At 37.4% G+C, this 121,896-nt stretch overlaps 3 protein-coding genes across 9 annotated transcripts; 2 read left to right on the forward strand and 1 right to left on the reverse strand.

Moving 5' to 3' along the window:
• Positions 1-15,741: 15,741 nt before the first annotated feature.
• On the forward strand, positions 15,742-19,821 carry pex11a (peroxisomal biogenesis factor 11 alpha). Its single transcript, XM_038268732.1, has 3 exons — positions 15,742-15,938; positions 16,077-16,192; positions 18,542-19,821. The coding sequence occupies exons 1-3, from the start codon at positions 15,883-15,885 to the stop codon at positions 19,108-19,110; spliced, it is 741 nt and encodes a 246-aa protein (XP_038124660.1). The 5' UTR covers positions 15,742-15,882; the 3' UTR covers positions 19,111-19,821.
• A 3,222-nt stretch (positions 19,822-23,043) lies between these two features.
• LOC119772360 (RNA polymerase II elongation factor ELL) lies at positions 23,044-61,685 on the reverse strand. 2 transcript variants are annotated; one of them, XM_038268724.1, is made up of 12 exons: positions 61,528-61,685; positions 57,848-57,895; positions 36,432-36,559; positions 35,849-36,003; positions 31,781-32,022; positions 31,069-31,193; positions 29,215-29,329; positions 28,108-28,564; positions 27,608-27,671; positions 27,082-27,253; positions 26,933-26,977; positions 23,044-26,753 (listed from the first exon to the last, which is right to left on the reverse strand). In XM_038268724.1, the coding sequence occupies exons 1-12, from the start codon at positions 61,663-61,665 to the stop codon at positions 26,640-26,642; spliced, it is 1,803 nt and encodes a 600-aa protein (XP_038124652.1). In that variant the 5' UTR covers positions 61,666-61,685; the 3' UTR covers positions 23,044-26,639. The 2 variants fall into 2 exon arrangements, with proteins under 2 accessions (XP_038124652.1, XP_038124651.1); XM_038268723.1 differs by having other exon boundaries at positions 27,608-27,677.
• Positions 61,686-61,773: 88 nt separating this feature from the next.
• Positions 61,774-121,604, forward strand: fkbp16 (FKBP prolyl isomerase 16). 6 transcript variants are annotated; one of them, XM_038268727.1, is made up of 10 exons: positions 61,774-61,913; positions 66,189-66,393; positions 73,201-73,751; positions 73,917-74,086; positions 75,344-75,432; positions 113,365-113,582; positions 116,905-117,086; positions 117,312-117,389; positions 119,568-119,705; positions 121,301-121,604. In XM_038268727.1, the coding sequence occupies exons 3-10, from the start codon at positions 73,310-73,312 to the stop codon at positions 121,385-121,387; spliced, it is 1,404 nt and encodes a 467-aa protein (XP_038124655.1). In that variant the 5' UTR covers positions 61,774-61,913; positions 66,189-66,393; positions 73,201-73,309; the 3' UTR covers positions 121,388-121,604. The 6 variants fall into 6 exon arrangements, with proteins under 6 accessions (XP_038124655.1, XP_038124657.1, XP_038124658.1 ...); XM_038268729.1 differs by lacking the exon at positions 66,189-66,393 and having other exon boundaries at positions 61,809-61,913; XM_038268730.1 differs by lacking the exons at positions 61,774-61,913; positions 66,189-66,393 and adding an exon at positions 62,324-62,358.
• The last annotated feature ends 292 nt before the right edge of the window (positions 121,605-121,896 follow it).

Below are 121,896 nucleotides of genomic sequence, written 5' to 3' on the forward strand. Positions count from 1 at the left end.
CCTGGTGCAACACATAGACTCATGAGCTATAAGAAGCAGGAGATGAACTTGTTCGGGGCTCAATCTTTGCCGGACGCTCGCTGACGTTTTTTGAGCGCACAGCTGTGCAAGCTCCAAGCATTTTCTCTGTCCTGTAACGACCTGATCTGGAATAAAATCTGTTACTTTTTTTCTCCTGTTTTTATAGTCCTTTTTACATGGTTTTACCCAGTTTGAGTTAAGAGTAGTAAATAACTTGCTCCCAGGAAAAGAACCGGAAGGGAAGTCCCGAGGCGCAACTGCCTTCAATGGGGACATAACTTCCTCATTTAACAACATAAATGGGAATATTTGTCTTATAGCCCCGCAGAGTCAGAGGGACTATAGAGCAGGACCAAGTAGCCATGAGTTGGCAGGTAAGATGGCTCATTAAGTGTATATTAAATTAATCGAATGACGAGTATGGTGCAATTCTCTATGCTCAGAAGTATGACCTTTTTTTTTAAACGTTAGTGTCAGAAGCAAAACAAGTACTGATGATAGGGTTGCTCTTATTAGTATGGAAGACACAGGTGCTGTTATAGTTTGTGAACAAACAGACATAAGTTCTAAACACTTTCTATAACCAAGACATAAAAATGACTGGTTATATTTTTAGCATTAAAAGTAAGTGGTTAAAAACACAAGACCCACGGGTGAAATTAAATATTATGAAATATTAAATATATCTGAATATCTAGACCTCGACCTTAATTAGTTCAGTTCAAATGTGATTTCTGTATTGAATGTGCTAAAAGTTTAAAGATTACTATTTTCATGTGATGCATGTCCAGGAGAGTCTAGGGAAACTGAAGGAATTGTGAAATATTAATATTTTCAGTTATTTTATTTCACTTTGAAGGTTTGGATATCTGTGAACACTTATTGGAACAGAATGTTGATTCTGATATTGTTGAATAGGATGTGTTATGAAGAATAAAGTTGGGAATTTGCACTGATGTTTGAATAAATCTGCATTGTGAAGCAAGCAACCCTAACTGGTACTGTATTAGACTTATTTTTAAAAAAATACACTAAACGAAAAGCCTTTACGCAAGAAGGCAATCTGGTAGACTTAACCTGTAAGTTTACAATTACATCGTTTTTAATAATAATGGGTCATTATCTTAAGTGGAACTGTCTGAGGCGTGAAACTCCAGGGCTTAAAATTAGTCCCACTTAGGCCCTGTTTCTGTAAGGGCGGTGAGGTTAGTGAACTATGAGCTACTGAATTAGGTAACATTGCATGTTTTATTGTTTTGTAGAGAATCCTTTGAAGAAGAGAGAGACCAGTGTTCCAGCTCAGGGTGATTTGAAGAATAATATTGCATTCAAGGAGTTTACAAGTCCACATCCACATTTCACATTTCTCTACTTATGTTATACAAACAAAGCTTTAGTATTGAGTAACATATTGCTTTGTCCTTTTCCTTCAAGACTGTCTACCGAGATTTATATAATACTTGCTATCTTGTTGTGAGCTTCTAGCAGCTCTGTCATACTAAGGCTAGATGAGGATTCTGTTATTTTTTTCATTTGATTAATTTTCACATTTAGTGATACTCATTCCTTTTTTAGATAATAAATGGGCTATTCTCTAATAATTGAAGGTAAAGCCGCTTTACTTTAATACAAGCACCTATTTTCTTCTTCTAAAAAAAAAATGATTGACTGTAATTCCAAAAAAAGTAAAAAAAAATAAATAAAAAAATCACTGGACTTTGTTTCCAAGCTTGAAGATGTTTTGCTTCCCATCCAGGAAGATTTTTTTTACTTTTTTGGAATGACTATGACCTGGATGACTACGATTCTTCATCAACAATTCACTGTAATAAGTATTGGAAGTGCAACTGTTGGTGTTTGATTGCATTAGTGTAGATAGATGCAGGTAGACATTACCTCTTTATGTTCCAGTCACTTTTAAATAGGGGGTTTAAATTAGCTATCTGCCACACTGATCCCTAAACTCCAACACATGTGCTCTGCACCACAGGCTGAAACACATTATTAGATGTTGTTGAGACTGAGGCTGCTTTGAGATCAGGGGACTGAGATTCTGGTCTTCAGGTTTAAAGCAGCCTCCCACACTGGATACAATCTGCCCAACTGAGTGACACCCTTTTTTATTTCTGGTCCTTTAGTCTGCAGGGCTAAAGAGAATAAAAGCTTGATGCACTTGACTGGTTTTTATTAGTTTTTAATTTTTCACATATGGAATTACTGTTTTCTGTAAAACAATTGTTGAACATTAGGTGTCTTACAAGTTTTTACATGTGGATGTTTTTTCAAATATGTAAGAAGTTGCTTATTGCTATTTGTTCTCTTTACATGAAATGTGTCAATGATTTTTCAGTATGATCTAGAAATCATTTGGGGTCAAGGAATCAGTCATTTTAGTCACAGAGCAGTAGAGGTCTGCAGAGGAGGACTCAGTGATAGTAAGATAATCTGCAAAAAAAAAAAGGCATGGGGAAGTACTATGCTAATGTTGATTTATAGGCCACTTTTATAGCATATATTGCTATATTACTATGTTGTAAGGTAATTTTTATATTTTTATTAGCAAAACAAATATATTTTTTAACTGCTTTTTTAATCCTTATTTTGGCATTTTATTTTTATTTCAAATATTTTTATATATATTCAATTCAGTTTATTTATATAGCGCAAATAAACAACACATCTCAAGGCACTTTACAGAGACAATTCAACCAGATTATACGGTCAAATTGATTCAAAGTTTTCTACGTTTTCTAAGGAAAATCATACAGAGATATTTGGGGATTAAGAAAAAATATATAAATATTCATTTTGTTTTTATTCAAGAAGAATGGGATCCTAAGTCTTCATCCAAGCAGGATCTATTATTTCTTGCAACAACAAAAAAAGTACAGATACAGGCTTTGCCAATGCTTTGTTTATTCTGTTCAAAAAAAGGATTTTAAGGACTTCTTAAAACTAAAAAAAAAGCATATATAGGAGCTGAAAACAGGTGGATCAGATAAGCAGTTATGAAAAACTGGGCAGAGCTAAACAGGTGGGTGTATGAGCAATCAAGCCAGCCACCAGTGCCAGAATCCTGGCAGCCTGAGGATGTCCAGTTCTTCATACCTCATATTCTGTGTTTGATGTCTGCCATTGTGATGTTCACAGGATCAGGGAGGTTAGCATGGTCTGCTCTTATTTTAGCCACTGTGCATAATTTCTCTGTAATGCTCCAGCATTCCGTATTACCCATAACTGGTATTATACTTTACATCAGTAGTTCGCAAGTCATCTCCTCAAGTAATATTGTCCTGCATGTTTTAGATGCTGTTGCAGCACACCTGATTCAAGTATTAGCACAACCTCCTTTGCAGCCTTCAAGTGCTGCAGAGGTCTGTTAAACAATTATTTTTTTAAGTCAGGAGTGTTGCACTGAGAAGTCTAAAACATGCAGGGCAGTGTTACTTGAGGACCAGGACTGAGAACCACTACTAAAGGTGGTTCAGTGGAGAAAAGCCTGTTTTTTGGGGGTACCGCTTCAGTAAGGGAGCCAAGACTTGGAATTTTAAAATGAAATCAGTTCATGGCTTTTTATGGCTTTCTTCCAGAAATAAAATCAGCAACCTTGGGTTTTAGATAAATATCAAGCAGTTTGGGGTATTTTTTGAGATAAAAAAAAATCTAAAATAAACTTGGGAACAATTAAATGTGAAGATATAACAGATCTTAAATTATTCATAACATACACAATGTCTTCCATTTATACATACCTAATAAAACTTGCTCATTTAAATCATTTAAAATATCAGTCACTGGAATTATCAAAAGACGATTTTCCTTCCTCAGCTGAGTTGGTCACACTAATCAGAGAGATTTAATATCATTAATGGCTGATGTAAAATGATGGTGCATCAAAAAAACACACTGAGACTTAAACATACATCCTGACATAAGATAAAAACAATTGCTCAGTCCATGCTGGTCAACCCTGCTCCAAATCAGTCCCCTTTAGCAATTAATTTGTAAATTGGCTTCTTTTATTTTGCATTGCTGTTCACCCTAGAGTTTGTTCGAATGTGCTTTTCACAGCTATAAGTTTTAAAGGTGAAAGGTTTATGGTTTTTTTTGTGGAGTTGACACAGAGTGATGGTATTGTCAATATAAACATTAAAATGTAATTAAATGGATTTTCTACATTTCACCATAAATAAATACACATATCAGCTTTTATAAAGCAGGCAAACTTATGGAGATCACATTTTTTATTTTTTTTTGTCAAACAAAACAGAGGAGAGCGTTTTATCATATTAAGGTGGATTCACAATGAGGATGCAATGGAAAAATCAACCTACGGTACGGTTAGCCTTGAATGAACCACCTTTCAGCTACAACCTTATATAATGGGTTGCACATTAAAGCCAACATGGAGCAGAAACACAAAAGGGATTTCCATATTCATTTCTTTCTTCATATTCTTCAAACTCACCCTGATTAAGCGTAGCTGCATTAAAGCAGGTGGGGCTGGAAAACATTTTTGAGAGCTTGTGCCCAAATGGACTCAGCTGCTGTGTCCATAACCCTGGATAATATCTTTCTCTGCTAATGGTCTTGTTAATCAGATCTTCAACCTCCTTTACATGTCTCCTATTAATACCTAACAGAGACATTTTCTACCACTTCATCTTGTTTGGAAATGATAGAAAAAGGATTGGTTGGTGTAGAAAAACACTGTACATAGACAGCTGGTAAACCTAAAATAACTATCGTAATGATGGTCAAACCTTTAAATTTTTGTCTAATATGTTTATGGGTAATCGTTCTGGAAGTCATAAGGTTAGATCACAAGAATCTTCACCTAGATATCCCTACCATTTTTGGTCACACTTTCTAAAAACGTCAAGTTTGACATAATGTATGGGGCTTACAGTATTCACTAAGGAATTTTCATTGCTAAATGTGACCTATATTTGGACATGCTTTTTTCCGAAAATGGGAGAAAAAGACACCTTTGAGCCTAAAATCAACATAAAAAATAAAGGTTTGGAAATAAATTGTTGCATTTAGGGTAAACTCCACCCACTCGGGAAGTGGCGGCCCAGTGGTTAAGGCACTGCGCTTGAAATCCATCCAGACTGCATCTCTGAGTCCCTGAGCAAAAAGAACGTTTAGCCCACACTGCTCCCTGGGTGCCGCACAATGGCAGCCTACTGCTCCCCAAGGTCATGGGTTTAATGCAGAGAGTTCATTTCGTTGCTCTGTACTTGTAACAGTGTAATGACAATAATCAAAAATAGCTGAAAAAGATGGAAAGTTAAATGATGATTATAACTAGGACACATTGCTTAACATTCTTAAAGCACAGAAGTGTTAAAATATTCCATTTAAAATAACTGCTGAGAGTAGCTTGTAATGTGGGTGGAGATAAAAAAGGAAATAGGTAATCTGCTATGTTACTGACTATCCAGGTCAGAGATAGATAGATGAACAGCAGATAGAGTTTTTTCTCTCCTGCAATGACCTCTGCCTGAATTTATACTTTATGATTCAGAACACTATTTGTATAGAAGGCATGTTTAAAGTTTAGAAATTAATGTATTTTAAAATGAAGTCAATGTTTTTAATCTCTGAATTCATCTCTAAAACAGAGGAACCTTTATTTTTTTATTGTTTTTTTACTGAGATAAAAAAAAACAACAAATCCTTTATGTATATATATATAGTAACGCTTGAACTTGCTGAACTTGAGTGTGTTTGCAGCTGTGTACATTCAGTCCGATCTTCTTTTTAGCAATAAAACTAATAGCAAGAGCAAAAAAGGAGAGACTGCAGAATTACTTGAGTACCTTCACCTAATCTTCTTTCTGATTCCTATTTCAAAAATATAGATATCTTCCATTCAAACGGATGCCTCTTACATCTACATCGGATTTAATAAAACTTTTTCACAGTATGAAAATGTTCTGACCTTCAGCAGAGTGGCGGCCTAGTGGTTAGGGCATTGCGCTTGGAATCCAAAGCTTCAAGCCCCCACTCCCAAAGGCTGCCACTCTGGGTCCCTGAGCAAAAGACTCCACACTGCTCACCGTCACCGCACAATGGCAGCCCACTGCTCCCCAAGGGATGAGTCAAATGCAGAGAGTGAATTTCCTCATTGTGCGACAATAAAGGTCTTTACATTACTAAATTTGGCGAGATGCCCTCCCTACATGGAAAATGTTAGCTGTTTTAGGTGTTTTGTAGTTGTAAATCATTTTTCTAAATACATTAGAAAGGACCTTAACCCCACACAGCTTAACCAGAAAAGCGTACCAAAGGTAAGAGAAGTAGCCTTGGGTGTGCAGGTGATGAACTGGTTAGCCCGCATGACCCATGTACAGAGTCCTTAGTCCTTGACGCAGCCGACCCATGTTCGAATCTGGCCTGTGTCCTGTCTCTCGCCCTCTCTCATACCCCCTTTCTTGTCAGCCTACTGTTGAAAAAATAAGCCACTAGTGCTGCTAAAAACGAATAAAATAAAAAATAGAAGAAGGCTTTTCTCCCTGTGATTGTTATTATAAACTAAAAGCCAAGGATAGAGAAACCTCCAGAACATTTTCAATCTGAAATAGTTTCAGAGTTTAGAGTTTCTGATCAGCAGTGTAACCAGGCAGCCACTTATCCTCTTAGTTTTTTATGAAAGCACAAAAGTTCACTTTCATTCTTAAAATCTGTTGCATTTGGTCTTTGCTAAATACTCAGTTTAGTGTATCATTTCTTGTTTATAAAATTACCTTATCTTCTCCATTTGTTTTAACTGTGACTAACTGTCTGTGCTGTCTTTGTCCTCTGAATGGGAGCTGGCTCGGAGCTCATCTGCTTGGCTGTGTGTTTCCAGGACGGGGCCGCCTGTGGAGCTGATTTACAGTTGCTTTTTGTATCTCTGCTTCTGTCTCTTTGAACCCCAGTCGGCCTCGGCAGATGGCCTCTCACACTGAGCCTGGTTCTGCTGGAGGTTTCTTCCTATTAAAATGGATTTTTACTCTCCACTGTCGCTACAAGTATGCTTGGTGTGAGGGATTGCCTTCGAATCAGTGAGTCAATGCAATCAATGGTTTTCCTTAGATACAAAACTTTGAATTAATTTTGTTAAATTGTCTCTGTAAAGCGCCTCGAGATGTCATGTGTTGTGAAATGGCACTATATAAATAAACTGAATTGAATTGAATTTGTGACCTTGTGGAGATGTATGTTTTATTTTGGTTAGTTCTATAACACAACTTAAACAAGTGAGTATTAATATCAAGAAGTCACTTTTAACTCTGGAGGAGATCCATGTATTTTGGGTTTAACAAAAATCTATTTATTTCATATTTGCATCTTTACAGATGTCTTCTGCTTTTTCTTGTCACAGTTTCATATTTCAGATAATCAAATAAAATTCTAAAATAAGAAAAAGATAATCTGAGTTTACAAAATGCATTTTTCAAATTAGGACTGCATTCATTCAAAGAAACCAAAACTATCCTATGTAAAGAAGTAATTACCTAATAAACCTAACACTGTGTTTGTCCCCAGTTAGCAGCAACAAGAATAACAATAACTGACAGGAAGGATCTTGCTCAACTTTTTGCAGATTTGTATTAATTCAGTGACATTGAACTATTTTTCATACACTCGGCCCCTGTCTGAAAGGTTCCCAAATAAAAATGGCTGAATTGCTTGTGCAAACAAAGAAACCACATTTATTGGTGCAGCATAATCAGCAAACATTCTGTGATGAGCAGATTGTCCAAATCAAGGTATGTGACTCACTTGACCCAAACGCTTTAAACCAAGGTAGAGTCGTAATAACTGATTTAATCGATAAAACCGGAATGTGCTCTGTAAGGAGCCAGTTAAGGGAAACTAAGGGAGAAAAAACAGAAAGAAACTCTGTGGTCTTTGCAGATTCTTTCATAGGTGCACAAAATGTTTTATTTTATTTGAATTTATTTTATTTATGTTCTCCCTTCAGTGTTATCATGCGCCTTGATGGTTACTTGTTATTTGGTGGCTGTTGATGTTCAGTTTTATTTGGTTTATATACATGCCTCAGTATTTAAACCTAGTCATAGTGTTTTCATTTTGATTCATTTAATCATTAAGGTATTTAAAAACAAGTTACTTCCAAACAGACCCCAGAATGTGCAAGGGTTTGACTCTGAGTTTGTTCAAACTGCTTCATAAAATACCCAAGGTCTCCAATCTTGAACCAGGTATAACTGTGTGTGTGTGTGTGTGTGTGTGTGTTTGGTGAAATTTAACTATGCTTTCGAATATAGATTTTTTCTTTTTTTCTTTTTTTTTCTTTTTTGTTTACCATGTCATACTGGTTTACCAAATGGGGTGTTATTTCTCTAAGGTGGGTCGGTTTGGTTTCGGAAGAATTTAACCGTAAATAACCGACATCATTATATAAAAACTGCCTTTTGTGTCAGACACCAAGATATTATATGGGAAAAATACTTAGCCAGCCACCTCATACTTATCAAGATCAATAACCCCAGCCCCCACCAAACCTAACAGCATTTCCTCTGAACTTCCTGCAGTGAAGAAACAGAAAAAATATCTACCAAGCTAATCAGTTAATTGCTGAAGCAGTGGGTGAATCCAAACAGGTTAGGCCAGCCACATATCTCCAGCGTGAGGTCCCTGCTGATGTCCCCGCTGTAGGTCCCAGGGGTGTCAATCAGTGAGTCCATGTCTTGTTCACTCTAACCATACAGCTTGATGTCATCCATATACAGGAGGTGGCTGATAGTGGCCCCATTTTTTAGTCGGTTTCCATATCCAGTCATTGATTATTTGCCTGAGGGGGTTCAGGCATATTAAGAACAGGAGGTTGGGGGGCGGGGACAGAGCATCTCCTGCAACAGAGCATATTCCACATTTGGACATTTTCAAAAGTGGCTTGAAGTTGGCCTCAAGTGTGGTTTTTCACTGCCCCATGGGACCCATGGAGTTTGCAATGGAGGCTCTTAGAGTGCTGTAGACCTTTAGGCATTCCAAGATCCATGTGTGTTGCAATGTCATAGGCTTTTTTCTCATCAACCCACGCAGTGCACAGGTTTGTTTTTCTGGTTTCACATTTTCAGGTGACTTTTCTGAATGGCTGCTCTTGTGTTTTCAGAAATGCCTTTTTGTGCCTCTGTCATGTGCTGATCTTCTCACTTATCTTAACAGCGATGATGCCTGACAGGAGCTCCCATGTTGTGGAGAGACAGGTTATTGGCTGATAGTTGGTTGGGATTTTCCCCTTCCCGGGATCTTTCATAATTAGTACTATTCGGCCCTTGGTCAGCCAGTCAGTGTAGGTCCCGTTCTTCAGCATTTGGGTCATATGCTGCAAGCCAATAATGGAGAGAAGTCAGCTTATTCTAGGTGTGGATCTGGGCCTGGGGATGTCCAGTTCTTTATACCTGAAACTCTTTGTTGGATGTCTGCCATTGTGATGTTCCCTGGACCAGGGAGGTTAGCAGGTATTTTAGCCAATCCAAACAGACCCCAGAATGTGCAAAGATTTGACTCCGAGTTAGTTTAAACTGCTTCAAGAAATGGATCCAAGGTCTTGAATCTTGATCCAAGTCTAGCTGTGTTTTTTGTGTGTGTGTGTGTATATGTGTGTGTGTGTGTGCTTGGTGAATTTCACTAGGCTTTCGAAAATATTTTATTTTCTTTTTTTTTAAATCATGGTTATGATTAATTAGGTATTTTTTCTTTAAAGAGGGCCGGTTTAGTTAGGATTGATTTTGATCGCAAATAACTGACATTATTATTTGAAAACTGCCTCTTGTAATAACTATTTTTATCTGAAGATCTAAAACATTTTGGATTACACAAAAAGTAAAATAAAATAAGAAAGAAATCTGAGTGGATAAACACTTTTTCAAGGTACTGTATATTATTATTAAGGATCAGACACTAAGATATTTATATGAGAAAAATACTAAGTCAGTCAACTCAAACTTATCAAGATCAACAAACCCAGCCGCCACCAAACCTAACAGCATTTCCTCTGAACTTCCTGCGGTGCAGAAAAAGAAAACTATCTAACAAGCTAATCAGTTAATTGCTGAAGCAGTGGGTGATTTCAAAGAGGTAAGACCAGTATGTTGCATTACTTAATATAGCCCTTGAATCTTAATTGGTGAAGTTCAACTGTTTTCCATATTGAATATGCTAAACTTTTTAACATTTCTACCTTTTATGTGATGCAGGTCTAGGAGATTTAAGGGAAACAGGAGGAAGTGTGAAATTGTTATATTTTTAGTTATTTCATTTCAGTTTTAAGGTTTGGTATCTGAGAACAATTATTTGAACATAATGTTGATTCTGATATTGTTGAAAAGAATATGTTATAAAGAATAATATTGGGAATTTTCACTCATGTTTAAATACATTTGCATTGTGAAGCAACCCTAACATCTAGTGTATTAGAAGTATTTTAGGTGTATAAAAAACATTAACAAAATTACAAGCCTTTACAGAACAATGCAAGTGTAGTAGTAGACTTAACCTGTAGGTTTATAATTACACAGCTTTTAATAGTGAGAGGTCATTAAGTGAGCCTGTCTGAGGCGTAAAACTCCATCGCCAAAAATTAGTCCCACTCCAGCCCTGCCTAACACATAAGCCTAAAACAGTATTGATTGATGGATAATGATACAAAAAATGTCAGAAATACCCCCCCCCCCCCCCCCCCCCCACACACACACATACACACCTATTCGTTCTGTTACATGTACTGAGGACCAATGTTTTCAATTCCATTTCAGTCCTTTTCAACCCTTTCTATGTCCTAACCCTAAAACTAACCCTAAACCTAACCATTACAAATGCATACCTCACCCCAACCCAATTGGCCCCTTAGCCTCAAACCTAACCATTAGCAAAATAACTTGTGAGGACCAGCAAAATGTCCTCACTTTTCAGCAACTGGTCCTCAATCAGAGGTTGAAATTTGAAAAATTGTCCTCTCTCTGAGGGCTAGACAGGTACACACACTCATACACCATGCATTAAGCTGTCAAACTTAAAATAATGTCAACTTCATCCTTCAAGGAGAAACAACAGATTGTTTTACATTCTCAATGAATACTATATTGAGTTTAACTTTAATTTGCCAAACTAATAAAACATGATGACTAAAAAAGATGTAGCAGTCTCAGTACATCCAAATATCCAACTGGTTAGAAATCGAAATTGAGGCAGTTCCTCAGAAATGAGAAGACATCTTGTATGCGCAACAACAAATTAAATGTTGTGGCTCCTACATGAATGCCTTGGGCTTGCTAAGCTTTTGATAATTGCAGTTTTCTAATTCGAATGACCTTGAGGTCAAATTCAATGTTTCTTCAACCCTAAACAAATTCAATTCAATTATTAAAAATGTTTGCACCAATGAAGTTGCTTTAAAACAGGTACTTATCGTAGAATATGATTGATATATGATTGATGTTTTTCTAATGGCAAGTAGCTAACTCGCTTGGGATAAGCATGACAGAAAATGGATGGATGGATGGCAAGTAGCTGAATTAATCATTTATCACAATTGTTTTCTCTTCTTGAGTCATAATGACAGCACAGACCACCTGAATAACCCTGCTGTGAGACTTTAGGTTTTTGTCCAGTAACATACTCCCAGGGGGATACATATCTCTTATAATGCCAAAAAAGATATCCATAGTCACCTTTCATCTGTTTTTGTTTTGTCGATAAATTTATATAGCAGGTCAGTGAATTTCTGGCCTCCTTGTAAACATTACTAATAAGAGCAACAGGAATGACAAAACAACCGACAAAGGACAATAAAGAGTTGAACCTTATTAACCATGAAAACAAACTATAAAATTTTTAATAAGTGAGGATTCTAAGTATTCAGACTAATTAGGAAGTAAAGAATGGAGGAGGCTGTTAAAATCATATGCATACTCCATGCAGAAAGACACAGGGCCAGGAATTGAACCCATAACCTGCTTCCTGCAACGCAACAGTGCAACATATTGTTCCACTGTGTAGCACAAGGTCACTTTCAGCTGACAGACAAAAAGCTTTGCTAATTGAGAAGAAACTGCAGAAGAGCATGTTAAAACCAGAAAAGGTGGATGAGAGGTGGAGTTTGTGTGAAGCAGGCTGGCAAGTCTCACAACTCTCCTCATGTGGCACAAAATTTCCAACCCCACTCTGCTTATGTAAAATAGAATATTTGCCAATAATTTAAACTATGAGAAATTGGGCTATAAGACATTACAAGGCTGTTCAACAATTCTACTTTAGGTTTTCTTATATCAAATGAAGAAGTATGCACGCCGATGTCTAATATGCAAAAAAGGGCTTCCCCATTCATTTCCATTACAACATTGAGAACAATGTGAGGCCGGACTTTGGGACATCAAGAGAAAATTACAAGATAGGTCAAAGTGCATTGACTAATTTTGTTTAATGTATTTAAACATACATATATAGATTAAGAGTTCAATGGTTCATGCTTATTGCAAACTCCATTCTCTTATCATCCCTAAAGCAAGAACTAAAACAAATCATGCCAGGTGTAAAACACTTAATTTTTATTTGAATGATGTTGTGACATTAATTCAGAGCCTTTTTTCCTAGGCATCAAGTCAATGTCTATTCGATCTGAAAATTTGTTTAATGTTGTTTTGTTATATGTCAAATATATTGATTAACAGTATATGATGCATTAAAGCTACAGTGTGTAATTTTCAGCGACATCTAGCGGTCAGACTGCAGACCGCAGCAACATGAACATCTCCCCCCCACCGCTTCTCCCCCCCAACAGTACGGCGAGCGTTACGGGACAAAATTTCTTCCACGACGTCCACATCACCTACCTTCTCAAGTGATGAGGTTTGTTTACATAGATAATTTTACAGATAGTATTTCATTAGTCTGAGTAGGGTATAGATTTCATGTAGACTTAAGATAATAAATATACCCGTTATTTTTTCTACATCGTTGTGACGTTTTGGTGAGCTGCTTTGCATGGTGATATAAACAGACGAAGTAATTGTAGTCATTAGTTTAACAGCGAGATTGTGTTCGCTGGAAGAATATATATTCCCCGTTTACAGAGTCTAAGTCATTTTGGTGGCACGGGGGTTACAACGCGAGGAAGAGGGAGAGGACGAGGGCGAGGGCAGGGAGGCCGTGCAGCTAGGGCCAGGCGAGAGAGGGGAGCCAGCGGGGTGAGAGCAGAGGAGGAAAGGCTTGAAGATCTCCAAAGGAGCCGGAGAGAAGTAACCGAGGTATATATCCAGAAAATTATTTTACAGAAAATTACTGAATCATTACCTATGAAACGTCAGGGACGTTGCTGAATAAGTATACTGGAGAGGAACAGCATCATCACGCCGCAGCATGTTATTGTTTTAGACAGGTCTGAGCATCCTGTACTCCAAAAACTGCAGTGATATTAGACAATTGTGTGTGTAGGATTAATTACCTGTCCAAGAGAAAACTGGCAACTTGAGCGTCACTTTGAAAACCTTTTTCCTCCATCAGTGACTTCCATCGTGTAAATGCCGTGCCAATGTTGATCCGTGTTTTTTGCCGTTTCTTGTCATGCTTGCGTTTATTCTCGTCGTGTTTCCGCTTCTTAGATGACGGGGGTTCGGTGTCCGCCGCTTTTCGTTGTGATACAGAGTAGGCATGATCCTCCATTCGTCTGATGTTTGGCCACACAGTGCCAAACAGTTTGCAAAGTCACTCACGCCTGCCGCCTTGTTCACCTTTCTTGTTACTGAGGCGCAGTATACCTGCTTCTTCTTCTTCTTCTTTGGTTTCAGGCAGACTAAACGCTTCTCAGGCATAATACTGCCATCTACTGTTCAGTACCGTCTCAGTTCATCTCTCTCAACTTGCCATAGTTATTTTTGAGCGTCATGGGAGATCTCGCAATCGCTAGTTTGTTGCCTCTGCGCTTGCCGTAGCGCAAAGATGTCAGCCTCCATGGCTGCGAGACCCGCTCCTATGTAATTATAAATAACGAATTCTAAGGCAACGCAAATATTATGGTTAAAAGGCTGAGCTCATAGGTGATGATAAATAACATAGTTATGTATAATATATTAAATTTCTGACTTTATATCCCTGTAATTATTACACACTGTAGCTTTAATTGAGTGTGAGATTGATTCTTTGGTTGAGGATATTAACAACCATAAGTAACTCAAAGCTTCTATAGAATATTTAGCGTGGTAGTCAAAATCTTGACCAATCTTCATTTTAAAATTGATGTAACGATGCTCAATGGTGTAATAGAGGCTGCCATGGTGACAGCCCATCTGTCCATCTAAATTACAAACATAACCAGTGTATTCACTTTATTAGTATCAGATAAAAAGATTAAACTGATTTTACAGTAGGTAATATATCATTCAAGGGCTCATCTAATTGGTCAAATACCAATATAAGATCTTTCCTGAATGACTGGATATAGATCTTCTGCTTCTAGACCTCACTGAGGGAGGGGGGTGGGGGTGGGGGGGGGGGGACTCCATTTGTAAGGGGAATGCAAGATCAAAAACAGTAACTTGCCCTATAAAGTATATAAATAAACAATAAATAAATATTTTAGTGTATTTATTATATTTTATCATTATAAAAAAATGAAAATGTTAGAGCTGTAAATTTACATATGTTTATGTTACTGTTTATATTTTTTTTACTTTTTTTCAAGGCTGCACTTTAAAAAAAATAAAATTGTCTGTTCTAAACGAAATTTCTTTTTGGTTTACACTTGTTTAAACAACATGACAAATAAATCTGTCTAAGTCTAAAGGGTTAACAGCAGATTAGTGTTGCCATGGTAGCGTACCATGGCAACATCATTTTCAGACAGAGATGGTCCGTCTGAAAAATATGTTCGACTATCGTTCCGCGGCTGTAACCGCTCGTGGGGAAACAGCAGTCTCTCGCAGGTGTTGCCAATCAGCTGAGCCCTTTCGAAACAAGACGCGCATGAAAAGAGTTAGCAGTTTTTGATATGTGGTTTTAAAACCAATTAGCATTAAAGTTAAAACAAGTAAAGCTGAAGGAAAGAGTATGGTTAAGGAAAAACTGATGGAAAAGTGGCAGAAAAGGTGGGATGAAGAAATAACAGGAAGATGGTTTTATAAAATTCAGAAGAAGGTTAAAGAAAGAAGAAAGGGAAAAAGAAATAGAAAAGAGGAAAGAGTGATAACCAGGATAAGATTTGGGCATACTGGACTTAACTACTCACTTTTTAAAATTCAAAAACATGCAACTGGTAAATGTGAATATTGTGGAGAATGGGAAACAGTAGAACATGTTATTCTAGAATGTGATAAATATGAAAGAGAGAGAAGATGTATGATAAAAGAGTTTGAAAGTATTAAGGTAAAATTTATGTTAATAGATATTTTGAGGGAAAGTTTGGAGAGCAAACATATACAAATAGTTATTAGATTCTTAAAGAAAACTAAGATATTCAGTAGAATTTGATAGAGTAGACATAAGAGTGAATGTGTGGATGATAGTGATGAGTAGAATATAAATATGGATGTAAGTTTGTTTGTGTGGGTTGGTAGGTGTATGTATGAGTATATATAGATATATATATATACAAAAAGAGCGTTAGACCAACGAGAGCCACACTCCATACCAGTAAGTGGCGGTAATGCTACTATTAAGTTTGTTGCCAACCGCCAATAAACACAACAAGAAGAAGAAGAAGATATGTGGTTTTATTTTAATTCACCGTAAAATGTGTTAAAGTGAAGAAAGGAACAGAACGACATCAACAAGAACTTAGGAGCAGCAGCAGTACGGACAGCGGTAAACTTTGCAGCTGAGCGTGAAGCACAGATCGTGTTGATAATCATGGACGCGGTGGTGAAATTCACCTCCCAGAGTCAAGGGAGAGACCGGATATTCAGGTGCGCATGCTAAACTTTATTTGTTGGCTTACTTCTAATAAACTAATTATTAAGCAGCATACACACAGTTCTAGATGTTGATGTCTCTAAGGTTAGAACACAACATTTAATCATCAGTCTGCATGTTTTTCATTTCAGGGCGACCCAATATGCATGTGCACTGTCCATATATTTACTTCGTAACAACCCTGAGAGAAAGGACCTGGTTAACAAACTTAAAAGTTTGGAAACTAACATAAGTGCTGGACGAAAATGTGAGTATAATTATAAGATAAAAAAGAGAGAGCATTTTATGATAATTTAATATGATAATGTTTCTAAAAAATAATTTCTAATGTCTATTGAAACGTCCCTTTGTGATCAGTTTATCAATAAACCAAAAATATTTCCAATTGCTTAGATTTTACCTTATATCCGTTAATATAAACAACAATCAACCCTTTTTTTGTTTTTTGTTTTTATAGTTTCCATGGTCAGCATTCCAGCAGCATTTATTTTTTTCTGCAAACAGATTATCTAATTTAGGACTATGTGCAACTTAGTGTTATTTTGTATCTCTTAGGAAGTTTATCCAGGCTGCACAGTCAAAATGCATCCTATCCACTTTAAATAGGCCTGTTTCACTCTTGATCTCACATGCAAATTATACAAAGATTGGATAAAACATTGGATGGTTATTGATTTTTTAAGATCATGGACAATCATTTTTGGATGACTTAACAAAATAGTCTATTGCTCATGTTTCAGTTTTTCTGTAAATAAAGATTCCAGAATGCATACACACAGGCTTTTAAAAGTCTTGATTTTAAATAAAAGAAATCTAAAGTGGATCAATATTTTCTTTTTTTTAATCAAAGGTAAAATGTAAACTTCCATCATAGCAACATGCCTGTTAAAAACTTTTGATATCCTATCTTGCTGTTAGTTTTTCATCTAAAAGATATCTTTTTTTGTTATTGCAACCTTTGTGTAATCCAAAGAAATGTCTTCTGCATTCAACCCATCCTCTTAGAGGACAGTGGGCTGCCTTTGGGGAGCATTCTGGGGTTAAGAGTTTTGCTCTGGGACCCAGAAAGGAAGTCAGTGTAATTCAAACCAAGGAACTAGCAACATTCTACACCAGCTAAATGCTGAGTTCCCCCATCTATCCCACTTTTAGAAAACATTTTCTGAACATAACCCTGTTGGTGTATCCAGTATCTATCTTGAGATCTGATGTATTGATCACTAAAGTAAACCCTAAGCTTTAAAGTTGCCAAATAGTATTCAAGTTTTTTCTTATTTATTTTATTTAGATAAAAAGACCTGTTGTACTGTAATGTATGATAATATTATATACATGAGTTAATGGGAACTATATGAAATTAAGAAACTCTTGTGATTAAAGTTGCATCATTATGGACTGGTTAATACCTCTTTGCAGTTGGTTAAAACTAAACACTTGACCATTTTCTGTGCTTTTTAATACAGCCTGGGAGCTTGCTTCCCTCTGTTTGGTCTTTTAAAGCTAGATAAGTTCAATTTATATTTGTAATGCATACAAAAAAATTCAAGCAGTAAGTTGATAATTTTAATAACTAAATGCTCATTATGCCAGTGCCCTTATAAAAACACTCAAAGCATTCCTAGAACTTTGAGGGGGGAAAAGATTAATGGCTAATTTTTCAAGGTTTTTCTGCATGATGCAGAAAATTATTAAATCAGACTGCTATGCTTTCTACAAAAGCTTGATGTTAGTTAGTTAGTTGGTCTTTTTCAAATGATAATTCTGGCTCTAAACGGTTACTGCCATATTGTTACAGAATATAACTCTTTTTTTTTCTCCTAAAATATGAGGACTGCGTCTAACAGAGTTTTACAGCTCTCTGCTGCATAAAAGAACTTTAACCCTCCCTGAATTTTAAAGCAATCTTTTATTTATTTATTAATTTTTAATGTGAAGCTGCACACTGCTGTGCTTTAGGTTTGCTTTAGGTTAGCTTTTTATTTAAATGTTACTGTCATTCCAATTTATGTTGGACTGTGTAACATGCAAGGCTTTTGTAGCAACTCTAATAAGCCTTTAACCAGCCTCATATCTTAAGCATGACTTTCTAAACTTAAACATACATTTAGAGAGACTGACATGAGAAAAGTTTAACTTAGAAAGTTTCAAATCTATGTTACATGACTCCCCTTCAAGCCATTTCTAATTCTGTTGCTTTTGAGTCCTACAAAGTCTATAGCTGGACCACAGAGGGCTATGTTATTGATGCACAGCTTAATTATCTCTGAGTCAGAGCTGCTTGGAGCCTCTGCTGCTTCATCCTCTACACTTAATAACTCAGAGACCCTACTGTCTCACAATATCTAAGCAGACCTTTTAGATTTACTTAAGGCTACCTTGTTAAAATATTTATCAAATAGTTCAGCTTTGAATCAAAAGGAGAGATTATATTGAAACACTCAGAATGAATAAAGACCTTGATCTTTGTCCTACAGGGCCAATAAACCCAACATGTTTTTTTTTGTTGCTTAATTGTAATCTGTTTGCAGCAGAATGTTCCCTCTCTCTATGTTTTGATTGAACTCATTCCTGCTTTAATCTCTGCCTCCTTTGTCAGTGCTCAGGCTGGGAAACACAGCCAATTCCATTGTGGCTGTTAAACAAGCCATGAGACTCTCCGACCGAGTGCTACGCCTGTGCATTACTGCGGCCAACATCAACCGGGCCCTCTACTTTATCTGTGATAACTTACTGTGGGCCAGAAATGTGGGTCTGATCCTGAGTATCGACAAGGAACGCTGGAGCATTAACGCCTCTCGCTGCTACCTGTACTCATTAGTGATGAATCTGACCCAAGACCTGTATGTAATCCTCCAGCTGATGCTACAGAAAGGGAGAGATAACCACTTCAAGCAGAAAATGAACCAGCATCTCAATGAATCTCCGGAAGTAGCTGAAGTAACTATTCCTGAGCTGGACACGTTCGTTTTCCTACTTCTGGAGACTCTCAGATCAGAGCCGACGGTTGCCTTGGACACCGTGAAAAACATCTGCGATCTCTTCATTCCTTTAGACAAGCTGGGCATTTACAAGTCGAGTGCAGGGTTAGTTGGATTCTGTGGGCTGGTATCATCACTGATAGGCATTTTAACCCTTGCACGACCCACTTTAAGGATCAAACCATGATAACGAGGGTGGAGTTAGACCAAAGGTTAAAAAGGATCTAGGATTTATTTTCCAATGACAAACACTAGCAATAACAAGTATTTTCATACATATGTGTGAACCTTAAAACATTTCCGGTCTAATTAGATAATTAGAGATGCACCGATCAAGCTTTGCCTGTCAGATTAACTTCAGATGTCTCTGGTCTGAACTGCTGATTCATCATTTTAGATAAGAAAGAAAATGAAGTAATTTCAAGATAAATCTATATTCATGGATTTAAGCATGTCCTTAATCAGTTTTATTTTTATTATAAGCACAAAGGAGCTGGTTGATGTGGTCTAAAATTTTATGAATGCTTTTTTTATGCATATAATAAACAGGGAATAAATAATGAAAAATGTTCAGTATTTGAGTTGCTGATCAGGGCTGATCAAGGGGAAAAAGTCTAATCTGCTTTTGACCAAGTAATTGGTGCATCTCTACGTATAATTAAGTGATCCACTTAAGAAAATATTTTTCTTAAACATTTAACATTTAAAGATCCAAGACTTTTTAAAAACAATTCCTGTCCTCTACCAGCAGTTTCACAGATGATAGTTTTCCAAGTATAATGAAAAAAATAAAGGCTTGTTTATCTGCTCTAGAAAATCTAACATTTTTATCTGTGTGGATGGTTTAAACTTGCTTGATGTCTATGGCATTTTGAAAATCTTCCAATTAACTACTTTTGTACCTAATTGTGTTTAAATGCAAATATTTGTATCCATTTGCACTTTGCTTTGTACCTGACTTGTGATGTTTTAAATAAAAAAAGTTTACATTTTAGACTCAGTCAACCATAAAAAAAGGATTCTGACTCTATTGAGTTATATTTATTTACCAGGTGGATGTCAATCATATATCTTGGTTTCATCAGAAGGTCATAACCCTTTTCTTTTTCTTTGTTGATTTTAAAAGATTGACTGGCAGAGACAGGAACTACAGGCAACACATTTTGAGATTTATATTAAATTGTGCTTAAAAATTCAGCTAAATGGGACAAATCTGTGATGGTAATTTATCTGCATATTTAATTTTAAATGCTTAATTCCCAAAAGAAATAAATGGACATCAAAATGTTAAAAGGGTATGAAAGGGTAATGCTTGTGGATGTGTAAAGGAAGGCTGAGATAAAATGATGAATGTGTGCATAATGAAGGCGCATTAATAAAATGGCTTACTGACAAAGAGCTGCAGCAAGCTGGCTGATCATTGATGTCCAGGCTATGGCCTCTGCTCTGCGGTTCAAAACATGCTAAATTAATTTGAATGAGATGAAAACACATAGATGGTTTAGATGTTCCAGGGAAGGAATCTGCTGGCTTTATCTGAAAATAATGTCACTGAAACTTAACATGAAGAGATATAAAAGATTAGGAGGGGGGAAAAAAACTATTCACAGGTTATCTTGTTTTTCCTTTTTTCTAAAATAGATTTAACCTTTGGACTTTGTTTCATACAACAGGGGTTTAAAGCAGGTTTACTGAAAACGTAACATTTTAAAATCAGTTCAACTACCCAGAGCTGAACTAGTCAGGAGCAGGTTTTGTTCAGTAAACTCTGTGTTCGCCGTTTTCACCCTACTTAAAGCCAATCCTATTGTTTATTTCCTGATTTAGTCAGTTTTCTGCAAACAATAAAAAGGAAAATCAATTAGTAGGTCCGTTATAGATATTAGGTGTTAAAAATAAAAACAGCATGTTGTTTAGAAGAGGCTCCAATTAAAGAATAACCACATTAATTCACATAGAATAACATATTTACAGGGAGGCTCTATCCTATTTTAGTGGTCTACAAAGGGAACAACAGAGAGGGGAGCGCTTATAAATTTTAAAACGGCCTGCCATAGGCTCTACATATATACCTATGAATTAACTGAGCAGAAATTTTATCCTACATCATCTCTCTTTCGCAGCTGTAGCGCAGTTTCTTTCTTTTAAACACTTCAATCCAATTTGTTTTTATATTTCTGCATTAAAATCTCTAGTTCCAGTTGTGTGATATAGGCACTTCCTGTTGCCTGTTGTCATTCTGACTTTTCAAATCAGTGCTCCACAGAGAAAAGCTTTTCATACACAAGTGCTCAACTCTGAGTGGACCTACAGGTGCTGGTCATAAAATTAGAATATCATGAAAAAGTAGATTGATTTCAGTAATTCCATTTAAAAAGTGAAACTTGTATATTATATTCATACATTACATACAAACTCATATATTTCAGATGTTTATTTTGTTTAATTTTGATGATTACAAATGACAACAAATGAAAATCTCAAATTCATCATATCAGAAAATTAGAATATTGTGAAAAGGTTCAAAATTGATGGCCCCTGGTGCCACACTCTAATCAGCTAATTAACTCAAACCACCTGCAAAAGCCTTTAAATGGTCTTTCAGTCTAGTTCTATAGGCTACACAATCATGGGGAAGACTGCTGACTTGACAGTTGTCCAAAAGACGACCATCGACACCTTGCACAAGGAGGGCAAGACACAAAAGGTCATCGCTAAAGAGGCTGGCTGTTCACAGAGCTCAGTGTCCAAGCACATTAATAGAGAGGCGAAGGGAAGGAAAAGATGTGGTCGAAAAAAGTGTACAAGCAAGAGAGATAACCGCACCCTGGAGAGGATTGTGAAACAAAACCCATTCAAAAATGTGGGGGAGATTCACAAAGAGTGGACTGCAGCTGGAGTGAGTGCTTCAAGAACCACCACACACAGACGTATGAAAGACATGGGTTTCTGCTGTCGCATTCCTTGTGTCAAGCCACTCTTGAACCACAGACAGCGTCAGAAGCGTCTTGCCTGGGCTAAAGAGAAACAGGACTGGACTGCTGGTGAGTGGTCCAAAGTCATGTTCTCTGATGAAAGTAAATTTTGCATTTCCTTTGGAAATCAAGGTCCCAGAGTCTGGAGGAAAAGAAGAGAGGCACTTCATCCACGTTGCTTGAAGTCCAGTGTAAAGTTTCCACAGTCAGTGATGGTTTGGGGTGCCATGTCATCTGCTGGTGTTGGTCCATTGTGTTTTCTGAGGTCCAGGGTCAACGCAGCCACATACCAGGAAGTTTTAGAGCACTTCATGCTTCCTGCAGCTGACCAACTTTTTGGAGATGCAGATTTCATTTTCCAACAGGACTTGGCACCTGCACACAGTGCCAAAGCTACCAGTACCTGGTTGAAGGACCATGGTATCCCTGTTCTTAATTGGCCAGCAAACTCTCCTGACCTTAACCCCATAGAAAATCTATGGGGTATTGTGAAGAAGAAGATGCAATACACCAGACCCAACAATTCAGAAGAGCTAAAAGCCACTATTAGAGCAACCTGGGCTATCATAACACCTGAGCAGTGCCACAGACTGATCGACTCCATGCCACGCCGCATTGCTGCAGTAATACAGGCCAAAGGAGGCCCAACTAAATACTGAGTGCTGTACATGCTCATACTTTTCATGTTCATACTTTTCAGTTGGCCAACATTTCTATAAATCCTTTGTTTTTATTGGTCTTCAGTAATATTCTAATTTTCTGATATGATGAATTTGAGATTTTCATTTGTTGTCATTTGTAATCATCAAAATTAAACAAAATAAACATCTGAAATATATGAGTTTGTATGTAATGTATGAATATAATATACAAGTTTCACTTTTTAAATGGAATTACTGAAATCAATCTACTTTTTCATGATATTCTAATTTTATGACCAGCACCTGTATTTAGAGTTGGTTAACTCACAGCAGCTGTTGTGTAAATGAAAACTCAGTTTCCAATCTCAGGCTAGATCAATTCAGAGTTGAGGATTTAAGTCTGAGTTTGTTAAACCTGCTTTGTGAAACGGGCATCCAATGTGTTGTAGTGTTTAATAATTTCAGAAATTATATTACACGGACCTCATCAAGAAACATAACACCTTGTACAATTAAAGAGCTTTTTATTTTCAATTTCACTGAAACAATACATTTTGTTGTAAAAGATTATTCTCAAGAGGATGACATGATAAAGCATCCAGATATTGCAAAAATACAGTATATTCCATCGTCTCTTTCACAATGGTTTAGTTTAGCTGTGCAAAGAATGGCTGAGCGGCACACAAAATAATCCCCGAAAGAATGCGCAGACGTATAAAGCAATAAATAAATTTGTTCCAAGCAGATAAAATGCAGTGATTTTACACTAATATAAGATTTTTAGTTCACATTTCCATTGGTGTGGTGGTGGCATTTCCAGTACCAGCAATCTATTAAAGCACACCCTCATGGCAAAATTTAAAAGCAATTCACTGAGCTGGAAGATGCAATAAAACATAAATTTAGACTTGCTTCAAATGAAAATGGAAGCAGATACCTGTATAAGTTAGTGTCCCAATAAGCCTTCAACTCATAAGGCCAAATCTGTATCACTGGAAAACTTTCAAGATACCTGTTGCAAAAGTTTGTGCATTTAAGGCATCTTTAGAGATTTAAAAATGGGATAGACAAAGCACTTTTAAAAAGTGGCAACAGTGTCACACTACAGATTTGTAATTCCTGCTGGCAGGTTTTTCTTTCCCCACTAAATTAATACATGAATAATGAATCTGTCTGCTTCCTGTGTGAAAAAAGGCACCTCCAGTAGTTAGTTTGCTCCTGCGAAAGGTAAACAAAAAAGAAACATAGGCGTTTTTTCACAATTGGTCCAACCACTTATGTTATTGATACATCTTTGTAAACTGTTTGGGGGAAATGGTTTAAAATATATTGCTTTCAGCAAATTATGGTTTAAAAGTTGTTGTTTTTTTTGTATTGAAAACAGTAACACTGGATAAATTCCCATACATTATTTTGGGTATGTATTAAAATTGTGTATTTTTGTTTTGAGTTTTATTAAAAACTACTTTGAATTGTGTCGGATCAGTTCTTTTTCCTCAAATAGCCGGTGCCACTAATGTGTTGTCACCCAAATCCTTCATACATACAGTACCACATATAAAATGGTTAATTAGAATGCAAAAACATTGCTTAAATGTTTGGCAATAGATTTCCTACACTAAGAAATGGTCAAAAGAAATAAAAATGTCTTATTTAAAACCCTGCAGGTATTCTTCCTTTTATCATGGCTGTCTCTAAAAGACATGGCAGGTAAGACTATTTCTTTTCCCAGTTTATGATTATCACACAGACACTAAGACAACAAATGATGAAAAAATTAAGACACAAGTAAATGGCACAAACCAACAGCAAAAAAACAAACAAAACAAAAACCAATTGACAAACTCTAAACCACCTACCAGTTACTTAAAACTACATTTGGACTAACAGCCATTTATAGAAATGATCTGAGAGCAGAACTAAGCAGGACAAACCAGGAGGGTTGGAAATGTCTGATATATACGAAGCAGTGCATGTCAAGGTAAATGATAACTCTGTCTAATATGAGACACTTTTAAGACAACAGGTGTGAGTACTGCTACTGAGATGCAACTGCCTATAAAACTTAAATCTTCTAAGATACAAGTTTTGGCATCCGAGCATCTAAAATCTTCATGTGCACCTTTTTGTGTTCTCATTGGTCTTTAGATCCAGCCGAAGCCAAAAAATGTGGATTAAGAGAGAAATCGACCAAACCAACCTCTTGTGGTTCCCTAAGTGACACACATTAGCCACCTTTGTCTTAATAACACCTAATATAATGCTAAAACAAGTTTGTATTCTGCTTATCCAAGCCTCACATTAAACCTAGTCAGGCCCTTAACAGTAATACAATGAAATGATCACCTACAGTGTGAACAGCATTTTTTCCCCCCCCATAGAAGTAAACCTGTTGTCCAAATAACCAAGAATTGTGTACACTGGTAATCTTTTCATAAAAACAAGGCAGTTAATGGTACTGTAGGCTACATTTGTGTGAAACAAACTATGTGAAATCCAGTAATTATACAGTTAGGGAAATAAGTACTAAACATTACAAAGTTGTTTTTTAGTAAATATTCTGTAAATCAGATTTTCATCACAGACCACATGAACTGCACCATGTCAGTAGCTACCCAAGTGACCCATACAAATCAAATGAAAGATTTTTAGACCCAGAATTAAGTTATGTAGTAGGGACGACACAAAGATTATCAAGTGCAGGAGAACAGTGAAAGTTGAGAGAAGTGGTACCATTTATCAAAGGAAAATGATGTCCTTCATAGTTTGATCCTAGCCAAAGGTCTACAGAAAGGTTTCTCCTTGTCAAAGATGTCTTTAAAGAGCTGTAGAAGTGGCACTCGTTACAGGCACATTTCAGAAAGGGTTAGAAAAAAACTGGAATTAGCAGGTAGCGTTCCTCCATAAAAACAGAAAATAAGTTGTTCTTGCTATGAATTCTTTCTGGACTTACTGGTCAACGGAATAAAAAGAGAATAAAGCTGTTTGATTGGCCCCGTCTGTCGACCAAATTTAATCCAAATGAAAATTTATGGAAAGAGTCCAGGTGAGTTTCTCAGATAAATAAAAATTTGAGGACCTTTTCTGCTGAAAAACAGGGATCTCCGTACAGTAACTAACCAACAAAATGGTTAGATATAAAAAAAAAAACAAAAAAAAAAAACAGTTTAGTAAGCATCTCCTGATCTGCTTTATCAAACACATTTTAAAGTATCGACTTCCATCCTCATTCCTTGTATGTGTGGATTACTTGGGTTGATACCGACCTCTGGTGGATTTAATGGTAACAGTCTGATTAAAGTGAAAAAAGGGTCTTTTTTTCAGTAGCCCCCCTAAGTAGTACTCAGTACTGTCATTTTGTGGCATTTCTGTGACGAAGACATAACACAAATGGGCAAATCTTTTTGATTGTAGTTCAAAGATGCAAGTTTCCAACTCTTAACTCAGCAGCAATTGGAAATGCAATTTAGTGATCAATACCAGATCAGGTTTCAGTTCTGCAGTTTTTTGGGATAAATGACATATTTTAATCAGGATAATTTCTATAAATGATTAGTCTGCCAGTTTATAAAGTTTAAAAATCCTTACAGTGCATTTACAACTTTCTTCTTGTAAGAAATGAATAATTGATGCACCTAAATATATTTTCTATCTGCAAAACGCACAAAAAATATTCTTAAATATACACTTCAGTGGAATTTTTATACCCTAAGATTGATTGTACCATCACTTCACTACATACAATACTTTAAGTTTCAACCAGTTTAAAGATAAGATAAAAAAAAAAAAGATGTAGTTAGGCAGGAAGGATCATATCTGTTGGCCTTTTTCATTATATTCATCATGTTTAACAGCAGAGCAGAAACAAGCATTTCCAGTCATAAACAGCTGAAAAAGCAGAGCTTTAAAGGGTAACATTTGATCACGAGTAGGTGGTCTTGGCCCACTTTTGGCAGAGAACCTTAAACACCCTCCATCCCATTAACACTTTGTAGAGGAAAGTGTTTCAGCAACTTGTAGACCCTGCTGGACAGTCTTTGGGTCCACCTTGAGTCTTTTGGTCCACTTTGATAGAACCCACCAAGGGTAGAGAGCTTTCACTAGGAGACGAGTCCCTGCGCACGGTCATATTCTGTGATCAGGCCTTTGATATGGGACAGTTTTTTGTGGAGGTACTCGCACCGCTTCTTCTCTTCCCGATACCCTGGAAACTTCTAAAACAAAGGAAAATAGTCTGTATTAAGAATTAAATCCACAAACTCTTGATCATTACAGCAGATAGATGCTCGGTTTAGCTTTTATAAAGCCTAACAATCATAGTTTTAATGAAAAAAGAATTGCACCATGGCCTGAAAGGAGTGAATAAGATTAAGAATACTTCAAATATCCTTACTTTCTTATATTTTCGATATTTTTGGAGTATTTGGTCCTCCATTAGCTGGGGGAAAAAAAGAAGAGTGTTACTACCCTGTATGTGTGCCACATTCTGTTTGCTATTCTATTAATGGAGCAGTTTCAGCAGGCTCCCAACACAGAAAGTACCTTGTACTCCTGTGTTCCCGGCGTGAGGGTGTTGATCTTTGAGCCCAACTGAACAAACATCTCAGTGATGGCCCCAATCCGGTCATGAAGGGCTCTATATTCGTCATACTCAGCACAAAAGTCATCTTGATACTGTTTCCGCTGCTCCAGTGTCCTTACGGTCTTGTATTTTCTAAAAAGAAAAGGGAAATATGTTTCTAGAAAACAAGTATGTGTCAGGTCTCTCCACTAGATGGCAGTCAAGTCACTGTGTTAACAGCATAGTGTGTTGACCAGATGTATGAATCAAGGACATCTGATGTTTAGTTTTCTGACTTATTTTCATTGACCTCATATTTATATCGCCTTCTATGTTTATCTGAATGGGTTAAAGTTAAATCATACTGTTAGGGGAAACTTTTCTTTTCAAAAATAAAAGGTTAAAAGTGAAATTTGAAACTACTCTGCTACAACCCCTGAAGTAAAGGTCGAGTCAGGTTTTATTCATAAAAATAAATTGATGCAAGAAAAATGTTTGTAAACTTACATGAAATAGTCGGGCACTTCTTCAGCTGAGGTTTTATTAACAGGTGCTTTGTGTTCCCCATCATCTGGAGCTGCGTAGAACACACATTCACATATAGAGGAATAATTTTATTTCTGCATACTAATTCAAATCAGACAACAGGCCCATCATATCAGGGCTAACTGTTATTTAACAGTGTGTCTGATAACAGCCAATCCAAGGCGAGCGGTTACATGAGCCAAGCAAAGCAGGAGGTAAATCTGCCTGTTGACAGGCTCGACCATAGGTCACCCAGCTGTTCTACAGTCAATCATCAACAGAGTCAGCGCCTTTACTGCTGATTTGAATTTAACTATATCAAATATAGTTTAATTGTTCTATATTTCTAGGTTCAAGAAAAAAAATAATTGAACTTAATCTTGAACTCGTAACTCTTTGTTTAAACAGCCTTTATACACAACTCTATCCTTTATCTTTACAGCATGACATAAATTATAACCTGGTAAAACTTGAAAACTCACCTTTATGATTTTGTTGGTTCTGCTTCATGTCTGGACTAGTTTCTATCCAGTCTGGCTTTAATCGATCTCGCTCCTTGTCTTTGTGTTTCTTGGACCTTTTCTTTTTGTGCTGGCCATTAGTGAGCTGCTGTTCAGTGCATATAGAGGAGCCATTGTGTCGAGGTTTGGGACTGGGTAAAGTGGGAGCTGGTTCCATCCCCTCCAGTTTAGAAACAGTAGACGACGTGCTGAGTTTGTGCGGCGAATACAAACCATCTGGGTTTCCCTGAAGACGATTATTGGTTATGTCGGGCTCGGTTTTTGTTGCCACACAAGAGGTTTCGTGATTGGAGGAGTTATGAGCCCCATTGGTGCTACAGTCCGCATGAGGAGGTGACTGCAGGGGCAGACAGTGTTCTGACAGCTTTTGTTTTTTGGGGGTTTGGGTGTTAGAAGGGTCCAAAGCTAGTGAGCGTTTCTAGAGGTGAGAGAAAAAAGAAATAAATTAAAGCTTATTAGCAAACTTCCAAAGCTTTCAGTATGTGGATAAATAATTTCATCATGCTGAATAAAATTCAGAGAATGAAAATGTTATAGTATCAGGAAACTCTAAAAAAGAAGTAACATGAAATGTTTGGTCACATTTATGAAGAAAACCAACTCAAAGTTAATCCAGTTTAGCCTATATATCAACCTACATGTAGGTTGATATATAGGTCTTTAAAAGTATTGATAACAAGAGACACTGATAGTGCTGAAAATTGTGAGTTAGACATTTGCCACTATTTAGATAAAAATTACCGTTTTAAACAAAGTAAAAATAATAAATACAATCTAATCAACTGTGTTAAAGGTAAAACAACTTCTCAGTGAACACCCATTATCAATAAAGACTAGTTGTGGAACCAAACATTTCCATAAAACAGAACATCACATTACTTATCTTTCCATTTCCTGGATCTGGGCTATAAATAAACATGAACTTGTATTTCCCACTATGTGGAACAGATTCTGGTAAGAGCTATATTTTGTGCTTACATAAAAGCATCAAATTAAGAGGGAAATGCCTCCTAAGTCGTAAGGAAATTAAGAAATGATAAACAGAAATCTTGCAACATGACTAATTACCACAGAAAGATTTTTGGCAGGGCTAAGCCGTGAGGGAGAATCTCCAAGAGTTTTGTGCAATGAATGGTTGGGCTGGGGACTCCTTGATTGGTTGGTGTGCAATGGCTGAAGTTTCCTGCGGAGAGAATTAAAACAAAACACTTTTACTTGGACTGTTAATCCAGAGTATTTTATTATCCATAAAGCCAAACAGGAGGAGCATGGTATTGCAGATTTGTGTGAAACAATAAGAGCAACCACAGCTTTGCAAATACAGAAGTAGAGGTATTTCCATAGAATCAATAATCAGCGAAGGTATGCTGTGTTTTAGTAAAATACACACATGAGGTCGGCACAGACTCAACACAGTCTCCTGGGAGGAAAAATAGCAGCACATTTAAACTTTTTCATTGCCAAACACATTTTTCTGGTAATTTTCCTCATACTCCTCCTTCCTTAAACCAGAGCCATTACCAAAAGTCACTCCCCGCAATAAGATCTTGCCTTCGTAATTATAGTGACAGTAACAACGATGTTCTTATCAATTAAACAGCAATGACTAACTCTGCTTATAAAACTTAAAAAAAAGAAACCTAATGAATAAACTGATGGACAAAGTGCTGAACAGATAAACTAACCAGAAAAAAAGCATTTTGAGGTATCTCTAACCCCTGCTTTATTTATATTTATGATTTTATTTTGTTTTTTAAATTTTAAATTACTTGGATGAGAACAACTGAAAATATTTCAAACTTAATGGGGCTGCTGCAACTTACTGGAAGGAATACAGTATTTCTAAAATGTCACTGAAGCACATGGCTTCAATGTTTTCTGGCAAGCTCTTAGAGATCCCTTCCAAAGTTCTCAGCCTTACAAGCCCTGCCATTTGGCAGGATAATGCATAAAGAATTTTCTACTGCTTTGATGTCTTTATTAAAAGAATCAACACGGCAAAGGAGTTGTCATTTAAAAGCAGCACACAAACAAAAAAAATAAACATCACACTGACACTAATACAGCCCAGTAAAAATTTTATCACTCTCTTATTCTGTGTTAGTTTCTATGTGAAGCTGAAATGTTTGGATCACTGAACATATTTTCATAAAAACAGTAAACTTTATCAAATGCAAAAGCAGTTTATTTATCTAATCTATCACAAAAACTTAAATAAGAATCCATAGGAAGATTCATAGCACTAATATTTACCAGCGAGGACAACATGAAGGTCGTCAGGCATTAAAAAGTCTGTTTATGTTCGTGTGTCAGTAACACAGGTTCAGACTTTCATTGGGCTTCTACAGATATTTGGCATTCATGATTTTATGGGACCTCCTTTGAAGGAGGAAACTACCTGTGTTACATCAGATATAGCAGACCCACCAAAGAATTACGCTATTTTGGTTGTTTCATATTTTCTCCAAAATCTTTGGGATTATTAAAATATTTTGGAGGGGAAAGTAAGATGTTTTCTTTTTTATCTGCAGTGATTTTAACCCTTGAAGTTCCCCTTAAATACCAACTGTTTTTTATAAGTCAGGTTACCTTAGTCTGATATTAAAAGTTTCGTCAATTTCAAACGTTTGGATGCATTTGCATTACCGGTGGATCAATTCATACATTTTCTCTAACTGTTCTGCACAAGGTCAAAAAAAAGTGTAATGACCTATTACAAGATGCAGATGGTTTCATACCTTTATGCTAAGAATTATAGTTTTCAGGTAGTGTTCAAAGAGAAACACGACAACTCACATGCGTTATGAATGTTATTAAAGACATTTACCAGAAAACATTAACAAGAAAAGATTAATTATAAAATTTATTATTACTATAATTTTTTTTCATAAATATTTGTATTTTGCATGGCTTAATTCCCACCTGATAAGGAGCCTGTGGATAAGCTGCTTCTCCTCTTCCAGATATCCAGGCCAGTCTCTTTGGACATGTTTGTAAAGCTCATCTTTCAGAGAGTAGCTGTTGTCCTTAGGATTCAATTTACCAACCTAGAAAAACCAACATCCCCCTTATATGTTATAAATCCACAGGAGAAAGGACAAAGTAGTATAGCAGGAAACAAGTTGAGCTAAAATTGTAAACAAACCAAACCCCATTCTGAATGCTGCTTCCCTCTTCTGACACACTGCTGTTGTACTAACTTTATCACTTGTACATAAACTAATCCCACTAATACAAACATACTAATCTCAACCAACATTTTCTGCAATCACTCAGAATCCAGCCTGAATGACCTCACGCCTCTCCTGTCAAAACACAATCTTCCCACATCCAAAGGGGACTAATTAAAGCCCTAATTACAGTAACTAGTGGCTGCACAGTCTCCAGCTGATGATTGCATCGGCACTCTTAAACAATGTGAACATAGAAAATATGCCAGAAAGAGACCTAATGAAATCAGAGAGATTTATTTTTAATTGCATGACTGATAATCAGAAAAGTGATATTTATTGGGATTTCTATAGTTGCTGTTTATATTTTTTTGTCTCAAGCCAGATCTCAAAAGGCAGTTTAACTGCTTTTTGTGTCACATTTAACATTTCAGATAAAGTACATTAATCCAACAGTCATTTACCTCTTCTAGTACAGAGGTCAGATCAGCTTTGTCCTTTGGGCTGGCCCTCTCCCTCTCTAGCCACAGTAGCATGTCAGGCTTCCTGTAGGGCTTTAGGGCTAAGAGATGAATGATGCGATCCCTTAAGGGCCGATGTGCCAGAGGGCTTGGGATCAGGGTCCTTTTGTTGCTGGGGGAGTGTTTGTTACTGCTGTCGGAACCAGAGACCAGGCCCTGCTTCCTTTGCACCTTCACACACTTACCTAAAATTAAAGTAGACACAGAGATGTTAGACAGGTATCTTTGATTAGAGCTAATAGGTTACACCAATATTCTCAAATTGTTAAATTAAGTTCATTACTGCACTAAGCTAAACAAAAACAGCATTCTTTAAACCCATCTAATAACGAGACTCAGGCAGTGAAATTATCCTGTAAAAATAAAGCCAACATTCCAAATCCTATCCTGAGGGGAGATTTACAAAATTTCAAAGCCAGGCCCACACATGAAAGACAGAGAAAATGCTTAGTCATTTTATCTATTGCTTTTAACATAGTATGCTTTATGCACATGCAGCTGATAAGCCTGTATTAGTCAGCTTGAATAAGTAGGTTCCATGCATGAACACAAAGAATATGGTGGAAAGCTAATGCTTTTTTTTCTGTCTGCAGAAAACAGGAGGACTGTTGCACCAGTGCAATTGTGTGGTAGTAGGAAAGGGCTCATCATATGTATCAATAGTTGGTAAAGAAAACCAGTTAACTCAGAGAAGGCATTGTTCCTGGTGAAGAACTTATTTGAACTGGACCCAAGTAATGTCTGGTAGATATATATAATGACTCTAATCTCATTAGAACCATAATCCATACATTATTTTTTGAAGGTTTTAAAGATAAGAGGCTAACACTGTATTTTTACAGAGAAAGATGTTATTTACACATCCAACAGTTAATTAGGTCTCAAATGTTTAAAAAAATTGAGTTTTCTGCAAACGTTTTTACATTTTTCATGTTATAACTTCCGTATCTTCTTCTAAAGTCACCTGTAATAAAAATACAAATTGAACGTTATTGGATAAATTTTCCTCTGCATTTAACCCATCCCATTGGGAAACAGTGGGCTGCCATTGTTGGGCGCCCGGGGAGCAGTGTGGGGTTAAGGGATTTGCTAAGGAACCCAGAGTGGAGGCTGTGGGGATCGAACCGGGTACTTGCAACCTTCTCAGAGCAAAATGCACTGCTGTAACCAATAGGCCAATACTCCCCAACAACACACCTAAATATGAGTCCTCCAGTGTCTAATTCAATTTTAATGCACATACAGCTGTTCTGTGAAGAACATTAGTAAACAAAAGTAAAGATTTATTGAAGAAGGTTTTTTAAGTCTGATGCCAAAACAGATATTTTGACATTAGTCTAACCAATTCCCAATATGTACTAATAATACTTTTGGGCCAAATTTAGATGCCAATACTGCTTTTTTGGGGGGGTTATGTATCGTCACCTCCCACCTTCCATGCCACCACCTGCAGCAGAGTATCGGTAGGCCTCAAAGTGATTCTGGCTAAACGTCCGGCATCTCTGGAGAGGGAAGCAGTGCTTTGCTGACTGTTTTCAGTGGTAGCAGGAAGTGGTGACTTGCCCCTTTGGAGGAGAGTTCCTGCCTGCCTTAAAGGAATAGTACACCCAAAACATGATTAGCCTTCATTTTCTACTCACCCCCATGCTGAACAACACTCTGGAGTACTTTTTTGATATCTCAAATGCATCTGGAGATCTGGGAGGCTTCTTGCTGTCTGCTGACATTCAAATAATGGAGGTCTATTGTGCCCGAGACAGAAAGGTCCATAAAAGTCCACAAAAACGTGTCAATATTCCTCCATACTGCTCGTCCAATGTAATCCAAGTGTCCTGAGTGGGTAGCATCCAGAATTTACTCGAAACGAAGTCATTTAGAATGTTTTTAGAGCATAAACAGTAGTGTATAGGATTTCCTAATAGCGCCCCCATGCGCGCTCACGACGCTACGGAAGCCGGCAGACCAAACCGGAAGAAAGTGCGCATTCAGCGTCTGGTCTGCCGATAATGCAAGCGTAGAAGAAGAAATGTGCTGTTTACCTGTGCAAAGAAAGAAACAACGAAAGAAAAATGTCTGAGGACTTCAGTGTTGAGGAAGAGCATGAGTTCTTTGCCGAGCTGAATGCGCTGGTTTGGTCTGCCGGCTTCCGTAGAATCGCGAGCGCGCATGGGGGCGCTATTAGGAAATCCTATACACTACTGTTTATGCTCTAAAAACATTCTAAATGACTTCGTTTCGAGTAAATTCTGGATGCTACCCACTCAGGACACTTGGATTACATTGGACGAGCAGTATGGAGGAATATTGACACGTTTTTGTGGACTTTTATGGACCTTTCTGTCTCGGGCGCCATGGACCTCCATTATTTGAATGTCAGCAGACAGCAAGAAGCCTCCCAGATCTCCAGATGCATTTGAGATATCAAAAAAGTACTCCAGAGTGTTGTTCAGCATGGAGGTGAGTAGAAAATGAAGGCTAATCATGTTTTGGGTGTACTATTCCTTTAAGTGCAGGAGTTTAAGTACCTTGGGGTCCAGTGGATGAGTGAGCGGAGAAGGGAACAGGAGATCGATAGCAGAATCAGTGCAGCTGCCAATATAGTGTAGACGCTGGTCTGTTGTGGTGAAGGGAGAACTGAGCAAAACCACAAAGCTCTTGATTTACTGGTCGGCCTACGTTCCTACTCTCTCCTATGGCCATCTAAATCATGACTGACAGAAAAAGATACAAGCAGCTGAAATGAGCTTTCTCTGCAGGTTGGCTGGACTCTCCCTTAGAGATAGGGTGAGGAGCTCACCCATTTGCGAGAGGCTCAGTAAAGAGTAGCTTCTCCTCCACATAGAGAGGAGTCAGCTTAAGTAGCTCTGGCATCTGTTTCACAAGAAACCTGGATGCCTCCCCTGCAAGGTGTTCCAGGCACATCCCACCGGTAGAAGGCCCAGCGGACAGCCCAGGGGACGGCCCAGGACACACTCAAGGGAACATGTCTCCTGGGTGGCCTTGGAATACCTTGAGCTTCCACCAGCCCAGCTGGATGAGGTGTGGGGGGAGAGGGAAGTCTGGGAGTGTCTGCTGAGACTGCTGTCCCTACGACTCGGTCCCAGATGAGAGGAAGACAACAGCAACTAAAAAACATATCTTATTTTCTTCCTCTTCAAACTGTCTGCTACATCATATTTGTCAATCACATAAGATCTCAATACTTATCAGTCGTTAAATATAATGTGACGAAATGCACAAGCGTTGTGCTACCAAGAAATGGCTTTCCACTGAACAGACTACAAGATTCATAAATTATAGCAAGGTTATGTATCAACAGTTATCTTGGACCAGGTAATGGAAGTTTTGAGCTCTTATTAAAATAACCTGTAGTGCAACATTTCAAACATGAAGCAACTAGAGTTTTAAAAGAAAACAGCTTGAGGGATGTTTTAGTTTCATTAAAGTCAGTGCTGAGATTCCCAGGGTGGCTCACAATAAATTGCAAATTTTAAAGAGTTCTTCCTGAACACTGCCCTGTGTATAAGCCTAGTGTCTATACATAATGTGTTAATATAACTGGGCATAGATTAACAATCTCACGGATGTCTCCAGCTTAGTTGGCAGGTCTTCCTTTCCAAGCATTAAATCACATACAATTATGGAAATGGAGGACATTTTTCATACTGCTGCCTATAATCATGACTTAGTGTATGTGCATTTTCTTCTGAGAAGTATAACATTACTGCACCATAAAAAGACAGACCTAACCACAAAACAACCTTTCATAAACTGTGTCTAGCTCTACTAGTTTTGTAATGGTGGAAATCTGCATTACTCTTTGGCCCTCTTAGACTAGCTGCTAGTTTCAACCTTTGAATAAAAATCTGATTTTTTACTAAAAATTAACACATCCAGACAGTTATATTCTGCCATTAACACAACCTAAATTTAAACATAAAAAAATCTGAACAATCGCTTCAGTGCTGTAAGCAGTTATGGAACTTAAAGCTCATTTTGGCCAAATCTTACTTGGTCCTGGCTTGATCTCAATGGCTGTGCGGCTCCAGATGTCCTTCTCCACCTGAGACATGCGCTCCCGTGTGGTCTGGTAGGAGTCGTCTGTGGCACAAACGGTGATCTTGTCTTGAATGCTACCCTGGCTCTCCAGGTGATCCCTGCCCTCCCTGTACATACAAAAAAGGTATTTAAGTCCTGGAGCTCATTCAACATTATTTACATTTGCCAAATAAGTTCAGTCTTTTTCTTAATGTTAAAAACTGGTTCTAGGACCACATCAGGTACAATGTCCTATCTCTATAAAAACAGATTTTAATCTCTGGAGGCTTAAAGTGAGTAATGTCATCTCCTTGGCAGTGCTTTGACCCTGCAAAGCCACAAACACTGCTTCTCTGTTCTCACTGGTCACACCTTTAAGTTCTTTGGAGTTTAGAGCCCTTAAGGTTATCATTAAATCTGAATGTGACCGGGCAGGTGTTGTGTTCACTGTAGTGAGGTTAAAGGAGAGGCCAGCCCTGCAGTTGCAGCCTGACACCACGTTTACTTTGAATTCCATTTGTGGTCTACAGTGGAAACAGTTCTGTGTGCTGCTCACCCTGAGATAAACTGGTGAATGCAGTCAAAGCTGGACTGAGGCTTGTCTTTGCTGTCACTGGAAAGGTAAAATGAGAAGACTCGGAATCCATCTGGAGATTCGGCCGTCGGTGCTGGGATCTTTATGTACTGCCAAAGACAAAAACATAGAGTACACGTATGAGTACAAAGCTGAATACATTTGCAGTGCCCTAACAAACTTATTCTTTTTCCTTGAGCTTTGAACAAAGCAGTTCATTACTTGAAAGTGGAAAGGAAAATGAAATACGTTTTTTAAATGACTTTTGTATGATGAGGCTAGATATTTTTTATTTTTTTATTTCCAGAATAGTCAGAATATTATGAGAATAAAGTCACAACAAGAATAAAGTCAAAAAGTTATGAGAAAAAGTCGTAAAATTAGGAGAATGAAGTCGTAACATTACAAGAATAAAGTCCTAATATTAAGAGAATAACATGACAACTCTTCCCTAAAATGAGGAATGTTGAGCATCATGTGAAGCATATACTTTGGCTCTGGTTTGACAAATAAGGAAATCTTTTAGCACACCAGCATCATATTGGGCAGTAGGTCAAAGTGGACTCGGGTTACTGTGTGGTGATGCTGGTGCTCATCATATGCTGGTCGGAGCTCGAAGCTTTCTTTCTGAAACAGGCTCTGGTATGACTTACTTTTCAACTTTATTCTCATAATATTCTGACTTTATTCTCGTAATATTACAACTTTATTCTCGGAATGATACGACTTTATTCTCTTAATATAACAACTTTATTCTTGTAATTTTATGACTTTATCCTCATAATATTACCACTTTTTTTCTAAACATACCTATAAAAAATGTCAAGCCTGGCCCTGATACTGCATTGTATATTTGTACCTCATGAGTGAATATCTTTTTTAACTTTACTACGTTTTATTGCAATTGAAGCTTTACATCTTTTGGTAAGTGTCAACCAGCTTTACCAGTTAGATGGTGGATGTTCATATTTTCCCCCTTTCCCCCCCCAGAAACAGCTAATTTAAAAGTTCATCCAAAAAGTAATGAAAAAGTGTCAAGATCTATACTGTACCATCACTTTTGGCCACATTTTCTCCAAAAAAATTGAAATCTATCAATATTTGTTAAAATAATTCATTTTTTCTTGACTTAATTGGGTAAGTTACACACTTTGACAGAGGAATATGACAATTTACGTTTAAAAAATAAAACTACAGTTTCTTATTTCGAGTGCATAATATCTAATTATTTTTATTTTAAAGGTAGAAATGCTCATTCCATGGCTGGTCACCTTATTTACCTTCTCAAATTAAGGGTAAATACACTTCTTTTAAGTAATTAGTACTCATTTTTAGATCTTTTTTTTTTCAGTGTACCACCACCATTTTTCCCTTTAGGGATAAAATTTGATTTATATTAGTTTTGTATGTATTTTAAATCAAAATAAAAAAAAAAAGTTATATTTTCCTCTGACTTAAACCATCACTTTGTGGTTGCCTATCACATTAAATTACAATAGAATTCATTCAATTTTGTCTTTGGTCTAAATGTGAAAGAGTTCAGAGAATATGAATAATCTTTCAAAGCACTGCATGTTAGAGGAAAGCTAAGCTAGCTGTTTTAGCAGTAATATTTTGGCAATATTTAACCTTTAGCAGCTTGTGTTTGCTGACAAGATTTAATTTATCTGCTGGTATTACTATTTTCCACAGTGTTATGTAATAGACATATTTAATTTCTCCTTACCAGCAGCTAAACATTTACAGTGTAATCTCAGACATGCTGCGAAAACCGAAATAACAACTCTTTTTTTTCCAAAACTACTCAGCGAAGTTGCTGGTTTCTTATGTTTCATCTTACAATAAATATGATTGAAATATCCACAAGGCGGGCCAGTCATTAGGGCTGCATAGCACCTCCCAGGTCAAAGAAAATGACCTGTAGCTAGTCATAAGGAGATCCAGTCTGATAGCCAAAACATAACAAAAAACAAAGGGAAATGCTCTTTCACTCAGGCTTTTACTTTCCGTGCTACAGACAGTCCATTTCTTCCTCCTTAAAAACAAGCCAAAGGCATACAGTCTCTCTGTTAGAAAGCTGTTATATAAAATGACCCAAAAACCTACTTCTACTGAAAGGATAGTTCAACATAGAAAGTCATTAACCTACAGGTAACACCACCTTTAAAACCTAACTGGGAATTTTCTTTCCTCTACACTCCCTGCAGCTGAGTCTCAGCAATGAAATGGGCAGTTTACCACTTTTGCCCATAATGTGTCCTAGATTCAGATAAAGCATTTTTTTTTTATCTTCCACCCTATTTATGGACAAATTTCCACTAAAGCCTACATTTGTTTAAGTGAAACTGCCTCTTTAGCCACTACCCGTGAGTGATTGATTACCAGCCTTGTGGCTGACAGCACACTGCTCCCAGCAGATGTGACAGGCAGGACTTTGGCTGTCACAAATGCCCAGTCATGCAGCAAAGCCATAAGCATTTTTTTCTTTGCAACATGGAGCCAATAAACAGCACGTCTCCTCAACACCCCTCCTCCTCTCCTAAAACCCAACGCATGCCATTCACCCTGCCCCCATCCGCCTCGAGCTTCCCCCTCATGTGCAGAAAGGCCACCCGAGTCAATACAAAACGCAAAGCAGCCCACAAGGCCGAGGACACTTGAGACAAAGCTGACCATTAATTTTGACCCATTTATGTCTGGCTGTTAACAGGATGTGGTTAAACAAAAAAGCCCTTCCTAGAAACATTTAGCCAAAACAAGCAAAAAACATGAGCAGAGAGAACAAGAGAGCTATACCTCCAGGACTGTTCATTAGGGGAAGCAGAAGCAGTGATAAATGAAAGACATCACTAAAGCAGAATTAATAAATGGTGTTAAAGCTGAACAAAAGATCTCTGATAAGATGAAATGTTTAGCATTGCAATAGTGCCACCATGTCCCTTCTTTCAGTTGATGGAAGTGGTTTGAGTCCCCCCTCCAGCCATGCATTAGATTTGCCTGTCACCCCAATCCATGCCACCGTACACACTTCACATTCTAATTCTAATCAATGTCACTTGGGTCAGACTGTTCAGAGGTCACCCCCACTTTATTCACAGCTTCCTTCCCAAGCTTCATAACCATATGGCATTTAACCCATTAGTTCCCAGGGGTTTCCCGAATCCCACAAGTAGTGCCGCTCCAGCTGATCACATGATCACAGGTGCTGCCCAAAAGGTTTTATGAAAACCTCAGCGAAGCCTGTGTTCATCTGGACTAAGGCTGCAACTAACCAATTATTTTGCAAATCGATCAATCTTTTATTCATGTTTTCGATTAATTGATTAATTATAGGATAGCAATGTTCTTGAAAGAAGAATTTTTGTGAAATTTAATCAGGTGAAACCAAAACTTTTCTACTTGAGGAGATCTGGATGGGACATATTGACAGACGAAAAAGATTTTCCTAATAAATTCAAAATGTTTACATATTTTTACAACTTTGGTATAATTGCTGCTCTAAGTGATCACTTTGTCAGCTAAAGGCATGTTTTAGGGCAGGGGTCTTCAACGTTTTCCAGGCCAAAGACCCCATAACTGATTGCGAGATGGTGCGGGGACCCCCTAATTATATATTGTATGAAATTGTGTTATATGAAACTGCTCCTATAGTCACTCTATTACATATGGAGTAATGTAACAAAAGTAATTTCAGCCTGGGATTATTAAAGTATTTCTGATTCTGATTCCTGGTTGATGGGACAGGTGTTGTGAATGAAATGGTGCCCAGCTAGAAAGAGCTCCTGTGTGTCGCTGAATGTGTGCATTGTAGGGCTGTCAAAAATATCGATACTTAAAAAAGTATCGATACTGAAACGTTGTATCTGGATACAATACTAATTTTCAAAAGTATCGATACAGTGCTACCACCAGTGGCACCTAAACAGTCATTTATCTAAAGTGCAGAATATAGGGAAATGCACTTTCTGAACACTGTGATTGAATAATTCTGTGCACTTTTCAGTTTCAGACTTTTTTTGTAACAGGTGCAGCTGCTGAGAATTATTTTTGTTTCTCAACCGGCTTGGCTAGCGTCATTGTTATGTGTGCAAAGCATAGCCAAGGAAGGAACACTTAATTTTAATTTGTAAGTTTTTTTTTTTATCAAGCTTGCTTAATACTCTGCACAGCAAACAACCTCAAAATATTGTTCTTATTTTTATTGTATTTATTTATTGTATTTTAATTATTAATCAAAATATTTCTGTTGAAATTTGGAGTTTTTATCCTTGTGGTATCGAAAATGGTAGCGAGTATCGAATATTTTCCTTAGTATCGGTATCGTGACAACCCTAGTGCATTGATGACTGAAAGACATCTTTATCCTCCATTTATCCGTTTACTACAGTGTGTTGAATTCATGTTAATGTGGATTTAAAGACATTTCAATTAGTGGAAAAAATTGCAGGAGGGAATATAAGAAAAGTCTAATCAACCAAAACTTTCACGACTCCCATGCAGTAACTCTGTGGAACCCCTAGGGGACCCCCTGTTGAAGACTTCTGTTTTAGAGCCTAAACTCCAGTTAACGATTAATCAATTACTAAATTAGTTGACGATTATTTCAATAATCGATTAATCACGATTAATCCGATTAATTGTTGCAGCCCTAATCTGAACCAGTAAGAGTCATTATTGATCTGTCATATAATTAATCAATGTAAATTGTATGTATTAATAGAACACCATATAAAATATAAAATATTGTAGGTAAATTAACTAAATTTAAATAGCACTTTTCTATTCATACCAGCAGCTCAAAGTGCTTTAACCTTGAGCCACATTCACCCAGTTGCACTCACAGTTGTAAACACATTCATACATGAATAAGCAGATCAGTGGGTTACTTTGGGTTAAGTAACAAATAAATGTTTGGGCAGAGGAAGCTGGAACCAAACCTACAACAACAGGATCGGACTATTTTGAAACAAAAACCCTCCAATCAGTGAACAAAAATACCTTGCATAGGCAGACATGTCCTGGAACACAAACAAAATCATGGCAGCAAAGTTGCGCATGCAAGATACAGACAGAGGCTGAGCTTTGACTGACTTTATTGGTTAATAAGAAAAGTGCTTTACTTGTACACATGGAAACACAGAACTGCCGCTGTTCTGGGACCTAGTTTATAAAATGATTTTTCCATGTCTACAAAAACGGCACCAAAATGAAAGAATATATTCATAGATACACTCATTGTTGTCTCTGTGCGAACAGAACTAATTGACAGCATCTTTTTAAACTTCCTCTTGGTGAGACATATTGTGAATATTCATAGGCTGGAATGAGACTATCATGGTAAGATAATCTTGTGCAAGAATGTGAGTCTGAATCTGACTCATAACAAAAATAAGGGCTTTTAAGCAAGTAAAATGCAACAGTTAGTTCTTCTGCTCTTAATATTTATTATAGATTTTAATCATTATGTTATATTATAGTGAATCATTAAGTCTTTTTATTTTTATTTTGATAGACTTTCACATTTCATTTAAGTTTTTAGTATGGCTATCTTCTCTGGTAGCTAGCCTGCAATAAGCTGTTGGACAGACGCGCTGCTTTCAGGTAGCCAGATATAGTTGTAAATCAGTATTACCTTTTTAAGATGGATGCTACTCCTTTAGCTAGCATACATGTTTATTTTTCAGATGCATGAGTCTTTATTCAGGCAGATGACAGAAAGTTAGAAGCAACAGGTGGTTAGGGGGAGTGTTGGCGTAGTGACCAGCAAAGCAAAGCCCTAAACCCCAGACTGCTCCCCGGACCCCACACAATAGCAGCCCACTGCTCCCCAAGGGGTTGGTTTAAATGCAGAGGTAAATTTCTCCAATGTGAGATCAATACAGTTCAATTATTACCATTATTATTATTAAGCCCCCCCCCAAAAAAAAAAAAAGAAACACACACGCACACACATAGGTACACCCTCATACATGTAACTAAGCCATGAAATGCGATATTTTACTTTTACAAGATCTTATGGCTATAGTTATGGCTTCATAGAGAAATCTATTTTAACTTATATAATTAAGAACTAAAGAATACATTTGCAGTAATAAATTTTTTTCTTCTTTTTTTTTTCTTTATTCCAGTTTTAGACAATCATAATTCTTTGTTCTCAACCTGAATGCAGCCCGACATCCAGCACCTTAGATAAAACCCTATGTGTTGACACAGCACTAAAAGAAACACACGCAGTTATGTTGAACTGTGTAACCAGAGCTCATAGCCGTGGCATGTATGCGCATGTTTCTCCAGTTCTTGACCTGGGAGTGCTGCAGCTCCATTCCTCTCTTAGATTTTAGAAGCAAGTTATTTGCTGCATGTGAAGCTGTAAACCTATATATGTAGTATTTGTGACCTGTTTATACTTGTGTTTCATTTTATTCATTGATGATTGGATGTGGTTAATTCCTCTGAGTCTGGCTGAAAGCAAGCTGTGTTGACATTTAGCCTAAGGTACATGTTTGACATCACTTCTGCATTTGACCTCTGACATTATGTGGCTTGTTTTGTTGAAAAACAAAAACACAAAAAAAGGACACACATAATGCACACATAAGCACCCATACACCAATACGCTTGGGGAAATCCGGCCAAAGTTCCACATGTATATTCCCCTATGACTCTGTGTCGTATTGGAGATTTACACCTAGTACTTTGACTGACAGGTAAACAAACATGTTTGCACGTTGATTAAATTAATCAAAAGTCAGAGGTAATCCCATCAGGATGGGTGGAGAGAAGATAAAAACTTGGCTGTGATAAAGAGTGTTTCCCTCTGAGCTCATAGTTAGGATTGCAGAAGTTGTTGACACCGTGGCATTTTCTGCTAAATTGACTTTGCTTACATATTGAAGAATGACAAAGAATGATAATTATAAACATGCTATCACATGACGGGAAAAGAAAACAACTTAATATCTTAGATTTTTTATTTGTTTTTGTTGTTAAAGTCAACTCTATTGAACACCTTTTAATTTTATCATTTTTTTTGTCAAAAACTAGTAAAAAATAATCATAAAGTGCATTTGATTTTACTAAACAGTTTAAATGTTCATGTGCTCCTTTTCTATTGAAAGCCCTGGGATTTAAAGCACCAGTATTTCCATTAACCAGGTAATAGATATCCTGGGTGATTCATCAGCAGGCTTTCCCTGAGGTGGGTAAAGTACCCAAACATTTTATTTAATTAAAAGTAACATTACTTCATCATAGTTTTACACAAGTAAAAGTAAAAAGTCGCCTTTAAAGAAATTACTGAAGTAGGAGTAAAAAAGTATTTGGTGAAAAGGCTACTCAAGTACAGAGTAACTGATTTACTGACTACCGATGATCATAACAAAGGATTTAAGATTTTATTGAGTTATAAAATTAACAAAATCAATAGTTACAGTATGTAGAATAGATTAAACTTCAGTATGTTTACTGTACTTTCACTTATCTCCAAAGGACATGGCCTACTTAGCAGATGGAAAACAACATTCAGCTAATAACCCTTGAGTAAATTAGTCACTTGTTTATGCTCTCATGAATCTCCCACTGATGACAGGTCAAAATATTTTCAAAACCCAAATACCAAACTTAAAAGTATAGTGTTGGATGTTCATTTTACCGGTGGATCATCAAAATATGTGGTCCTCCAAATTGTCAATCATTCTGGTGATATGTTTACGTAAGGTCGTCCTACGGGCTTGTCCCCATTTGCACTTACGGATGGTGAGTCTGACAGCGGAAAAAATTGCAAATCTTCTTTTGGGAAGTAAGCTTGTATGAGCGATGCAAACTGCAACTTTTAAACTTTCACGTTAGGGATGGGAATCGAAAACCGGTTCCTGTTCAGAACCGGTTCCGTATTTTCCGAATCCATGGCATCGTTTGGCAGCTCGCTGAACGATTCTTTTTTCCTTTCCCGCAGCACCAGAGCCTAGAGCGCCGGTGTCGTGCCAAACGAGTTATCCCCGACAGAATTTGTATCCCCTGCGTCGGGAGCGCGCATTCAGCTCCGCCTCATTACCAACACATTAGGCGTGGAAATAAAGATATTTTTCACTTGTTAGTGCTATCGTAAGGGATTCTGCTTAAAACTAGACTAATCACTAAGTATAACACGTTCTGAGAAAGCAAACGGCTCTGTGGTATTCTCCAGATGTGTAACGAAAATATAAGGTTTATGTTATTCGATTGTCGCATGACTGTCGCATGTCTGTCTGTTGAAAATAAAAATCGACCTTTCTGAGTCCATCACAGCTGTCTACTTTTTCATTGTTATTTTTGTGTGTGGATAGAACCGCTTGAATGTATTATATAAAGCTAATTTCAAGTTTGAATAAATGAATAGTGAAGAAAGTTACTGCCAAAATGATCAGATCTAATGAGATTTTAATTCAGCCAAGAACCATATGAAGAACACAAGATGTGTCACTTAAAAAAATAACAATATATGAGGAGTTTTTAAAAAACTACTTTATTGCAATTTTATTAGAATAAGATGTTAAAAAATATTTGGACTTCACATTAAAAGTTTTATTGTTTTCAAGCACTGCAGCCCATTGTTATAAATGCTGACCAGATGGTGTGTCAAAAAGTTTCCTCTCTAAGGAAACCCAGCAGGTTTCAAGTCTCTCTAAGCAGCATTCTCTCCTCCTGAAAGATTGTAGAACCACAGTGGATAGATGTCTGCATTTTTGATGTCTTAGCAGCAATCACTCATATTGAGCATGCATGAAGTGACAGTGGTTTCATATTCATAAGTTACACTGCTATCCTTAGGTTGGGAGAATTGATCTTTGCATATCTTACTGGGTTTTTGAGGCACTATTGGCTCATTTTTTTTAAAGTAGGCTGACAGGAAAGGGGTTATGAGACGGAGGAAGAAATGCGGTAAAGGACCTTAGGCTGAGGACTAGGGCCTCTGTATGTAGCACCTGCTGAAAATTTGAAGCTGTTGGCTCTTTCAATGTAAAAGTTACGGGGGGATACAAAAAATATCAGTATCAGCCTGCCAAAATATGTATCCCCTTCTAAAATGGACTAAGAGTATCCCACATTCTAGATTTTTGGCACATAAACACCTCTTATAATCACCAACAACTGTAGAAATTTTGAAGCTGTTGGCTCTTTCAATGTAAAAGTTACGGGGGGATACAAAAAATATCAGTATCAGCCTGCCAAAATATGTATCCCCTTCTAAAATGGACTAAGAGTATCCCACATTCTAGATTTTTGGCACATAAACACATCTTATAATCACCAACAACTGTAGGAATTTTGAAGCTGTTGGCTCTTTCAATGTAAAAGTTACAGGGGGATACAAAAAATATCAGTATCAGCCTGCCAAAATATGGATCCCCTTCTAAAATGAACTGAGAGTATCCCACATTCTAGATTTTTGGCACATAAACACCTCTTATAATCACCAACAACTGTAGGAAATTTGAAGCTGTTGGCTCTTTCAATGTAAAAGTTACAGGGGGATACAAAAAATATCAGTATCAGCCTGCCAGATCTGCATGAATAACCCATCACCAGAGAAGGCCTTTGTTTGTCCTGCTTGTTTTTGTTAGAAAATTTTTAGTAGTTCTGACTATTCTGTATATAGTTTATATGAATAAATAAACATTACAGTTGTTGAAAGTTTGAAAGGTTTTTGGCATTTCATATAGATGCAGTTGAAAAACACATGCAGTTTAACCACTCTCTGTGCTCTGTAAAAGGATGACACATTTTTGGCAGGCCGATACTGATATTTTTTGTATCCCCCTGTAACTTTTACATTGAAAGAGCCAACAGCTTCAAAATTCCTACAGTTGTTGGTGATTATAAGAGGTGTTTATGTGCCAAAAATCTAGAATGTGGGATACTCTCAGTTCATTTTAGAAGGGGATCCATATTTTGGCAGGCTGATACTGATATTTTTTGTATCCCCCTGTAACTTTTACATTGAAAGAGCCAACAGCTTCAAAATTCCTACAGTTGTTGGTGATTATAAGATGTGTTTATGTGCCAAAAATCTAGAATGTGGGATACTCTTAGTCCATTTTAGAAGGGGATACATATTTTGGCAGGCTGATACTGATATTTTTTGTATCCCCCCGTAACTTTTACATTGAAAGAGCCAACAGCTTCAAAATTCCTACAGTTGTTGGTGATTATAAGAGGTGTTTATGTGCCAAAAATCTAGAATGTGGGATACTCTTAGTCCATTTTAGAAGGGGATACATATTTTGGCAGGCTGATACTGATATTTTTTGTATCCCCCCGTAACTTTTACATTGAAAGAGCCAACAGCTTCAAATTTTCAGCAGGTGCTACATACAGAGGCCCTAGTCCTCAGCCTAAGGTCCTTTACCGCATTTCTTCCTCCGTCTCATAACCCCTTTCCTGTCAGCCTACTTTAAAAAAATGAGCCAATAGTGCCTCAAAAACCCAGTAAGATATGCAAAGATCAATTCTCCCAACCTAAGGATAGCAGTGTAACTTATGAATATGAAACCACTGTCACTTCATGCATGCTCAATATGAGTGATTGCTGCTAAGACATCAAAAATGCAGACATCTATCCACTGTGGTTCTACAATCTTTCAGGAGGAGAGAATGCTGCTTAGAGAGACTTGAAACCTGCTGGGTTTCCTTAGAGAGGAAACTTTTTGACACACCATCTGGTCAGCATTTATAACAATGGGCTGCAGTGCTTGAAAACAATAAAACTTTTAATGTGAAGTCCAAATATTTTTTAACATCTTATTCTAATAAAATTGCAATAAAGTAGTTTTTTAAAAACTCCTCATATATTGTTATTTTTTTAAGTGACACATCTTGTGTTCTTCATATGGTTCTTGGCTGAATTAAAATCTCATTAGATCTGATCATTTTGGCAGTAACTTTCTTCACTATTCATTTATTCAAACTTGAAATTAGCTTTATATAATACATTCAAGCGGTTCTATCCACACACAAAAATAACAATGAAAAAGTAGACAGCTGTGATGGACTCAGAAAGGTCGATTTTTATTTTCAACAGACAGACATGCGACAGTCATGCGACAATCGAATAACATAAACCTTATATTTTCGTTACACATCTGGAGAATACCACAGAGCCGTTTGCTTTCTCAGAATGTGTTATACTTAGTGATTAGTCTAGTTTTAAGCAGAATCCCTTACGATAGCACTAACAAGTGAAAAATATCTTTATTTCCACGCCTAATGTGTTGGTAATGAGGCGGAGCTGAATGCGCGCTCCCGACGCAGGGGATACAAATTCTGTCGGGGATAACTCGTTTGGCACGACACCGGCGCTCTAGGCTCTGGTGCTGCGGGAAAGGAAAAAAGAATCGTTCAGCGAGCTGCCAAACGATGCCATGGATTCGGAAAATACGGAACCGGTTCTGAACAGGAACCGGTTTTCGATTCCCATCCCTAACGTGAAAGTTTAAAAGTTGCAGTTTGCATCGCTCATACAAGCTTACTTCCCAAAAGAAGATTTGCAATTTTTTCCGCTGTCAGACTCACCATCCGTAAGTGCAAATGGGGACAAGCCCGTAGGACGACCTTACGTAAACATATCACCAGAATGATTGACAATTTGGAGGACCACATATTTTGATGATCCACCGGTAAAATGAACATCCAACACTATACTTTTAAGTTTGGTATTTGGGTTTTGAAAATATTTTGACCTGTCATCAGTGGGAGATTCATGAGAGCATAAACAAGTGACTAATTTACTCAAGGGTTATTAGCTGAATGTTGTTTTCCATCTGCTAAGTAGGCCATGTCCTTTGGAGATAAGTGAAAGTACAGTAAACATACTGAAGTTTAATCTATTCTACATACTGTAACTATTGATTTTGTTAATTTTATAACTCAATAAAATCTTAAATCCTTTGTTATGATCATCGGTAGTCAGTAAATCAGTTACTCTGTACTTGAGTAGCCTTTTCACCAAATACTTTTTTACTCCTACTTCAGTAATTTCTTTAAAGGCGACTTTTTACTTTTACTTGTGTAAAACTATGATGAAGTAATGTTACTTTTAATTAAATAAAATGTTTGGGTACTTTACCCACCTCAGGGAAAGCCTGCTGATGAATCACCCAGGATATCTATTACCTGGTTAATGGAAATACTGGTGCTTTAAATCCCAGGGCTTTCAATAGAAAAGGAGCACATGAACATTTAAACTGTTTAGTAAAATCAAATGCACTTTATGATTATTTTTTACTAGTTTTTGACAAAAAAAATGATAAAATTAAAAGGTGTTCAATAGAGTTGACTTTAACAACAAAAACAAATAAAAAATCTAAGATATTAAGTTGTTTTCTTTTCCCGTCATGTGATAGCATGTTTATAATTATCATTCTTTGTCATTCTTCAATATGTAAGCAAAGTCAATTTAGCAGAAAATGCCACGGTGTCAACAACTTCTGCAATCCTAACTATGAGCTCAGAGGGAAACACTCTTTATCACAGCCAAGTTTTTATCTTCTCTCCACCCATCCTGATGGGATTACCTCTGACTTTTGATTAATTTAATCAACGTGCAAACATGTTTGTTTACCTGTCAGTCAAAGTACTAGGTGTAAATCTCCAATACGACACAGAGTCATAGGGGAATATACATGTGGAACTTTGGCCGGATTTCCCCAAGCGTATTGGTGTATGGGTGCTTATGTGTGCATTATGTGTGTCCTTTTTTTGTGTTTTTGTTTTTCAACAAAACAAGCCACATAATGTCAGAGGTCAAATGCAGAAGTGATGTCAAACATGTACCTTAGGCTAAATGTCAACACAGCTTGCTTTCAGCCAGACTCAGAGGAATTAACCACATCCAATCATCAATGAATAAAATGAAACACAAGTATAAACAGGTCACAAATACTACATATATAGGTTTACAGCTTCACATGCAGCAAATAACTTGCTTCTAAAATCTAAGAGAGGAATGGAGCTGCAGCACTCCCAGGTCAAGAACTGGAGAAACATGCGCATACATGCCACGGCTATGAGCTCTGGTTACACAGTTCAACATAACTGCGTGTGTTTCTTTTAGTGCTGTGTCAACACATAGGGTTTTATCTAAGGTGCTGGATGTCGGGCTGCATTCAGGTTGAGAACAAAGAATTATGATTGTCTAAAACTGGAATAAAGAAAAAAAAAAGAAGAAAAAAATTTATTACTGCAAATGTATTCTTTAGTTCTTAATTATATAAGTTAAAATAGATTTCTCTATGAAGCCATAACTATAGCCATAAGATCTTGTAAAAGTAAAATATCGCATTTCATGGCTTAGTTACATGTATGAGGGTGTACCTATGTGTGTGCGTGTGTGTTTCTTTTTTTTTTTTTGGGGGGGGGCTTAATAATAATAATGGTAATAATTGAACTGTATTGATCTCACATTGGAGAAATTTACCTCTGCATTTAAACCAACCCCTTGGGGAGCAGTGGGCTGCTATTGTGTGGGGTCCGGGGAGCAGTCTGGGGTTTAGGGCTTTGCTTTGCTGGTCACTACGCCAACACTCCCCCTAACCACCTGTTGCTTCTAACTTTCTGTCATCTGCCTGAATAAAGACTCATGCATCTGAAAAATAAACATGTATGCTAGCTAAAGGAGTAGCATCCATCTTAAAAAGGTAATACTGATTTACAACTATATCTGGCTACCTGAAAGCAGCGCGTCTGTCCAACAGCTTATTGCAGGCTAGCTACCAGAGAAGATAGCCATACTAAAAACTTAAATGAAATGTGAAAGTCTATCAAAATAAAAATAAAAAGACTTAATGATTCACTATAATATAACATAATGATTAAAATCTATAATAAATATTAAGAGCAGAAGAACTAACTGTTGCATTTTACTTGCTTAAAAGCCCTTATTTTTGTTATGAGTCAGATTCAGACTCACATTCTTGCACAAGATTATCTTACCATGATAGTCTCATTCCAGCCTATGAATATTCACAATATGTCTCACCAAGAGGAAGTTTAAAAAGATGCTGTCAATTAGTTCTGTTCGCACAGAGACAACAATGAGTGTATCTATGAATATATTCTTTCATTTTGGTGCCGTTTTTGTAGACATGGAAAAATCATTTTATAAACTAGGTCCCAGAACAGCGGCAGTTCTGTGTTTCCATGTGTACAAGTAAAGCACTTTTCTTATTAACCAATAAAGTCAGTCAAAGCTCAGCCTCTGTCTGTATCTTGCATGCGCAACTTTGCTGCCATGATTTTGTTTGTGTTCCAGGACATGTCTGCCTATGCAAGGTATTTTTGTTCACTGATTGGAGGGTTTTTGTTTCAAAATAGTCCGATCCTGTTGTTGTAGGTTTGGTTCCAGCTTCCTCTGCCCAAACATTTATTTGTTACTTAACCCAAAGTAACCCACTGATCTGCTTATTCATGTATGAATGTGTTTACAACTGTGAGTGCAACTGGGTGAATGTGGCTCAAGGTTAAAGCACTTTGAGCTGCTGGTATGAATAGAAAAGTGCTATTTAAATTTAGTTAATTTACCTACAATATTTTGAAATTAAAAATATTTGGAAGGGTTTAACCAGAACTGAAAAATTCTACCCTGATGGAAGCAGGTCATTTTGACATTTTTGTGAGATTTGTCAAAACCGAACTATTTTAGGATCAACTAAAATGGGGTTCTACAAGAAAACAGTATTCTTAAAAGAAATAAAACTTTAGTTATAGATTCTTGAAAAAAAAAGTTTTTTTATTCAATTAACGTTAGAATCCTGTCTCATTTTTTGAAGCAAATGAATCAATTTGTTAGCTTTATTTATCCAGTTAAGAATTCAAGAAAGAGTTCATTAGTTCATGCAATACAGGATTCAAATTATGATCCCTGAGACGTTCAATCTGATGACCATTAATCTGATCATCAATCAGGACAAAATTAAATTAGGTATTATTCTGCTGAGAGAATTCTGAATACAATTCAGCAGATTATAACAAAACACAGTGAGACTCGTGCAGTATATCCCCTCATTATTAGGGCATGAATTACGGGTGGCTGTTGGACAGTTACAGTCAGAGCTACCAGATGACGGCCCTTTTTTTAGTGCAGCCCCCACCTCTCCCAAACACCGCCTAACACAATAACTGCCTCTGTGGCTGCAGTCCAACCACATCTGCTAATCCAGGCCCAGTGTGTTTGGAGATGTCAAATACTTTCAAGCTGTTATAAGGTGTGAACTGGACTGGAACAAAAAATCTTCACAGGGGTGGGGGCAGCTGAACGAGGAAAAGGTCCAGCATCCTGGTGTTCTTGTAAAGGTTCATCAGTGACTTCATAAGCATGGCATAACTGTTTATCTTGAGGAAAATATATCTTATATAATAACAAGAGTCCTTTGCTTTGGTAAAATAAAGCCAAGCATCTGCAAGAAAAGATGAGAGGAAACTTTCTCACATCGCCTGTCTTTGTTTTTTCAGATGGAGAAAAGAAGGAAAGTTATGGTGTTTGGCCTGGCAGAACCGAGATGGAAGCCAGTGCCTTGATTTGCGGTTTGCTCTAAAGTCTTTTCCGCCAGCCCTAGCCTGTACTGACACTAGTTACCATTGTCTTCACGGCCTACTCAGCTGAAACCGCACTGTGAGCTGCCCGTCTTTTGTTCCAGCTTCTTCCCCCACAAAGCTGAGTGCAATGGCCTGTCGGGCAGCCTGGATTATTCATGAACGGCAGGGAAGTGTGGCTCTGTGCTGCTGGGTGGTAAAGAGAGGTATTGGGGTGGATTGGAGGCTTGGTTATGTGTGATGAAGCTATGTAGGGGGGGCTCTACGACTCCAGTGCATGAAGAATGGCTAAATAGTCCTTCTTCCTCTAGGAATGTGCAGTTCAGTATAAGGGGGAGGGGTTGGATTTTGGCATTTCTATAAACTATGAAAAGGATGGATGCCATCATCCGATGGGTGAGTTTGTATTTTTTTCACCTGGAGATAACATATAAACATCCTTTAGTGACACTATCAGTAATGTTAGAAACATTTTATTGACAAGGTTATAATAAAATATTTGCAACATTACAAGCAACACAGTTAAAAAGGAAATGCTTTACCCTAATAGACAATTCAAACCCCTTGCAGCGCTTTAAGTGAGCCTCAATGGATGCTGTAGTGATGTTTGAGGATCTACTCACTGAGGGGGGTTGGTAGATACAGGAAAAGGAGGCAGTGGGGGGTGGCTGGGACTGACGCGAATTAGTGCAGGGATATGTGGATGGGCAACTGTCGAGCAACCCCCAAGGTATTGCATGTTATGCCAAGCAGAATCGCTCTTTTTCCAAGAAGCTGGAGGTAATCTGTCAACCGCAACAAATGCTTGCCGTCTCTCTACCCTTGACACTGCCGTCCCTTCACAGTGGTGCCTTCTATATCAGGATGGGGGGAGATGGCAATTAAATGACACCAATTAGATGACAAAAAGGAACTGCAATAAACGATTTCTTTCTTTAAAAAAAAAGACAACTGGTTATTATTATAAATTATTGTCTTTACTTAATAAAATTCACACTGCCTTTTTTTCTATCCTTAAATAATTAAGACTGAACAACAAAGGTGGAGTGAAAGGGCTTTAGTGTTGGGTTAAACTAGGTGTCTAAAACTGGTGGGTGGAGATGTGGTTATATAATGTGACCTCAATCAACATCAACAAGATAGGAATTAGTTATAGATAACATGGTTTTATTAGGGATAAACAAACAAAGTCTCTTTTCGTAAGAGCCAGCTGTGCTAATTATGGGTGGGTGAAGAAACTTTTTATTTTCAATTTCATAAGAATGAAACCCTGATGAACCATATGAGTTCAAACCTATAAACCTGATTGTCTCTCATAAGCATTCTTAATTGTCAATAAAACTTTTTATTGATTATTTACGTCCCTGTCTTCCCTGATTTTTAGATACACAAAAGGTTTCCAAATATGGCAAACCTGACTGGTTTATCATGTGTTAAGAAATTTTACTTAGTATTTTCCTCAAAGCGGATGTGTTTATGTTGACACTATGTCTTTCTTCCTGTCAGACTCATGACATTGCCACTAATCTTCTGTGTAGGTCTGACCGTTATAGACAATGGGTCTGTCTCCGTCAGAGCTACACAAGCACAGTTTCAGAGATGGATGTGCATTCTGACCAGTCCTATGCATTTTCAATAAGCTCTAAGTGCAACAACCTCATATGATCTGGTTTTATATAGGAATCAGTTGATTCTATTCAGACCATCAGTCTGACAGCTTGATTCCAGCTGATTCTTAAACATGAGGTAGTTAAATATGAGAACTAACCAAAGTACAACAGAAAATCACCAACAGAAGTCTTATAAAAGCTTATCAAAAAAATATCCAAAAGCACAAAAAAGATTGATAAGAACACATAAAGGACTAGTTAGTGAATAAAAACATGTATCCTTGTATTACAACCTGTTCCTGCATGTTGACAAATTAGACAAAGTTATGACTTCTCAAATAGAATATGCTGCATTTCATCTATATCCTTCATCTCATTTCAATCGACTAAGAAACAGGTTTGTCTTAGTAATCTCATGAAAAATCCTCTTTCCCAACAGGACTCTCCCAAGACCTGATTCTAAAATAAACCCTGATCAAAAACCCCAGGGAGGCTTCCGTAAACAGAGAATGCAGACAATTTGCCTGGCTTAACACATCTGGCTGAATGGAAAGGCGTGTGCCCTTTCAGAAACACGTGGGACAGTTCTCCCTTTCACTGCTATGCCACTGGGAGAGGACGGCTATCAAACGGCATTCCAGTTATTGTTATTCTAATTAGCGTCCAGGAAAAAAAAGGATGTGTGCCTGCAAACGTGCACACTCACACAGAGCTTAAGCTTATTTTGGTGCTAGCACGAGGCGAAACAGGGGTAGAGAGCCTGATCAGCCAAGTGTGAGATAGAAGCCCTGATGTCTCCCAAGGATTCAGCTAAGGCATGGGGTGAAACAGCACAATAATCAACAAGGCCGGCAAGAGAGAGCCCAGGGGAAGCTCTGCCTTCACACACAGTCGTCATGAGAATATTTTAAAGAGGACCTCCACGTTTCCCTCATCCTCACGCAGGCTGCCTTTATGTGACAGCTGTGCACATAAAAAGAGACAGGGTTATAAACCAAAACAACTATTCAGGCTGCTGTAATTCAACTTCTATCAGCTCAGAGGACAACATACACATCTCTACTAATGTCCATGTTTACTAGCACAGAATTAGACTAATCAACCGTATTGATGATATAGTTGAAATAGGCCAAGTAGTAGTTAATTTAAAGCATTACAGTTCTACAGAAAAGTATTAGTCTATAAATGAATTGAAGAATTAATAAAAATCCCCCATAGGATTACTTTGTTTTTGCTTATATTTTACAAACATGCTACAGATTGTCAAGAAATCTGTACTACAGAAAACCCTTTTAAAAATACTGCTGTAAATGAATAATCTTAATAATAAGAGTCAAAAAGCTATCCAAACAAAACAGGCTATTTAATTAATTGAGCATGAACAGTCTTGTTGAGATGCTAACTTGAACTTAATCATCTTTAAATCTGAACTTTGACTAGGCCAATCCAAATCCTTAATTTTATCATTTTTTTATGAGCCAATTAGAAGTTGATATGTTGGTATCCTTAACAAAATTGTCCTTTTATGTTACCAAATATGAATATGGTTAAGATTGTATACTGCTGGAGAGGTATTCTGCTTCAATATTGTTTTGAGAGACAAAAATAAATCTGTCATTCAGTGTGCAAAGTCCTCCAAGTCCTGAAGCAGCAAAGCTTAGTGAAGAGACAAAGTCTTAACAGGCTGCTAAAAAAAAAAAAAAAAATTGTAAAGTGCTACCTACATTGTCAACAAGGGCTAAAATGCTATATTGGTTTCACAGACTTGGCCTTAGAAATGGCTTTGTAACCATATTCAGACTAATGGCTGACAGTAAATTTGTTTCTGTTCCTTTATTTCTTTAAAAAATGCATAATTTATTGGTTAAGTATTTCTTCATGCCCACTTCATGTTTGTCAGTTGGGTACTAATTAAATGATGTCTTAATTCTATAGGTCTCATGATCATAAGGTCTGGCCTGACCAGTGAAATACATCTCTGTTTTTCAAAAAAATGTATTTAACCATAGTTAATTCAAGATTTAACAAGTTGGGCGGTTAATTTTGTCCACTTGAGGTCTGGTTAGTTTGTATTTATTAATTTTTTCTCCATCTGAATGAAATCATAATTTGAAAACGGAACAGGTTTTGTTTGTATCCAGGTCAAATTCATTTAAATTGATCTCAAATATACAGTTGTGGCAAAAACAAGAAATCTGTTAAGGATATTTTTATTTTACCAACTGCTCAAGAGTATGGATTTATTAATTATAACTTCTTAAAACCAAATCTGTAATCCATATATAACAGAAGCAGCTCTTGCAAAGAAAGAAAGGAAACCAAGCACTAAGATGTGAAATTCCAGGCCATGGGAACCCAAACCAGTTCTGAATGCATTTCCTAATCCTTTTATGAACCCCAGGCAATCCACACAGTGCATTCTGTCTTTAGCTGAAATGCTGTATCATTTTTGGAGTATTAGGCTTTCTTACCCTAGTAAGTAATGTAAAAGATGAGTCTGATATTTCATCACAAAAAGCAATATCCAACTGTTATTTCAAAGTTGACTGGTTAGCTCTAATGCCAAATTAACAGGCCTTACATACTATACATGATTACAAGCCTGGCAGGACTATTTCCAGTAGCAGGGCTAAATGCCGCAGAGACAGAGTAGAAGCTGCAGAAAACCTCAGCTTGCTATTTCTTGAAAGGCACCCTGGCCCCTGGCACCAGTGAGACCTGGAGAGACGCCAGGGCAGTGATTTGAAGAATTCTTACGGTTTCTGTGGCTCCACAAATACCCCCTTTACAGAAAATTTGACATGAGCCAGTGAGGGCAACAATAAAAAGTACCAATTGGAGTTTTTACGGTAAAGCTCAACAGTTGGCAACTTTCAGTGGACAGATGACCTATTGAACCTTGTACTAATTCTGGGGGAAACTGTGTTTAAAGATTCATCCAGCAAGAACCAACCACAGGAAGTATTACATCTGCATAGATGGAGATACTTGATATCATCTTGGCATGTTGTATGCCAGACTGGCAAATTCACAAGCGTCCTCCTTCCCCCAATAATAGCTTAATCTGACATACCCCACCCCACACACACACCATCTATGGTTGCAGCGCACTCATTAATGCCCAATCGTCCAGCCCTGGGAATATTGTTGAAGGGGGAGGGAGCCCATGGTTGAATTCTGCAAAGCAATTTGAATATGTAACGTGCCAGGCTAGATGTAATCACCAAATCCTTTTTAGTGTTTTAAGCAAAGTTAAACTGCGCTAATTTGACATCACTTTATTCTTTCATAAGCAGGTTCATTTGCTGGTGGTGTCTTAGATAACTTGTAAAACTTCAACAAGCTTGGTGCTTTTTTTTTTTTTTCAAACAATTTTTTTTTTCAATCTTTAAAAAAAAAAAAAGTCAAAAAAGCAAATCTACTCACTTCTTGCATGCCATTAGTGTTTTTGGGGTCTTTTATGTATGCAAACAGACAAGAAGCATGGAGACTTGGGGACTCCCTGAGGTCTGCCAATTCCCCTAACCCCCTCCAACGCCTCCCAGAACAAAGCCTCCCCAGTTGCGTGCCTGACCCAGTAACCTGGCTGGCAGCCAGGGGGGGTGGGTGTAGCGTACCCTGTCTTTGGGCTTTAGGGCCCCGTGTGAGCACACAGGGCTATTATTTGTAAACCGACCAAAGTCACTTTCGTCAGTGCAGTCAGCTCTTGTAGGGATTAGAATGGCTTCTTATAGACAGGGCCGATTGTGCAGTTAATGTGTACTAGCCTACTGAGCAGAGGTGGGGAGGGTGTAATACTGACCCAGCTAATCTGACTGAACATAGGCAACTTTCCTTTTAGTCGCTTCAAAGAAAGGTCTTCCAACTGTCTGCAAAAAGATGAAGATTAAGCACCAGGTGTCTGTGTTGACATGTCTAATGAAGGATATTTGACACAAGAAAGTGTAACTGAGGAAGGAAAGACACTTTACGAAAGACTACTAGATAAGCTGAATTAAAAATAACCATAATATCATCCTGCCCCAACAATGACACCTCCGTCATTCCAAGGTTTGAAAAATGCAACTCGAACAAGACTTTCATTTGAATCCATGTAACTGATAATTGGATATAAAAGAATCAATAAGATCACCAGACACACCATCACAAATGTGCTCAACAGAAAAAAGACTGAATTAATTCTCAGCTTTTGAAGCAATACAGAAATTATGCATATCTTACCCCCTGGCTTCCCTTGAAGCAAATCGCTGGCTGGTTTGATAGTGAAGCCTGTAAAAAAAAGCGGGGGAAAAAAAGGGTAAATTAATTCAAAATCGAGTTCATCCCAAATCTACAGAGCAGTTCATATGTGGGTGAAAATATCTTTCTACTCTTCATGCCTCTGTGTTTGTTGCCATAACCACCATTCTCCAGAAGTCTAAAGGTTAAGGGTTTCTGGCTCTAATCTGAGGAGAAGTAGGTGTAACTAATTATTTTTCTTCCACAAAAAGAATTTCTTCACATCTCACTGGTTTGTGTGTTTTCAGATCATGTTTCTCTAACTGAAAAATGAGAACCAATATTAAATCCCCAGTTCTAAGACAACTCTCCTGAAACCAATTATTCGGCTTCAAAACACATAATTACTGCCATCTGTAATGTAAAGGCTCCTACATTGATTGGCAGGGCTCTTCGTTCATTATAAATGCCCTTCCCTATTGAGAGCCCTGGTTAACAGACCTAAATTTTGAATGTTAAGTAGAAATATACACATTATATATTTATTTATCCATTTATTTATATGCTAAGTTGCATATTAAACCTTTTTAATGGTAGAGAGCCACATTTGAAAAGATTTAGGAGGTAATTAGTTAAAAACAATTTATACTTTAATTCAATATTAAACCCAGAATACAAATAAGTTTTGTGTTGCTCCAGAGTAGACGATAAGTTACTTGATTAACGTAACACCTCTCATTTGATCTATTCTAGAAGACTCGCACTAGATCTAGTCCTAATTAGCCCAACTTCCCTTTAATATATATAGCTATAACATGATGATGGATCAAAAAAGTGACGCTAATGTTCTTTTGTAGCCACAAAAACTGCATTTTAACTATGAGCCTGCAAGTTCAATTCTCGTGTTAGTTACGGTTTTACAAACACACGAATAACTATTTAGTCCCTATCGTATATAAAACGTTCCAACACCGGCCCAGAACAGCTCTGCCAATCACATTGCAGTAATTCAGGCTAATGCGTGTTATAAAGCTAAGAAAACAGCGAAACGTGCCAAGCTCACAGCCAAACAAAATTAAAGATGGCAGAGCAGGAGAATCCAAATGCAATTCATTTATTGTAATCCACAATTTCATCTTTGAAGGAGTGTTTTTTCATGGCACCTGCTACTTAAGACCCTCTTTATCTGTTACCGTGATTGGCTAAAACCAAACTTTTGTTGGTCGGCTCTAGATTTAGTTTCACCCAGTCCATAGATTTCATAGGAGCAGGCCCAAATTGATAATGTGTAGAAATAAACTGGGAGTACTTCATATTGTGAATATGGTTTGCCAGGTTACTAAGGGGCAGGAACGCTTCTATATAATTAAAAGTTATCATGACAATAGAAAAAACGATAATAAATAAAATCTTCAATCTGCAATAAAAATATAAACTCTTTGGTGCAATTTAGCAAAATGGATGGTTTAGACTAAAATAATCACTTTTCTGACTATTTTCCACAAAAATCAGATCAAAGCGGGATGCATGCACTTAACAGATCACCTTGCTGTGTTTCCATAAATTTTGGTTCACGGTACAATAATCTCTCTCTCTCTCTCTCTCTCTCTCTATATATATATATATATATATATATATACTTCTGTATACTTCTTTGCTCTGCAGGCATTTTTCCTATATTGCATTATATAGAATGTCTCAGTTCTTTATAAAACTTTAGAAAAAAAAGAAACAAAAGAAACAAAACTTTGAGAAAGTTGTGAACTTTAACTTCAACTAAAACAGAATAGGTTTAATCTTATGAAAGTTGACTTTCAACTTTCAATCTCTTTTAAGAAATAGGCCAAATTGGACCTAATTGGCAGCATATATGTTTACATTGTAACACATAAATATATTGTATATAAGAGAAAGATTTTTTTTAAATAAAAATATCAAACATCTACATGTGAATAATAACGTATAATAATGTACATATATTTAACAATCTCTTGATAATATTTCTTAAATGGTGATATGACTTAAATTAATAATATATTTCACAAGGAAATCAATCATACTTGTTTTGGTTTATCGAGAGTCTTGAAAGAACCACATAATTTACAAATAATTCAGAACCACAATCAACAGACATGGAGAGAAATACAGTACTAGCTAAAACATACTGAATTATTCCATCAACCCAAATGCTGGGTTATGAAATGTGTACACATGATGAGTTTTTTAATGAAATTTGAATGATTTCAGTAGAATTTAGGAGGGTTTTTTTAACTTGCATTTTGTGAGATTTGTGAGAAATGTGAGATTTGAGTTTTATGTTGCCGTTTATCTCCATAATCCATGAAAAATATTTAAATACGTAAATAATAATAATAAAATGTGCAACCTTTGAGTTTATCACATGGCTAAGAAATATATGAAGGAATGAATGAAAAGGCAATGTATGGCAGTATACTTTTTATGAGTCAAACTATTTCCTTGAAACCTGCAGACTGCTGATAAGTAGCACAGTTTGTTGTCTTTTAATTGCCACATTTCTGTTTGTTTGTTTGTGTTTGACATGTTTTCTTTGGTTTTTCCGGCTGTCCAATATTGCAGTTTAACATTTGTGTTCCTATTCAACATGCATGTAACGTTTTTTGTGCTAAAAATCACTTTGTTGGATCTTTAAGGCCCCCTTTTTTATCCTGAACCCAGGGGTGTAAAGATCAGTAACAGCACAGACACTCAGGTTGGCCACAGTGGGAGTCCAGCAGTCTGAACCGGTATTTTCTGGGGTGGTCTCCAGATTGGAAAACCTTCCCCTCCCCTCTCCTCTCTCTGCATGCCTGCTGTGGCCTGGAGGAAGCTGTCAGATTGTGGGAGAGCTGTGGAGTTTCCTCCGCTTTACGGACCAATGAGCTCCGGAGATGGGCGGGCAACAACAACGCACAACAACTTCCACCGACGCCAGCTGTTTACTATCCCACTGAACCACCGAGGCCAGCCGGGCTCCAGGTTTAGTGGCTGGAAATGAGTCGGGAATGTGGCGCACACAGAAACAGACCGTGTTGCTGTGACAGCAGAAAAGAAAGGAAAATAAAAAGCCTAAACTAACCGGGGCTCATATTTCCCTCACAGCCGCGGCTCTGCAGAGAGAAAGAGCGCTTTATAGACTTTATGATCTCTGACCAATCTAATGGGCCATAAAGGCAATAAAAAAACAAACCTTCACGAATCTGAAAAGCAAACTCATTTGCTTGATCGACTATTGAATTTATTCCAAGGAACAAAGGGGAACAGTTTTTTTTCTTCAAAATATTCGCCTTTATTAATAAACACTGAGAAAATGGGCTTTAAATAAAGGACAAAGTTTGTTTTTCAGACATTTTCTCATTAAAACCTCATATCTTTGCTTAATTCAAGTCATATATTTAAAAATATGAAAGTGTAATATATTAATAACCACAGGTTTAATCCTGCTTTTAAAAGCCACCTCTGCATTTTAATCCATGACATCTTGAAAAGTCGCAGTCAAAACAAAAGGCTGTAAACATTTTAAGTATTTTTCCCGTCAAAGTGTCAATTTTTCCTCATTTTATTTATTTATTTTTTTAAGCAGTTCCCGGAGTTGGGAGAGAAGGGTTAAAGAAAGCAGGAATAATAAAAAAAATCCTCTGCAGCGGGTTTAAAGTATTGCTTACCTTCAGGTTCTGGAAGGCTTCCAGGGTCCGGAAGGCCGTGTCAGTGAGTTTGACGTGGTACAGACTCTGATTCGGGTTGTTTTTGTTAATCTTGCCACAGCAGAGCCCATACCGATGCTCCTGTCTCAGCGCTGCCATTTCTACAACTGAAGCCCATTGGCGACATTCTGCCCGAAACGTCACGGAGGAGAAGATGTGGGCGGGGCTAACACACGTACGCTGAAACGCACACGCGCACTTCAAGTAAATATGCGTGCAAAGCATTGTTTTCTTTTTTTTCACTTTCGTTATTCTGGTCAGTATTTTTGGTCATTGGTGTGTTTTTATCTCCTCTTTGATGTGTTTTTGCCCCTGGGTCAGATCTAAGTCTCTCCAACTGGATTTAGGTAAATAATCTGTATTTTCTCACCTATACAAGGAAGTAAATGCATTTGTAAATATGACTTGCAAAGCAGATTTAATTTTACTGACGACGATCTACTTACAAATGGACATAAATGTATTTTTTAGTTTAGTAAACCAGTGGTGGTTCTAGATCAAATGTGCCAAGGGGCCAGGAGGGGGCCCGGGTGTTTTCATGGGGGCACGGAAAAGCATGAAATAAAAAACAGGGCAAGGGATTCAAATATATTAAAGCGGCAGTCTGTAACATTGAGAAGAGAGCAGACTTCGACTGAAAATTTGAAGAAAAACAGGTTTCATGCCACTCCCCCACCTTCTTTGCTTCACTCATGCCCCACCTCCAAACTCCACCCCTCTCACAGCATCTGCGCGGCTACCGCATGCGACCAGAAGCATCCAAGCAGCGTACGCGGCATGGAGTGTGAACCGGTAAGAGCGCTAACACTCACCTCCAAGCAGCTAGATATAAGATGCTGGTTATATCGAAGTTTGCCGTGTAAGCAGTTGTCGGCAGGGGCAGTAAGGGCAGTTTCTCTTTCGCTGGTGGCTGTCGCTCCGCCATGACTTCCACGCTCGTCCTCCTGACTGCAGCAGCCGGGCGGCAGCGGCGAGAGGGAGGGGGCGGGATTCAGCGTGTGTGAGCTGTGATTGACACTCCATCAGACGCTCCTCTGGCTGTGATTGGTTGTTTTGACTCGTCCCGAATTATTCTTTCCAGATGGAAATACAGGCAGTATGCGGGACCAATTGAAGCAGTTTTTTTCACAGGTTACATATCACATGTACTGCTGTCTGGGCATAGGGACAGTTTTAGCCAATATGACAAAAAAGTGATTTTTAAAAACTTACAAAATTCAGCTTTAAGATAGCTGCATGAAGTGTAATTTCTATTCAATTAGGCTTAATTATGTCTTACTAGGACAATACATTCATCATTTAGGAATTGTACATGTTTTTGCCTTAATTTAAGTTAAAGTTACAGTTTTTTTTATAAACTCTGAATTAGAACTGATAAATTCAGCTGTAAAAATCTGATTATTTTTTTTAATTTGTTTTGAAAAAAACATTTAGTAGATGAAAACTGGGATCCTATCTCAATTCCACTGAAGCTATTACCTTATTGTTTTTAAATAAGAAAAAAAAAATATATAGATCCAAAGGACCTATCAGTCTGTTCCAGTGCATGTCATCATTAGAATTTCTTTTAGTAGTATGTCTTCAGTACAGGGGTCATAAGAGGGGCCAGGACATCTTCTACAGGGGCACTGGCCCCCTTTTGCCCCTGTCTAGAACCGCCTATGTAGTAAACACTCTATATATTTACATAATTAACTTACCATATCACTTCTAATCATGTAAAATATCTTCCTGCAGTCGCCAGCAAATATGGTGCATAGTATTTGATAAGTGTTTGATTAGTTATTGTGTAAAGAAAGCCGTGATACTTATAATTGGGGACCAACAGATGAAACAGTATATGATATTGGGGTCAAAGGGAAGTTTGGAAATAATCAGTTTGCTTTTGTTTTTCTCTGGGGGGTAAGGGAGTTGGTTGAAGTACAAAAGTCCCTTTTCTTCATAGTAATGTGAGAATTCACAAAATATAACTTTGAGAACTAAAATTTAATCATTGTCGAATATTCTAGTCCTAAAGTCTGTCAGGGGCCTATTCATGCATACTTGTGCACACTGCAAAAAATGTTTAAATCTAAGAAAGTTATTTTGTCTTAAAATAAGTGCGTTTTGTCTTGAATTGAGGAAGTAAATCAGACACTTTGCCAATGGAACAAAACAATTTACAATTAAAATAAGAAAAAAACAATTGCAATGTGTTATTTTAAGAACACATCTTATTTTAAGAGTAAAAATACTCATTCCATTGGCAAATCATGATATTTACCTACTCAAAGTAAGGTTAAATACACTTTATTTAAGAATTTATTACTTATTTCTAGATTGTTTTTGCAGTGTGCCAACAAAGTACTTAAAATAATCCTGTTTTGTGCTTTCAAAAATAGAGCCAAGGTTACATCTCGCTTAAATAGTGTTTTACAGAACCTCTTGTGTATGTGCAACTATTCGGATCAGTCTAAGGTTTGTAGATTTTGAATTAAAGACCATAAAATGGAACCGAGTTAGTGTTGACCTTGTGAGAGGTGAAGGGATAGGAGCCATGAACAGAAGGAGAGAGCTATGAATTGAGGTATTCGAAAGGAGCCCTTTTCACAGACATTGAGAGGAGCCAGAGAAATAGAAAGATAGAGCATTCAGTCATAAAAGAAAGCCAAAAAATGAAAGAGAAAAAATTCAGAGAGGAGAAAGATGCAAAGGGAAGATAGTATGTCACCAAATTTAATTGTAAGCAAGGTGTTTCTGTTAGTGGTCCATATAAAAGAAAGTTCTGTAACACTATGTTTTCTATCCCTAACCTTTCCATGGTTTATAAGGTAATTTTTCCCTCAAATTAGCACATATATCTGAAGAAAACTTTTAGAATTTCACTTTTTTCAAGTTATTTATTCAGTGCAGGCAAAGGTTTAACAACCTGCTATGCTAAAAAGAAATGATGCTTGTTCCGAACAGATAATCATGCAACACAAGCCACCTGCACAAGTACTGCTTGAGCAAGGAGGTGATCAACTGTGTGGTGAATTGATCGCTTATAACAGAAAAAAGAGAAATTCAGTATAAGAAATGGTTCCGAAATTAAAAAGCCTATAGTCTATATTTATCACAGAGTGACTTAAATATTTTAAAAGTATAAAATATTACTGAAATAAATTTTGATTGATAGTTTGGGACTATCACCCCGCTGCTTGGTAGTAGGAGTGTCTAGTGTTCGCAGACCTAGAGCCTGCTCCTAGTCCAGTCCGAGAAAAGAAAAGTTACTTCATCCATCCAGTTTCTTCTGCTTAGACCTGTCAGGGTGGTGCTGGGGCCGGTGCCTATCTCCGGCAATCAATGGGCGAGGGTACATCCTTGATATGTCACCAGTCTGTTGCAGGGCAACACGGAGACACACAAAGACACACAAACATGCACTCACACCTAAGGACAATTTAGAGAAGACAAAACAACAGTCATGTTTTTAGACTATGGGGGGAAGCTGGAGTACCAGGAGATAACTCACGCATGCACAGGGAGAATATGCAAACTCAATGCAGAAAGACCCAGGGCTAAGAATCAAACCCAGAACCTTCTTTCTGCAAGGTAACAGTGCTACTCACTGCCACACCGTGCAGCCCATGTTTTCTGGAAATCAAAACATTACCAGTAATGTTAAACCCGGATTGCAATAGGAAGCTATACTCAGGAATGTTGTATCTACGCTGTTCCTTTCTACATTAAATGTGCTCATTTATTTTCAGTATGAGTCCAAGCTATGGTTTAGCTTTAAATCTTACTTGTGACCCTTTTACAATCAGGTCATACAGAACTATATACCATGTGAAGTCCTGCTATTTTCTGTTTATGTGAGAGCCTGCATTCTTTTAACATTTGCTGGCGAATTTTTTTATTAAAAATATTAATATTTATTTTGCATCTAGGTAATTAGATGATAATGTTCAAACTACTGACCTTTTTGATTTTGATATTGTTTTTGCTGAGATCTTATTTATTTATTGTCAAATTATGATGGCAATCTATTTTAAATATTGATTTGTGTGTATTTACAAACTAATCTGAAGATAATTTTATGTTTATGCATTTCAAGAAAGGAAAGGGGTTTGAATATAGAGTATCAGCCACACAGCAAGTAATTAAATCTAAATGAATTATGTTGTATTTTTAGTTCTTCCTGTACCAAGTAACTGTCACAATTTTCTTTACACATATACAGGCAATAATTGCTTGATATATAAACCCCTGTAAAAGTTTTCCATCGCTTATCAGGGCCCAGTGAGAAATCTTTTCATGTGGCCCAAAACCTCTGGTGGCGTCCCTATTTGCTGGTCAGTGTATGCTTAGCATGCTAAAGTAAATAAGTTATCTGTCCCTCTCTCACAATTTCCTTCATAAGTAAGCAAGTAAATTTAAAACAGCAGATGATTAAAGAAATTATGGAATTATGTTTCTTTAATTTTTTGTAATTATATGTATAAAAAATACTGCTGTCATGGTTTTGGTTCTGTTTAAGTTTCATCTTTGAGTTTTCATTGGTTTTATTTCCATTTTGTATTATTCTGGTTATTTTTGATTGTATTTGAGTTCTTAGGTACTTCTTGTTTGCCCTCTTGTGTCTGTCTTCTTTTCCCTAGATTCCTATGATCACACCTGCTCCCAATCTGCTGATTAGCCTGTAGTGTTGCACCGATACTGATATCCCGATATCCCTACCCATATGAGGCAGGGCCCCGATCCAGCACTAAAATGGTGGTATCGGTATCGGCGAGTACCAACAAATAGGGCACCGATACCATTTTGAGAGCCAAAAGTTTATTCAACTATTGTCACCCATTCCAGGTAGGCAATAAAAAGTTCTACTGGATTCCCTTTGTATTAGTATTTTTCCTGCTTCACAAAGGTAGGCAGCAGCTTGACAAAGCCATGATGTCATTTATTTTGCATTCAAGTAGTATGCAGTTCTTCATATATACACGCACACATCAATTTCAAACAGATGGTAACGGTATGGTATCGGCTGATACTGTACAGCCAGGTATTGGTACCAAAAAAATGGCATTGGCGCAACACTATTAGCCTCTTCTTTGTTTCTCTGTCCCATATCTGCACCTCCTGCTTAGTCACTTTTTGCTGGTTTGTCATCATTTCTTCCCCTTCAAGTGAGTTATCTGATTTTCTGTATCATTGGGGATCCGGAGGATTTATGTTTTTGGATCTTTGCTTCTGTTGGATTTTTGGATAAATAAATCTGCAAGAAACCACCTTTAGCTTCAGTCTCTGCATTTGGGTCCTCCCCTCAAACTTCCACCCAACCTGACAAATACTTCCTCTTGTATTTCCGAAGTGTCTAAACTATTTCAAGCTTCAAACATGTTTTCTTGCATGCCTCAAAGTAATAACTTCACATAGAATTTCCCATACAGACTGTACATAGCCTTTAGCAAAACAGACTTCAGTTTAAAGTGTGGGGTTGGATTTGTCAATAACAATTCTCATAAGACGTTCAAGTGTTAGTGGAATAGGTTGAAAGGACAACACTTAAAAAAAGTCATTTGTTGTTTTGTGTTAGTTGTGTTTTATAACATGCTCCTATTTCTATTTTATTTACTACTTTTACATAATTAACTGAATGTAGAACACTTGGTTTTTGTTGTGTCAAATAGGTCTTATAGAAAAACAGATTGGATAGACACTAAGGACACTGGTTTAGTACTTTGTATAGACAGTTTAAAAAAATAAATCATGCACAAAATGAGAAAAGTGTAAGAATATTCAACTATAAATCTTTTAAGGACAAAAAAGTATATATATAAATATATGACACATTTTTGTCCCAAGACAAACAAAAATATTGACACATGAAATATGTCGGAGAAAATTAATGCCAGAAATGGAATTCGGATTACCATAATCCTGATGGATAAGATCCTTTGATGTGGATTAAAGAATGAGTCAGTGAAGCAGTGTTTATTTATGAAAAGTAGAATATGGATGCCTGAGCGACATCTGCGTTACAGTGATCAACAAGCTTGTCTGTGAGTGCTGTATTGAATTTTAATATTTCTCTCCCCATTATTGTCTCGTATTATTTGGATGTTATTGTTGAAATCTGCAAAAACAATTCTGATTATGATTAATGGATATTTTCCTAATTACTCTTTCTTTTTCATTTTCAGAATATTTAGCACTTTGTGAATCTTCTGATCTCAGATCTCTATCAGTTAGTGGTTTTACTGACATCCAAATGACTAAATCAGGCATTGAAAGATAGAGTTTTTAATGTGATACTCTTTAAATATTTGCTCCTAGCAAATCAAAGCGATTATGAAGTTCTAATATTGCGGTGACAACTACACTTTGAAAAAACAAAATCTTACAGACATGCAGTGATGGGACTAACGGCGTTGAAACTAACGCCGTTACCTTGTTTTAGTAACGAGTAATCTAACTAATTATTTTGACTGTAACTATAACGCAGTTACCATTGCAGACACCCCGTTACTGCGCGTTACTCAGGTCGCACAATGAACCTTTTTTCATGATAGGACTCGTGCGCAGCTGCGTGAAGCTGACACCCCACCCACGTCAAAAAACTCTGCAAATAGACTGAATGGTTAGTGCAACGTTAGTGCAGATTTGTGCAGAAAAAAATATAGTTTGTGCTACTTTTGTTTAAGAGATATTAAAGATTTATTTTAGGTCATCAAGAGGTGCGCGCCTTGTCATGAGAGAGGGGAGGATGAGATTCCGTCTGTCAGTTGGGTAGGTGGGTGTTTCCGCTGGCGGGTGTTAACGTACAGCACACACAGAGAGATGGAGAGCGAGGATGACTCCAGCAGCAAAACAGCGTTTTCCAGATGGAAATACCGGTGTTACGTAGAGTTGCGTTTCCCCATCACATAACGGTTTCCTCTGCATCTCCACACAGCGCAGGCGGCAAGAGTCACCGCGCAAGCGACAGGAAACGCGCATGCTCGCTAAAGGCGCGCAACAGTCGCCCTGTGCTCGCGCCACAGGAGAACTATGGAGAGCGTGAAGGATCAAATGAACCTGACAACAGCCAGAAATGATAGCCTATATGGAGAAAGGGAGAAATCTGGATGGATGGATGGATGGATGGATGGATGGATGGATGGATGGATGGATGGATGGATGGATGGATGGATGGATGGATGGATGGATGGATGGAGACTCTGCCTTCTCAACCTACTATATTTTTTATTTTAAACATTATTTGATGGCCTTTGTGGCAGGGATGGAGATCCATATTTTATGTCACACACAGAGTATACATCTAGATAGATAGATGGATAGATAGATGCTGCAGTATCTATAACAACCCAAACACACAGATTTCAGAATTAGACATCCCCAGTTATTAATTTCATTCACTCACCGGATCTGAATGTCCTGTTATAAAACTTCACATGGCGTTCCCCCCTGATGTCATTTACGTTGAGTTGCAATAAATGCTAAACTGTCTGCAGGTTCTTGTCTTTGTCGTTCGCTCTATTCAGCTGGCTTTGGAAACACACGGCGAGAAGGTGGGGGCCGGGTGGTGAGGGTTACGGGGGCGAGAAACGCAAAAGTAACGCAATAGTTACTTTTACTAGTAACTAGTTACTTTTATTGTGGAGTAACTCAGTTAGTAACTCAGTTACTTTTTGGGAGAAGTAACTAGTAACTATAACTAATTACTTTTTCAAAGTAACGTGCCCAACACTGCAGACATGATACATATTTGAAAAATGCTACTAGTGATCTATTTGAGCTACAGACAATGAGACTAAAAAATAAAAATCCACAGATGCCACATTAGCACAGGATAAAAGCAACTTTTGTTACCAAGCAGATTCAACTATACTATTCACTTATATTGTTCAGCCAGAAAATGTTAATTCAGTTCGTTTCAGATCAGTCTATTTATATAGTGTCAATTGACAACGGATTTAATATTATGGAACATGAGACAAACATGTTGAAGTTTCATACAGTCATACAAAACAACATTCTAGATGATTTGCAAGTAAGTTTCATTGTCAAAAAACCAACAACTCCTTATGTCAGAAGTAGAAATGTACTCCACTGTACATTTCAACCTGCTTCCTGCATACAGACAAGGGCGACAGTGGCGTTGGATGTAGGAGTTTGCCCTGAAATCGAAGGATTGATGGCTCAAGCCCTGGCTCTGACTTTTGTTGTCGTTGTGTCCTTGGGCAAGACACTTCACCTTGTCTACTGATGGTGGTCAGAGGGCCTGGTGGCGCCAGTGTACGGAGCCCGGCTTCTGTCAGAGAGCCCCAGGGCAGCTGTGGCTACAATGTAGCCTGCCACCATCAGTGTGTGAGTGTGTGTGTGAATGGGTTAATGAATATGGTGTAAAGCAATTTGGCCAAGTCTCCTGACTTGAAAAAAGGGTGCTATATAAGTACATGCCATTTACCTCAGAGGACATTGAAGTTATCTATCTTTCATTATGTTTCCCTTTTCAATTTATTTGAAACTCTTTTTGGGGTTATTTCAAATGTAAGGGGCAGAAATGAAAATGAAGGGAGATAAATAAGATGAATAACAAAGATTGAAAGGTGTGATGTAAAGTGAAAAATGAGAAGAATAGAGGAGAGGGAAAAAAAGCAACATAACATCCTTGGATTCTGCTTCTACACCTGCAGAGAGTGTAAGAAAAAAAAACATTAAAACAAAGATAAAAGCATCACAGGTACAGACACACAAACAGTTTTACAAAAGAGCATTAACTCAATCATGATGCATTTAGTTCCACCCTTAATAAACTATAGGGTTTATCTTTATGCATGCATATCTGTAAACACTTGGACCCAAACACCTTTGGATTTATGTGGGAGTGCCCTTGTAATATGTAAAGTTTCTCCATAAGAAAATTAAATGTTAAAAGTGGTTGTAAGGATTTAAGGTTATCACATCTCCTTAATATAAAATATGGAATAGCAATGCTAGTCAAAACAGAAATACTAGTATTTCCATCAGAATCCTTTCTGGTAATATCTTTACAGGAAGTTAACAGGATTATATAAACTATATATAAAAAGACAGATTGCTTTTTATTTTGTCACAGTCTGATGAAAAATTTTATTTTTATGTTCTTAATATCAAGGTTATTTGATTAAATTATTTTTTTTCTGAATTTCAGGATGTTTAGAAATAAAAGATTTTTACCGGTAGTTTCCCTAAATCATTGATTAAATCATGCATTTAATCAGAATTGGAATGGTCACCTTTAAAACCTTGAGTTGTGTGAAATGTTTGCTAATAGTTTTCTGGATTTTAGACTCGTTACATAACTGGTGTAACTCAGTCATCTATATTGACTACATTGCTTGCAAACACCTTTTCAGCCCAACCCAGGCAGTTTGTATAGGGCTGTAAACAGGGCTTTTTGAATGTCACTTAAAAACACAAGATTTATTGTCTTTAGCCCAAAGTAAGTAATTTTAAGTTATGTCCTTTTCCATTTGGAAAAGGACACAACTACTGACACAACTACTGAAGATTTACCTTCTGGCTGATATCTTAGGACATTTTCTCAAAATTTTCAGGTGATCTCATGATTTAATCCATTTTGAGAAGTCCATAATTCCATCCTGCATTATAAAACTCTCAAAAGATGATACTATCACCCATGCACTTAACACTTGCAAACCTCTCCCTCAAATGAACAGAGTTTTTATTGGTCAAGCACTAATCATTTAGCCTCATAGAATCATGAAACTGAAACATGAAACAGTCTCTGTAGCTGTGTTTTTTTTACTAACACTTATTTTACCTTTTATGTTGCTGTTGGAGTAATTACATTTTCCATTGGCAACCTGCCTTTTATTACTCAACAATGTAGGAATATTTTTTTCTGTAGAAAATGATGATGTCTCTTACCAGTTTTGCAAGGTTTTTTACTCTTGTAGTGAGTACTGACTCACACATTTCACACCAAAACCAGTTCATCTCTTAGACACGGAACCAAACCCCTTCCTTAATGGTATTATGACAGCGATATTATGTTGTGCATAATTGCAGATAATTGTTTGAACAGATAAAAGCAGCACCCTCAAATTATGTATACAGCCTCACCTGAGGACAAACTATACTTGTAAAGGTCCACAGTTATCTTGCAAAAACCATGCAGAATCTCTTTACTGTTTCATTTTTTTGCATACAAGAAAGCAGCTTGAAAAACATCTATCCTGAATTGACCTGTCATGAAATTACAAAGCCAAGACATCTTTATTTGGCCGCTTTACATTTTTATGCAGGCATATTTTTGTTATTAATGTAGAGTATGTAAAGGTCTGGTTTTACTTACTTACTTGCCTGTAGTGAGCCCAGGTCAGCTTTAGCCTCTTCCGGGTCCAACAGACTTGTTCCCCGGTAGGCCTCTCTCCACTGTGGTTCCTTAGCTCCAGATGGCGTCATAGCTGACTGACTTGCCCCGGTTATGGAGCCACTGTCCTCACTCTGATTCCCCACTGCTTCTACCTGAGCTCTCCCTTTAACTCTCTTGTCCAGGTGATTCGTCCCCCTGGTTTGTGCACTCTGACCAAAATACACATACAGGAGAAAGATGTGAGTCCGCTCAGAAAAAAAAGAACCCCAACAACCTGTGCATGCAATTGGTCATCTTTATGATAATGGGGCAGATGCTGATCATGACTACTTTACATAGATACTTTTAAATAGTATTTCATTATTCTGTGTAGGAATGTATATAGGCCTATAACTTGCCACAGTCACATTCAAACATAAGTATATAGTATATAGTCATAAATTTGTCAGCTCTGCGTTGCCGTACAGCAAAGAATGTCTACCTCCAAACATGCAAACCCACTCCTATGTAATTATAAATAGCAATTTCTAAGGCAAGGCAAATATAAAGATTGACATTTTCAGTTCATGGGTGATAATAAATAGCATACATGTAGATTATATATACTACATATACCAGTAAATCCCTGTAGTTAGTATACACTGTGCCTTTAAATGTTTTAATAAGAAAAAACAAAACATTTTTTTCTTTCCGTCACCATTTGTAAATGTTAAGCATAATCATATTGTTTCTTAAACGTCACTTGTTATGTAATCGGTAATCTGGTGCTGACTCAACTTCAGACTGGATGGTTTACGGTTTAATGTTTGTTAGTATTCAGAACAAATACATTCTAAGATAACCAAAGAAACCAAAGAGTGCTTCTCTCTTCCAAAATGTTAGTGGTAAACATCGCTAAATTGTCACAATATTGTGTTGTTCAGAACGACAGTGAAGTCATTAAGAAGCTTACAGGCGTTCTGTCAGATTAGGTTTTTTCTCCTTCTAATCCTGTAGATTACCACTGCACAAGCCTGCTGGCTGTGAGTCCTTCGTTGCTCTATGTGGGTTCTTTATATTGATAATTTTTTTTGTAGCCACCACATTGTTGAGTTAAGTTAACTAAGACTAATGAACGCTGTTACGGAGTTTGAAGATTTTGTAGATTTTGAAGAGCTGCATGCAGAAAAAAAAAGCTTAAAAAGATCTCATATGTAACTGTCTAAATTAGGAATGCAATGATGTGGATTGTATAAAATATAGCATGGATTCTTGAATATTTATATAGGCCTTATTTTGTTTAAATAAAGAATAGGTACTGGTGAGAACAGCAACCCTGCCCCTCAGTGGATCATCGGCTGAGCAAAGAGGATAACTCATTCTTCGGACTAATGCAGATGGTCTCCATCGCTCAGTGAAATGGAGACAGAACCGTGTTGTGAAGAGCAGAGGGACCGTGTATTGGATCCCACAGAGCCTCAGATAGCAGACGGCATTTCTGAACTCACAGATAGCAACTCTCTGACCAAGCTGCCTTGTGGGCCTGCAGAGGAAGGTGAAGAACTGGGTAAGAAAGACCCGTCTGAAACTGACAGCCATGCAGTGGAGAGTAAATCCACTGAGATAAAAGGCTCAGCTAACTGTGAGCAAGAGAGAGAAAAAGCAGAATGCAAGATAGAAAAGAAATTAAGAAAAACAAACAGCTGGAAGATGGTTCGATTTCAAGACCCTTCGACAGAAGAGGACGTGGTGGAAAGGGACAGCTCAGCGGAGATTCTCTTTCCAGAATACGCCGTTGAGGAGTGGACATCCACTCCGTTTGAGGACCTGTTTATGGCAGAGGATTGGGAGAACATCACAGGTGAGAACACATGCATTAACAAACATGGCCTCTAATTACACATATCTACAATTATAATATTAAAAGTCTTAACATCACCTGTTTAACTGCTAAAATCAGCTGTAATAAATGGCCGTTGTAAATTCTTAGTCTTATCTTAATGCTTTACTCTTTGCTTTTACATAGAGGATGGGATGTTGAGGAAGAAAGTTCTGGAACCAGGAGACATACAAGTCCCACACTCCACCTGGGGTCAGGAGGTCACTGTGAAGATGCAGGGTGTTCTTGAGGACCGTACAGTGGTGGAGAAGGACTGCAAGCTTGTCTTTGTCATTGGAGAGGGAGACGTAATACAGGTGATATTCAAGTGCTTTTCCTTAAACATTCAACTGGTGTGTGTTACCTCGTACATCCCAAACAGAAAGAAAGTCAACAAATCTATTCCTATCAGCTAATAGTGCAAATAAACTCATGTAGGCAGTATGGTTGCCATCTTAATCTTAGTTGCATGTTTTCCTGCTGGAGCTATTTAAATCGGGATATAACAAAAGGAGTAACTAGGACGGACAGGACAAAAAAGTATGAACTGCTTATTTATCAGGGTTCCAAGGCATTCTCCCATCTGCTGCAATCATGCCAATTGTCTGTGACCCCAATTTTGGTCACTTATTTATTTTTTCTGAGAATCAACTCTACTGGTCATCCTTCACAACTTTCTGTGGTTCTATTGAGAAATATTCAGCGAAAAGTATCCAAAGGTGTTTGCTACTTTAACTAAACAATGTGAATTATGTTTTTTAAGATAATTTTAAACTTTTTTTTTTTAATTGTGAATTATGTTATTTTTTCCATTTGCTGAAATGCTTTTGGTTGGTAAATTGTTCAACAATGCATCAGAAAAGAACAGTGTTTTTCTAAAAATCTCTTTACCATGGCCTTTTCTGCTCCCTTACTTAATAACACATCTAAAAGTGCATGCCTTTATTTATAGTTTCCAAGAAAGATGTGTCTAAGGTGTTAAAAGGCTCTAATGATGAAGGAAAAGCCAACAAACCCATGTCCAAGGTGTAAATGGACTTTGAATGTGTAATCTGTTTGAATAAATAATTTATATATATATATATATATATAATACCAATTCACTACACGTCATCTCAAGGCACTTTACAATTCAACCAGATTATACAGTCAAATTGATTCAAAGGTATAATGATGTCCAAGGTATTAGGCGACTTTGAATGTGTAATTTGTTTGAAGCAAGAATTTCAGATGTTTTAAAAATAGAGGTTTAGATAACTAAATATTTTCCATACTATGTCAATTGTTGTCAACTGTTGTAAGAGAGTAAAATGAATGTATATCATTAACAGCTATATGTACTGAATCTAATAGTAACTTTGTAGCAGCTCAACACCAATTATTTGTTGATAAATTATATTGAAAAAGAAGTGTAATTTATTAAAATCTGAAAATCATAAACCACTGTTTCTGTCAGTTAACTAAGATAATCAATACATAAAGCCTACATGTGTTTTTAAAACAATTATCTTATAAACTAGATGTGAAAAACGGCCATTAAGCGTTCCAAGTAATGTGTTTCTTGACACCTGTAGGCTATAGAGGAGTGTGTCATGTCAATGCAGAAGGGGGAGATCACATTACTGCTGGCAGATTCCCAGTATGCCTATGGACTTCTGGGAAGGTAAGGACTTTCCACTTGCTTTTGATGATTGTATTCTTACAACTTAGGAAACATGCTCAGAACAAGCTCAACAGGACTTATGCACTTATTTTTTATTGGACAATTACAGCATTAAAATATAATCTTCAGCCTCTTAAACCTGTTGCTGTGGGGGCAGTCTGTGCATCATGGGTTAGTGGGGTTAATGGAGCATAAACAGGAGCAGATGGCTTCCTCTGAACACCATTCAGAGGAAAACTATCAGTTGTGTGTCTGTAACCTCCTAACCTATGGGGGGACCCTACTCGTATTACAGCCAATGGCTTGGGTTTATAACCTTTGCACCAGTGAAGAGCCAGTGTAAACGCAGAAAGCTTTCAGAAGCTGCTGCCTAAGACCTGTTCTTAACAGTTAAAGTGTTTGCTGAGGGAGAGAAACACATTTCATATCTAATAAAATACAAATCACTGATAACATAATGCATCATGTCATATTGCATAAACGCTTCATAAAACCATCTAATGAAGAGATCTGTTGATTTAGTTGTTTTTGCTGCTTAGATAGAGAAGAATTACAGAAATATATTTTCTGACTTTGATATAATTTAGCAAACATTTCCCCAGACCTAGACTTAGACTTAGACAGATTTTATTTGTCATTTTGTGTACACAAGTGTAAAACAAAAAGATATTACGTTTGGAACAGCTTTCTGGACAATTTAATCTTTTTAAAAGTGCAGCCTTGAAAAATAGTTTAAAAAAAAAGGATTTCCTATTCTTTTCTGTTTTATTCTATTCTCATCATTTTTGAAAAACACAATGTCTATCCCGTATGGTAATAATAGGATGATTATAGTTTATTTATCGGAAAAGCTGCATTGACTCCAATTTGTTTACCAAAATGTTATTATAAGCATAAAAAAGTGCAGAATTCCTGGCTAGATTTACTGTATGATCTATGCTTAGCTTTACAAGCAAAAAGGAAAACAGACTGTTTCAGAAAACGATAAAAACATTACAACATCGAAATAGTTTTTGGTAAGCCTTTTGTTTTTCTTTTATATGAAAAAAACTCTTTCTGCGTCTTCTGAGTGAGGCACATTAGGTTCTGTTTGTATTGCTGACACTCTGCAAAGAACACGGCCTGTGAGATGTCGAGAATCTCTCTTTATGTCGTGTGTTGAGCAGGAGGCAGCAGGAGGCTGGTTAATGATTGTTTTGATGCCACTGATTAGAGTTGTGTGCTCTGTGTATTCAAACCTTATTTGAACCACAGGGTAGAAAGTCAGAGCTTCGTGACTGCTCCTCCAATATGATTCATTGACTGACAATGTCGGTTACCCTTACCTGTATTGTTTTGGGTAACTGCATTTTGTTTTCAACACTGTCAGCTATTCAAATGTGAATTAAGCAATATTCTAGGTTGAAATCTCTTTTAGTTTTTATTAAATTTCATGCTTGTAATCACCACAGCTGTTAGTTTAACAGGTTAAAATAGTTGGTGTTAGTTGGTCCAGACTGCTAAAACAGTCCATCAGATATATGGTAATACAGTATGATATGCAAAGAAAACATACATGAAGCAACAGATGTAAATTTTGACTGTGGAATAAACGAGCTCAGTATGTCTGTACTGTAATGTGACAGACAAGGAGACAATGAGAGAAAATCTCATTGACCCGTCTTTGTTCTCTGGCAGATGCACTGATTGAACTTTGTCAATCCTCTGCTGCAAACAGGGCTGTTAAGAGTATTTGAAGGAGTATAAAGCTGGTATGAATCATCACTGCAGTGTGCAGTGGTCTGTAGCTCAGTGTCCTTGTTATATTGGCTGCACTGTCAAGGATGCAGAGACCCCAGGAAAAGGTGGGAGCAGTAACTTGATCACCATACAGCAAACATAGTTATCTTAACAAAGTGATGGATGTGCAGATATTTAGTTGGATGGATAGTTGACCCTTCTGTGACATTAGTATGTTGCTCTCATTTGAGGAATTTTAGGAATACATCTTTTACCCTTTTATATCCCTTTCTACACTTTGTCATGGTACAGGTACAACCATCAATGCTTTTTATTATGATTTTATGTGACATAGAAATACACAGTAATACATATTTATTAAAGCTACAGTGTGTAATAATTACAGGCATATAAATTCAGAAATTTAATATATTATACATAACTATGTTATTTATCATCACCTATGAGCTCAGCCTTTTAACCATAACATTTGCGTTGCCTTAGAATTCGTTATTTATAATTACATAGGAGCGGGTCTCGCAGCCATGGAGGCTGACATCTTTGCGCTACGGCAGCGCAGAGGCAACAAACTAGCGATTGCGAGATCTCCCATTACGCTCGAAAATAACTACGGCAAGTTGAGAGAGATGAACTGAGACGGTACTGAACAGTAGATGGCAATATTATGCCTGAGAAGCGTTTAGTCTGCCTGAAACCAAAGAAGAAGAAGAAGCAGGTATACTGCGCCTCGGTAACAAGAAAGGTAAACAAGGCGGCAGGCGTGAGTGACTTTGCAAACTGTTTGGCACTGTGTGGCCAAACATCAGACGAATGGAGGATCATGCCTACTCTGTATCACAACGAAAAGCGGCGGACACCGAACCCCCGTCATCTAAGAAGCGGAAACACGACGAGAATAAACGCAAGAGTGACAAGAAACGACAAAAAACACGGATCAACATTGGCACGGCATTTACACGATGGAAGTCACTGATGGAGGAAAAAGGTTTTCAAAGTGACGCTCAAGTTGCCAGTTTTCTCTTGGACAGGTAATTAATCCTATACACACAATTGTCTAATATCACTGCAGTTTTTGGAGTACAGGATGCTCAGACCTGTCTAAAACAATAACATGCTGCGTGATGATGCTGTTACTCTCCAGTATACTTATTCAGCAACGTCCCTGACGTTTCACAGGTAATGATTCAGTAATTTTCTGTAAAATAATTTTCTGGATATATACCTCGGTTACTTCTCTCCGGCTCCTTTGGAGATCTTCAAGCCTTTCCTCCTCTGCTCTCACCCCGCTGGCTCCCCTCTCTCGCCTGGCCCCAGCTGCACGCTCACCCCGGCCTCTCTGCCCTCTTCCTTTCCCTCTTCCTTGCCTTGTAACCCCCGTGCCACAAACAAGACTTGGACTCTGTAAACGGGGAATATATATTCTTCCAGCGAACACAATCTCGCTGTTAAACTAATGACTACAATTACTTCGTCTGTTTATATCACCATGCAAAGCAGCTCACCAAAACGTCACAACGACGTAGAAAAAATAACGGGTATATTTATTATCTTAAGTCTACATGAAATCTATACCCTACACAGACTAATGAAATACTATCTGTAAAATTATCTATGTAAACAAACCTCATCACTTGAGAAGGTAGGTGATGCGGACGTCGTGGAAGACATTTTGTCCCGTAACGCTCGCCGTACTGTTGGGGGGGAGAAGCGGTGGGGGGGAGACGTTCATGTTGCTGCAGTCTGCAGTCTGACCGCTAGATGTCGCTGAAAATTACACACTGTAGCTTTAAATAGAATAAATATTAGTTTTAAATGTTTTACTAGGAAGAGATGCACTGTGGATTTAATTTGTTTTGAGTCCTGATTCTGAACCAATTTATTGTAAATTCAGTCTGCATCAATTTCAGTTTAAAGTCTTATTATTGTCTGTACTTTTCTTTTTGAAGGGGGCTCAGCAGTCTTAAAGGGGGTCACAGGCTATGAAAAGGATTTTTTTCCCACGAACAATCCTTATCAACTGGAGTTTATAAATTTCAATTGGATATCATTTGGATACATGTGCTGTGCCAATTCACAGCACGTGTCATCTCAAGACACTTTACAATTCACACAGTCAGATTGATTCAAAGTTTTCTATCTAAGGAAAACCTGTTGATTGCATCAACTAATTGACACAAAGGCAATCCATCACACTAAGCATGATTGTAGCAAGAGTGGAGAGGAAAAACCGGTTTTAACAGGAAGAAATCTCTAGCAGAAGCAGACTCAGTATGAGAGGCCATCTGCTGAGGCTGACTGGGGTTCAAGGAGACAGAAGCAGAGATAGAAAAAGAAGCAGAGATACAAAAGCAACTGTAAACAAGCTCCACAGGTGGCCCCGTCCAGGAAACACACAGCCAGGCAGATGGGCTCCGAGCCAGCTCCCATGTCAGAGGATGAAGAGAGCACATCTAGCCAGTCACAGTCAGAGAAATAGGACTACACTGAAAAACATCCCAAGCTCCAACATCTATAAACAAAGGTGTTGATGGCAGCAGCACAGCTGATATTTCTCTCCAGGATGGTGTCACAGCCAAACAGGAACAGACGAGGCAAAGCTACTATGAGAAAAAGGAGAGAGAGCATTATTTTAGAGATTGAACTAACAAATAATACAGAGGGGGAGAATAGAGATAGAATGGAGCAGAATGATGAAAAATAGGTCCCTGTGTCCTCCAGCAGTCTGAGCAAACAGCAGCATAACTATAGAGATAGCCAGAGATGGGAAGTAACGAAGTACAAATACTTTGTTACTGTACTGAAGTAGATTTTTCTGATATTTTTACTTTACCTTACTACTTATTTTTATGGCGACTTTTTACTTCTACTCCTTACATTTTTACACAAATATCTTTACTTTCTACTCCTTACATTTTTACACAAATATCTGTACTTTCTACTCCTTACATTTAAAAAAATTGGCTCGTTACTTTAGTTTTGAATCATTTAAATGGAGTTACCGTTATTATTTTTCACGTCATCAATACCAAATTCAATCTAATTGGATGGGAATCTACGTTGCATTTGACGCACCACTACAAGATGAATCGACAGATTCGGCGGTATTCATTCGCGGCAAATCATTGCAGCTTGGTGGTGGTGGCGTTAGAGTAGTAGTATGGACGACGAGATGATTGAAAATGAACACAACGGAGATCTAGTCCTATTGGCAGACATCCATTTAAAATGTAGGCAACGGCATGAAAAAAGTGGTTTCTACTTTTACTTTTATACTTTAAGTAAATTTACAAGCCTGTACTTTGTTACTTTTACTTGAGTAAAGACGTTTAATCAGTACTTCCACTTTTACCAGAGTATTTTATAACACAAGTATCTGTACTTTTACTCAAGTACGGAAAGTGAGTACTTTTGCCATCTCTGGATAGCTCAGGATAACCTGAGCCACTATACCTATAAGCTTTATCAAAAAGGAAAGTTTTAAGCCTACCCTTAAAAGTAGACATGGTGTCTGCCTCATGGACTAAAACTGGTAGCTGGTTCCACAGGAGAGGAGCCTGATAACTAAAAGATCTGCCTCCCATTCTACTTTTAGAAATTCTAGTAACCACTAGTAAACCTGTAGGTTGAGAGTGTAGTGCTCTGTTAGGACCGTAAGGAACAATCAGATCTCTGATATAAGATGGAGCTTTGGCCATTTAAGGCTTTATTTATGAGAAGGAGGATTTTAAATTCTATTCTGGATTTGACAGGAAGCCATTGAAGAGAAGCCAGAATAGGAGAGATATGATTTCTTATTTTAATTTTCATAAGAACTCTGGCTGCAGCCTTTTGGATCAGCTGAAGACTTTTAACTACAGTTTGTGGACTTCCTGATAGTAAAGAATTATAATAGACCAGCCTTGAAGTAACAAATGCATGGACTAGTTTCTCAGCATCATCCCTGGACAGGATACTTACCGTAAGTTAAGAGTCATCCAGGTTTTTATGTCTTTAAGACATGCCTGTAGTCTGTGTAACGGGTTAGCTTCATCTGGATTTATAGACAGATATAGCTGAGTATCATCAGCATAACAGTGAAAATTAATCCCATGCTGTTAATAATTCTACCGATTGGGAGCATATATAAAGTAAAAAGAACTGGTCCTAGCACCGATCCCTGTGGTGCTCCACAAGTAACCCTGGTGCATAAGAAAGATTTATCATTAACGTGAACAAACTGAAATGGATCTGATAAATACGATTTAAACCAGTCTAGTGCTTTTCCTTTAATTTCACAATTCAAGGCTTTTTGATACATACAGTAATCACTGAATTAGATTAGTGTATGTAGTTTGTAAACAATATGACAAACGATAATCAAAAACACCAATGAGTATATGACTATAACATGGTCCAGTGTTTTATCCTCCCCATGACAATGAAAACTCTTCGTATTATGCTTTTCTGTTTTAAAGAGTAGAATTAAGTCATATATGTGTGAATCACAGCTTTATTATTAATCCCTCTTGCCCTGTGCTCTTCTTCTAATTATCATTTCTCCGTTTGTCGTTTTGATCCCATGAACTATATTTGTTTCTTCCCCCAGTTCACCTTTTCTGCTGTTCTTTAGTTGTTGATCGTTTAAACTTCAGCCTAACTTACTCATATTTACTCTTAAGTTCTTCCTCTAGCTGGGTGGATTGCAACCCTTTGTGTTACATAGGGAATGTTTTACAGAAATGACCTGGTTGTGTCACATGTCATTTAAGTGGGGGAACACATTGAGGGAATGGGGAACGGCACGAGGGTCTGCACCCAAAAGTCTGTAACATTTTTGCACATCTAGAATGAATATTTTTGCCAGTTTTGAGGCTCTCATGTCTAAACAAAAACCCCCAACATACAATAATGAATGATATCTGTGTGAAAATCTTCACAAACTTTTTATCTGCTGTGAAAATAAGTCGCTGTAACACAAATTCTTTCAATTGACTAAAACACACTACTAGAACTAAAATGCACCCAAATACATTGAAATATAACTTCATTTACTATTTTAAATGAAACCCTTATCCTAATGTTTTTGTGAGACTACATTTTTGTGGTTAAAATTGTAAGGATGAAAAAAAAGCCCCATTTATCCTTGTACAACATCATAGAACCTCCAGAACAATGATGAAATCAGCCCCAACTAGTTATAAACCAGTTCCACTTTCTTTCTCTTTGTACATAAAAAGGTACATGGTCTTTGCCCTTACTAGCACAAAGTGCATGTAAAGTAATAGGGCTATTTCCAATCTCATTGAAAGTAAAATGGCGGCAGATCAGCAGATCAGTTCCAAATGAGTCTGGTGGAAGGATTTCTATGGTAGACAAGGTCTAGTCCAGGAGTGTCAAACTGGTTCCAGAAAGGGCAGTGTGGCTGCTGGTTTTCTTTCCAAGCAGATTTCATTAATCTGATAAAGTCATCCTGTTTAAGTCTGGACTCACTTGATTAGATAACTGGACGAGGTGTGTTACTTTTCTGGAATTGGTTTGACACAGTTTGACAGGTCTAGACAATTTTCTTCCCCCAGTTTACCTTATCCCTAAATCTTTGTTTAACATATTGTGTAATTGTGGAGAAAATAAAGGTTTGGTACTGCTGCAAAACATCACCAATGGTAAAAGTTGGAGAGCATGTTTTAACAGATAGTACTGCTTTCCAGGGAAAGCCGATTCATAGTTTAGAATGTCAGAGGATAGTTTGCCCAGGGAATTTGCTTTGGAACTTCGGATCTGTCTCTAGTATTACAGAGGGAAACAAATAAGTAGCATGTTTTGCTGGTGCCAGTCCAGTTTTTTTTAGCTGGGGTTACTTGCAACTCAAGCATTGCGGAGGGAGCTCACTGACAGGCCGGGTCATTTAGAGTCATGCATAGATCCTGCCAGCCCTATAGGATTTATAAACTAGATATACAGAGTGAATCTACACTGCAGCTAGATGGGTACGTTTAGTGTCGTTCTGCTTACACACAGACCTATATCTCAGCTTCCAAGTCTTTGTCAGATATAAGCTATTTCTTTCCTGTGTTGCCTGGTGTGTAACTATATTTTTTCAGGGATTATCCTTTTCCCTCATAAGGAAAAGCCCTGGCTTTTCAGGTTTCTAGTTTTCTGCCAAACATATAATTGGCATTTTGGCAAAATGTCTAACTATTATCTGACCAAACGTTTTGCGTGAAATATGTGCTTTGTCCCATATTACATGTATATTTTAAAGAGGACATTTGATTTCATTTGATCAATGATGGGTGTTTTATCATAACCCTTAAGTCTTTTAAACTACAAGCGGGTGTTCTAGATTGCCCTGACTTCAGCTTGATCTTTACCAATGTTGAGCTTCATATGTATTTGATGATTATCTGTGCCCAGAGGACCTTCTTCATCTTTGAGAAGTCACCTACTGGTCTTGTGGAATCTGAAAACATTGACTTAAATTGTAGTTTGTTTTGTTGTTGTTTTTTTTCTTATCACTTCGTGCTAGGGAAAAAGAGCAACCTTTTTGACAGATTTTCACAAGAGTTACAAATTTCTGTTACCCTTTCAAAGTTACCCGGCTCCAAAGTGCAGGCTCCTTTCTGACTATGCTTTCTTAAGTTCAGGTGATTGGCCATGTCTTGTCATTTGTCCAACACTTTTCACTTGATTTCATTTTTTATACCAGACTCTTTCTTTACTAATTGTTCATATAATTGCTAAGTACAGTTTATAAATTATGCCATTAATTAAGGTTTCCCAACCCAAAAACTTTGTATTAACTTTACATATTCTGCTTAGAAGTGACTATTTTCTGCCTGTTTCCCCTGCAGTTTAAAGTACTGTACTATTAAGGTAAAATCATGTCCACTGGTAATAAGTGCCAATACTCAACATTTCTAGACACTGTTAAGTTTGAAAACAAAACATTTAGACTGGGTTAGTCAAGTAGCTTCAATTGGCTGAAGACATAGAATATTTCCCACTGCAGGATTAGCAGGAACATCAGAATTGGAAACAGAACTGTAAAGTCAGACCAGAAAGATAGTAATCTAAGATCATTTAGCAGTTACCACATGCTGAATCATAAATTACTGCTAACTTTTATACATAACTGTAATCAATTCAAAATGAAATGTCCATTTCTTATACTGATCTTTCAGCTTAGAATATTCTGGAGAAAAAAAAAACACCTCTCAATAAAGTAGAGCTCTGATTTTAATACACTTGATCTTCAACCGGTGTTCATTCAAATCTTTTTCAGTAGATTATGCAAAGTCAATCCTAACATTTAAAGGTGAAACTGTAAGCAAACTATGCACTCTCACATATCTGATTCCACATACCTCCATCTGGCCTTTAGAAATGATGAACTCTTCTTTTATAGAAAAAGTAACCTAAAGCATAATTTAATCTAATCCAATTTGTAACATAACTGATGTCTGCTAATTAAAGCCCATACATTTTCCAAAAATATTTGTGTGAACACATATCGCATAATTTCTAATATTAAAAAATATATTTTTTTCTTTATGTTGGGAGGGATTTTATCAATGTATTAAATTACAAGCCTTACAAAAAATTAAAATGAAATACACTTCATGAATGCTAGGGTTTTTCAGTCATATTAGAATATAACACATAATAAATGACTGTAGCATAATTTTAAGAATTCTAAACTAATCAGTAGTGCTTTAGATCATTACCCCATTAAGCTAACCCTGCCTGTAAGCTGAATTCTTGAGGTAATTGTGCGTTCACAAACACACGTGAATTCATCTCGCACAGCTACAGTTAAAACTATTTGAGACTGACTGAAAACAGGTTCGTCAATCACGTTATAGTGTAACGGTATTAGGAGAGACATACAGCTGTGATTAAAGCAAGAGTTGCCGAGCCCAAAGCAGGATCGAAATAAACATGGCAATGCAGGAGGACAAATGCATAGCTTTGAAAGAGGAATAGCAAGGGTGTAAAAGTATAAATTATAGTTTCTCATTGCCTCTGGTTCTATTTTATTTGTTAATATAACTGGCTAAAACCAAATATTGCTGTGGTGGGATTTTGCTTTGTCCAATCACCTAACAGTTTGCTAAATGTTCCTCTTTACCCGAACAGATTACATGGGAGCAGTCCCAGGCTAATAATGTTCAGAACTAAACCTGAGTGCTACATATAAATAATCTGGCTTGACAGGTTACAAAGTTTCAGGGTAATCTCAATGTTGAGGCCCTGCACTGTTCTGGGGAGAAACTCTGTTTACTGTGGTTCCTTCAATGGAAGACTTTGCTGATGCTTCATACCTTCTGTGGAAATTCTTCAACACATTTAACCCGAACTTCTTGGGAATGTGTGTTCTGTTGACTCACCTGAAAGCTTTGACCGGTGGGAAAATCCTGTGATGTTGCAAAGACTTAGGTGCAACCAGCCGGGAGGGAATCTGACAAGAATGACATTTATTATGAAACAGAAAAATAAACAGGTGCCTCTGCAACTCACACCTTCTATAGGTGTTGAGCAAACATGCTAAACTGTTATTGTGCGCATACCAATGGGACCAAGGATTCTTAGGAAAGTGATATATATATATATATAAACCCCAAAGTCAAAGTGGGAAACACCTCCTAAGACGGGGGGACTTACAGGTCCAGACGGACCGAGTGGTAATGGCAAACCAACCGGACATTGTGGTGGTGAACACAAAGCAGGGGAAAGCCGTTGTGGTTGACATGAAAATACCAAGTGACTGCAAAATCAGGAAAAAGGAACATAAGAAACTGGAGAAATACCAGGGGCTTAGAGAAGAGCTGGAGAACACCTGGAAGGTCAAGGCATCAGTGGTAACCGTGGTCATTGGGGCACTCGGGGCAGTGACCCCCAAACTTGAACAGTGGTTACAGCTGATCCCTGGAAATACATCAGACATCTCGGTCCAGAAGAGTGCAGTTTTAGGAACAGCAAAGATACTGCGCAGAACCCTCATGCTCCCGGGCCTCTGGTAGAGGACCCCAGCTTGGAGGAAAAAATGGGGCGAAGACCACCCGCGATGGGTGAGGACAAGTTTTTTTTATATATGACCTAATGAAAATTAATGGTTTTGCAATTTCTGTTGACATGGGAGATCTCAGTAACTCATGACATATTTGGTCTGTTTTTGTCTCTGTTGTTTAGACAGTGATGTTGTACATATGCGCTTAAAGCATAGAGGGGCAGAGAACTAAGATATATGAGGTTTTTAACCATCCATGCAGATTTTACTCAAAAAACTAAGTCAATACTTAGATTCTATAATCACTGTCAAAACTCATGTTTTGGTCCAATAAAAAGGAATAACGAAAGTCCTTTCACCAGAATGAGAAGAGAAGCTTCTGTGTCAACTTCCATGCCTCTGATTTCACAATTAAATGAATACATTTTGTTAGGTTTACTGTAGTATAAAACAGGTGAAACTAAATATTGTTGTTGCAGGTATTGGGTTGATTTGAATAAGATATGCAGCAATTTGTTGTTGATTTCAGATCTCCTTGCTTTGAAAAGTTTGTCCTACCAGTGCATATTCTAATTTTAAAGAGCTGTAATTAAAAAAAAATATTTCAAACATCCCTAAAAAGCCTCGTCTTGCTATCCTACCCAGCTATTACATTACAAATCCAGCTAGATTCTATGCTAGAAGTTGAAAGCTTAAATGTGTTCAACCAAAGCAACTGTACTTCACCCAAATTACCCGTTTTTACTTTCTATTTTTTATTTTGACATAACAACAGCTAATTTAAACAGAAAATAACAAATATAGATCAATTTACAATGAAATAGACTGGCAGGATAAGTGCAAATCCTGAAATAAGAACAGTAATGCGATGATGATACCTATGTACATTGCGATCTAGTAATTTTTAGCTTAAAGAGCAATGAACAATATTCAATTGGTTGGGGTGAAAAATGGTGCTAACTTGTTTCAGGGACAATATGTTTACACAATAAAAGAGCTCACTTTGATTTTTTTCTGTTTCTGACCAGTGGGTCACAGGTCCACTCCAGGCCAGTTCTCATTACATCGTTACTTGTGGTTGCAGATCTGCTTTGGTTTTGCAAATGTGATGTCATGATAATGGGCTGCAGGTTATGTCATTCACCATTCAGATGAGATCGTTTTTTTTAATACTATAAGAAAAAGTAGAAAAGTGCACTGTGGACCAGTTTTATGTCAGATGTGATAAATGTTTGTGCTTCCTCCTTCTTGAAAACTAATCTCTCTTCTTATCAGCCTGTGTAACACGACACAGCCGAGAACTAGCACTTCCGCTTTTCATTACAGCAGGTACTTGCCAGAACACAGGTAGAATGACTCACTGGCCAGACAGTTGCAATGTCCTCTGTCAATTTTATCAGTTTTATGCACACAGTCTCTCCTCCCCTGTGTCCATGTGCGTAAGCATGCTGTCCTCTCCAAGAAGGTGGAGGTCCCTGATCGCTGTGTGACTCACCCTGCAGAACCACCACGGTAAAATGAATAATGTGACCTTTGAGACACTCCACTGTAAAAAACACAATATTCTCCCTTTTGAGTCTTCCTTGTTGGAAAAAGTTTAATGTAACTTAAACCTTTTTAATGAGCATGTTTCTTCTTCTTTTTTTTTTTTTTTACTCAGCTGAAGGGTTCAATACACTACAACACTAACAGGTGAACTCTTGACTGTTCTGTCATGTGAACTAAACAAGTTTGACTGTAGACTTTTGGCTCTGTGTTTCTCTTTCCTGGCACAGACACAGCAGGCTGACAAGAAAACCACACCCAGAGCTAATGCTCAGGGAGCAGGACAGCAAGCACTGACAGCTGGAGCTCTGCAGATAACATCAGGCTCAGCTAGATAAGCATTCTCTCTTTAGCTTGATAAAACGCACACTTTAAAAAGGTTATGTTATGGTTCATTAAAGTCACATACCAATTAAGTTGTGGAAAGTGCAGACCCTTTGATTAACTTCTGAAATCAAAATGGGAGCTTGTTTCAGTGGCATGGCTTTTTGTTTTTTCTTTTTTTCCACTTGGATCATTGTTTGAACTGTACATTTCCTTCGTCTAATCTCCCTGGATGTTTACCTTTCCCCCCTGCCAGCAGGAGGCTTATCTTTCACATCAACAGCATTGACTGTAATATAGCACTACCCATAGTTAAAAAGCTACTTCTGCTTTCTGTGCTCAGCTCACATTTAGTGGGAAAGTAAATCTCCTAAAGTAAAACAGTTTTATTGGGCTTGTAGTAGATTGTATAATTTTAAAGAGGAGTTAAGTTAAAACTGGGCAATGAGAGGGGATAGAGCTTTGAAATGATCTATCTTCAATGTACCTTTGTTTTTAAATGTCTCTCTGGTTTACATTAGACCTCTTATTTCAAGGTCTCTGCTTTAAAGGAATAGTACACCCAAAACATGATTAGCCTTCATTTTCTACTCACCCCCATGCTGAACAACACTCTGGAGTACTTTTTTGATATCTCAAATGCATCTGGAGATCTGGGAGGCTTCTTGCTGTCTGCTGACATTCAAATAATGGAGGTCCATGGCGCCCGAGACAGAAAGGTCCATAAAAGTCCACAAAAACGTGTCAATATTCCTCCATACTGCTCGTCCAATGTAATCCAAGTGTCCTGAGTGGGTAGCATCCAGAATTTACTCGAAACGAAGTCATTTAGAATGTTTTTAGAGCATAAACAGTAGTGTATAGGATTTCCTAATAGCGCCCCCATGCGCGCTCACGATTCTATGGAAGCCGGCAGACCAAACCAGCGCATTCAGCTCGGCAAAGAACTCATGCTCTTCCTCAACACTGAAGTCCTCAGACATTTTTCTTTCGTTGTTTCTTTCTTTGCACAGGTAAACAGCACATTTCTTCTTCTACGCTTGCATTATCGGCAGACCAGACGCTGAATGCGCACTTTCTTCCGGTTTGGTCTGCCGGCTTCCGTAGAATCGTGAGCGCGCATGGGGGCGCTATTAGGAAATCCTATACACTACTGTTTATGCTCTAAAAACATTCTAAATGACTTCGTTTCGAGTAAATTCTGGATGCTACCCACTCAGGACACTTGGATTACATTGGACGAGCAGTATGGAGGAATATTGACACGTTTTTGTGGACTTTTATGGACCTTTCTGTCTCGGGCGCCATGGACCTCCATTATTTGAATGTCAGCAGACAGCAAGAAGCCTCCCAGATCTCCAGATGCATTTGAGATATCAAAAAAGTACTCCAGAGTGTTGTTCAGCATGGAGGTGAGTAGAAAATGAAGGCTAATCATGTTTTGGGTGTACTATTCCTTTAACACACCTATATCAAATAATTAAGTCCTTTGCGAGAATCCATAGAAATTCACTTCAACTGAGGAGCTAATCGAGCCATTTAAATCAGGTGTATAGGACCAGGGAGAGATCTATAGCTTGCAGGATACCTTCCCTGGTTAGAGCAATCTTAGAGCAGTGTTTTACAACCCTGTCCTCAAGGCAAACTGCCCTGTATGATTGCTGAACCGCAATCATCTGAATCAGGTGTGTTGAAACAGAGAAACATCTAAAACATGCAGGGTAGTATGCCTTGATGATCAGGGTTGAAAAACTCTGCCTTGAGCTTTGGTTCAAGGGTCCAGCTTAGGAATCCAGAGTCTAAGTTTCAAACCTGTGACCTTGCAGCCTGCTCAGGGGGCAGCTCTTACCAGCTCTTTGACCACAAAAAACAGTATAGTGACCTTTTATTCTTAAAGAATGCACTTTTTTTTTTACACATAATAGGCCTTATTTTTACTACTTGGGATCTAGATGGACTACCATGGTGTAGGTAGTTATCAAAATGTTGTTTTGATGACCCACAGTTTTTCACAGAAAATTAATGAGACAGTCTTTAGCACACATTAAAAGTCACTCTGTAATATTTACCAAAACAAGTGAAGGTAGCAATTTATACTCAATTTGTTTGAATAAATATACTAAAATATTGCTAGTAAAGTGCATTTCATCAATATATATATATAAATCCATCCATCTATACATTTTCCTTTACTCTTTGGGGATAACACGCAAACTCCTGAATCGAACCTAGAACCTTCTTACTGCAGCAATGATACCCACTGCGGCTCTGAGCACCCCTAGATATAAAATAGGTAAAGTATACTTAGCATTTCAAATCTGTTGCCTTTAAAAAAATACCCACCAAAAAAAAAGCCTGTAGGCCAGGATCAAGTCTTGGACATCTTGCTACCAGACAGCAAAATTACAAACACCATCCAGGTCATAATTCTTGACTCTTCAAGAGTAATTCTAACTGCTTATCAAACAGTGCTGCACAATTCATGTTAATGAAAGCAAAAAATAAAATACATTGTCAAGAATAAAATATCAAAATTGCTGACTTTTCTAAACAGAAAAATTAGAAAATATGACTAAGATGTTTTACATATAGTCATTTTTCAGAAATTGAAAAAGATTTTGGCATTTCACCATTTTCTTGTTCTCTTCTTCTCAATGGTGCACACTTGTCAAGCCAGACTGATAATCTGTAACACATAGAAATCTGGGATTGCTCCAATCAAATCTCTTTTGGGAAAAGGAGGGAGGTTTGGCAGGATGTTATGTGACGAAGCAACACCTTGTGACTCAAGGCAAAGTTTCAGTTTAGGCCAGGTGTAACCAATTAAAAATCAGCGGGGTCTGAATAAGGAAAATCAACAACTAGTAAAGGTCCGGAGACATTTTTAATTATGATCTGTTACTTTAAACAGCATTTAACACTGAAATAAAATGAGGTGTTTATGCATCCATGTTACAAATTGACTCATAAAAAAAAATTTTCCATTTTAAAATCTAAAGTGTTTTTTGAAGTAGAGAACAACAAACGTTCAGTTTGGTATATAGACAATTTCCTGATTCACATATTTTATAAAACACCTGAACTGACCTTTTTTTTTATTTTTTTTTTTTTATGGCTTAATGAGAGCAGTGGGCTTTATGCTGCCCTGCAAGGCTTTAAACCTGGGTTTGAATGGAGACAAAGCCATTCTCAAGCACATATAAAGGTGGTAATTCGTGAGCCTGAGCCGGATTGATATTTAATTTTTGATTGGGGACATGGTGGGGAATCCTGCTTCACAGCAGCAGGTTGAGCCAAACATACTCAAAATGTGCAGGGTCATCTTTGAGCACACAATTTCATTTTTGTCACCAGTTGACCGCAGTTCATCTAGCAGTCCACACTTTCTCTGCTCCCTTTTCCTCATCGTCTTCTCCTTCTTTCCCATCGCCCGGCTTGCCACAGGTTTGCCTTCTGTGTCCAAAAGTCGCTCACAGCAGCAACCCAGACTCACATAGCTCATTGGTTAATTTGTGTCACATGTAGCCTGGTCCTGGATGTTCCGGAGGGCTTTATCATTTTAACAGGAGAAGCAGCGCAAGTGAATTTAGACACTGTCGGACAAAATGCAGTGTTGGGTCCGGATTAGCCAGCAGGGGGTATGGATCCGAACCCTGGCCGCAGACACCACAAGAAACACAACTTACAATTGTATGCTCGTGTGTTCCTCCTACAAAGATAAAATCATGGATTGTCCAAAGGAAAAAAAACATTTTTGGTCAGCTGAGTAATAGAAGTTGCCATTAGGTATGAGATTGCATGTCTCTGGTGGGCTGGCAAATCTGCATCCTTTTGTTTTCTTTCTGCCCCTTGTCCTTCAAAAAGTCTGTGCACACCACTGCTTGATGAAAAGTTAAATAATTACTTCTTCAAAACTTAAAAGGAATTTGCAGTCACCAGCTTAATTCTATTTTTTGTTAAGAAGTTGCCGAAATATTTTATTTACTCATTGATGGTTGTCTTATATATTTTCCATTTTACTGGCTACATAAGCAAATGGAATACTGCCTAATTCTCACTGTGGGTGATCAGTTTATATAACATTGCTTTGTCGCTTGCAATGAAAGAATACAAGGTCAGACTGACCTTTACTTTATTAGCCGTTTCCTTTCCTGATATTTGTTATTTAAGTTTTGCTCCAGTCTACAGCGCATATAACACATTAGCTAATAAATATAGAGCCAGATATTTAATCTGTTAGCTTATTGGCTTTATTAACTAAACAGAGTTGATTCATTTCTATTTGGAAACCACTTCTGTTTCTATGTTGAAGAAAAGCAAAGAAATATATATGTATTTTTGCCATTCACTTTATGGAAACCATCATAATTGAAATTGTATGCTGCTAAATGCTGCTTCTCCATGTTTGGTTCCAGTTCTGGGTGGACAGAGTAGGCTGGAACTAGAAGACCTGTTTGGTGTAGTTTTTTTTTCGTACACTGACGACAATTCTGTCATGAATTTTGTTGCTGATCAATTTATTGGTGTATAGACTAACAGAAGGATTTTAGAGTCATTCTATGAGCTACGGGGAGCTAGCAGAAGGACTTCAAAACCGGGCTAATGTGCTCTACTTTCTTACTTCTAGTGAGAACATGGGCTGCAGCGTTTTGGATCAGGCGCCTAATGGACTTTTTAGGCAGTCCTGTGAAGACAGTGTTGCAGTAATGATAAATGCATGAATGACTTTTTACAGATCTTGCTGGACATTAGTCCTTTATTTTTGGAAATGTTCTTCAGGTGATAAATGCTGACTTAGTAAGTGCCTTGATGTGCCTCTGAAGGTTCAGGTCTGAGTCAGGATTCAGGATTTCAGGAGTTCGGCAAACGATCAGTGTACCAGATTCTACAATGTGTACTTTGGAGTGAGTGTTCAATATGAACAAGTGTTGTGATTTTATTATGGAAAACATTATATTCATTTGGATGAATTCATTTGTATTCATCCAAAATCAAGACAACTTCTCTTGCTCCTTTCCTAATGACATTGGGGACTAAATAGGAGGGTTTTGATTAGCTTTGATCACTTTATTATTCCAGTCTGAACAACTGTCTCTTCTTTTTGTGACAGCCAGTCACTTGGACTGGATAATTGGGGCTTTGCAGAACATGCATGGACACTTTTAGCCTCAGATGAGGTCAGGCAACTTAACCAAAACTTGACTGTTTCAAGCTTGCATTGTTTGCAACTTAGCTTCTTTGGCTGCATGAAACAATGTATTTGCATTTATACCACTGTTTGTTTTTTTCTTTCTTTTTTAAACTCAATTTGGTCAAATGCATATTATTTTTCTTAGACGTTTGAGGCATGAGCCCACCTGGTCTGAGCATAAGCCCACCCACAACCAAACTCCCTATGATTATCATGTGTATCTGATGAAAGTTTTTTTTTTTTTTATCTGATGATTTTGATGTTTTTATGATTTATTTATCTAATTAATGTTTTTAATGATTTTAATGGTTTTACTCCACATTTGTTCTGATGTTTTTATTATTCAAAGTTGCCTTGCTTTTGAAATGTCCTACAAAATTTTTTTGTTTTTTGTTTTTTTACTTACTAACTTATATACATGCTCATGTTTCATATTTGTAAGCTCACAACATTCTGTAATTATTTACTAAATACTGCCCCCAAACTACAATTAAAGTAAAGTGCTACTTTGCTTTAACAGAAGCTGCAGCAGACTGTCTTGTAATAACCGACGGAGTTGCTGGGCAACTCATGAACCCTCTTTATTCATTTTGCTCATTTGTAACTACGGCAAATGGAAGCAGATGGCAAAGTGGAGGGGCAAGCTGTTTCTGACAGTGAAGCCCTGGTCACACACACACACTCACAGCCTCAGAATCTGATGCAGGTCTGTGTCGGCAGGTTAACGCACTGAATGCATCATGCTCCCATCGGCTGAGACAGCAGTGGGTCTAAACAACTAACCTCATGTGTTGGTAGTGCTCAGAACAGTGTTTTGCTCCTGCTGTGCAGGGATGTGAGGTGACGAGTGTAGCCTAAGAGGCCAGATGAAAGGAGTCTGTTCAGTGGCAAGTGACACCTCCATATGTTTTTGTGTGTCTTTTGAGTGTGAGTGGAACATGACTCATTGCACTGAGACGTCAGCACTTCGTCATCAGACGTCTGCAGCAACGCACCGCATGCAAACTCATGCTCACACACATGCACAGCCGCTCTAAATATTCCTCTCAGAGTTAATGACTGACAGATTCCTGCTGACGTCCTTGCTGCAAGATCAAAATCAGGCGTGCGATGTTTAAGCCATGAAGGTTACCACAGATTTGTTAGTTGACCACTTTGTAAATGAAACAATCTCAGTTATAGCTATGATGAAATTAGCAGTACTGAACCAAAGACAACAGTAAGAGATAGAATTTAAATCTAAATTTAATTTGAGGTTCAAACTAAGCATTTATAAAAATAAATGCTTGATATTTGTTTTCCAAGCTTCTTAGGCGGATCCCTTTCCATTACATCGGGTTAAGGCCAACCACTTTATCTTAAGAAATGGAGTTACATTTCTTACTCATGGTCCAAATCAGCACCAAACTATTCATGACAAACTGTCTAATAAGTAAGAGGGCAGTTTTCTCATATAGATTCTCAGGCAGGATTGGCTGCTTAATGGAAGTTGTATCTTCTTTGACTTAGACTAAATCCCTTTGGGAGCCAATCATACATTTTCAACTGAGAGACTAATGGTTATTCATTGGTGGTGGTTGTTAAACTGATAATAACACAAACAGTCACCCTTTGGGGAAGTTCTAATGTTTATAGATTAGTTTAGGATGTAATGAATTTCAACAATGTAAAAAAAAAATCAAAGAAATATATACACAATGAAACAGAAAAAAATACATAATTTTTGTTTAAACTCAAATTAAACACAGTAGTATCACAAACAGAATGACAAAAACGTCTTAAATTAGCATTTTGAAGTATGTTTCTTCTCTTCAAAAATTGGTGTGCTGCTAACTATTCATGTGAGAAAACCAGGTGATGACCAGAGTAAGATCAAAATGGCCATCTGAGGCATTTGGAAAGATTTTAACAGCTTATGAGTCTGGTATAAGATATAAAGAGGTGTTACTATATAGAAAAAAAATTCTGATTGGAGGACAATAAACACAATTGCCAACACGACTGTGTCTTGCCATAAAGGGAAGTTCACCCTGAAAGTAGCAAGATGCTAAATGGATTTAAAAACAGTCGAATCAAAGCACCTACAGAGATCTCTTGCAAGTGTTGATATGAATCTACAACCAGAAAGGTGAGCACGAGGTAAACTTTAAACAGATGTTTGTAAGAGACAATTTGCTTTGTAGAAAAAAGTATGTAATAACCAAAACTTTTAGTCTTTAGTTTTAGTTTTAACCCAGTTTAGTCTCATCTGATATTTAAATGGATGACCTTGAACTCAAAAATGAGTTCCAAATCAAGGCTTTTTTGTTTTAACAAATACCAAATTTTTGAAAAAGAAACCTTATGCCAACCTAAAAATACTGTAGCAGAAGTGTCATGGTAAGGGAATGTTTTGTTGCATGAGTTTTAGAATCTATTGCAATATGGCTGGGGCAAGATGAACAAACAATGCTAAAAATCCAATAAACAGTTTTAAATTTTTACTACAAAGAGCTGGCAATGCTTTTTGAAATTTTAATCTTGTTACTTGAATTATTTAATTTATTTTTTTTTTGTAGTATGTTTAGATACTTTTAGATAGTATGATTAATTGATGATAATTATTACATCCATCTCCATGGCTTAGAAATTAATCTTTCTTTAACTACAATCCTCAAAGTGATGGTAGCTTTTTTTATTCATTCAGACTGGCACTGAACCCATTTTTATATCTTGGCACTTGCAACTTTTGTAGATCATCTGCATCTTACTCACTTATGGCACACCCATTTTTTTGGTTTGGCTACACAGTTTAGCACTCATCAGATTTAATCTTTGAAGATCAGGCCCTTTAGGCTTAAGCTGTTATCAGGTGGTTCCAAAAAAAGCTCTAATGTCGTGCCACGGAATAGTGCCAACACGGACATGCTAAGCTAGAGATTCTTGCAAGATAATTCTTTCACACTTTTTAACTGTTTTTTTTCTTTTTTCTATAAAACTGATATGGAGAAAAAAAAAATTCTCCATTGTTGGGAGTTTGATTCCAAACAGAGCCAGTAAACAGGCATGATTTAGGAAGTTACATCACATTTTTCAAACTTTTTGTATCTTTATATTTTAACAGTTACACAAACTGATCTAGTAAAGATAATGGGTTCTATTGAAGAATAATCTTAGTTTTTAACTATAAAACCAGCAAAAAGTTTGTTTTATAAAATATCAAGGAGAACTGGTAGGAAGTATGCTTTTGAACTAATTATGTTTTGAGGGGCCATCAACAAGTATCCTCGATTAAAAATGGTTCATGTTCTTTTAAACTCTGATCATTCTGATCTGCTTCTGCTTCAGGTCGAAAGCAAACAATAAAACAATGATTACTTGATTTCTATCCATGCCAGCCAAAAAAAAAAAACTAACAAAACATGTCACTTTAAGATGTAAAGGTCAGTTGTAGTAGACAAGTAACATCTTGTTCCTTAAAATGTAATCTCATTTACTGCCAAAGAGTGTGATTACCAACGCCTGAATGTTCTATGTCTAATTTGCAAAATGATATCCCAGGGATGGTGACATTTTCTCTGTGGGAGTTATCTGTTCGTATACTGTCATACGAACCCATGTTCGGCTTGGACAGTAATGGCTTGGAAAGGAAATTAATTTGTGATTGCTATCTCTTTATGACATTTAATCCCTTACCAGAATGGCATTTAGAAATAAAATAAGAAGCTTGTAGTAACAAACAGGAATGCTCATTTGCTATCACATGAATGAATAGGTTTAACAAATACAGAGATAAGATTTATCCAGGTTTAATTACTTAAATTTATAAAATCTCACACCTATGCATGCATTTTTATTAACAGTTTTCTCATAGTGGGGCTTTCATTTAGCCCACAAGTTTAAAAGTCCCATCTTTTAAGGGCAAAAAAAGGGACTCTATAAATAGGTTAAATGTTGAGGATACCATACGGCCATTTGATTCAGAGGTGTTGTACCAGTAACCAAGCATATGCAGGTGATCAATTTCTTTAACCAACTGGTCAGCATTCCTAAACTAAAAATACTTGAATTATTTTAGTTTCAGTATTTTCGCTGTGTTGGAAACTGGCTGCTATTTTTATTTTCTTTTTATTTTATTTCCATTTTTTATCTAAAAACAGACTTATTCACAATCACAAACTTTGTGATTTAATTACAGTATTTCTATGATTTTAAAAACGTTACATCTTGGAATGAAAAATTCTTATGTTTAAGTGTAAGCTGAAGCATAAGAATGTTTTTGCATTTTCTGATAAAACTGTTCCTTAAAAGAGGAGGGATATTAAACCATCTGTAACAAACTGTTGCATTTGAAAAAGAAAAAAGATATAAACAGTATAAAAAAGTGCTATGCTGTTATGAAGTAAATATTTATGGGATGTATTGAAACAGTAAAGTTGTTACAATATTGATAGGAAAGAAAAGTAACCTTTGCAGGGTCTCCAGGTTTTATTTTGAAGACTTCTGCCCATTGCACAGAAAATTCTAATTCAGGAAAGCTATAGAAAATCTCCACCAACTCAAGCTGCTTTTCTTTTTCTTGTAGAATCATCACATTTAATAAATGTTGCATTAGCTGCTGATCTTCCATTCCAGCCAAGATTGAATGTTTCTTTCAAGCTACTTTAACACATAAGGCGCTTTAAAAGAATTTCTCAGATATATTGCAAAAAGAGGAGCTTCAGAGAAAAGAAATCCAGATAACTTCTCAGTAATATCTCCAGAAGACAAATATGTGAAAATCGCCTTGAGGCTTCTGGGGTATTTAGTAGAAGTGAATGTGGGCTGATGAGAGTTTCCGTTGCTCTTCACCTGTATGCTGGCTCTCACTCACTCAACACCACTGTGGCTGTTGCCAAATACTGTTTGTATCTAAATATGCCTCACCCAGCATCTTAATGAGTGTTAGAATACTGCAATACCTGTTCCATTTCTTGCTTTAATGTGACCTCTAGTGTTTATGTTTAAGATTCATTGAAATTTCTGTGTTTAACCAGCCACAATTAAGAATATATATGCCCCTAATTTCAAATGCTTGACAAAATGTCTGCATGCTACAGGTTACCATATGAAAATATGCTTTGTCTTGTTTCCTCAACTGTGTGGGCAGAACTTGTTTATGTCAGCTTTCAGCCTAAAATGTACAAAACAGGAGGGTTGGGCTAAAAGAAACTGAGCTCAAAAAGAAACTGAGCACTTTAGACCTATGAATGTGTTGCATTTATATTAGCTTCTGTAAAATAACCCAGTTGGATGCAAAATGCAAAAATGATATCATTGTGCTTTTTCTTCACTTCAGCCATATTTGAATAGGCAGTAGTATATTGACACTAGCAAATTATTCACAGATTTGATGAAAATTAATATGCTAATATATGGAAAGAAAACAACAAAAACACTTACTTTATTTAGCAAAACAGATGAAAGAATGAATGAATGCATGAATGAATGAATGAATGAATAAATGAATGCATGAATGAATGAATGAATGAATGAATGAATGAATGAATGAATGAATGAATGAATGAATGAATGAATGAATGGACCAAAAAATCTGTTACATCATAATATATGGATACTTTTTTCTCTATTTACTATGAAATCCGAATTATCACATTGATCATCAATGTGATCAATGAAATACATACTTTATGTTGTGTAAACCTTTTTTACATTTTGATATGATCTTCTTTGGTCTATTAGAAAATAACATTAGACTTAATAAAATATCTCAGTCTATATCAGCTGCCTGCGCTTGCAAAAATTCACAGAAACATTTAAAGGTAAGCAAATGGCCACTGGGTCAAATTTTATTAATATTATTTCTAGATAATTCTCCCCCATGTTTTATGGTATACCGCAGAGCTGTGTAGTGTTTATAGAAAAGACGACAGCACAAGGCGAACCTAGTGAAGCGCTTGCCACCTTGTAAATGTGGATTAAAAAAATGCAAGTCAAGATAGTATTCCGTCTCAAGATGAACATTTTCTTTGTTTTATACGCAAAATTGCATGAAAAAAGAGGTTGCTAATTATTCCTTTTCCATACACTTGATAGGTGAGATCATACCATTTATTCTGGGGCTCTAAATTGATCTACAACCTTTTCAGTACACTCAGTTTCTTTACGTGGAAAAATATTCTGTATGATGTGTATATAATAACTTGTGAGTCTAAATGAGTAACTTAAATGTTAAAAAGTCTGTGAAAATTTGTTCTGGACTGCATGTAATGTGAAGCAGAGCTAGGGGGCATTTAAAAAGTCAAAAATAAGCATGCTGCAGGTTATATGAGGACTTTAATGGAGCTTTACAGCCAGGATGCTGGCAGTGGATACCTTTGATCCCTGAAAGTGCTTTCTTTGGCCCCTGGGGAGGAGGGGGAGGAGGAAACAAAAACACAAAAGTAAGGAAAACACACAGAGGTAGCAGCAGAAAACTGACCTCACATTGTAGTTTGGTGTCTTGATCTATGTCTATAATAGGAGGCTGTTGTGCTTCTAATTGAAACAGGGACGAAGAAAAAAAATATCAGTGATGTCTCAGCAATGTCAAGATTATACCTAAGCCGCTCTTCATGGTGGTGTGTTGATGCCGTACGTCCATCTATGAGTCAAAACAAACATGACTGAAGCAGCAACAACCTGTTTCACTGCTATGAAAAAAAACAACCTTGTAAATCCTCTTGGATTTTGCATTATCATACAAGCTGCAGACTGTATTTATTGCACTATATTACTGTGCTTTCCAAAGTTGTAACCATAGAGACCAGAAAAGGCTCATGGCCGGCCTTTCCATCATTTATTGAGCAAATGACGTCAAAGTGACCACTATTTTGTTTTTGAAGGAGGTTTTTTCCTTTTGTTCACAGCAGTGCAGGGTGTGCGTGGATAGCAGGTTGAGTCACCTTAATGAGGAAGCTAGCTCAGCCACAACAAGTCATCTATAATGAATTCATAACCTTCCTTTGACATAAGGACACCATTATGGCACATCTTTTGTAAGGATTAGACGGCAGAAAATACTTTTGTAAAAAACATTTTTCAGCTAACAGGTAGTCTGTCTTCACAAATTTTTATTGCATGTCGATATATTTGGCCCCCCAAACACATGTGGACATGTTTGCCCTCCACTCTTAATGGTATTCCCAGTTAAAATGTGTAAAAAACCTTAGTTTAATTTTTTTTTCTGCTGCAGTATGATATTAAAATACTGGAAAAGCCTAAAGAAATACAAAAAAAAACATTAAAAGAAATCATCCATCCAACCATTAGCTTTGTATATTTGTGCACTTAAAGCTGAAGTCTGTAAGTTTTTAGAAAATCACTTCTTTGTCATATTGGCTAAAACTGTCCCTATGCCCAGACAGCAGTACATGTGATATGTAACCTGTGAAAAAAAAAATGCTTCAATTGGTCCCGCCTACTGCCTGTAATGCAATCTGGAAAGAATATTTCGGGACAAGACAAAACAACCAATCACAGCCAGTGGAGTGTCTGATGGAGTGTCAATCACAGCTCACAGAAGGGATATGATAGGAGTGAATTATACATATGAGGTAACCATCTAAGTCAGGCATCCCCAAACTATGTCCTCAAGGGCCGTTGTCCTGCAGGTTTTAGAGGTTACCCTGCTTTAGCACAGCTGATTATCATGATTGCAGTAGAGCTGAAGCCTGTTAATCAGCTTTCAATTAAAATCAGCTGTGCTGGAACAAGGAAACCTCTAAAACCTGCAGGACAGCGGCCCTTGAGGACCGAGTTTGGGGATGCATGATCGAAGTTGTACTCACAGTTGCAGGGTAACAATACACAAGCCAAACAACCAAGGCTAGAGACTGAACCAAACTGGAAAAGTATCTTGAAGAAGGACATATCACATTAAAATGTGGAACATTGGCTAAATGACCTAAGCAAACCTCCCTGAACAAGGTCTTACTGGCTGAAGAAACACACTTATTTCCATGAAAGCCCAGCAGCACAAATTACATAGCTTTTAAGAGCAGGACCCATCCTGAATGGCTGATTGAAGGTTGAACAGTCCTGATAACGAAAGACCCCAAGAAGGGGTCAATCCCAACCAACTACTAGCCAATAACCTGTCTCTTCACAACATGGAGGCTCCTGTTCAGGCACCATAGTGGCGAAGATAAGTGGGCACATGGATCAACACATGACTAAAGCACAGAAAGGCATTAGTAAAAACAGCAGAAGAGCCAAACACCAACTACTGGTTGACAGAACCTTTTCCTAAGACTGTAAAACCAGACAAACAAACCTTTGCATAGGCTGAGTTGATTACAAGAAAACCTACAACTCAATACCACACACGGATCCTGGAATGCCTGAAGTTGTACACTGAAATACCCCAGTCAAATGGCAACCATGAAGAGGCCACAAGGAAAGCGACAACAGCCAAATACGTGCAACGATTAAGGCAAGTTCTGAGAAGTCAGCTCAATGGAAAGAATAATGTCCGTAGAATCAACAGCTACACCTTTCCAGTAATCAGATACCCTGTTGGGCTAATAAGTTGGCTTAGGAGCCTATTCAGGTACATGGTGGGTCCCACACATAATCCAGTATCCACAGACCATAAACTAAGTGCAAAGAAGGAGGCAGAAGCCTAGTGAGCATTGAAGATTAAACATTCAAGCTCAAAGAATACTTCAGAAAGATGGCCGCAAGGATGGAAGCAGGTAGTGAATGTCTTAGACAGTGCAGGCTGGAAATGAAAGAATCGGAGGAACCACCATGGAAAAAATGTTACATGGGTTGTACCAATGACAGATAAATGAAGTTGCTGATATAAAAAAAAAATCATACCAATGGCTAGAGATGGCCAGGCTAAAGGACAGCACAAGAAGCACTAATAATGGAAGCAGAGGGGCATGCCTTGTGCACCAGACCAATAGAGGACCAGCCTTACCTTTCCAGGCAATATTCCATTTGCAGGCTATGCAAAGAGGTTTCAGGAACAATCGACCATTGCACAGCAGTGTAAAAGATATTGGCAGAAAAGGAATACAGGGAACATCATAACCAAGTGGCTCATATAGTGTACAGAAACATCTGTGCAGAACACAAACTGGAGACCCAGAGGTCAAAATTGGAGCTGTCTCCAAAGGTGGTGAGGAATGACAGAGCTAAGATAATGTGGAACTATCACAAACAAAATGGTTGTTGTTACTGCCAACCAATAATTTAGACTAAGACAGACTTTATTGTCATTCTGTACACACAGAATGTATACAAAGCAAAATTTCTTTCAGTAAAGCTCTCAAGACATTTCCATTTCTAAAAAGTTATCACCTTAACCTAATAACTTTTTTACAAACAAGGTTTCTATAGATTACAGTCACAGATTTTTTCACATCCCCTTGAGAAATTTTACCTGATCTGCATTGCACAATTGTTTTAATTAAGTCACATTGTGGTTGTTTTAAACAGAAATGTCATTTTTTCAATTCCTGGGGAAATCCTTAAAAGTTCCCTAAAAGTTGAATTTTACTCTAACCTTTTGAGGAAACTCTTACATGGAGACATGATCTGTTGCTATATGAGATCGTTTAGCCTACCTAATGTTGTCAGTAAAGCTCTGTTTGAGTGATTTTCTAATTCATCTGGAGAGGTAGTTACAGTATAAGGCCAGAATGCAGTCTAACAAAACCACAATAATGGTACTTCAATGAAAATACATGTGGTTACACATGGCAGGTGATTACTTTTTTACTAGTGTTTTTTATACATAAGCAGCTCCTTTTCAGTTTAACCATCCATCCATTTTCCGTCACGCTTTATCCCAAGCGGGGTCACGAAGGGTGCCGGTGCCCATCTCCAGCTGTCAACGGGCGAGAGTTGGGGTCCACCCCGGACAGGTTGCATCATTCCTTTTCAGTTTAATTTAGATTAATTTGCAAATATTAATTAAAGCCTCTTTTACATCAGACATGTTGGTTTTTATACCCAGTTGATCAAGTGGCAGAACTCTTCTTCAATAGTATTAATTTATTTTCGTCATAAGAGCAGAGCTTTTTTTAAGTCAGGTCAATTTTTAAAGTGAAATACTCTGTTGAGAACCTAAGAAAAAGAAGTGAAACACAATTTGTTTTTCGACAGCTTAGTGTTTTGCTAAGGTTACCTCACTGATCCACAAATCCTGTCTCACCACGCTGAGTCCTCACCATGACCTGCAGGGAATATTGGAGACAAGGGCGTAGGTTTGATTTGAACTTTGGTAGGGACACTATCAGTAGGTTGTCATTGGTGCTATGCAATATGTATGTCCTTTTTTATGCACGGTGTGAGGATCCGTACTGATAAGAGGAATTCATAGTTAAAAGAGAAAAGCATCATTTTGCTACATTAATAAAAATTGTATAAGCACTACACTCATAAGATGCTGTTTATTAATGTTTGAAGTATCACCGGCTCCGATGAATGTGGAATTAGGACTGTTTTCCACTTTGAAAATGGTTTCATTTGAACGACTAAGAGAGAAGGTAAATACAGTATTTTCTTTTGAAGATATAGAATTGTGCAGAGGTAAACCCCACTCTTATATTTTACCTACTATTCTCTCTCTGTATCAAGCTAAATAATACATTCATTAAAATATTAACTTCACTATAAAAGCGGAACATCTGGGCTGTAGTTACTCTGTGTAGCCCATTACATGTATTTTATCTGGGACTGAAAAAATGAATCATATTAATTGATTATTTCAATAATCGTCAACTAATTTAGTGATTGATTCATCATTAACTGGAGAATAGAGACTCTAAAACATAATAAAAATGTAAAATATGCCTTTCTCCGACAGAGCAACCCACTTAGATCAGTAATTATACCAAAATTTTAAAAATACAACATATATATATATATATATATATATATATATATATATATATAAGATAAAAAAAATGTTTTTGTCTGTCAATATTCTTCATCCAGAACTCATCAAGAGGAAATATTTTAGTATCACCTGGTTTATTTAGACATCACCTGAAGCACTGAAGGGCAGCTGCTTCACCTAAAAGCTGCCCTGCATCATTATTACTGGATATCTGTGTTTCCTATAATCATATAAAGTGCATTTGTAATAGTAAAGGATTAAATGTAACACGATCTTTTATCATTGTCCTATATTGCTACTGTCTGACTGTTTAAATAGCTCCTTATGTCTATTTTCTTTTTTAGTGGCATCATCTACAAACACAACACTGAGAATGAGCCTAAGTGTATTCAAATATAAAATCACTTTTAACAATTATAAAAGACAATATAACACTATCTTATCTGTAATTTAATAATATCCAAAATAAACAGCCAGATTCAAGCATTTTTACCAGACATTAATGTTTGTACTAAATTACTTATAGACTGTGTGGAAATCTATGTAAGATAAAATCAATGTTAATATTCTTCCTCTGTTTGTTCTTGTCTTTATCCTATTTCTAGAAGTATAAATAGTCAATTAAATTATTATTATTATGTGGAACCCTAATTATGCCTTAAACGAAAAATAGCAGATGTTTAGACGCCATTTCTTGTTGTTATAGGCAGCGGCGTAGGAAGCGGGGGGGACGGGGGGGACATGTCCCCCCCAATATAAAAGCCAGGTGGATATGTCCCCCCCAAAAATTGTACCGCAAAATATTAGATTTTGACAATTTTTTAACTGTCGTGCTTTTATTTTGAAGACGCAGCATAGCGTTACGTCACTGTACTCCCCCTCCCCTCTGTGAACTGTTGAGTGTTTGAGCACTCAGAGGGAAACAGCGATATAGAAAGTCAGAAACTTGTGAATGAGGTAAAATGGTCTGTCGGGATCCTGCTATGATGAATATTGCTTATTTATAACGTCTTGTTGTCAGTTCACTTTCATATATAGAAACTGAATCTTTTTGGTTTAGGCATCTTAGTCTTGTAGGAAGAGGATTAGGGCCACTGAAAAAAGTTAACTGATTTTTAATTTTTTTTAGTTTAACATGGGGGAAAAAGTCAGAATTCTGAGAAAAGTCAGAATTCTGACTTTTTTCTCAGATTTCTGACTTTAATCTCAGAATTCTGACTTTTTTCTCAGAAATCTGACAGATGATTAATGTTTCTAATCAATTTACATTTTTTTTTTTTGTGGTGGTGGGGGGGGGGGGGGGGGGGGGGGGGGGGTACTATACAGATATATAAAAACAAGAAGGTCTCACTAAAAAATAACCAGAATATATGTTTAGAGTAAAGATTGACTAGTGTTTACACAAGCACACAATTTCTAATCTGCTGAGCTTGCTGTGCAAGAAAATGTAAAATATACGTATAAAGAAATATAACAGGAAGTACTGCTAAAACAAACTAAATGTTAAATAATGTAGATATTGGTTTAAAAAATTCTTCAGATTTGGAAATTTGGAAGGAATACATAATTCTGAAATTAATCAACAAATCTGGTTAAAAAAAAAAAATAAATAAAAAATAAAAGTTGCACTTTTTTACTTGAGGAATTTTTTGAATAACTTCATAATTATGAGTTTAACTAGTTGGAGGTAATGCTACACTTCTCTGCTTCCTGTCCTGCTCATAAAAGGTAAACATTATAAACCCACCATTAATTTTCTACACTATTTGGAAAACACAACACAAATGTAATATAACAAAAGTATGTTTAACAACAAACATGTTAGCATCAAGCCATAGTCATGTCTGTTTTAGAGCCTAGCTCTCTTGTTTAATGACCTTCTGGTCCTCCATTAATGAGGGGACCCCACGGGCACGTAAAAAGTTGCCTAATTCTGTCATTTTCCACCAATGTGTCACTGGCCACCTCAAACAACTCACATCTTTGTCAGTGAAGCTGAGTGCTCCACATCTCTGCCTTCATGGTGCCCATCTACATTAAGATCCAAAATTCTGAGAAAAAAAGTCAGAATTCTGAGGAAAAAAAGTCTTAATTCTGAAAATAAAAGTCAGGATTCTGACTTTTTTCCCGTATTAAACTGAAACAAAATGTAAAAATCACTTAACTTTTTTTTTTTTCCAGTGGCCCTAATCCTCTTCCGTAGTCTTGGGCTGATCACTCATCCAATATTTAACTGCTAACTTTCTCTAGACGTTTGCCACGCTAGCCAAAATGTTTTTTTTATATATATTTTTTTATATCTCATTTCAGTACAATGCCACCACCAACTAAAAGGCTGAAACAGCAGTTGGACTTACTCAGATTTCTTTAAAAGAGAAACGTCAGTGTGAGTAACAGTCAGCTAACACAACTTGTGTTGAAATTAGCCCGGTCTGGGCGTGCGTTTACGAGGATTTTTTATTTTTTGCATGGTTTTGATTCGCCGAAATGGACAGATGTTATACCTGCCGCGCTCCTGATCGTTAGTTAACCACAGGGAGAATTAATTCTAATTCTTAGCAGCGGCGGCCGCATTGGTCGTGCAGCGGACTGCTGCACAACCACTAATTAACCAACTAATTAACTTCTGCATCTTTATTTCCTCAAATAAACTGCTGGCTCCTCTTTTTACACTATAAACAGATTAACACAACATTGACAACTCTGTAGTTTTCTCTGTTCTGTACTGCAAATTGGAATTAAAGGCGCCATTTCTACCAAAGGTCTGGACAGACTGGCCACCTGTCTAGGGTGGACCCCGCACCAGCACCTCCAGACCCCACTAAGGGACAGGGTGTACAGAAAATGGAAGGATGGATGGATTTCTACCAAAGGTTGATAATGCGTTTTTGAACCAGATAATTCAAAGCGCCCTGTCCATAATTCTTCAACACATTGTCAGCTCCCTCTGTCAGTCAACCTATATAAATTCATTTTTGACCATTATTGCAAGTTTGACAAAATAAAACATATCAAACTTTGCACTTGTGTGGCCTACTGAATTGTTTTGATTTTCTAGTGCGTATGCGGACACTAAATATGCCAAGGGCTGAAGCCCTTGAAAGACATCTCCCTTTTCTTAATAAAAGACTCCAGTTATTTTGTTTGGTGATATGCTCACATCTTATGAACAAATGCATTATGTTAATTTTAAATGCATTATTTTTACAAACACATTTATAAAGGAATAAAGTAAAAGATTAAATAGCCTTTTTTTTTAAGTAGCGTACTTAAGATATGTTTCTGTTGAATATTTACGAATCTCAGATTTCCGACATGTGTCCCCCCCAATTGTAAACATATTCCTACGCCCTTGGTTATAGGCTACTCTATAAAATAAATAACACCTGCTAATAATTATACCTGAAAGAGTCATCAAAAAAAGAAAACAGTAATAGCAACTAAATATCGGTAAAAAGGAAACCCTCACATTTTCTTTCTTAGTTGGCTGTGGCTAAGAATCAGAAATGTTGATGGCTTACAGCCTTTATTTGCCCATTTTTCCAGGAGTCTTCAGAACTCCTGGCTGACTCAGAATATTTCGTTTTATAAAAGAAAAAAAAAAGGTTTTTGTTTTTTACTGTACATGATTATTCCTTTTTTTTTTAATTGGGACTAGTTTTGTAGCCTAATATTAATTGCAGTAACCGCGGCATTTTAGTGTGAATAAATGTTCAATTTTGTGCTCCAAGCACGGACGGACTAGAAAACAGCCTATCAAGGAGAGAGAAGGCGGGACCTAAGGCAGAACAACCAATGAGAGTGGAGTTAAACAGAGCAGCACAGTTCTATGCGGTGCTACGTGAAAGGGACAGTAGAGACCAGGCAGAGGAGCTGCGAGAGGAAAAGAAGCCACTGCTGCAACAACTACTGCTGTAAATTATAAACATGTTGCTCACATCCAATTATTGGTAGGGACAATTAGATCGGTTCAAAATTTTGGTAGGGACATGTCCCTATGGTCCCTATGCAAACCTACGCCCATGATTGAAGAAGTCTGTTGACCAAGATCTGGTCGGGTATCAGCCTGGTTCTGTCTCTAAGTCCTGTCAGACCAAATCAAACAAGCAAATCTCTTACATCTTTCAATCAGTTTGCTATTAATATCAGACTCTTCATTGCCTCCAAAGACCCTCTCTGCGTCTTGTGGTTGGGGTTAGACAACAACTTACTAGCTTCTTTTAACACAGGATGAAATGAATAATTGATTTGCTCTCATTTTCAATGTATGCCTTATAGCTTTTAAACAACGATGAAACAAACATCTGCAGCAAAGCTACCTCATCGGTCAGGATGGAGAGACTTAACCAAGCAAAACATGGAACTGTATGAATATCATTTAACATCCAGACAAAGTATGTTAAAAATAAAGATTAAGTTTAAAGGATTGTGTTTCCGTATTAATTTGATAAACTTTAAGATGTACTTCTTATTGCTTTAGCCTAACAGAGACTTTCTCTCGGCTATTCACCCTAGGGAACAGCTCTGAAATGCACAACTCAAAGTTGTCTCCTGATCATATTCTCCCACCTGAGCTGTGCATCTCTCCCAGAGTAACCGGGTGCCTTTATGCTTCTTCTCTATTTACCCATCGGTCCATGATATGTTAGCTTGGGATATTTGTTTCTCCACAGCCTTTTCCCTGACCTGTGTTATGTTTTCTTTGTTCTTGTATTGCTGTTTGCTCACTGGTGTTCTCTAAGAAAACAGCTAAAAAAAAAAAACACTGAACAGCTGGATTAATTTACTGGATAAGGGACTATGGAGGACAGTTGCTACCACAGGTGTTTTTAAGTGTATTCATCCGAAAAGAACTGACTATAAAGGCAGAGCACGCTTATGAGATCTTTCTCCTTCAAACAGCCTGGAAAGCATTCGGTTTTCTTTCTTCACAGTGATGAATTATGTTTTGTGGGCTGTCAGACAGAAATTCCTTTAAAATTCAATACAGTCTGTCGAATGGAAAAAGTAAAAAAGAGAAAACATTTAATTCTAAAAAATTTTTTAAAGTAGGCCTATTGCAGATTCGTTGCATGTGAGTTTTTCCCTTTTATTATTGTGTAAATGCTGAATACTTTAATGTTAATTTTTCAGAAAGTGGGTGAACAGTTTTAACATCTTTCCTCTTGTTTTATAATTTTGCTCTGAAGCTGACAGGAAGGCTGAGGCCATTGCTGCTTACTTTATAGATTCTCCATTTTGCAGTTGAAGGTTCGGGTTTCTCTGGGCTCATGTGAAGGAATCTTGCTCTGCTGACCAACTTCTGCTTCCCATTTGCACTAACAGGACCCTGGAGGTTCACTGGCTGAGCTCAGTTCAACACCTCAATAGTGCGCTAATCTGCTGTGACCTTTGTGACACCATCAACCTTATATATCTGTCAGCACGATGCATTCCTAGCTTCTCACTAGTCAAGTTGGGTTTGTTTAATGCCCACAAGGTCAGTCTCATCATTCTTTCGTGCCTCAGACAAAAATCCTGCTTTGCATGATGCTTTGTTTTTTCTTCTTTTTCATACCAGCTTTTGATGTTTAAAGCGTTACACCTGTTGAATCAAGCAGTGATAGACTGAAATGTGGCTGTGGAGCAGAATAATTCATCATTTTGTCTTCAGTGCATCATGTGGCACATTTACTGTAGTTAGAGCTGCTTGCACTTAAGCAGCAATATCAATGACTCATCACCCCTTTAATGATGTGCCTCAGTCTGGGTGACTCAGAAGCAGCAAAGTGGATAATTTGTCTGTTGGAAACTGATCAATAGTTAATGACATGATGAGTGAGGGGTTTCACTAGGGCTGTTTACAAAACCAAACATTCAGCTCTGTAAAAGCCAGCATTAGTGTAGTCTGAATAAGTATAGAGATACAGAATAAAATGCTTTATAATGTAAAGCAACCCTCAGGTTCAGCGATGATGTAGAAATTAGTTAAAATGAACTGGTTTCTTTCTGTCTTCTTTTTATTTTTAACTCTGTTCTTCACTGGATAGAATCAAGGAGGTGTGTTGAAATCCTTTACTATAGATTTTAGATGTACATATTGACTCTTGCTGCTCTCCCACCGCAGTCTTCCTCTTTATAGTGTGAACCTGGTAAAAAAAAATACAAAATAAAAACCTTGAAAAGTGAATATAGCTAATAATAGTTCTTATTCCTCCAACTCATTCCAAGGAATTACATTAAATAAAAATTTTGAAGCAAACTGGCTTCAAACGAAAGCTGTCTAAACAACTGAACATATGTGCATATGATATTACTGCAGGCACTTAGATTAGGATCGTTTTAATGTTGTACCCCTGGATAATTTTACTCTTCGAGCCAAAAGGTGAAAACTACAAGCCTAAAGTTATCAGTTGAGCCAATAATCCTGTTAAAGGCATATTTGCTGTTTGCAAACAAGGCATTTAAGCCATGCCCCTTTTCCTTCCATCTGAGAGAATCAGTCTCTTCCAAGTTACACAGCACAGCAGCAGCTTATCGATAAAGTTGTTCAGATGATTTTACAGCAGCAACATCTAAGTTCCTGAATAAACATGTACACTAGACCCTGTGGGAAGGAGAGATATTTACAGACAACGGCAGACTGCCAGCTTGATGTGTGTGCTTTGTTGCATGTGCACAACTGAACTATTGCCTGAAGGCCTGTAAATGGCTATGAACACAGACACAGAGCCTTGTGAATAATCACGACTGGAGTTGTAAGTCATCACATGCAATTCCTGTAAATTGCAAGTGATTTTTTTTATCTCCATGGGTAATAACATTTCACTGTATGTAGGATATTATGTGTATAAAATATGCAGCTAATGTAAGACTCAGATGAATGGTGTCGAATGCGCTGCATTTTAAACTGTGCTAATTTGTCGGCAATGGTGCAGAAATGGAATTCATTACAGTTTGCATCCATGATGCACAAGCGTTGGTATGGGAGTTTGTGCCTAGTCTAAATGTTTACACAAAGAGCAGAACAATAATAATGGGAACAAATACATGTTGCTTTAGCTCCTACACATCCCCAGTAAGTGACTATTTATTAGTCCTTCTGGACCAGTAATCCAGACTTTTCAAGGTATGTAAGTCTCATTATTTATCCTGCATCTATAAAGTATGATCAGAGTGTGAATAATGCAAAGCACCCATCCATAATGGTTGTTTGTTTTGTGATCCAAAAGAATTGCAAAAGCATCACTAATTTTTATCACACTGCTGCCACAACTGTTAATGTTTTATATGACTGATATGATAGATCATAATAATAAACAAACCTGAAGTACAAAGTAAAAAGACATATATGTTGTAAGTTCATATGTCATCATATTATCACATTTGACACCAACACAATAGGTGGCTGTAGTGATGCTGCTCAGGTTTCTAAAGCCTCAGCTCAACTGACAACTTCACACCCCTCTGTGTGATGTATGTGATACAGGGTGAGGCCACCAGAGATGAGAGGTGAAAGGGTAATCTGATACCACCTGCTAACTTAGCCACACACCGACTGTGTATACAACCAGTCGTATTGGAGTAACATAAACTGTGTCAGTCGCACAACCAGTTTGCATAATTCATGACTCGTCACAAATCCCAGAGCTATTATTTTTAGGAAACTGCAGCGGTGTAAGGAAGAGCAGGAAGCCAAACTTCCCTACTTCATTTTAGATGGGTTTTTTTCTGTGACCACAAGGAAGCTTCATATTTTTAAGTGACCCTTCATTGTATTTTTGTTATCCTGTTTTCTACTCCAAACTGTGATCAATGCTTCTCTGTATTACCTCTGTGTTAAGAAGAACTAATAATGAACCATTGTGAGCCATGAATGCGCAGAGGCGAGATGATTGAATGTTAAATTAACTATCTTTCAGAGTGATTCCTGGATGAGCTGAAGTCATTGGGTTCATACTTGTTAAATAATTTCCTGTTGCTTGCTCCACTTTTTCTAAGCAGGTCTAACTCATATCCAGAAAAAAAAAAAAACATCAAACTCAGATCACTTCAGTCCAGTCCTCTGATCTGTACTGATCACAAAATGAAAGTAGGTAGAAATTTATCCAAGGAAACTCAGCTTGTATCAGGTTTACAGAGATTTTCAACCTCCATCATCCTCCACTGGGCTGGAGTTCTGGCTGGGTGGGCGGTGACCATTTCTTTGTATTAGAAGAAAAACCCTCCAGAGAATCAGGGTCAGTATGAGCAACATGCATATGAGTAGATTTAATAGGAAACAAAAAAATAAAGTTACACAGATTTAATGACAGCAACAACTGAGTCAAATGTCAAATGTCAAAACACACATTATTGGGATTATTCAAAACGCGTATATTTAAAAACCCAGATCTGTGCTTCAGCAGTTGCAGCAGCTAGGGTGTCTGAGGCATGAAACTCTGGAAAAAAATAAACACAGGTTAGTGACCACATAAATCTAACAGAGGAAAATTATGAACATGAGTCACTAACCTGGCTAAAAGTTCAGTCCATAGCCACAGAACAGGGAAATCAGGATCTAGCCGATGGGCTTCCAACAAGATGTGGCGGGCACCACCCAGAGTGTCCCAGATGCTGCAGCCCCAGAGAAAATGCAGGGGCCGAAGCCAGGTCAGACAAACAGATCAGAACAGAATAGCTAGGCTCAGAGGTTCAGGAGTCTGAAGACAGACTCTGGACACAAACTGGTACAGGCAATCTCAGTGGTTGAGAGGCAGAACAGGTCAGGATCAGGAAATCAGAAACACCAAGGAACTCTAAAAACACTCTCACCACTGGCTAGAGAGAACATGGTAATTTGGCCCTGATGACTCGATGCAAGGACCTTAAATAGAGGCAGGAGCAGGTGGATCAGATGAGCAGTGATGAGAAACCAGGCAGAGTGAGACAGGTGAATCGAATGAGTAATTAAGCCAGTCATCAGTGCCAAGATCATGACAAAATCCTTTTTACAGAAAAGAAACTACTGTATTCCTTTTATCAGTGATATTAGCCAAGTATTTCACCCCTTCTAGCTTTCAATAAAAAACAAATGTGCTTATCAAATACCAGTTATGTTATCAAACAGTTATCAATAGGAAATAAGAGAAAACAAAATAAGGTATTTGGTCCCTGATAAACCATTGTAGTAACATGTATGTTGCATTTAGAAAAAAATATCTAAAGCAAAATGAATATATATATATAGTATCTAAGAAGAGTGTAACTTTGTAAGAATGAAAATGTACTTCAATCAATGTGTTTATTTTTGCGCAGAGAGCCTGAGATCCCTGCGTGGGCTCCATTACTCTACCAATTACAACTGCTGGACATCAGAGACAAACCATACCCGTTAACTCTGCCCATCGCTGACCGCATCCGCATCGGTAACCAGAAAAGAGAGCGAGGAAACTTTCACTTCCAGAGAGAGGAGTTCAGCCTCGCTGCCAGAGCTTATTGTGTGGCCCTGGACGTGCTGACCACACGCACCAAAGGTAGGACTGATTTATAAACTGCAAACATTTCCATACTCCTGGCTATAACGCAGTCATGTCAACAAACACAGCAGGTATAACACATCATCTGACAGGAATACTCCACCATCGCCACTAATCACAGCTTCTCCATGCAGGGCCACATCCGTCTGTGCAGCAGGCTGCCATAAACGCTTTCGCTTAATACTTTTGCATGATCAAAAGCAATCAACTTTCCCTTCATTTCCACCTCCTTAATCACTTTAATTATCGACAAGGCAGAGAAAGCCCAAGGGAGAAATGTAGCTGAATGAGACAATGAAGAGAAAACATGGATTGCCTCCTAATAAATCAATAATGGCTGACCGCTTTGTAAATCTGATGCGGCAATGAAAGAAGGCGTTTATCCAGATCATCCAGATAATGTAATTAGTCAATGAGAAGAATATGAGGAGTAAAACAGGAGAAATTCCAAGATATTAATTCTGTACCGAAAGTCATTCATTCATTTAGATAAGATGATTTAAATCGAACTTCAAGTACAAAAGCACAAACCGCCGACTGACTCATGTATTTCAGGTAAGGATGATAAAGAAAAAAAAAGAAAAGAAACAGGTATACTGCTTTGCGACATTATCCTACAATTTTTTTGTCTACAAAGTTTGTTTTTTTAGCGGTTTTCTGTGTGATGGAACACAAAGTATTGCGTAACTCTAACGTCAGAGGAAAACGTAACACGATTCTTACTCTTTTGTATGCAAATGAAAATCTGTAATGTGGCATGCATAAGTTATATGTACCCCATTCCTACTTTGTAGAAAGGCTGTCTAAACAAGTGTCTCTAACAGCTTTGCATATGTGAAGACTTAGGTCTTTGTTCATATATCAACTATAACAGCTTAAGCTCAGTTTGAATATCATTTGAATAAAGAATATTTGCTCTGTCCCCTGCATGACAAACAACAGAGTTTATAGCTTTCTTAAAACAACAGATTTCCTTTTGTTTCTTTCCCTTTAGGCCAACATTTGTAAAGTAGGAAACTAACCTACCAACATATTCTCCCACCTGAGTAGTGATTGTTACAGCTGTTCAAAGCTTACCATGGGCCTCTCTGCTGATTTGTTGATCAATGCTCTCCATAACCAGTCAGATAGTTAAGGTGGATGGGAATGTAGTTTTCTTATGACAGGCTTAACAGTGCTAAATGAAATAGAAAGGTGACTGATTGTTTTATAATCTTACTTGACTTTGAACGCCCCTAAAACATAATTCCTGCCTTGTTTACTGTGTTACTTGAACAAAATCTTAATGAGACATATTGCCAACATCATAAGTCTTCCATCTCAATTGCATGTTGAGTAAAAAAAAAAAAGTCAAATCCGCTAGTTTTGACAAAGGTTTTTGCATTGCTCTGGGTTTGGGTTTTTAACTTGCAAACTAACATGTGAAAACAACCTTGTAAAATTTCAATCAAATTGAGGAGAGATTAACTTTGATACTCATTGTTGAATGTTGACATTTATATATGAAAAAGGATTTTGCTTTTATTTGGAGCAAATACTATATCTTCATAGTTTTTGTTTAGCTCCAAAACTAACACCACTTGAAGCAGAATATCTAAATTATTTTGACTTTAGTTTATTGTTGTAGGATAACAAAATATCTAATAGTGGATTATCCAAGAGTTGTAGTCATCATTACCTAACCCTGATATGATCTTCTGTTCAGCCTTCTCCCTGATTTGTCTTCTTTGATTCTAGGTTTTCTTAATGTTGTCTGTTCCCTCATGTTTTCTATCAAACCTCTAAGGCGTTGACTTACCACAAGTAAATTTTACTTGTATGCCTATACAAACACACAATCATGCAGGAAAACACCTAAGGGCAAATTAGAGATGCCAATAAACCTTATGTTTTTAGACTTTCAGAGGTAACTGGATTAAGGCCCCGTCCACACGAAGTCAAAACGAACACGAAACGCTGATATTTTCCAAAACGTTTGTCGTAAAGACGGAGACGTAAAATAAATGTGAGCGTCCACACGAACGCATGAAAACGCTGCAAAATGTATGCCAGGCCTGTAAGTGGCGCTGTGGTGCCAAAGCAAAAATAAGCGACGAAATGTTGGGCATGCGCACTAATATTTATACATGGTTGCCCTGCGGGTCCATTTTCGTGGTTCAGTCAAATTCAGGTGCTGAACTATGTCTTCGATATTGCTCTGTTCTTCCTGGTGATATTCCAGAAGAAGAAGATTCTGTTGTAAGCCCGACAGCAGGGTGAGTAGCATGAGCAGCAACCATTCAACACAGTACGGCGCCATTGTTGTTGTGATACTGTGTCGCGCATGCGTGTTTAGAGGCGACGCTATGACGCATGCGTGTAAAAAAAAAATGCGGTTAGAGCTTAAAGATGGAAACGCGAAAACGGCGTTTCAAAATCTTCCCACTCTGAAGGCTTGATAAAAAAAAGATCGTTCACAGACCCCCGAAACGCCGGCTTCGTATGGATGAGAGGCTGGTTTGGTGAAAAATTTGTGCGTTTAGGCCAGGGTTTGACTTCGTGTGGATGGGGCCTTAAGCCACACATGCATTGGGATGACACCCAGGACCTTCTTTCTGCAAGGTGACAGTGCTACAGATTGAGCAGCCCTTTGTCAAATAAGTACCATAAATACAGCCCCATTAATACCTAATGTTTCAAACATGTTACAAATCATTTATGAAACTGTTATTTTAAACATATTACTGTGAATTATTATTGACTCTTAGTAACTTTAATATTTGCCTTAAAGGAAATTTGAAAATCCATTGCAGCCAGGGTTTTTTTTTGGCAGGACACAAACAACTGTTTAAAATAAAATTCTTAAAAATGCCCAGAGGTCAACTCTAAACCCTCCTTAGGTCCTCAAATTCCAAAACACCCGTAAAAACAGCATCTCAAGAACAAGTGGCTAAAATCGGTAACTTGGTAAAAAGATGCCGCTCGTGAGCTGCTAAATTTTATGACAAACATTTCAAAGAGGAGGGTAAAATTCCTTTGTGCTAACAAGGTCTCATTAGTTTGGTTGATGCCTCATGCAGTTAGAGACATTTGGGTCTGGTGCTTCTAAAAAAGAATGAATACAATATCCAGTTAAATTAAAAGGCAGAACATGAACCGGTAACATAATGACTCCCACTGGGAATTTCTCCTTCAAATGATTTTTGTTAATAGGAATCACAAAAAACAAACAACCCTGTCCATCTCAAAGTTATTATTGCAGCTTCTTTATGATACATTTAAATAAATCCAGTACCAGGTGCAGGTGGGGGCTGTAAGCTATGTGCCTGTTTCTGTGCAGATGGCGATGATGTTGGCATGAAGGAGGAAGAGGAAGAAGTGCGGGAATATCGGATAAAGTGTCTGAACAACCTGGCTGCTGCTCAGCTCAAACTGGAGCAGTTCAGCGAGGCTCTGCATACCAGCCGGGACGTCCTGACCCTCCAACCGAACAACGTCAAGGCGCTTTTCAGGACCGGAAAGGTAAGGGTCATGTTATCCCTGAGAGATGTCATAAAGCATTTCATCTGATCTGTGCTACCACTCTAAGAATTACCACTGCATACAATAAAGAAGGGGCAATCTGTTAAATTTGTAAAAAGATAGATTATGTTTGGGGAAAATAAAACAGGTGCTTTATTACTTGCTGTATTTGATTTATTGTTATCCTAGCAGAAGTCCCCCTGCAGATCTTTTCATCTCTTACAGCTGCTGTCAGATAAGGGCGAATACAAAGAGGCCATGGAGGTGCTAAAACAGGCCTTGAAACTGGAGCCAGCCACCAAGGTGAGATCATGTGGCCCAGATAATCCTTCCTCTGTCTGAGTTCTTTCCAAACCAGCCTGTAAATCATGCAAACACCATACTTGACCTGTGCTATGAGCAGAGGCAGTGAATTTCCAAGTCAATAAAAATCTAGATGTATTGTTTCACCAGACTGCCATGCAAAATCAGAGACTTTTATGTTTATATTTTGTCATATAAATATTAATTTCAAAATTATTTATTAGAACTTAATTACAGGCCAACAAAAACTGATTACATTTAATTTCAGAGGTAGATTGAGCAGTACTTTGTAAAACCTTATTTTATCATCAATAGCTGTAACCTTTGAGGTGTGTCTTCTTTATCAGCTGTGTACATCTGAAAATGGAAAGGTTTTCTCCGTCTTTCTTGCAAAATGGTTTAGTCTTACTTATTGCTGCAGATGTGGCATTGTCCTGCCAGAAGGTGAAGCTCATGTTTTCATATCAGGTGTTTTGCAGTATTTAAAAGGTTTTCTACCAGGTTTACCTAGCATGAAATACAATCCAGATTTGACTTAATCTGGATTGTTTTTCTGTTTCCATGGAAGCATGATGCTGCCATTAACTTGTATCACTGAGGAGATGGTGGGTTTAAGCTGACATGCATGTGTAGTCTTTCACTATATGTTGTGTGCATTGCATGTACTCTAGGTCAATATTTGGACCCAAAAAAAAAAAAACCTTTACCTTCCCCTTCAAAGCTAAGCACTACCTTGTATAAGAACAAGAGGTGTGGGATCTGCAGTAAACTGGGATTTGTAGTCCGTTCAGTAGGTCTTGAAAAAGTCTGTCCAGCCAATCATGATAAAGAACGAGGCACATTTCTTTTAAATAAGAAGTACCTTTTAAAATCTTTAAAATTTTGGTTTTCTAGGTTTTTGTTCAACACTTCAACAAAAATATTTAAGTCGTAGTTTGGAATTTTCAGTCTGTATTTATTTAAAAAATCTATAGGTATTCTTTTAAGAGTTACATAGCCTTTGCAGATCTAAACCAGTCATTTAGCTGCAGTTTATGGTTTATTCCCCAAATAGTTGTAAAACCATTTAATGTAACCACAGTATAGCAAACAATTATTTAACTCTGGCTACTTTAATGCAGATAATTTCAGATAGATTTTTTCTCATCGTCACATTTTCACAGCCTATTTAGGGTTAAGAGCCCTTTTAGTCTGCATCCAATGCAACCATTCTGCATCAGACAGACACATTCGATGCTGCAGTTTGGCCTGCAACCAAAGGATTGTCAGTTCAAACTGAATTTGTGTCCTGGGGCATGATCCTTCATCCTCATTGCTTACTGATGGTGGTCCCTGTATACAGCAGCCTTGCTTCTGTCAGTGAACACCAGGGTAGCTGAGGCTACAATGGAGCAGCCACTATCAGGTTTGCATGAATGGGTGAATGTAGTGTAAAGCGCTTTGGTCAAGTGTCCTGACTTGACCAAAGCGCTTTATAAGAAGAAGCCACTTACCAGTTTCCAAAAGACATATTTCATGTATAATGAGCCCGACTCTCCAAAGAGTTCGAGGTAAGTGCCCATTTTCAGAAAAAAACATCTATCTACTTGCCTGAGTTACTTAGTCAGTCTAAAGTGTTGTGTTTCAAAATGATCTAATGTTAATTTCAGCTCCAAAATACACTTTTTTTAACCATACAATGATCAGAGAGACCCATTTAAAAATTTTAGCTTTTAATTAGCTGTTTAATGCCCTGACAACTTAGGCTCTACAATCATCCAATAGTCCAAAAGCCCTCCATTACTTTAAGGTGGAGGTTTAAGGAGGGGCAAATCCATACATTTTGGAAATTCATTTTCTTGGTTTGGGTTAAATTTGGAAATAAGGTCTTATTTTTTTCAGGTTCCACAAATTAGCTTTAATTAAAGCCTTAATGCTCTAATTTACCATGTATAATACCTAAAATCTGTAAAATCTAGAAGTACCAACTATCAAATATTGATGAAAGTTAAATCTGCAAGGTCAAAATGATTATCCTACTCTATATATAATATCATATGCTTACAAGAACAAATTATATGACTTTAAAAACGGCAAGAACCCTGACATTGCTAGCATTTCTTTTTCTTTTCAGCTCTACACCTCAATAACATATTTTAGTGAAGCCATCTTCAAAAATATGTTCTTCTGTCTACTTAGGCAATCCATGCAGAATTATCCAAACTTGTCAAAAGACAATCAGGAGGCCAAGACACGCAGCAGTGGAGAGTCAAACCAGCAAAGGTGCTTGGAGATGATATCACACCATTCTTCATTCCTTCTAAGAAAAAGTCATCAGTAAGCCGTTACTTGCAGTAGGAACCAGGTATTTACTGATATTTACATACACTGTGCAAGAAGAAGCCAGGTGATTGGCTGCCTGCTGGCCAATGACAGATTCAAAGCCCCCTCCCCATGACCCTGCAAGAAGTGGGTAATGACACTGGAGACTATATTTTTTCTGTTTTAGGTTGGTTGGGAGTACAAAAAACTAACTGCAAGAATGATGGAAAATGTGTTTGTTCTACTTGGTTTGAATTCATAAGTTTACATATTTCAGGAAAACAATGCCTTCCCTCTAGTTTGGAAAATCTGAGAAGAGGATGTCTTTGTTTGTTAGTTTCTGATAGGTTAATAAAAAACATTTAGATTAATTAAAGACATATCTTACAATGCTATTTAGGCTTCACCTCAGACACATTGTCCACATTTATCACAATGTGAACAAGTCAAAAGAAGCAAGTCAAGATATGAAGAAGAGATCTGAGGAGCTCAAGTATCTAGATGCCTTGAGGTGTTCACAGGCTATAGTTTAACACAATTATTGGCAGTTATAAACATCATGTGAAAGTAAAGAGATCAGATCTTTCAGATTCTGTGTCCAAGAAATGTATGTTTGTTGGTGTGAAATGAAAAAAAAAAATAGAAATTGGACTTTATTAACCCCACAATGGATAAATTAACTCTCTGCATTTAACCCATCCCCTTTGCGGAGCGTTGGGCTGCCACTGTGCAGCCCCCAGAGAGCAGTGTGGGGATCGAACCGGATACTTGAATCCTTCTCAGAGCACAAGCACACTGCTCTAACCACTAGGGCAACACTCCCCTCTAAATGTATGTAGTAACCACAGGCCAAAATCAAAATACCGTTAAGGTGCTGCATATGGCTGCAAGCGTGAAGCCATGTTTAAAAAAAAAAAAGCAATATAAGAATCCAGATTACAGTTTGTGAATAAACTCCAAGACAATTACCGGTACTAAAGATAGAGAAATTGGCCTAAATACCATTACTGGGAGCACATATCCAAACTATGATGAATGGAGGTGGTCCTATTATGTTGTGGGGGTGGGTTTGCAGTAGCGGAGCCTGGGGCAGATTTATAAAAAAAAAAATAGATGTGAATATAGGAAAAGGACCTCAAAAAATCGAAAGATGGCAGTGAGTGCAGAAATGGGTTTTCCAAATGACAAATTTAACATATAGTAATCATACAGCTGAACTGGTCTCAAAGTGGTATAAAATCTAATTATTTGGAGTCGCCTCCTGAAAATAAGATGTAAGCAAAAAGGAGATAAACTGACCCAATTTACTTACTTTTCTGTTGGTAGAAATAAGTCAAAGGTGGAAAAAAGTTAGTGAAAATTAAGGTATGAAAAAAATATGTCCAAAAAATGTCTGTCATTCTGGCATTTAGCAAATTGTTGTAATCATTCACAACATAACACAGGTAACATTCAGTTTGATTTGATATCAAGAAAGAAAGATGAATATTTTTGTGTCTTTTTATGCAGTGTACGTAAATAACTGACTTTAGCTATATGCACAACTCAATTCTTTCATTTGTCTTTGTGTCAAAGAAATTGATTCACACCACTTCCCTTTATGTTTTCAGGGAATTTCCTGGAAGTTCATACTGGGAGCTCTGGTGGTGGCCTTGGGCAGCTTGGTTACATCCATGATTTTGACTGCAAGAAACTGAAAATCATCAGCGGGATGGAAACATCTCTGACCCACTGGAACCAACTGGTTTTCATTGGATCTCCAATGCAAAAGCAGCACCTGAGCTTTGAACCTGTGATTTTGAGAGTTTTTTTTTGTAAAAAGCAGAGTTTAGGACAGAGCGAAATTTTGCACAAATAGATTTGTGTCGATCAATGCAAGTTTGCAGAAGTTATTTGCAGTCAGTTTTATTTGGGGGGGGGGGGGGGTTGTCTTTATTTCAGCAAAAAAAAAAAAAAATATATATATATATATATATATATATATATATATATATATATATATATATATATTTAAAGGGGTGTAAAGGGTACAATAGTACATAAATACATTTGATCAGTGCTCCAAAATTATCATAGGTTTAAGAAAAAAAGTAACTTCATCGTAAAATATTAAAAAAGATGTGTTATTCTTTAAATATAATCCCACAAAAAGGGATGAAACTCTGTTAGGACAAGCGTCCTGATAAAAAAGTTAAATGGAAAAAGA

Source organism: Cyprinodon tularosa, unplaced genomic scaffold (genome assembly GCF_016077235.1).
Source record: "Cyprinodon tularosa strain WSP-4 unplaced genomic scaffold, ASM1607723v1 ctg71, whole genome shotgun sequence".
Taxonomy (NCBI): Eukaryota; Metazoa; Chordata; class Actinopteri; order Cyprinodontiformes; family Cyprinodontidae; genus Cyprinodon; species Cyprinodon tularosa.

Bases quoted from the DNA above. Each gene is read 5' to 3' on its own strand.
- fkbp16 (XM_038268727.1), top strand. From the start codon at position 73,310: ATGGAGACAGAACCGTGTTGTGAAGAGCAGAGGGACCGTGTATTGGAT. The intron at 75,433-113,364 runs GTAAGGACTTTC...ATTTTTGCGCAG, and splicing joins GCCTATGGACTTCTGGGAAG to AGAGCCTGAGATCCCTGCGT. The intron at 117,390-119,567 runs GTGAGATCATGT...CTGTCTACTTAG, and splicing joins AACTGGAGCCAGCCACCAAG to GCAATCCATGCAGAATTATC.
- pex11a (XM_038268732.1), top strand. From the start codon at position 15,883: ATGGACGCGGTGGTGAAATTCACCTCCCAGAGTCAAGGGAGAGACCGG. The intron at 15,939-16,076 runs GTGCGCATGCTA...TTTTCATTTCAG, and splicing joins GGGAGAGACCGGATATTCAG to GGCGACCCAATATGCATGTG. The intron at 16,193-18,541 runs GTGAGTATAATT...CTCCTTTGTCAG, and splicing joins CATAAGTGCTGGACGAAAAT to TGCTCAGGCTGGGAAACACA.
- LOC119772360 (XM_038268723.1), bottom strand. From the start codon at position 61,665: ATGGCAGCGCTGAGACAGGAGCATCGGTATGGGCTCTGCTGTGGCAAG. The intron at 36,560-57,847 runs GTAAGATATGCA...TGTCTTTGGCAG, and splicing joins GCTTCAAGGGAAGCCAGGGG to TACATAAAGATCCCAGCACC. The intron at 36,004-36,431 runs GTGAGCAGCACA...TTGTATGTACAG, and splicing joins ATTCACCAGTTTATCTCAGG to GGAGGGCAGGGATCACCTGG.